The sequence below is a fragment of the Peromyscus eremicus genome, chromosome 10 (genome assembly GCF_949786415.1).
Source record: "Peromyscus eremicus chromosome 10, PerEre_H2_v1, whole genome shotgun sequence".
In the NCBI taxonomy this organism is placed as follows: Eukaryota; Metazoa; Chordata; class Mammalia; order Rodentia; family Cricetidae; genus Peromyscus; species Peromyscus eremicus.
In genome coordinates this window covers 96808298-96937559 of record NC_081426.1, presented here as the reverse complement: position 1 = coordinate 96937559, position 129262 = coordinate 96808298, and the positions used below count along the sequence as shown (strand labels likewise).

The 129262-nt window shown below is 45.6% G+C and overlaps 3 protein-coding genes across 20 annotated transcripts; 2 read left to right on the top strand and 1 right to left on the bottom strand.

The window, feature by feature from the left end:
- The first annotated feature begins 11292 nt into the window (after nucleotides 1–11292).
- Dgkq (diacylglycerol kinase theta) lies at nucleotides 11293–26096 on the top strand. Its single transcript, XM_059274975.1, has 23 exons — nucleotides 11293–11623; nucleotides 14074–14153; nucleotides 15809–15908; nucleotides 16201–16286; nucleotides 16359–16484; nucleotides 16745–16898; nucleotides 16976–17050; nucleotides 17131–17231; nucleotides 17428–17657; nucleotides 17739–17829; nucleotides 17959–18013; nucleotides 18211–18272; nucleotides 18591–18741; nucleotides 19163–19201; nucleotides 19855–19970; nucleotides 21689–21840; nucleotides 22053–22201; nucleotides 22312–22490; nucleotides 22779–22879; nucleotides 22972–23118; nucleotides 23218–23329; nucleotides 23414–23566; nucleotides 23841–26096. Exons 1-23 carry the CDS (start codon nucleotides 11371–11373, stop codon nucleotides 23937–23939), a joined length of 2811 nt encoding a protein of 936 aa, XP_059130958.1. The 5' UTR covers nucleotides 11293–11370; the 3' UTR covers nucleotides 23940–26096.
- On the bottom strand, nucleotides 25398–39841 carry Tmem175 (transmembrane protein 175). 13 transcript variants are annotated; one of them, XM_059274965.1, is made up of 13 exons: nucleotides 39640–39841; nucleotides 39353–39516; nucleotides 36342–36377; nucleotides 34830–35087; nucleotides 34617–34655; nucleotides 32446–32543; nucleotides 30793–30844; nucleotides 30495–30530; nucleotides 29875–29958; nucleotides 29391–29555; nucleotides 28445–28523; nucleotides 28012–28147; nucleotides 25398–26811 (listed from the first exon to the last, which is right to left on the bottom strand). In XM_059274965.1, the coding sequence occupies exons 4-13, from the start codon at nucleotides 34971–34973 to the stop codon at nucleotides 26145–26147; spliced, it is 1500 nt and encodes a 499-aa protein (XP_059130948.1). In that variant the 5' UTR covers nucleotides 34974–35087; nucleotides 36342–36377; nucleotides 39353–39516; nucleotides 39640–39841; the 3' UTR covers nucleotides 25398–26144. The 13 variants fall into 13 exon arrangements, with proteins under 13 accessions (XP_059130948.1, XP_059130950.1, XP_059130949.1 ...); XM_059274967.1 differs by lacking the exon at nucleotides 39353–39516; XM_059274966.1 differs by lacking the exon at nucleotides 39353–39516 and having other exon boundaries at nucleotides 34830–35001.
- Nucleotides 39842–39952: 111 nt separating this feature from the next.
- Gak (cyclin G associated kinase) lies at nucleotides 39953–108057 on the top strand. Of its 6 annotated transcripts, none has more exons than XM_059274955.1 (28): nucleotides 39953–40195; nucleotides 44225–44286; nucleotides 45283–45342; nucleotides 46138–46252; nucleotides 53700–53842; nucleotides 56331–56456; nucleotides 61857–61946; nucleotides 64469–64604; nucleotides 65179–65291; nucleotides 67125–67215; nucleotides 68577–68700; nucleotides 74306–74355; nucleotides 74905–75053; nucleotides 77635–77757; nucleotides 78775–78908; nucleotides 83248–83442; nucleotides 83876–83993; nucleotides 84462–84541; nucleotides 89909–90102; nucleotides 91214–91351; nucleotides 92468–92947; nucleotides 93336–93506; nucleotides 94665–94787; nucleotides 98835–98951; nucleotides 105314–105520; nucleotides 105814–105959; nucleotides 107158–107334; nucleotides 107519–108057. In XM_059274955.1, the coding sequence occupies exons 1-28, from the start codon at nucleotides 40051–40053 to the stop codon at nucleotides 107618–107620; spliced, it is 3909 nt and encodes a 1302-aa protein (XP_059130938.1). In that variant the 5' UTR covers nucleotides 39953–40050; the 3' UTR covers nucleotides 107621–108057. The 6 variants fall into 6 exon arrangements, with proteins under 6 accessions (XP_059130938.1, XP_059130939.1, XP_059130937.1 ...); XM_059274956.1 differs by having other exon boundaries at nucleotides 91205–91351; nucleotides 92468–92866; XM_059274954.1 differs by having other exon boundaries at nucleotides 91205–91351.
- Nucleotides 108058–129262: the final 21205 nt, after the last annotated feature.

Genomic DNA, 129262 nt, shown 5'->3' with positions numbered 1-129262 from the left:
ATTGGATTATAAAAACTACTAAATTAAAACAACCTATATATTTTTTTAAATGTCTTAACTTCAAAATGGAGGTCAAAAAATATGTTACATTGGAAAAGAGGTTATGCTTTGTTTCCACAGAAAATGAAAGGCTGTGGATTCAAGGTTGATAGAGATCAGATTTGATTAGGGGAGACCCCTGAAAATTCTGGTTACAGACATAAAAAAATGTAGAAAAACTACAAGACAGGTCACATATATTTTATCTGCTCAAACATAAAACAAAACATCATCTTTGGCTGGTTTGAGTACAACACATAGTCCATATTTGTGCTAATATAGATGTGTATATTTATATGTTTTCAGAGCAAGGGGACCAGACACCAATAAAAATGGGTGGCCCAAGTGATCCAGCCTCTTAGAGTGCCTCTGTTGCAGTTTCCTCAGAGTTCTGCATCCAGAACAGCTTCAAGGCTGCTGGCTGAGATGGTCCAAACTCACAGACTAGTCTAGCCAGGACTTGATCACTATTTTAATTTTTTCAGAGTCCCCTAAAGATGCTATTCCCCCAGACAACAGAAAGTAATTTTAAGAACAGGATCCACATTCCCAAGAGGCTGGTTTTTGGTTGTTCAATGGATGTTTGTCATTGCTTAGGGGGGGTTGTCACCAGCTGTTATTGGTCATGGAGGATACTAGGTAAAGGGAATTAGATTCAGGAATCTTGTTCTGAAAAGGAAAAGGGGGGGTATAGAAATAATAGGATAAAAGGATAGATTATTGTATCTACTTTCAAACTAAAAAAAAATGACTAGGGCTGGAGAGATGGCTTAGTGGTTAAGAACACTGGCTGCTCTTCCAGAGGACCTGAGTTCAATTCCCAGCACTCACATAGCAGCTCACAGCTGTCTATAACTCCAGTTCCAGGGATCTGGCATCTTCACACAGACATACATGCAGGCAAATACCAATGCACATAAAAATAAATAAATCTTTAAAAAAGCAATGACTAATCTCAAATATTTAACATTGGTATGGATTTTTGTATATTGATACAAATTTAAGGTTATTTTTGTTATATGGTATATATGTTTCTACTCTTGTGTAAGTATACTCTTATGTAAATATTTTTGTATAATGATACAAATGTAAGGTTATTTTTGTTATACTGTGTTATATGCTTCTATTTCTTGTTTAAGGTTTTATACATATACAGCTCATTTAAAAATGTAATGTAAAGTTCTAGTTCTTTTTTTTTAAAAAAAGGTTTATTTATTATGTATACAGTGTTCTGCCTGCATGCCAGAAGAGGGCACCAAATCTCATTTCAGATGGTTGTGAACCACCATATGGTTGCTGGGAATTGAACTCCAGACCTCTGGGAGAGCAGCCAGTGCTCTTACCCTCTGAGCCATCTCTCCAGCCCAAGTTCTAGTTCTTGAAAGCTATTTAGGATAATAAAGAAATACATGTTAATAGTCATCTATAACAATCAAACTTAGAGTCATGTTAGGTATATTTTCAAGGTCAGTCAGAGACATTTTAGATAGATAGATGGTCTTCAAGCACTTCAGAGACCTACAGAATATGGGATTTTAATGTTTAAATAACATAGGACTTTGTATGACAATGAGACACATTTGCTCCTGGTAGCACCAATTTACTTCAGAAAAGATGATGGGCTTTGAAAAAACTAAGTATAGAGTTTGCTTTCAATATGGCAAAACTAGCTAGTTGGATAAGAAACTGCTCTTGTCTTGACTGCTGACCAGTTTGTACAGTACAAACTGGACAAGCAGGACACAAAGGACAAAGACTGTTGAACTTTGCCAAGAGAAGGCAGGACAGTCCTTTGAAATTCCTGCTTCATAGAAAAGTTTGTCAGATATTCTAGGCCTGTGGGCCAAAGATGGAAGCCCCAACTTTGCAGAGGAATCTTGGGGTGACTGTCCAAGCAGCCAGTTGGCTCTGTTGTTTCTATAGTTTGGGAAGTAGCTTACACTGCACTTCCTGTTTACTCAAGTAATATTATATCCTTCTAGGGTCTTTGATGGAGTTGAAGACTAGATAGTTATAGTTATAGTTTTCCTTAGTTGTGATAGAAGATAAATTAGATACAAAACTTTGGACTCATCAAGAGAGGATAGATAATGGAGTATTTTCTCTAAATTTACCAAATACAAATGGACTGGGCATTATAAATGTAATTCTTGATGATTATTCTTTTTGTTTCATGTGTTAAAGTTAATGCCTTTCCTTTCTATTTAGACAATACCTGATAATTGTTCTTAGTTTTACTATGATATAGCTTTACTATGTTAGAATCAAAGCTTTTCTTTTTATTTAGACAAAAAAGGGAAATGTTGCGGAATAATCTTTTTGCACACTGTGAAGATGTGTCACTCAGATTGGTTTAATAAAAAGCTGAATGGCCAACAGCTAGGCAGCATTTTCAGGGCTGGGAAGAAGAAGTGCTGAGTCATCAGCTGGACACAAAGTAAGCAGGATGGGAAATACAAAGATGAGGTAATAAAGCCATGAGGCAGAAAGTAAATCAATGTAAATGTGTTAATTTAGGTTATAAGAGCTAGTTAGACACAAGTCTAAGCTATCAGCCAAGCTTTCATAATTAATAATATCTCTGTGTCATGATTTGGGAGCTGTATGGATGGACAGAAAAATCTGCCTACACCTGGGTTCAATTACTAGCACCCACACAGTGGCTCACAATTGTCTGCAACTCCAGCTCCAGGAGTTACTGGATCTTACTGGATCCAACATTGTCTTCTTGCCACCATAGGCACTGCACACACATGGTACACAGACATACATGTAGCTCTATAAAAAGAGCCTGGCATGGTACATGTTTGTAATCTTAGCACTCAGGAGCTGAAACAGGAGAATCACATTTTAAGGCAGCCTAGGCTACACAACAAGACCCTGTCTCAAAAAGTCAAGAACTGGGACTGTAGTTTAATGGTGCAGTTCTTGCCTAGTATGTGCAAAGCCATATGCAGAACCCCAGCACTGAAAAAAATATTTAAAGGGAACTGTAAAGATCAAGAGGAAAAAGATGAAATGAAGCAAAAAAGTAATACTGGAAGTAGCCAATGGAAATGACCTATTGCCTTCAAAGAGCCAAACAATAAAATGAACACTGACTCCAGCAGAAGTACTGACCCGAAGACTGAAAACAAACCTTCTAAGTCCTGAAAGAAGCATCTTAGTTTTCTTTCTTTGCTGTGATAAACATGCTGACCAAAAAGCAACTTGGGTCGGGGGTAGGGGTAGGGTTTATTTGGCTTATGCCTCCCAATCACAGTTCATCATCGAAAGAAGTCAAGGCTGGAACTCAAGGCAGGAACTGCAGCAGAGGCAGTGGTGGAAAGCTCCTTATTGGCTTGATTCTCATGGCCACCTGCCCAGGGTACACTATCCATAGTGGGTTGGACTCAACCACATCAGTCACTAATCAAGAAAATGCCCCCACAGACTTCCCTACAGGCCAGTTTGATGAAGACGTTTTCCCAATTGAGGATTCCTCTTCCCAGAAGACCCTAGCTTGTATCACATTGCCAAAAATTTAGCTATCATATAAGCAACTAGTAACTTAAAATTCTAAATTCGGCACAAAAAAAATCCAGTTAGGTGCTATGATATATGCTTCAATTCTCAGACACTCAGGAAGTTGAGGAGGATGTTGAAGGATTGCTTAAACCTAAAAGTTTGAGACCAGCCTGGGCAACATAGCAAGAAACATATCTATATGTCATACATAGATACACAGATACTTTGAAAGCCAAAGGTTGAATAGAAACATTTTAGACAAATTGTGAAAACAACTGTTGCCACCCATTTTTTTTTATTTTTTATTTTTTGGTTTTTTTGAGACAGGGTTTCTCTGTGTAGCTTTGTGCCTTACCTGGATCTCGCTCTGTAGACCAGGCTGGCCTCGAACTCACAAAGATCCACCTGCCTCTGCCTCCCGAGTGCTGGGATTAAAGACGTGCGCCACCACCGCCCGGCAACCACCCATTTTTTAATTAGGGAAATGTTACATGTTATTCTTTAAGCAGAAAGATAATGATCCCTAGTCAGATGCAGAGGAACCAGAAAGAATGAAAAGTAGGAGTATAAAAGCTGTGTAAATCTAATTAATTGTGACTGCAGAAAGCCATGGTGGCAGGAGTGTCTTATGGGGGCATGAAGACAAATGTGTCTGGAGAGTTACACTGAATGGTAATAGCGGTGTAGGCACTAGAGGTCGGTGTCAGGGTTAGAATTCCACTGCCATAGTTTTGGAACATGCAGTCTTTATTGCGTGATGTGGGGATGGGTATTTGCAGGCATAATTGCATTAGGATCTTGAGATGTGAGATTATCCTGGATTATCCAGTGGGTCCCAGATGCAACGGTGTGCTTACACAGGGAGGCAGCAGAAGATACAACGCAGAAGAGGGGATTATGGTGACCTCAGAAGATTGCCCTAAAACTAAACCAAGACTCATAAGCCAGGTATGGGGACTCAGCAGACATAAGAGTGACATCCTGAAAGAAAAGAAGGTAAGATATTCTAGCAAGGCCTGGTATTGTGTGGCCTAATGACATGTATGTACTTTTGATTTGTATTTGAGTACCAGAGAGCAAATTTCCAGAGTTTTCCAGCCCAGCAGTGTGTATCATACATGTGAGGATAAATCCATGTGTCATTTGAGAGCATTGTGTGCTAAGAGACTGCCTAGAGAGTGGCTAGGTGTAGGCCCATCTGGTACTGGGAACATTCTGGCTAGGAGATGGATGTCATCAGTTCCTCTCAACGCCATCACAGATTTTGGTCAGAGTGCTTCCAGCAATCCGCCAGCTTCCATTGTCACCCATTCCATGAATACTAAGGGTCCCACCAGGTAGTCTGAGATCTGAGGCAAAGGGGACATCTTGGGTACCCTAGCCTTTGGCAAGGAATTGGACATGGGAAATTGTCTGCTTCTGGAGACAAACACACCAGAGGGCCCAGGTTTGGCTCCATCTTGTTTTAGAGAAGTCTGTTTGTGGGCAGCAGAAGATGGATAGGTTAAGGTCTACAAGGGCCTCTCTGTAGGAAGGCCTTGCAAGTGCCTGGGCCTGTACCATTCTAGTGGTTCTTTCAAAAGGGTGAGGGGACAACTGTTGAACTCAGAAGGAGCCTGACTCAGGGCTTGTGGATGAGAGAAGAGGTGCCCAAAGCAGTCACAGTGGAGAGCCTCAAGGGCCCCAGTGAAGATGCCCATGGAAAAACAATTTATAAACAAGGAATATGTTCCTGGCAGAGCCCAAAGAAAATTACAAGGCACAGGACTTGTTGTCTGAAGGAGTGTGGCTTATATAAAATACTGTATCTACTCCTGGAGAGGAGGGGAGAAAGGCTCTTTCCCAAGAAGTTGTGATCACAAATGGGAATCCAAAGGGAAGTGCTGAGAGCTGAGTGTCTACCCAAGGCTGAGGCAGGCTGTTCTGAGCATTGTTAAAATGACACCAAAGGGAGCATGAACCAGTGTCTGGAAGAGGAATATGCATGAGTAGTGTGTGGGGTTCACTCTGCCATTTTTAATATGTGAGATTGGGATATGGAGCCTTGACAAAGGGAACTACAGCATCAGACCACAATAACCCACCAGAACACACTTTAATTTTTTCCAGGTTAAAAAAAAAAACAGTCAAATTTGGGCAAATTTTCTCCCCAGGCTATTTATGTTTCTTATCTTTTCTTTCTACTCAACTCAACTCACTTTTTGTCACCAAGCTGGGGGCTTTGGTCTTGCCTCTAGTTGAGCAGAGGAAGAAGAGGCAAGGAGCCTGCCTGCCTTGCCAGTTCTTCCCAGTGGGCTCTATCCTATGTCATCACCTTCCTTGCTCATTTTCTGTTACACAAAATCTTGAGATTTTTTTCCAAAAGTTTAGCTTATTCTTTTAGATGGCTAACCTCCACTTTTTATATATCTTGCTTGTATTAACTATATTTTCTTACTTTCTGTGTTCTGTGACATTTAGGGCTTTGATCCTAGATATACCCTAGGTTGGCTAATTCCAGACAGCAAATGGAGTACCTTTGATATAAAGACTAAACATTTCAAAGCCCAGACTCACACCAAGTTCTTGCTCTAGAATCCCAAGAAGGTGGACAACAGACCCTGCCATAAAGCCCCAGTAGGATGTGCAGGTCATCAATTCTATAGCCCCTACCTCACCCACTTATTCCTTGGGAGGCCAAACAAAAGCTTGGGCTGCATCTGTTCCAATCAAAACTGGTGTCGCCAGAGCCTGCTTGGCGTATCAGGTCTCTTCCCTAAGTAAGTGTAGGTTGTGTGTCTTTCCACACAGCTGTCTGTATGGCTGCAGGCCACCTGACTAGAACCTGCCTGGATTTGAAAGTGGATGCTGGGCCAATGGCCAGAAGTTGAGGGGAGAAAGCCAAAAATGTCATGTGCCTTAGCCTCTGGGAGAAGGCTAGTTTCTTAGCACCCTGGGCTGTTGAGGGCATAGACCATCCTAGATATAGTCTGCAAATGCAAAGAAGGACAAAGGACCCCTAGAAAAACTGTGGGTCCACAATGGTATCACTCACTAAGAAGCTAATAAAGCCCCTTCCAAGGTCCTAAAAGGCCCTGGTTGCATATTTACATATCTTTGTAAAACTCAATAAGGTGAACATAACTAATCCTGACCCATGGTCTATATTATTTCCAACTTTTCTCTGGTTGGTCTGCTGCTGGGGAAGTAGGCACTTTATGACATGACAAAGAGGAAATTAAGTTGCAGAGATATCAGTTGGAACTTTGCAGAGATAACATTCTTTCTAGTCATTTCTTTTCTTAACAGAGTGAGGGCCAGGCATTCTGTAATAGAAAATAACTTCCAGGAAGGCTGTGGCTGGCTGCTTGGTTCAGGGTCTTATTGGTTCCACAGAAAATGCTGATAGATAAGGTGGTACAGGGTACTAACACTCAAAGTAACAGATGTGCTGTCACAGAGTGCATCAGAGGGAATTCACATTGGTTACCTCAGACGCAGCCAATTTCCAAACCTCCCATCTTATAAATGAAAAACTAGTGTGAACAAGAATTTCTGGAAAGACTCTCTGTCTGCCAAGGCTGATGGACTGATTAAAACTGCAATGATGTGAAGAGGTTGGAATGTTGCAGGTCCAGAGGCTAATTACCTTATCTTGGGCTAGTTTTACCCCCATGAACAGCCATTTCTTGCCCACCTCTATATCAGAACTAACATCCTGCGACTGATTAATAAAAGCCTTTTAAAATCTACTGATTTAGCGGACCACTAGTTTCTACCAGCCCAAAAGCTAAGAATGTCATCATATAACATCTGAAGTTTATAGAAAACCTCCCCCCACAGTTTTTAAATCACCTCGCTGATTTATCCACCAATATATTTTAAACTTCATTGATTTATGACTTACTTTGTTCCATAAAATTATACAACTTCATGAAATTGTTTTTGTGATGGAATATGGAATTTGGGGTAACTTAAATCTGTGTTTCTGGGCCATGGTCACTCAAAATGGCTCCAGAATAAACTCTTGTTCCTTTAAAGAAGAGAGCTGTGGTTTTCGTGTCAACACTGGGCAGTGTTCTCTCAACTTTAACAGCAGTCTTTTCATTGCTTGTTTGTTTTGCTTGCACGTATGTATATGCATCGTGTATGTTCCTGGTGGCTTCAGAGATCAAAGAAAGTGTTGGATTCCCTGGAGCTGGAGTTACAGACGGTTGTAAGCCACTATGTGGGTGCTGGGTATTGAACCTAGGTCCTCTGGAAGAGCCACCAGCTCTCTTAACTACTGAACTAACTCTCCAGCCCCTTAGCAGCAATCTCTTTTTCTTTTTTTTTTCTTTTTTTTTTTTAACAAAAGATTTATTTTTCCGGGTGTGATGGAGCATGTCTTTAATACCAACCCTCAAGAGACAGAAGCTGGTGGAGCCGTATGAGTCCAGCACCACCCTGGTCTACAGGAATATGTAGAAAGACCCTGTCTTAGAAACAAAACAGACTTATTTTATCTGTATGAATGTTTTGCTCACACTATATGTCTGTGCCTGGTGTCTGAGGTCAGAAGCGGGCACTGGATTTCCTGGAACTGGAGTTATGGATGTTCGTGAGCTACCATGTGAGTGCTGGGAATAGAACCAGGGTCCTCTGCAAGAACAACAAATGCTCTTAACCTCTGAGCCATCTCTCCAGCCCCCTTACTAGCATTCTTAAGAAGATACTTCTCCTCCTATCACTAATAAGGCAACAACAGCTCAAGTTCTTTAGAATAAGCCACTTTGAGGGTTCAATCACCCATTTGAGGGGCTAAGTTATTTTTTTCTTGGAAAATAATATTTCAAAATTGTTAGAAGAGATAATTTTAAAAGTAGCAACATAGGGACTGGAGAGATGGATTAGTAGTTAAGAGAACTTGCTGCTCTTACGAAAGACTGGGTTTTGATTCCCAGCACCTGCACAGCAGCTCATAACTTTCTATAACTCCAGTTCCAGGAAATCTTCTGGCATCTATGGCCACCAGGCACACATATGGTACTCAGACATACATGCAGACAAAACAGTCATACACATAGAATTGAATTAAAAATTTAAAAACTATCAATGTACTAACCAGTAAAGAATAAAAGTCCTATTTATGGCTTTTGTGATGTTTGTGCTTTTAGTCTCTTTTTTTTAAATACTTATTTTTTTTTTGTGATTTTGTCTGTGTCTTAGTTAGGGTTTTATTGCTGTGATGAGATACCATGGCAACTCGTTGTTTTTGTTTTTGTTTTTTTTTTTTTTGGAGTGGGGGCTTCAAGACAGGGTTTTTCTTTGTAGCCCTGGTTGTTCTGGAACTCACTCTGTAGACCAGGCTGGCCTCGAACTCAGAGATTTGCCATGGTAACTCTTAAGAAGAAAAACGTTTAATTGGGGGTGGCTTACAGTTCAGAGGTTTAGTCCATTATTGTCATGGTGGGAAGCATGCAGACATCCAACATGGTGCTGGAGAGGGAGTTAAGAGTTCTACCTCTGGATCTACAGACAGCAGGAAGAGCAAGTGAGTCACTGGACCTGTCTTGAGCTTCTGAAACCTCCAAGCCCACCCCCAGTGAAATATTTCCTCAACAAGGCTACACCTACTCCAATAGGGCCATACCTCTAAATAGTGCCACTCCCTATGAGCCTATGGGGGCCATTTTCATTCAAACCACAGTCTCTAATTCTGAGCAAATACATACCAAATTTTGTAATGATTATTTTTGCATTTTTTCATGGAGAAGCATTCACTTTAGGCTGCTCAAGTGGATGGGTTCTATGGTACTAGCCTAGCCATCTTTTTTGAGGGGGACAAATTGTCATTTAACAACATTAGGCCACTGGATGGCTGATGCTCCCATTCCAGATCTATTCTGTCCACTCCAGGATAAAAGTGTGTGTGATTATCTACATTCTCCTACAAACAGGAGCATGAAGTGTCCTGTAGGATAACCCATGGGCCCTCAGCAGAAAGGGAAGTGTAATTACTGAGACATGGATGGAGCCAGAGACATCATGAGCACCTATACTGGTGACAGCAAAGGGCTTCTTGCTGTAAGCACTATTAAGGACTGCCCTCCTATGAGGAAGGTGTGGCCTGAGGACAAATTCCCTAAATGTGTTCATGTTATCCAGGTCAGTATCACTGCACTTTTATGTCATTCAGGGAAATAATAGTCTGAGCTCCTGACATGCAGATTCCTGCTGCTTGTCCCTGTTCATCTGCCTTACGACAGTTTCTCGCTTCTGCTGGTCACAGAAGTGATCTTAGCACAGTGCTGAGTGCTGTCGCTGTCCCCTAAGTTGTGGCATTCTTATAGAGAAAAGAGACGTATAAGAGTAGCTTCTTTCAGGTGTGAGTGCTAGCTAGCACTGCCAGTCCACGGAAGAAAGTAATAAATTGCTCTATGTTACTTATTAAACAAAGTATCTATAAGCAGAGGCACACAGGAAAAAAGGTCACATGTCAATCAAGTACCTCAGCTAGCAGAACCTTACTATCCCCTGAGGGCAGTGATGCAGCATTTCTTTCAGGGTCTGCAATGATCCATCCATGAGTTCTTTAGGACCTGAACTACTGCAGGTAACAAGCACCTGAGTTCCTGAGGCCCCTGCCAGTAAGAACAAAAGGCCCAGCAGGAGATAGTAAGATGTGTGAAGGCTTCACAGCAACTAAGATAGGTGAAGGTCCTCTGACATCAGAGATACCCCTGAATAAGACCAGAGAGCATGGAATACAAATTTAAGGGTCCACAGTTAGCAGAGTGTACAGCCTAGGGAGTCTTCCACACAACTGAGAGAAGTATTCATTTTAATTTTTGTATGATTGCATGTAAAAAACAGTTTAGTATTATTATCTTTTGAGACAGGGTCTCGTTATGTAGCTCTCGTGTCACTAGACCAGGCTAACCTTGAATTCACAGAGATCCTCCTGCCTCTCCCTCTTGAATGCTGGGCATGCACCACCATGCCTCACAGTCTAGTATTATTTTCTAAAGTGACTGTAATGTGCCCTGCTACCTCTTGTGCCACTCCAGCCATATGAGAATCTGGGCATGGACCATGCAGGTACAAGGACAGAATGTTCATAAAAATAAAAATCAGAGTAGGGTGGTGGTGGCACATGCCTTTAATCCTAGCACTCAGGAGGCAGAGGCAGGCAAATCTCTGAGTTTGAGGCCAGGTCTACAGAGTGAGTTCCAGGATAGCCAGAGCTACACAGAAAAACCCTGTCTCGAAAAACAACAACAATAACAACAAAGTAAAAAATCTGGTTATGAACCTGAGCCCATTGGCAGTAGAATTAGTACTCCAATTGTAGGTCCAAAGCCACAGGCTCTGTCTGGATAACACAGAACTGTGGTTACTGTGGATGCCCTTCCCTTGCATGCGGGTTCTCAAAGACCTGGGAACACACTGAAGGAAGATCTTGCCATGGGGTAAGGGGGTTTGTGAGAGCCCCGCTGAAGTTTCCAGCTAGCTATGAATGTCCCCATAGATTCTCCCCTGCTTATAGGAGCAAAGGCCTCATATCCAGTATTCTGAGACCCTCTGTGGGAAATCTAGCCCATTCCTTCTTTTGCTCATCTGGCGCTGGGCATATCAAATCCTTGCGGGCCACCTCGCCCCTCTGTCGGAGGCAAAGGCTCGGCCTTCAACAGGTCAGCACCGCCCCTCTGGAGGCCCTAGCCAGGCTCTCCGTTTGGGCCCCGCCCACGCGAGCCTGCGCGTTAGGTAGCACAGTCGGAAGCTGGGTGCGGGCACCGCTGAGGACCCTCTACATCGCCGATCTGGCTTTAGCGCGCAGCTGCTGCTGGGGTGGTCTGGTTGCAGATGGCGGCGGCAGCCGAGGCCGGGGCCCGTACCTGGCCGGGCAGCGGTTCCCCACGTCTCGGCAGCCCGGCCGGCAGCCCGGTACTGGGCATCTCAGGCCGCGCACGCCCAGGGTCAGGGCCGGAGCGGACTGGCAGAGCTATTGGCCCTGCAGCGCCCGGCCACAGCTTCCGCAAGGTGACACTCACCAAGCCCACCTTCTGCCATCTCTGCTCGGACTTCATTTGGGGGCTGGCCGGCTTCCTGTGCGATGGTGAGAGTCCACCCTGTGTCCTGAGGCCGCTCCCAAGAGCCCTAGCTTTTCTCCCTGATACACTGTCCTAACCTTTGAGCCCTGTCCCTCTTGGCAGTGGCCTGGTAACGCCTGCTTTTAGGGGTAGGAAGGAGGGGTGTCCCCGGTCTGGCCCCCCTTGGCCTGGGATCTCAGGATTTCCTAGTGGAAGGTGGAGACAGAGTCGCCATAGTGCAATGCTGTAGTTGGAATCCAGCGAGGTTGCAAGAGGCAAGGTGTGTGTTGAGTCAGTTGCTGGGCCTGGGCATAGAGATGTGAAGGTAGGACTGAGACCTTAGGCAATGGGGTTCCCTCTGGTGTTCCGTGTCTGGCTTCCTAAGTGACCGGGACACTAGGAGAGGGCAAGCAGGGCTGGCGTGAACCATGGGTCCTGGTCATTCTTGTCCCAAGTGCAGGCTGATGCACAGAGGGACTAAATGCTGCTTTGCTCAGGCTCAACTGCTTGGAGAGCCAGGCCCAACCTTCTTTACAGATGTGGCATGTCCCAACACAGCTCCCACCCAGCTGCCAAGCCGGCTGGGCAGGGCAGAGGATGGCACCTCTTCCTCTGCTCCCCAGGTAGTTCTGTGGCTGGCCCTCTTGGTGTTTTTCCTCTTGTGAGGAGGCAGACCCTGAGACCCACCTCCCAAGTCTGTGAGGGGCATCTGGGCCTTTGACAGTGTGTTCTGACCAGGGACTGAAGATGGGACCAGTTAAGGAGCATCTGTCCTGCTCAGGGAGACAGGCTTGTGCTCCTCACACAGAAGTGTATTCTGCTAGTGGGAATGGCTAGTTGTCATGGAACCTAGGGCCATCAGTGACATAGGAGTGGTCACCTGGTTTTCTCTGTCAGATAAGAAATATTATGTCGGGCGGCGGTGGTGGTGCACGCCTTTAATCCCAGCACTCGGCAGGCAGAGCCAGGAGATCTCTGTGAGTTCGAGGCCAGCCTGGTCTACAGAGTGAATTCCAGGAAAGGCGCAAAGCTACCTGCTCTTTTGTAATATCAGAGTCCCAGTGGGATGAAGGCTGCGGTGTGTACACTGACTTAGCTGCAGGTAGGCAAGGATTCAGGTAGAAGGATGGTTCTCTGACTCACTTTATTGTTGAAAACCACAGAAAGCAAAGCTTCCAATCTAAGTGTAATCTCTGTGGAGGTAAAGGTAGTGGAGGTAGGACCTACAGGTCAGAGGCTAGACCTAGGCTCTTTGAAGAACTAAGAGATAATGAAAGGAGGACTTGAAGTCTAAGGGTAGATTCCAGGTACTCCTTACAGATATGACCCCTGGGCTAGGTCTGTGGAGTCAAGAAACCCAAGCAAAATCTTGGTGTGTAGCAGTCATAGAGTCTGGTCCTCAGGCAAGGGTGCAGAGCCTCTTCTAGGCAGCATTGTGGGGAATGGGCTGGAACCCCAGCAGATGTCCTCACAAAGGTATGGGCAGAGGCCTTCCACCTTCAGGAGCACATAAGGTTCTACACACAACAGGCACTGCCTCAGCCTACAGAGAAGGCAGCTGGCAAGACCTTCCATGGTTAAGTAAATGGAGTGCTTGGGAAAGACTCTTGTTGGGTCACTGCTTTCTCATGCTTTTCTCACCAGCTCTAGTCTCCTTCCAGTATTTTTCTCTGGAGCATCCCATGGAAAAATTTTATTTGTCCCCTTCTAGGACTGAGGTGTCTAAGGTCTCAGTAGGAGGGAAGCAGCCACTGGGGCCCTCTGGATAGGTCCTGTCTCCTCAGGCTGTCTTAGTGGTCATGTCCCTTTGTTCCTACAACCTCATCCACAGTATCTTACCTGTGGAACCCAACCCAGGACCCTCACTCTCTTGTCCTGCCCTGGCTCTGGTGTGTTACACAGGCTTATATCCCCTCGTGTATCACCAAGTTTGTTTCACTGCTGAAGCTCTATTTGTGCTGAGGTCTAGAAACACACCCCACCCCCAAGCCAGGTGTGTTTTCTAAGTCCTGGGCCATCCCACATCTGTTTATGTGCACTCTGCCTTTGGAAACTCATCTCTTGGCTCCTCTATTGGCCTCAGAGACAAGGGAGTTCTGAGTCAGTGTGACAGGCATGGGCCATTCCCAAGACAGCAGGGCACACTCATCTCCCACCATCGTCCTACTGTGGCATCTGGTCTTTGGGCTCTTAAGGATGGTGTTACTGCCCGCTTCCATAATGACGGAGATCACAGGAATGACATTCCTGCCCCTAAGTGGCATAGGGCTAGGGTACCATACTGACTGGCCAGCTCAAGAACTTCCCCAATTGGCTCTGGCTGAGGGGCCTCTTTATGATGGGCTCTTAACCCTGTTGTGGAATGCTCATGCCCTATTATGCTGACAAAGGCTGAGTCTTAGGGCCACTCACCTCCTAAGTGTACATGGGGCTGCTTAGCAGGGTGGGCTGACTCACACAGCTCTCCTCCCTGCAGTCTGCAACTTCATGTCCCATGAGAAGTGCCTGAAGCAAGTGAAGACCCCGTGTACAAGCATTGCTCCAAGCCTAGTACGGGTAAGTGTGGGGGCAGTGCAATGGCTCTCCTGGGGTTGAGTGCTGACCTCTAGCTGTCCTTTGCATTGGCAGTTTAGTCACATCATAGTTAGGAAGCAAAGGGCAGAGTCCTGCTCACGATCAGAGGGAAGGAGCCATTGATGACCTGAGCACCCTGAGTGGATCTCTAGGGAACTATATTGAGAACAGTCAGTGTCAAAGGGCACATACTTATCTATGGAACACTCTGAATGAGGAAGCCAGAGGAACACAGATCAGAGGTTCAAGGTAAGGAAGTGGATGTGGCTGAAAAAGGGCCAAGTGAGAGGTCCTGGAGGCTGGGTACTTGGCTTGGACTGCATGCACTCTCAGTGCTTTGGCTATGACACTGACCAGTTGTGTAAGTTGTTAACATTGGAAAATGGGTAAAGACCACAGGGGATCTCTGGATTGTTTCTCACAAATGCACATAAACCCTAGAGGTTGTAACATTAAACGCTTATGTAAAAGGCCTCTGAGCCTTGGAGTAGGTTTTGGCTATTGACCTTCCTTCACAGGGCTCAGAAGAGGGCAGTGAGGCTCCTAGCAGGGCACAGAGACTCCTTTCTGTGAGTAATGGTAGTGATGACAGCAGCATAGCTAGACACAGTTCAAACAGGTGAGCATGAGATACTTGATTACTAGGTGTGAGTACAAAAATCCAAGGATGCTAGCTGCTGGCTACTGTAGTCTCAGGATGCTATGCTTGCCAGAGTGGTACCCTTGTGAACATGTTGAGGCTATGGCTATTTAAAATGATCTCAATGTTTTCTTTTCTTTTTTTTTTTTTTAAGATTTATTTATTTATTATGTATACAGCATGTATGACCAGAAGAGGGCACCAGACCTTATTACAGATGGTTATGAGCCACCATGTGGTTGCTGGGAATTGAACTCAGGACCTCTGGAAGAGCAGTCAGTGCTCTTAACCTCTAAGCCATTTCTCCAGCCCCCTCAGTGTTTTCTTATTTTTACTTAAGAATAAAAATAAATACTAGTATTATTTCAAATATTCTCAGAGGATATAGATATTTAAAAAGAAAATAAAAATCATCTTCCATCCTGACATATACATTGATTACCCTTCTAGTGTGCAGTTTTTCTGTCCTGCTAATTGAGTGTTCTTTAAGTCTTAGGCTAAGAACCAGTCAAATTAAGACCTGACCCTTCCAATCTGCTTTCATGGGAAGGCAATTTTCCGTCTCATGTTCACAGTCACTGTGATTGCCTCCAAGAGGGCAGATCTGGGGGGTTTTGGAAGCTCCTGAATCTAACAGGTACCTGGTAGTTGGCAGTCTTGCTGGCCTGTGGAGTAAGGAATGGATGTCAGGTGGCCTTCCATTACCCGTGCTTACAGTACTACGGATGTGAAGTTAAAGAGCCTTTTCTCTACTCGCCTGTCCCATAGTCAGTCAGGCTAGCCCCAGTCCAGGTCTCATGGTAGTATAGCTGGGTTGAGGTAGGCACTCTCAAGCAGGACCTGAGCTACAGATTTGTGAAGGTGAAGGAGGAAGAGAGATGATCCCCTCTGTCCAAGCAGTTACCAGCAGGGGATGCTGGGCCAGTTCACAGGGCTACCAGGAATAAGGGTGCAGGCCCAGGCAGGCCCAAATCTGAGGATTGTTCTGCCCCTATAGGTCCCTGTAGCCCACTGCTTTGGCTCCCTCGGGCTCTACAAGCGCAAGTTCTGTGTGGTCTGCCGCAAGAGCCTGGAGGTACCTGCGCTCCGCTGTGAAGGTACCATTAGGCCTGTGGTCCCCTTGGAACTGAGCTCATCAATCAAGGGGCCTGATCTCTGCTGCTCTGGGTAGCCCAGCCATCCTCTGCCTGTGGTTTGTCAGTGCATGGGTAGTAGGCTCAGGCTAATTTTGGGGGCTCCAACGGTAGGAGCCTACCAGGCAAGAAGCAATTAGTCTAAAAGAAGCTGGTTCAGGATGGCAGGGGTTGGGGTTGGAGCCAGCCCAAGCTAAGAGGTCAGTGAGGAGGGCAGGGGTATGGCAAGAGGCCCCTAACCTTGCCCACCCCCCAGTGTGTGAGCTGCACGTTCACCCCGAGTGTGTGCCCTTCGCCTGCAGCGACTGTCGTCAGTGCCACCAGGATGGACAGCAGGATTATGTGAGTACAAGTACTGGGGTAGGTTTGGTAGGGGTAGGCTGGTTGAGCTTCTGATTGTCCCCCCATCCTCAGGACACATATCACCACCACTGGCGGGAGGGGAACCTGCCTTCTGGTGCACGATGTGAGGTCTGTAGGAAGACTTGTGGTTCCTCAGATGTGCTGGCTGGTGTACGCTGCGAGTGGTGTGGTGTACAGGTGAGCATGGGAATGGGATGAATGGGGCCTTGGGTGTGGGACAGAAGGCAGCTGAAGCCATCAGGTAGGGGTAGGCTCTATGACAGGGTGTATGATGGAGGAGGGGGTAGTTCCTTTCTTTCAAGTTGTCTACATCCTATTGTTTTCTGGGTTATGGAGTAGCACCTCTGGCTTTGTGCACCATCTAGATGGGTGCTTAGCCTGATGGATATAGCCAGCTTTCTGCCCAGGGTGCCAGACTTATACCTTTGTCCTACCAGGCCCACTCAGTGTGCTCCACAGCACTCACACCTGAATGTACATTTGGGCGTCTACGTTCCATGGTATTGCCTCCTTCATGTGTGCGCCTGTTATCCCGAAACTTCAGCAAGATGCACTGCTTCCGCATCCCTGAGACTGTGGCCTTAGAGCTTGGTGAGGCATAGAGGTGGGACTGGGGTATACCCTGGCTGGTCCAGGCACTGAGTATAAGGGCTTTGTCTATCCTGCAGGTGATGGAGATGATGGCCTAGATGGAAGTGCTGCCACAGGCTTAGGCAGAGAGATGCAGACAGCAACAGAATCCAGTAAGTATGTCACTGAGCTGTCACTCTGTCCTGCCTAGTTCCAGGCCCCCAAGATTCTCAGCTGCTTCCCTCTTGCCTAGCCAAACAGACCTTGAAGATCTTTGATGGCAACGATTCCATGAGGAAAAATCAGTTTCGCCTGGTTACAGTTTCCCGCATGGCTCGGAATGAGGAGGTGATGGTAAGAGTGAGCCTATGCACAGAGGTGTGGTGCACACTACCATACCTGGAGCCCTCTGCTTACCTGGTCCTTCATATCTGGCCCCCTTCACAGTTGGCTTCCTCATACCTGCCTCCCTCACCTATTCCCTTAACCTGGCCCTCCATACAGGTCCCCTGTTTACCTGGCCCCACATATTTGGCTCTACCCTCTACAGGAGGCAGCACTTCGAGCCTACTATATCAACGAGGACCCTAGAGACTTCCAGCTGCAGGCACTGCCCTTAACCATACTGTCTGGCAATGCCCAGGCCCTGGGGAAGGCCGGGACCACTGAGGAAGAGGCTAACAAAGGCTCTGGGCCCCGGGATTCCATGCCTGAGGCCTGGGTCATCAGGTCTCTGCCTCGTGCCCAGGAGATCCTGAAGATCTACCCTGGCTGGCTCAAGTAAGACTCAAAGCACAAGATCTGATGAGGGAGGGTTAGGGTGAGGACCCAAAGCCCATACTTTGAGTCTGTCCCCCACAGGGTGGGTGTGGCCTATGTGTCCATCCGTGTGAACTCACAGAGTACAGCACAGTCTGTGGTTCAAGAGGTTCTTCCGCTGCTTGGACGACAGGTATGTACACTGTCCATTCCCATCCAACTCTGAGGTCACCTGCCCAATGGGCTAGGCTACTATTCCTCTGAATGTCCTGTGGATATGGGGGTTCTGTCCTAGGCCTGATGTTTTGCCCATGCTGTATAGGTTGAGGATCAGGAGAGATTCCAGCTGATTGAGGTGCTCATGAGCAGCAGACAAGGTAAGTGGGCTGCATTTTCATATCCTTTTTTGTAGTAGGCTTGGGCCTGCTGCTCTGGGAGGCCTGCTAGGACATTGGGGCTAGACCATGCCCTTCTGATCAGTGCCACCTAGACTCGCATGTCCCAGAGACTCAGAGCAGCTGTTTACAGAAGGGAGGAGCCTAGTGCTGACATGCTGTGTCCCTCAATCCTACAGTCCAAAGGACAGTGCTGATGGATGAGGAACCTCTGCTAGACCGACTTTGGGACATTCGACAGGTCAGTGGGTATAGACAGTACTTCCAGGGAACTGCCAGCCCTTAGCCATGTCCTATAGAGGAATGCCACCAAGGCTGTCCACTCACTTGCCACTTCCAGAAGGGCATTTCTTCTCAGACACTGTACCCTCCCCAATCATCAGCTGATGTCCCTGGCTGGCAGTACTCTCTATAACATATCACCTATTTTTGGCTGGGAGGCCTTGAGTCTTCATGTTAGTTAGAGTATCCAAGTTAGTTTCCTCAAGAACTAAGTGAGGCGATGAAGAAGTGCTGCTGCCGTGCTGCCCAGCATTCCCCATTCCTATTCTTCCTACAGACATCTGTGCGCCAGGTGAGCCAGACGCGGTTCTACGTGGCTGAGAGCAGGGCCATGGCCCCACATGTCTCCCTGTTCGTGGGTGGCCTGCCACCTGGCTTGTCCCCCCAGGATTACAGCAACCTGCTGCATGAGGCCATGGCCACCAAAGGTGTGACCTTGGGCTATCCAGGGCTCTGGCTGGGAAAGGGTCCTGACTGGGCAGTGGGACTATGGTGCCAAACCTAAGTTCTCTTGCCTCCTCATGCACCATCTGAAGCCCATGCTCAGTTCCCACCCCAGGCCAGCCAATACGGCCCTCACTGAGAGGCTTCTGGTCCCCCCGCTTTGTTTCCTAAAGTATTTAGTCTATGCTTCTTCTGGTGGGAGTCCCTGTACATTCAGGAGTCAGGGACCTTGTTTGGGAATAGGGCATGGGCAGTTCCCAGGGGGCTGACCCCAAAGGATGGGTCAGGGCTGCTTGGGTGGGCTGTGCTCTGGATGTAGATGCCCTTAGAAGGGAGGCTGGCCCCAGATTGGGAGGTTAGGCCCAGGCCTCAATATGCCACTCTGACTGCAAACTGTCTGTGCAGCTGCTGTGGTGTCTGTGAGTCACGTCTACTCCTTACAAGGTGAGCTGATGTCTGGTGGATGTTCCTGGAGTCGGGTGGAAGAGCCTGTTCTTTACTGTCTTCTCTATATCCACATGCCTGGAATCATCCCTTGCTTTTGTTTCCTGGTTCACATCTGTTGCTTTTGTTACAATATGGCTGAGATTTTAGCTGCCCCCCTCCCCCCATCTTTGTGGGCCAGCATCTTTTACGGGGCAAGGAAGGTTTCAGATGCACTGCCATCCTTCTTGGCATGTGACCCAGGATACTCAGAGACCATGCAGTGCTCATGGTACTAGATTTGGGTGTAAGTGGTTGGTCAGGGAGATGAGCCTCTTTACTCACTGCTGGATCCTGAATTCAGCCTGCTGTCTGTGGGAATACTTCGCTGTAAGTGGCCCCTTACTGTGGATGCTACTTATAGTCAGATGACATGTGCTGGCTGTGGTCAGAGCTGGGGCTGGTACTTGTAGTGCAGGCTCTACCTAGGCACCTGGTTGGCATGGTACACAGGAGAGATTTTGTGGGTGTGATATCTTGGGGGTGGATTTCATAGACCCTGCCCTGAATACCATTTGGGCACCTGGGGGTAGGATACACAGGACTCCTCACTGAGTACCTTGTGGATGGGGTGCATAGGACACTTACCCTGAGGTTTGGCCCACCTGTGGCAGGCGCAGTAATTCTGGATGTCACCTGCTTCGCGGAGGCTGAGCGGCTATACATGCTGGCCAGGGACACAGCAGTACATGGCCGGCCACTGACTGCACTGGTGCTTCCAGATGTGCTGGTAAGTGATCAGGACTCTGAGACCAGTTTAATGCCTCAGGACCATCTCCTCATTGCCATATGGCTGGTACATGCCACTTTGGCCTACCTACAACAGCCCAAAAGGGACAAGGTTGACCTTGACAAGGTTTACATCAGAGGTCAGAGAGGTCAGTGCTTGTCCAAGGTTTCTGAACGAGTGAGACATGATGCTTAGGACATGACCCAAGGCTGGTGGGCTGGAGAGATGGCTCAGAGGTTAAGAGCACTGGTGCTCTTCTAGAGGTCCTGAGTTCAATTCCCAGCAAACACATAGTGGCTCATAACCATCTATAATGAGATCTGGTGCCCTCTTCTGGTATGCAGGCATACATGCAGGCAGAACACTGTATACATAATAAATAAATCTTAAAAAAAAAAAAAAAAAAAAAAAAAAAAAAAAAAAAAAAAGGACTGAGGCTGGTTTCACATCAGGAATAGTGAACTTCTAACCAGCAGGGATTATCACAGGCCAGAGTGTGTTGTGACCATGTGCCTACATCCTGCCAGGCCCTATCCTTTTGAGTATGATATTGGCCCCAACATTTACCCATGTGGCCATGTGGCTCGGGTTATTTCTGGCTACTAGGTGGAGCTCTCTGACTTCAGGTACCACTCTTATGACCTGGCAATGCTTGGAAGAGGTGTACCCAGAAAGCAGCAGAAAGCAATGGAATTGCGTACGAGGAGTACCAGAAGGATTTATGCCTGGTCTCCACAAAGTGTCCACAGGTGTCCATGGCTTGCTTGTATCCTGAACCCTGATCTTGACTTCAGACTCAAGTCTAGGAGGAACAGAATTCAAGTGGAATGAGTTTGGGAGACTGGCAGGCTTAGGCAGTGCCTACAGGTCCCTCCTGCTCCAGCCCACTGGTCCTGCCCTGGAAGTAGCTGTTACCAGTGCCTAAGGATATAGGGCTCCCTGTATGTTTAACTAGGTACTGTCATCACTAGCTCTGTGGCAGTTAAGCATGAGGCCATATAGTTTCTATTTCCTATCAGCTGCCTGCCCTGGGACAAGTGAGTAAGTGTTGAGTACAGGCAGCTCTGCCTGTCCAGTGGGTAACCCATCTCAAGTATGTCCTTGTCAGGGATAATGTAGCTCCTGTGCTGCTGTCCACCCTTTGTCTGTACCTGGCTTGTGTGTCTCCTGTTACCCAAAACCATTGTAGGGACCTAAACCAGCCTACTGTGTCTAGGGACTGTCTCTTGGCATTCTATATGGGAAAACTGACTTTGTCCCCATGACCAGCAAGAGATGTGTGATTACCCCTGTATACTGAGCCCTTTGGCTGCCATGTGGCAGGTAGGATCTGGAAGCTCCCGGGTCCCAAGGGGTATGTTGGTAGCTTTGAAAGGGCCAGGCATCACTCCAGCTGGCTGGTGGTGACTGGTAGAACCTATGGATTTCCAACAGGAGCCTGTGGTTTCATGGATAAGAGAGTAGGAATGGTCCCTTGACATGTTAGAATATCTTTTCCCTTGAGAGCACCACCATGGCTGCTTGGAGCACTAAGCACAAATGCCAGGGACATATCCACTATGAGAGGTCAGTAATGAGTTGGAGATAAGTATGTGGCCTGCTTAGCCTCAGGAAGGACTGGCTATGGCTTAGTAGGCTTGGAATCTGAGGCTGGACATAGCTTAGCAGTTCCTATGTGGGACCTTGACCCCAACATAATTCAGTCCCCCACTTCTCAGCACACGAAGCTGCCTCCTGACTGCTGCCCCCTCCTCGTGTTTGTGAACCCAAAGAGTGGGGGCCTCAAGGGCCGAGAGCTGCTCTGCAGTTTCCGGAAACTGCTGAATCCACACCAGGTCTTTGAGCTGACCAACGGGGGCCCTCTTCCTGGGTAAGTCTGGAGTTTTCTGGCATGTGGAAAAAGCAACCCCTACCTGTCTCTAGCTAGTAGGAACTCCAAATGGGACTGCTGGAATAATTAAGTCCTCTATGTGGCCAGAGATGGACATCTGAAAAGTAAAGGGCTGCCCAGGGCAAGAATGAGTGGCTAGGTCTTGGCCTGGGCAGCCAGGAGGTAGTGGCAGAACACTGTCTCCCACACAGGTTCCACCTTTTCTCTCAGGTGCCCTGTTTTCGGGTACTGGTATGTGGTGGAGACGGCACCGTGGGCTGGGTGCTCGCTGCCCTGGAAGAGACAAGGCGCCATCTGGCCTGCCCAGAGCCATCTGTGGCCATCCTGCCCCTGGGTACAGGTGGGCTTAGCCATCAACTTGAAGGATGGGGTCTCAGGGCTGTCCCCACTGTGGGTTATGCTAGAGATTCATGGTGGTATGTGGATTATGCTGTCTTTCCTGTTTCCTAGGGAATGACCTTGGCCGGGTCCTCCGTTGGGGGGCAGGCTATAGTGGTGAGGACCCATTCTCTGTGCTGGTGTCTGTGGATGAGGCTGACGCTGTGCTCATGGATCGCTGGACAATCCTGCTGGATGCTCATGAGACTGATAGTACAGAGAACAGTGTGGTAGACACGGAGCCCCCCAAGGTACCAGTGTGGCACCTGCAAGGATCTTACATTTGACTCCCCCTTTGCTGAAGTGCGTCTTTCCTCCTGAGGCAGAGCAAGAGCTTGCTGACTGAAGCCTGTGGGGTTGTGGGGTTCTGCCCTCTCTGGGGGTGCTGTGACATTTAAGCAGAGAGGTTACTAGGAAAGGGTACTGGTGACAACAGAGTTAGAGATGGCTGGCACAATTTGGGACACTTGGGAATGGCTGGCAGAATTTTGGACACTCCAGAGTGCCTGGCCAGCATCCTGGTTATGCCCTATCTCCAGATTGTTCAGATGAGTAACTACTGTGGCATTGGTATCGATGCGGAACTCAGCCTAGACTTCCACCAGGCACGTGAGGAGGAGCCTGGCAAATTCACAAGCAGGTACTAGTAGGGCAGGGCTGGGGGATCAGGTCACTTAGAGCAGCCAGCAGCTTTTACCTGGTAATGCAGAATGCCTACCTCTCCTGTGGCAGGTTCCACAACAAGGGTGTGTATGTGCGGGTTGGGCTGCAGAAGATCAGCCACTCTCGAAGCCTACACAAGGAGATCCGGCTGCAGGTGGAGCAGCAGGAGGTGGAGCTACCCAGCATTGAGGGTCTCATCTTTATCAACATCCCCAGGTGCTGGGGCTGGGCTCTCAGAGATTCTGCAGTTTGGGCCAGGTGCTAGGTCTATGTCTGGTCTGTGCTTAACTTTGTATTTTCATCTTTTGGGGGCAGCTGGGGCTCGGGGGCTGACCTGTGGGGCTCTGACAGCGACTCCAGGTTTGAGAAGCCACGCATAGACGACGGGCTGTTGGAGGTGGTGGGTGTAACGGGTGTCGTGCACATGGTGAGCACTCACTGGCAGGCTGGTGGGCAGGCCCTGTGGTACCCCTTGGCCCCCACTAGCTAGCTCAGCTTTTGTCTTGCCTAGGGCCAGGTCCAGGGTGGGCTGCGCTCTGGAATCCGCATTGCCCAGGGCTCCTACTTCCGTGTTACACTCCTTAAGGCTACTCCAGTACAAGTGGATGGTGAGCCCTGGGTTCAGGCCCCAGGGCACATGATCATCTCTGCTACTGCCCCGAAGGTATGTTGGCAAGGCTGAGGACAGGGGTAAAATGGGTCAAGGTTAGATCCATGTAGGTTGATGCTGTACAATAGCTAAGGCCAGGTGGGTCTAAACTTTGGCCTTCTGGGACTCCAGGTGTCATGAAGCCCTGGTGAAAGCAGCTTGCTCTTTGAAGCCATTGCCCCTCTTTTGTGGAATGGAGCCAAGAAGTATTCACTGGCCCAGAGGTCCCAGAGCTATCACTTGTAATGTCACTCTGGCCCTCTGACCCTCCATCCCTGCCTTGAAACAGGTTCACATGCTGAGGAAGGCCAAGCAGAAGCCCAGGAAGGCTGGCACCATCAGGGATACCCGAGTGGACACCTTGCCTGCTCCTGAGGGCAATCCTTAATAGAGGAGCCAAGATGAAGGGTCTCAACCACCCAGCCTTTCTCATCTTTGGTTCTGTTCCAAGTCACACATTGGCTTGCCAACAAATGGACTTAGCTATACCATTGACCATAGCATCTTCATGGGTTTTGGGATGTTTCCATCCCTCATCCTTATCCAATGTCATGTGCAAACTTAAGAGCAGGTAGGTAATGGCCACTGCTCACTCTGCTACAGTACCAGTCTATAGGACAGGGACACAAGGCTCTGGCTAGTTTGTCTTCCACATGAGACTGGTATAAGATAAATGGAGCTGGTCTGGTTAGTCACACTCCTCCCTTTGAAATCTCTCTTCAAGAGTCCCTTGGGCCCAACACTTCTGGATGCAGGCCATCCAGGTGGGCCCTCTGAACTTATTTTGTTTTCTTTCAAAACAGTTAGCCCTACTAGGCCCTGGCCTAGCAGACACAGAATGCTGCTTGTTCCTCCTGCCCCTTTTGGGTGGGTGTGGCATCCTCAAGTTCCCTGGGCTCATCACCAGACAGCAGTTTGGGCTTAAGATATTAGTTGTAAGGTCTCATCCAGCTAGTGTCCCTAAGCTGAAAAGCTGTACCAAGGAAGGGGAATCTTTGTCTAACCTAAGGCTAGTTAAGTTTAGGTGCCACTCATGTGTCACAGCTGGAGTATGTGCCAGGCCCTGAGTGTCCCTCCTCAGCCCTGGAGTGGGCACCTTGTGTCCAGAAGGGATCAGAACAGGGCCAGGTGGTACCTGGTTGAGAAATGTGTAAATAACATCGGCTATTGTGGAGTGGTTAAAACTCCCTTAGACTCAACTTATAGCACTTTATATACATGCTGTTTGCCAGCCTGCAGCCCTTCCTTGTAGATGTAGAGCTTGTGCTCTGGCTCCTACAGAAATCAAGGCAGCTCTGATGGCCAGGCCTTGCTTGGGGCATCAGGTTCACAGAATGAGAGAAAGCTGTCTCTTCCATCACCCAAGAATTCATCAGACCCCAGAGGAATATGTCCAAAAATAAGCTGTCTAGCTAAGCCTGGTGGTGCATGCCTGTAATCCATTTCTTGGGGGCTAAAGCAAGAGAATAGCATGTTTCAGACCTAATTGGGCTACAGAGCTAAAGCCCCTGTTGAAAAGTAAAAAGATGGCTAAAGATGTTCAGGGGGCCAGCCTCAGTCCTGATGGGGGAGGACCTATGTGGGACGTGTCCTATGATACCCCACAAACAAGTAAATGGGTCTAGATCCTTCTCCTGTTTGTTATCACTGGGCCTGTGCCACTCTCAGAAGTGGCTATAGTGTGGACCAGGGGGTCTACCTGGCTGGCAGCTTCATAGGACCATTGTTCCACTCCCTCACCTGCTTCTACCAAAACTGCATACAAGTGCATTAGGTAGCCATTTGTGTTCTCAGTATAGATGTTCCTCATGTTTACATCATTTTCCACATTCAAAAGAAACTGCAATGTAGTTTTTCACTTTTATTTCAGTCTATAGGAATTATTTGTAAATTGTGGTCAGTGTAGCATGTCCTCTGTATTTAAGTGAGACTGTCCCTTTGTGGAGTGTGTCCTGTGCACTGGTCCTGTCTCTGTGTGTAATTTATCACTACCTGAATGTGATCTAACTTATATCTGGGCCAAATACATTGTGCTGTCCTGTAGCTGCCTCTTGTCTTTGTCAACTACTAGTATAGGAATGGGCAGATAAACTGTCAGTCCCACCAGGGAACCTCTGCACTTGTGAGGGTGTGAACCAGACAGCAACTTCTCAGCCTGACGTAGCCCAGACTCAACTGCCCAAAGGTTCTGAGCAGAAGGGTGGACTGTGTGGCCACATGCAGGTCAGAGCAAGGAAAAGGGATGGTCCTCTCACCTTGGCTAGGTGCTAACTCCCTCAAACAAGACCTCGGTGACAGCCCCTAGCATCTTACTCAGGTTAGTCAGACAGGTAAATTCCCCTAGCAGTGTTGGGGACAGGGAGTGAAGAGGAAAATAAATAGGTAAAAGTAATAAAATTAGTTCCCATGAAATCTCTCATTGCAAAATGTGAACAATGTTCATACTCTTGAAATAGATCTTGATATTTCACAATGTACACAATATCCAGGCCAATAAAACCATAGCCCCAGAGTCACAACAAACTTCTACTGAGCCATCTCCATAGGACCCCTTACAGTATGCCCGGGATGGGCAGGTGTAGCTTCCTTGGCATTAGCAGGGGGCAGGCAAAAGCTGAGACTGTGCCTCAGGTTCACCCTGGCCTGGTTGAGGGTGCTCTAGCCGGAGTTCCCATAGGACGTGAAGGCCTGCCAGGGCAAGGCGCACAAGGAGACGGAGCAGCAGGAAGGCAAAGGGCACTGCAATCTGCATGAGGTGGAAGATGGCTGTGCTGAACCGGCTCAGCAGGCAGGTGGCAGCAAAGGCCAGCAGGCTGGCACAGGGGTAAAGTGCAAGCTTGGCAAACATGAAAGCATGCTCCTGCCCACCAAACTGCACAGCTGGCTGCAGTGTTTCTGTCTGGTGTAGCAGGGCTGCAGTCCAGATGGCAAACTGGAAGATGCTGGCCAAGAAGATGATGGCACAGCTGACGCGCACACGCTCAAGCTCATCGCGGGGCTGTCGGGCAAAAGCTGAGGTCTGCTGGTAGGCCAGAGGGAGGCCACCCACAAAGGCCAGTGACAGTATGTTGAATAGCCCCATGGTCTGTGTAGCCTTCCGGACATGCAGGAAGAGTGAATGGTGGGCAAACCAGAGCAGACCCACTGTAGCAAAGGAGCCGAAGTATGCCAGGAATTGTGGCCCATATGCACCCAGGGCAGTCACAAGGCTGCCACTGAATTTCTCTTGTACATCCTTGGGATCCGGAACGTTGTCCTCACTGGGAAGTATGAACAGATGACATATGTAATAGCCTCCCAAAGATGGCAGGACCAGAGGGGTATACCAAGCATCATAAATGAATTTGAGATTAATAACGTGATCTTAGCACACAAATGTTCCCTATGTGCTACTTACATATATTTTGCATACTAAACAGTTACTCTTCACTCAAAATGCAAATTTAACCAGTCCTGTATATTCTCTGCCAACTGGTGCCCTATCTGACAGTCAGGAATTGACAGATAGTTCTGGTTCGTTGGCCAGGGCCAGCCTTCTGAGGGTAGGATACCTATGAAAGAGAGCCCCACAGCTATCCTGACTCTTGCAGGTTGTGTTGGAGCATAGAGTCTAGGAATGGGGACCCATCACCTGGACATGAATGTCAGGACACCCCAGTACCCACTGCTTTCTCCAAATCAGCCAGAAAGAGGGACATAGGATGGGGGCAGGCAAGAGCCTGAGGGCTGTCATATGAAGTAAGACTCCAGGCAGGAAGTGGCAGCCTTCTCTTGGCTTTGATTTCCTGCCCTAACCATGGCTTCTTAGCTGAGTCCTTTAGCCCTGGCCACAGAATGGAAGCAAAAGGAGATTGTTCTGGAATATTCTTTAAATCTAAGAACTCAGGAAATCAGGTACTAATGAATATTTACTTCTAGCTTATAAGAATTCACAAATTATAGTAGAAAAACCTACTCAAAAGTATCAGGAGAATCAGTGTCAGATACAGAATATAAAACCAGAGTTGTAATGTGTTTAATAAAATAAGTATGCAATGGAATATGACTGAGGAAACAGGCCAGAGGAGAGCAAGGGGCTTTTAAAAAAGGGGCGTGGGTGGGTGGAGGTAGAGGAGACACTTGGAAATAAAAGTGAATACCCAACTAGAGATCCAACAGTATTGTATCAGAGCTAGGCCATATACAAGAGCCAGTCCTAGTAAGTATGGAAGTAGATAAGGTCTGAGGGAGCTGCCTGAATACTTCTGGGATAGAGAACACAATGTAGCCTAGCACCTGTGCTTTCAGGTTGAGAGCAACGGGATGGGAGACCTTTAGGGAAGGGGGCCTACATAAATCTGCAAGTACCCAAGGGGAAGCTAGTACTGAGTAATACTTTTCTGGAGTTCCTAAGGACAAAACAGTCAAGGACATACTACCACCTGGAAGATGGGCCAAAGCAGCAGAATTAGGGTCCTTACCAGATGTCCAGGATGAGGAGTGTGGCCACGATGGCATAGACACCGTCACTGAAAGCTTCCACCCGTTCTTTGCTGAGGGGCGCATGCAGATCAATACTGAAGGGCTCCACATTGAGAGCTGGAGACTCCCTGTGGCCTGTGGACATGCCAGGAGAAGGAACTAGCCTAGGTTAGAGACTGTCAGGCCAGTGTGGCTATCACTGCCGTCTTCTCCAAGGGGCCAGGAATATACAGGCCAAGAGGGGAAATGATGTAGAGATGTTTAAGGGGCAGGAAGCAGCCAGGGCCCAGTAAACCCACCACCAGAACTGGGCTGAGCCCAGAAGGCATCACACACTGATGCCTTGTTCCCACTCAGTGGTCCTTGGGAGTAGCCTGAAATCTGGTGGAACCTTCCAACATGTTTATTGTAGTGCTGTGCATGGTCACCTACCCATGAGCTTGTCTTTGCACCAGGCGGTAGCCTTGCTGATATGAGGGAGGAAGATGACAGTCACCATCAGCACATATGACTGCAGGAAGAAATAACAGGTCAGGGTGTTTCCTTGGGAATGGGGGCTGCTCACACCTCAAGTCTGGTCCCACTCTTCTGCCACAGATAGAGGGGCAGCAGGAGCAACAAATGAAAATTCAGAGAACTGTCCTTTATGGAAATTAACTGTGTGTAAGGGCAAAATCCCAAAAGGAAGGACTATCATAAACGAGAAATGGATACCAGTCATGTACTTTCTGAGAATTTAGTATCCAGAATACATAAAGAATAGTAACAGCTCAACAATAAAAGGTAAGCATTCCAACTAAGAAATTAATGGGAATGGACTTGAAAAGACACTTCATCTGTGACTCCTCAGCCAAGGTTTGCTTGGCTAGATGCTTCCCATATACTGTTCTGTTCTGTTCCAGTTTTAAAGTCTCTGGGTTCCCTGGATCCCACCCACTCAGCTAGAACCTTATCCCCTCACAAGATGACCTGCTAAGGCTTTAAGGATGGCATCTGCAGCACTCACAAGCTTTCATTAGTCCATCTGTTTAAAACTTGGAATGTTCTTGAAATGCTAACCAAACATCCACTAATTTTTACTTATTTAATTTTAATTACATTTAATTATTAATTTTTTGTTTGTATGCATGTGGGACCATGTCATGCCTGTTACCAAACATTTAAAATAACTAGCATTTGTTATTTCTCAAAATTCTTAGGATACTTTGGTTTAAAATTCAATGTACTTTCATAGTACTTAAGATGACCCTGCTCAAGCTGGCTCCCATAGCCTGCTCTGAAAAAACATTGTTTCAGCATTGCCTGTTCCTTCTCCTGTTAGCTGTCCTTGCTTTTTTTCAACTGTGCTAAGACTTCCTCTGAGGTTCCCAGTGCTCACCAAGGGAAAGAAGAAGAGTGAAAAGACAGCTGCAGCAAAACACAGTGCTGGGCCACGGAGGACTAGGCGCAGGATATGCCGCCGGGACTGGGCCCTGTGTGTAGAGTGCTGGATCTGTGGACTCAGCAGGTGTGGGAAGTGGAAAGCATACCCTACAATTAGTGCCTGTGGTAAAAACAAAAAACAAACAATAAAACAAGCTATAGGGCACCAGCAGGTAGACGGAGCACCAGTTAACCCTTGAGCCAACATACACATTTTTAGGGGTTAGGAGCAAGAGGGTCCCTCCTAGATAGCCTCCTACCCTAGGATGTTCTGAGAAGCTGGGGTCGAGAAGAGGGTAGACTCTCATCTTACTCTGAGACTGTGAGGCCTTGGATATGCCACATCCCAGGTGCATTTATGGGTAAGACTGGGCTACTTGAGATGTAGATCACGCTTGCACACCCAATGGCAAACACACATCCATATCCTGTGTCCTTACCTGCACAGATCCAATGGCAATCACACACATGCAGAACAGGAAGATGCCCAGGGGCACATCAGGGAACGTCACCATTAGAGAAAACTGTCAAAAGAACCCCCACAAGACCCCCAAAAGGCTATCAGAACTAGACTCTGAGGTGGTGTATAATGAGCTTCCCCATCTCTGTACTGGGCACCGAGAAGAAAACTGTCCTAGTGTGGGGACAATGGTATGGGGCTGGGCATGGGTATACTCAGCTCTCCAACAGAGCAATGCCCCCCACTGCTTCAGACTTTGAAAGCCACTATCATGTAAAAATCCCTCAGATCTGAATTATCTGCATTATAGCCTTGTATACTTTGGCCAACAACCTATATTAGAATTTTGAATGCTTGTTCGTCTGCTAGTGGGAATTACGGAGAGAGGCAGGTGGAAGCAAGGGGCATCGGGGACACTCTCAGTGGCCTCTGCCTCCAGCAGCCCTAAACTCCTTCCTCTATTCACACCAACCGCTAGTTCTCTGGAACTCTCTCCTCTTTGTAATTTGCCGTCCAGGTCTTGAACCTGCATTTCTGAGGACTGCCATACACAGATGTGCTCAAGGGAGATGGGTATGCAGGGAGATGATCTTTACTCACTGTGTAGGGTAGAAGGGTGATGGTCATCATACAGGCCTGCAGTGAAAGGAAAGGTCACAGTCATCAGAAAGCCTAGAGGGTAAGGGGCACTCCAGGAAGGCAGCAATGTATCTATAGGAGTTGTGGGGTGAGATATACCCAAGAAGCCTGTGCCTCTGTCCTGGACAGAAGGACTCCATGGGCCATCTGAGGAGCTTTCAGGAATGGACAAAATCCAGGTTGTGGGGACCCATATCTTGTCCTACCTTTCAGGAGGGCTAAATCATACATAAACTCATTTTTCAAAACAATTACTCACCAGGTTGAGCAAGGCAAGTGTATCATCTATTTTCCCAACAACCTGGAACAATCTAAAGTTAGGAAAAACAGAAGATGGGCCATCATTCAAATATGGCTCCAATAATATTAAAATTAAAATGCACCTCCCACAGTATTTTCTGGTTAAAATATCATTAAAGATGTCACTTTTGATCAAATTTAAGATACTACCTAGTGGGACTGATGATAAGACTTAGTAGGTAAAGGTTGCTTTTTAAGCCTGAGAACCTGAGTTTGATCCCCAGACCCACATGGCGTGAAGAGAGACCCAAATCCTATAAGTTATCCTCTGATTTTGACACACTGACACACATACACACACACACACACACACACACACACACACACACACACACACACACGCAGAAATCTTTTGCAGACAGTCTTTTCGTAGAAAGCCTCGAGGGAGACTTCTGCACAAAGGCAGGGGACTTTTAACTGTCCAGGGAGGTCCTGCTAAGGGCAAGACTAGCAGGGTGGCAATAAGCTACCTGTCTCATGAGTGAGAAACAGCCTCTGGGGATGTGGAGCTAGAGTTCTATTGTACAATACACTTGTTTTTTAGGTATTATATCTAAAATCCATTTTGAAGGAAAGAAATATTCTTTTCTCCCCAAAGATTTCATACACTGCACCTGTTAGAAGTCATTTAACAGAGAGAAGGTTTTGTATGGAGATACTACAATGTAAATAGAAAACAAAATGGAGTACCAACCATCATGGAAACATGAGCATAGGCTGCCAAGAATCCTAAAGCTTCCTCCAATGCCTGGGCCCTACAATAGGGTTGCCCCCAATAGTCTTTGACTGTGGCTCAGGCTGCCACCCATCCAACTCTGAGCACATGGCCTTCTCTTGGACTGGACTCAGCTGAAATGCCATTCTCACTCTAGAAGCTACCTCAAGCTCATGTCAGTGACACAGGCTCATTTGAGCTGAAGTCTTAATAAGCCAAACAGAAGGGGCTGCAACTCTACAAACAGGAGTTCTGCTGCCTACTTGCTGGTACTAAGACCAAGTGAGCACCCAAAGCAGGATGCAGAACAGATCTATGAAGGGCCTCCCAGGGCCTCAGAACCCTTCTGTTAATGTTTTTCACAGTGGGTGTGGCCCCTGATGAATGAACCATGATGCTGGTATAGGGAAGGTTGGCTAAAGTTACAGGCAGGCACCCAGCACCCACCTGGCTGTGAGCCTTGTGGACATTCCATAAACAAGGGAGACCAAAAAGATAAAGCCTTTCAATTCTTGAAACAGAAAGGCCATCTATCAGCATAATCTTGCTGGGAACAAGTGTGTAACATGAAACATTTTGCTGCACTTTTAAATGTGTCTTTAAAGAACAGTGAGCTGGATGCCTTTAATCCTAGCACTTAAGAGGCAGAGGCAGGCTAGTCGATACAGACTCATTCCCACCCCCACCACCACTCCCCCCCACACACAGAGCAGTGAAATGTTTACTAGGATCTGTGGATTTTTCTGTACCTTAAGCATTCTCTGAAGAGTATTTCCTTTGATCATGCTGATCTGCAGCCAGGAATGCAACACCTACATGCCCAGCTCTGTCCCTCCTTTGCCTACCCTGAACAAATCATGACAATGAAGACCTTGTGTTAAAGGTCTGACTCCCTACCTGGTATGTGCTGCCCATGCCACAGTTACGATCAGAAATGTCATCAGGTAGACTGCAATCCTAGTAGCTAGAAGTTTCTGTATACTTTTGTCAAATTGCTGTATGAAAAGAACATTGCTATTAGAACAAAGTAACACATATGACCCAACAGTGGTCATTTCAACAAGACTTACCCTAATGCATAGTGAGAAGGTCACCAGGCTCAAAGTGTACACAGTCTATGTCTGTTCCCAGTCTAATCTTACTTCTACTACACTTGTCCCACCTCCACCCTCAAAGATGTCTTTTGCAGGTAGTTTTCCTAAAGCAATAGATTCCCTGGGTGTCACAGGCTGACACCATCACCTCAAGTGGCAAAAAATCCTGGCTGTCAGCAGGTCTTCTTTCCAGGGAGAGTCTAAGCATCTCAACAGTCACAGCATAAGGGATACAAAGGGCAAAAAAGGCATCCAGTCCTTCTAGAAGGTCATTAATTTTCTTCTGAAGTATTCACTTTGGGGTTTAAGTTCCAACATGTGAATTCTGGAGGGACATAGACATCTAGGCTATAGCAAGGTTAGATCCAGCATAGTCATGGGCAGGGACACCTCTAACAGTTCCCAATGAGATTACAAGCATAATGGGTCTTCCATAGACACCACTTAAGGGGTTGTGGCTAGAACAGAGACCAGAGTACTAACAAAAAAACCTCAATCAAGGCAGAACTCTTACCTCTGAAATCATGAGAGGGGAGCTTTATGCTTTTTAAACATACTCAAAGAAACTCACTTTGTAGACCAGGTTGGCTTCGAACTAACAGAGATCCATCTGCCTCTGAGAGTGCTGGGATTAAAGGCGTGCAACACCACACCCAGTTTTTTGGTTTGTTTTTGAGACAGGGTCTCTCTACATAGTCCTGGCTGTCCTGTCTGGCCTCGAATTCACAGAAATCCACCTGTCTGCCTCCCAAGTGCTGGGATTAAAGGCGTGCATTCCCACACTTGGCCTCCTCTTTTTATTTTCAGACAGGGTTTAAGTTGCCCATACTGGCATTGAACTTGGAAATCTTTTGCCTCAACCTCCAGAGCAGCTATTGATCACAGGCAATGCCACCAGGCCTGGAAGTTAAGTCTTCTTTTTTAAAAATTGAGCAGAAGCCAGGTATGGTGCCACACACCTTTAGTCCCAGCACTCGGGGGGCAGAGCCAGGAGGATCTCTATGAGTTCGAGGCCAGCCTGGTCCACAGAGCAAGTCCAGGACAGCCAAGGCTACCCAAAGAAACTCTGTCTCAAAAAAAAAAAAACAAAAACAAAAAAAATAAACAAAATTAAAAAATTTCAGTACCAAGGATTAAAACTACAGCTTCATTCATGTAGGCTAGGCAAACATTCTACCACTAAGCCATATCTGCTCACTATGCTTTTTAATTTTATTTAGGTTTTTTGAGACAGGTTCTCACTACATAGCCTTGCCTAGACTGGGGTTGCCATGTACCAGTCACTAGCAGGTACTTTCTCATCAGAACAGCTTTAAGCACAGCACAAGTGTGGTCTGATGCTCAGGTTTCTGAAAGTTTAATTTTTTATCAAAACACTACACCAGTGTTGTAACTATAGTTCAAAAGAAAAACCTCAGTAGTTCTGGGACCTCCCCAAAGATCTACCTCAACTTGCGGGTATGGCTAGAATCACACCTCACTGTTGTGCTGGGTAGAGCTACAACCTGTTTCCTTGAGGTGGTGGCATGCCAATCACATGGATGAAACCAAGAAAGGCACCTCAGTGCTGTCCAAGTCTCAAAGTTGCTTCACTAAAGAACTACATGTTGTTGACTCAGGAAAAAAAAAAAAATCCCATAAAGTTGGATATAAATGGAAATGCTTTTAAAAAGCTCTCTGCTACCCACACAGGATGGTTTGGTTAGGTAGACATGCTTCCTTTCCTCTCAGTGGAGGATATCACTACCTGTCCACCTAGCTAGAAATAGTCTCCCTTGCAGAAGCCTGTGCTTCAGCCCCACCACCACCACCTACTCTAAGTGCATATCCTGCCAGGAGGAAACACAGATGTCCTGCCCTCTCAATAAATACTCTGCTTTGGGCTCTGCTGCCTGCAGATCTGGGGGTTGGCTCCCCAAGTCCAGGTTGGGTTTTCTTATTGGCCCACTGTACAAACCAGTCTGCTCCTGTTACCTGTTCTGGTGAGATCTCTGTGTGGGTCACAGGCAGGATCTAAAGAAACAAAGACAAAAATAACCAAGAGATACTTCTTGGGCTGTGGATCCTCAGAGGCAGAGGTTTATGGGCTCTTGACTATTGCTGGGCAGCCCCACCTTCATGAAAGGCTTGGGCATCTGACGCTGCTGCAGAAATCAGGGGTGGGTTTGAGATGGGCCCAACACTGACCATGACAGTGGCGATGATGGATAGCAGTGCATCACTGAAGCCCAGCATGCGGTGGGAGCTCTGGGTCCCCTCCTCGTCTCTCCTGTATAGGGATGAGTCTCCCTCAGAATCCACTGCCTGCTCCTGGGCCTGGGGCCTGGACATGGTGGGGCCACCGAGTTGTCACAGCAGCCTGGGAATAAGCGTAGCTCTGAGCATATCAGTGGGATCAGGTGGCCAACCCTGTGGACTTCAGCCATTTCAATGTAGAGACATGGGCTAGGTATGGAGACAAAGAAAGAGACACTTCACAAGGTAGTTCCTTCAGATTTCCAGCCACAGGCTAAGAGTATTACCATCAGACTCATTAGTGAGCTCTGTGATTGGGGTGATACATTCTCCTTCTCAGTGGGAAAGCACTGATGGATGATACAGGGTAGATGCTCAGTATACCATGGTACCAAGGAAGGTCTGAAATCTAGCCCCAAGTTTCCCCTACAAGCTGCTTTGTCAGGCTTGAGCACATCTCCTGGCTAAAGGTAATGTCCCTGAGGGATATTACTACCTTAGCTCACAGGGTCTGGGATGTTTTTAAGTTTTTCAGAAACAATTCTGGGTAGACAAGTGAGATGCCAGCTGAGACATTCTCTGGGGAGGAGAAATATTTGTGCCCCAGGAGCAAAGGGTTCCTGAAGTACAGCCTTGAAATCCACCTGTATGCTACACTGGACCCAGAGGTAGAAAAACTAAGAACCACTCAGCAGCTACAGGATATGGAAGGGTGGGCCACTGGGAAGTATTTTCCAAGTCCCCACTTGCAATCATGAGAGAGAGGACAGGAGTGTGGCAAGGATGGTCAGAAGGATGAAGCTGTGACCTGGGGTAAGGTAGAGTATGCCCAAGCAGGGTACAGAAGTGTTCCTGGGAAAGCAAAAGCAGGTCTTGAGACCGTAAAAGGAAAGTTAATGCTTGGGTTCAGGAGGGCAAGCCAATCAGTGCAACAACACAAATGTACCCTGCTTTGGGACACATTTACAAAGACATGGGAAGGACAGCCTCAGGCAGCAGAGGTGAGAAAGGAGGCTGTAAAGGAGATGAGACTATGGAGTCACCAGCACAGTTAGGGGAAATGAGGTTGAAAGGTGGATAGTCAGAGCACAAAGTAGCAGTACTCTCTGGGAGGATGGGAAAGTAGGAGCCAGGATACTTGAAGGGTGAAGCTTTAGCAAGGGTGGTCACAAGCCCAAGCCCTTTAGTAATGAAACAAGGTTATCATGAAGTATGACTGACTGGGTGTACTCTGAAGAGGATGCTGTTGACCTAACATCAGGTACCACATAATCAGAGGCAAGGGGGTAATGTGGCATACTGCTCTAGCAATCAAGCACAAGCCTTCACCAAGATGATACATAAAAAAACGGGGAGGAGGATAAAAGAAGGCAACTAGCAATTTTCAGATAGGAAAAAAATAAGTTGCAAACAAATATATATAAGGCATTCAGGTTGAGTACAGCTCAGTGGGAGATAGCCTACCTTACACATATGATGTCCTGGGTTCTATCCCCAGCACTGCAAAAGAAAGAAAAAAATTCATCTTTACTAGTAATCAAGGAAACACAACTGAAAGCAATTAGGTATCAATTAAAATGGTACAGATCCCCAGTCAAGAGCTAGCTAGGATGTGAGGAGGATACTTTGATATATTAGGGAGCCACAAGAGCCATATTTGAACTGGCAGTTAGTAACAACTCTAGAGGCGCAATGAACACCCTTACAGGGGAGGAGCTGAATCTGAGGGGACACAGATGAATCTGCACTGAAGCAAGGTTTGTTACAACAAAAAAGTAAAAAAAATAGGTGTTATTATTAAGCCATTAATGTTGTGAGGACCCTACATATGAATCCAGAGATAAAATTAAAACAAAATGCTGAGAAGGAAAAAAAAAGCAGTTGCAAAAAGGTAAGTTCTATGTCATCTTCCTTGTTCATGACAATGAAAATATGTATGGCAAACAAAACACAAAGAACAGATTTATTAGGTCCCGGATAAGCAGGTGGTTACCTGGATGGCAAGGGCAGGCATTGGGTAGCAACATGGCTTTTTGTTGTATCTCTTTAAGGCTCACTCTTTTTTTTTTTTGGTTTTTTGAGACAGGGTTTCTCTGTGTAGCTTTGCGTCTTTCCTGGAACTCACTTGGTAGCCCAGGCTGGCCTCAAACTCTCAGAGATCCGCCTGGCTCTGCCTCCCGAGTGCTGGGATTAAAGGCGTGCGCCACCACCGCCCGGCTCCAAGGCTCACTCTTTAAATCAGCGGTTCTCAACCTTCCTAATGCTGCGATTCTTTAATATAGTTCCTCATATTACAATGGCCCTCGACCATAAAATTATTTTCACTATTACTTAATAACTGTAATTTTGCTATTATTATGAATCATAATGTAAATACTTGTATTTTTCCGATGGTATTAGGTGACCCCTGTGAAAGGGTAGTTCAACAATCCCCAAGGGATCACAAACCACAGGTTGAGAATCAGTGTTTTAGATTATGCAGTCAAACCATACCTTTGCTGTGCAGTTCTCTTGAGTTGCTGGGGAATACACACAGTTGTGTTACCACAACCATCAAGACTGAAGGATTAGAGAGATGGCTCAGTGGTTGGAAAGCACTAGCTATTCTTTCAGAGGACAAGGGCTCAAATCCCAGCACCCACATGGCAGTTCACAACTATCTGTAACTGGTACCAGGAGTTCTGATGCTCTCTTCTGGCCTCTGTGGGCTCTGCATGCATATGGTGCACAGACACACATTCAGGCAAAACATCCATACTCATAAAATAAAGACTGAAGGGTACTCCATCCTCAGGTAGCCCTTCTAAGCTTTCCATGCCTAGACCTTAGCACTTGGCAGATGCTGGTGTGACAGATGCTAGTGCTTCTGCTATTTACTGCTACTTTGCCATTTTCAGAATGTCCTGTGCTTGAGGCACATACTATGTGACCTTTTTAGTATGGCTTCTGCTACCTGAGATTCACCATGTTCCTGAGAACATCACAACACATTTCTTTTTACTGCTGTCATACTTCCACTGTGTGAAAGGTACCTCTATCGGCTCATCCACTGACAAGCAGAAAAAAACTCATGTTTTCCTAGTGCTGGCACAGAGATACGAAGTTCAGAAATAAAATCAAACATCTATGGTTAACTGATTTTTGATTCTTGACAAGGGAGTAGAAATTATTTAATAGGGAAAAGAATGGTCTTTTCAACGAGTAGTGTAGGGACAACTGAATTTCCACATGCCAAAGAACCACAACAAAATCAATTCAAATGGAGCAAAAATTTAAATTTAACAGCTAAAACTATTAAACTTTTAGAAGAAAGTTTGGGGGAAATCACTACAGCCAAAGATTTCTAAAGATGGCACTAAAAAGCATAAGCAACAATCTGGGCACGATGGACTACACCTTTAGTCCCTTGGGAGACAAGACACAGGCAGATCTCTTCAAGTTTGAGGCCAGCTTGTTCTATATAGTGAGTTCCAGGACAGCCTGGGCTATGTAGAGAGACCCTATCTATAGAAAAAAAAAGCATAAGCAAATAAATACTAAAGTTGAGCTTCATCAACAATACCTTTTGTGATTCAAAAGAAAATAAAAAATAATCTATAAAATATGAGAAATTATCCATTCTTTAGTTGAAGGGCATCTAGGTTGTTTCCAGGTTCTGGCTATTACAAATAATGCTGCTATGAACATAGCTGAGCATGTGCCCTTGTGGTGTGATTGAGCGTTCCTTGGGAATATGCCCGAGTGGTATAGACTTGACTGTCCTGCTATTCTAAAGGACAGTACTCTTCTCTACTATTAAAGAGTTAAAGGGTTAACTTTCACTAGCTTTGGGCTGCTCATGGCTCCCATCTAAGAACATGTCAGTACCACACTGCCCTTTTAGCTCCCACATTCTTCTCTATAAAACCCCTCAGTTACCCCCAGGTACCATCTCTACTTCATCACTTTATTCCTCCACGTGTGATCCACAGCTTCCACTTCACCATTTTCATGAAACTGCTGGTCACCTACTACCTACCTCACTATGGCTAATGACCATCTTTCATTTCTTTTCTACCTGACTTTTAGAGCAGGTAGTTTCCAAAGGTATCTTTAATAGCATACAATTCTGGGAACATTAAGATGTTGATTTGAGGGGCTGGAGAAATGGCTCAGAGGTTAAGAGCACTGCTTGCTCTTCCAAAGGTCCTGAGTTCAATTCCCAGCAACCACATGGTGGCTCACTACCATCTGTAATGAGATCTGGTGCCCTCTTCTGGCCTGCAGGGATATGTGCACTGTATACATAATAAATAAATAAATTAAAAAAAAAAAAAAAAAAAAAAAGAAAAAAAAAAAAAAAAAAGATGTTGATTTGAGCTTGATCAACTTTTTAGTCCCACAACACATACTCTACACAAGGGGCTGCAACCTCACCTGGCTTCAGGAACCACAGAGGTAAGGAGATGGGTGGGAACCCCATGACTTTGTCTCACCTAAAGTGGGCAGCTCTAGGTGGTTGACATCACACAGGATTCTGGGTCCAGTACTGCCAGGTGATTTTTCTACACACGTTGTGAAGCTTTTTTTTTTTTTTTTTTTTTTAAACTTAACGTTTTTTCAGTCTTAATGTTAGCAACTAGTTCATCCTCCCCCATACCTGTGTGGGCCAAAACATAAGAACGCGTGTCTGTGGATCAGGCTGGCTGCTTGTCTAATAGACAACCTCCTCTCCCCAACCGGGCATTACGACCCTAGGGTGGGCTCCAGGCCTTGCTTTTACCTTGAGGCGTCAGGCGCGAGCGGCGGGCTCTGGGACGGTCCGCTGCACGCGCCCAACGTCCCGCGACGCCCCAGCCACCGAGGCTGGACCCGGCGAAAGCAGTCGTAACTCGGGCCAGCAGAAGCGACGGGACGAGGTTAGGGCCAGATAGCGACCGCCCCTCTCTGCACCTCTCCGAAGCTTGACACCCATGGGGCTGCAGCCTCTGCGCCTGCGCATCCTGCTGGCTCTGCGGAAACACGCGCCCTTCCGCTTGCTGCGTTGGGGCGGGGCCGCGGCGTCGCGACGCAACTTGCTCTCGGGTTGACGTCACGGCGCGGGCGGAAGATGGCCGGGTTGTTCTCCAGCAGCTGCTGACCCGGCAGTGCGGAGCCGGAGCCTGGCTCCCGCTGCCGCTGAGCGGCCGTCGTCATGTCACTGCTGCAGTCTGCGCTGGATTTCCTGGCGGGCCCTGGTTCTCTTGGCGGAGCTGCTAGCCGTGACCAGAGTGACTTCGTGGGGCAGACGGTGGAACTGGGCGAGCTGCGTCTGCGGGTGCGGCGGGTCCTAGCAGAAGGTGAGATGTAAGGCGTCGCCAGGCCGCGGGAGGCAGGAGCAGCCAGGGAGGGTCGCTGCTGGGGTGTGGTTCAAGTCAGAGCGCATGAGGGTCACCGCTTTGGGCAGGAGCAGCTAGATGGATCGTGTCCAGGGTATGAATTGAGTCTGGGCCGCAGAGAATCATTACTACGGTGTGGGTCATTTCAGGGCCGCGGAGAGTCATCTCTGTGGGCAGGGTCAGTGGGAATAGTCACTGCTAGAATGTGGATCGGGTCATCGCTGTGGAGCGACACTGCTGGGGTGTGAGTCAGGTGGGAGTGGGACCTGGCTAGGCAGAGTGACCACAGGGGCCTGTAGGTTAGGGCCTTCGGAGGTGTTTACTGAAGGTAGGCCGCGTCTGGGTTAAACACTTCCTGGAGGGTAGAGTTAGTGTAAGGGTCATGCTAGCAGGTGGTTGTCCAGTAAAGGAGGCCTGGGACTGGAGGGACCACCTCTATCTGGGGCGAATGCTGTGCCTGGGGCTTATAAAAAAGTTCAAAAGGTTGAAAGGTTGAGTCAAGTGGTGAGTACACTCACTCTGGGGTCATAAGCTATTATTCTTTATATCATATCCAGGGTTGCTGTTGCACCAAGGGAACTGTCTTGGGATGGCAGTGCTTGTGCTCCTGAGTTCTGAGGAACTCTACAGTCCATAAGCAATTCCCCCAGCTTGGTGAGGGAGAGGACAGACTGTGGGGCCTTGTAGTCTCGTTTTCTCTTACAGCCTTAGTGTTTGCCTCACTTCTGGAATATTTCTGTATGTGACCTCTTATAAGTTACAGGAAGCAAAGCCAGTAGATGTAACCTTTAAGAACCTGCTTGATAGACAATGCCACAGTCATGTGTCTTGAAGTCAGTCTAGTTTGTAGCTTCCTGAACATCCTTTCTATTCCTCACACAGGATCTGTAATCAGTATTGTGGAACCCTGTTCCGTCTTCTATGATTTCTCCTCTCTCTCTCTCTCTCTCTTTTTATGTGCATGGGTGCCTGCCTGTATTTCTGGGCATCATCTGTATGTGTTGCCTGCTAAGGCCAGAAGAGGGCTTTGGATCTCCTAGAACTGGATTGTTAACAGTTGTTCACCTCCATGTGGGTGCTGGGAATCTAATGCTGCTCCTCTCCTTTACAAGAGCAACAAATACTCTTCACTTCTGAGCCATTCCTTCAGCCACTGTGCCCATTATTACCATGGAGTGTGCCAGGTCTCAGTAGCTGTGACGTTTGCCTGCTAAACATAGTTATGTTCTGCCAAATTGGTTCAGGGAGAAGAGTGGCCTGACCCAAGTCTGAGGTAGCTCTCAGAATTGGAGAATCATCCCGCTGAGGTTGTCCGTGCCATTTGTGCTTAATGAGGGCAGGGAACTTGTTCAACGTTCTTTACTATGGTAGGGCAGACAGAAGCTTTGCCACATATATTCTCCACTGTGGATATAAACAGATTTGGATGTGATTTGGTGAGAAGACCTCTGGCGCTTTTCCCTTCAGAGATGGATTTAGTACCTCCACTAACAGTGTGTATGATATGTGATGTTGCAATGACAAAGATGATACCAGATCGGTTTGTTCATTCTGAAAGATACCAGGCAATTACCTTCATTTTTTAAGAAATTCAGCCCTGGAGTGATGTCACAGGCCTATAATCCTAGAGTCTTGGGAGTCTGAGGCAGAAAAATTCCAACTTCAAGGTCTGCCTGAGCTACAGGTAGAATTCAAGACCAACCTGGGCAAGTTTGTAAGATGATGTCTCAAAAAGTGAAAAGGGCAGGGTATATAGCTTAGTGATATAGCTCTTGCTTAACATGTATGAGGCCCTGGATTCAGTCTATAAACTGAGAAGGGAGAGAGGAAGAGAAGAGGCAGACCTGGTTTCCTTTCATATGGAATGCAAAATAAGACTTATGTTCAGATACTAGAAGGAAGAGGCAACTTGGGGATGGGGCAGTAGAATAAACCATATGAATTCTAGGGTAGCTGGGAGGGCTGCCTCTATAGAAAGGGCCAGCAGAAGATAGCTGTAGGGTCAGGGGTGAGGGCAAGAGGCAGTCTCTGGTGGGAGGTGGTCCTGATTGGCAAGAGAGGGAGATTTGTGTGAAGTAAGAAGCTTGCCCAGGCCACATAGAACCCAGGATGAAAAACCAGGAAGTGTGGGCAGCTACTGTCTGTACAGAGCAGCTCATTCTGTCTGCTCTCTGGCCCAGACAGGAATAAAAATAACCAATGCAATTATAAGCCATAGATTTCTTCCTTTTAGATTTAATGTGGTATTTTAAGTTTTTTTCTGAATTGAGACAGTAAGAAATCTGTAGTATTTTACATAGATTATTTAAACGAGTTTCCTGAACAGCGACTGTAGACCATGGGCCATTGGGATTCAAGCTGTCTTATAAGAATATAAGGAAGACTCTTAGCTTCACAATTCTTCAAGTTCAGAAAGATGAAGTTCACAATTCTTCAAGTTCAGAAAGATATCATGAGATGCTAAGAGGGGTTGAGAAAAATTTCTATAGTCAAATATATTGCTATGTATCTAAGTAAATGAATAAATATTCTCGTTGTAGGCAAATTTCTCCTATCAGTTTATATCAGATTTTTTTCACAGAGGAGTTTATGGGACACCATGCTTTGTTGTCATAGTTTTTATTAATGCTGGAGTATGAAATAGGTTGTTAGGCAGAACCATAAAGCCAGATATCTTTCTACTCATTTTGGAATTTGTTCTAAGTCTTCACTGATTTTTTTAAAATTTATATTATGTGTATGACTGTGCCTGTATGTATGCACTGTGTGCATCCATGGTACCTGAGGAGGTCAGAAGAGGGCATCCAATCCCCAGGAACTGGAATTAAGGAAGGTTATGACCACCCATGTGGCTGCTTGGGTCCTCTGCAAGAGCAAGAGTGCTTTTAACTGCTGAGCCATCTCTCCAGCCTCTGATTTTTATATCCTGTTTTTGTATCCTATAGCCTTCCTAAATTAGTTATAGTTCATTTGTTTCTCCCTTCTCTTTCTTGCGGGGAGGGCAGAGGGATGTCAGAGAAATGACTTGCAGCAATCACTTCTCTCTTTCCACACTGCAGATTCTGGGAACTGAGCTTGGGTTGTCAGACTTGATGGGAAGTTCCTTTATCTACTGAGCCATCTTGCCAGTCTGCCTTTTTTCTTCTGTTTTCTTCTCTTCCCTTCCGTCCTCCTCTCTTTGTTCTTTCCTTTTTGAGATTTTACCAGATTTGCTACTTGGAAGATTACTTTAATCTGCAAATAAAAACATCTTTACTTCTTTTGTGATCTGGATGCCTTTGATTTTCTTTTTCTTGTCTGATTGCGTTAGCAAAAGGTGTCGTATAGTATTGAGTATCAGTGATGTGAATATGCACCTTGACCTTCTTCCTGTTCTCATTTTACCACTAACACTGCTGCTATTGGTCCTTTAGGGATTCTTTTTATAAGTTGAGGAAGTTTCTTTCTAGTCCTGGTTTGCTGACAGTTTTAAATTTTATAATGGGACTGTCTGTTTAAATGAAGCATTGGGGAGGCTGAGGGAGAGAATGTAAATTCAGAGCCAACATAGCAAGACCCTGTTTTAAAAAACCAAAACATCACAAACTTACTGAGTTCTTTGATCCATCTATATGAGTGATATTGGTCAGTTTTTTTCTCTTTGAATGTCAGGGCAACATAATCTACTTTCTTCCTCGGGGTGTTGACATTTTTTTTCTGTTTGCATTAGCCTTCTTTGATGTTTGCTAACCCAGATAGAATTCATCAGTTTTACTTATTTGTTTTCAGGGTACTTGATTTCAGTTTTGCAGATTTCCTGTTTCTTTCTATTTGCTGATCTGAATTACACTTTCCCTCCCTGTCTCTGAGCAGAAGGTGTAAAGGGCTATGACATAGAAATTGGGCTGCAGTCTTTTGTAGGAAGCAATTACTATCCATGGCCAAAATTTGGTTTGTAAAGGTATTTCTAAGTTTAAGTCATAGCACTGACTGACAATTTTTTTTTTTCAGGAGGGTTCGCATTTGTTTATGAAGCTCAAGATCTGGGAAGTGGCAGAGAGTATGCATTAAAGGTAATAACTATTGACGGTTATTTTATGAGATTTTAGTTTATTGTAAAGATATCTTCGGCTATTTTCAAGGATACATCTCTGCTATTCTATGTGTATCAGTCAGTTTCAGTCTGTTAATCCTTGTCTTCTCCATGTTCTTGGGGCTTACCCTTATGCCCACAACTCCAGCTTACATTGAGAATGCTCTTGGTAGCTTCTTTTTTTTTTTGGTTTCGAGACAGGGTTTCTCTGTGTAACTTGCGTGCACTTTCCTGGAACTCACTTTGTAGGCCAGGCTGGCCTCGAACTCACAGAGATCCGCCTGCCTCTGCCTCCCGAGTGCTGGGATTAAAGGCATGCGCCACCACCGCCCAGCTCTTGGTAGCTTTTTATCCGACCTGGAGAGCTGGAGAGCTGGTCTGGTTTGGAGGGAGGAGTGGGAGTGACCCTCTGGATTTCATCCATTCTGCTCCACATGTAAAAATAAGGGCCAGGAATTTGAGGAGTTCAGAAGCCACTTATCAGATACATTCACAGCATGTCTGTAAATAGGATTAAAGTAATGTGGTGGGAAGGTCTCTAGATCTTGATGCCCAGTTAGGCAGCTCTGATTTTTTTTTTTTTGTCGTTAGACATAGCAGTAGGCCCAGCTCTGCTTTGATAGGCAAGCAGAGGAGGGGTCCTTTCCTGGCAAGGGTGGGGCATAACCAGTGGACCCTTGGACCAGGGCTGGTTTTGGCAGTCCACATTGTATACCTATTTTTTCTAGGTGTATACTCTATATCTTTGTTTTTCTTGTTTTATTCTGTCCTATTTTTACTTTTTCTTGGGTCTTTGGAATATAAAGGTCATTCAAGTCTTCTAAGCTTCTGTGAGATCACATGTTCAAATGCAGGTAAATGGTATGCTTCCTGAGTCTCAGTGTCCCCCAGAAACTGCCTGTAATCTCCAGAGTGTTTTATCTGTTAAGCAGAAGGTAAACAGACCTCAATCTTCTTGTGTACTATTCCCTGACAGAGATTATTATCCAATGAAGAGGAAAAGAACAGAGCCATCATTCAGGAAGTTTGCTTCTTGGTATCCTTTTCCTGGGACTGAGAGTTATTGCCATCACTAACTTGCCATCAGGCTTGACACAGTTACTAGGAGGCTCCTGTGATAAGTTAAAAAATCAGCCTTTTGCTTTTACCAGATTTCCTATAGATGTTTCTCATGCAAAGGATTTTTCTCTGTTACTCATTCTCATTGTTGAAGTGGAAGTTTCCTAGGTGTTGGGAAGTGGATTGCTGTTCCAGCCTTTGAGGTCTCCATGCCAAACAGATGGGTCAGTTATCACAAGGAGAGTCCCACTTTGCTTCTCTGATGACCTAGGCAAGAACTGTATGGATGCCACCATCTCGGTGGGCCTCAGTGTGCGCCCTGCTTGCACTCCTCCCCCTGTCCATATGGTACATGGCAGGACCTTTCTTGCTATTCTTTTCTACCACATGATAAGGCATAGTCTTTACTGCAGATAGAATTTTCTTGCTTTTCTTTTTAGGCTATGCTATCTGATAGCCCAATGGCTGCCTGAACTTTGAGTGGACACAGTCACTTCTGACCACCTTCCTGTTGTGGAACCTGGAGGTCTTCTGCCTGTCTCTCTGACCTGCTCATATCTAGCATTTCCATTAGCTTCCTGCCACAATTTTCACCTTCTAACTGTCCTTACTTGCTCCTCCCTCATCATTCTATTCAGGTACCCATATGTGCTGAGGCATAAGGCAATTTGAGTATCATGATTTTGGTTTCTTAACACTTGTGAATGTTTATTTTTAAGTACACAGAGTTGTGGACATACTTATTCATATTATTCTTTAACAAGACATGCAGAAAAAACTTTCCGGCCACCCCAATATTGTCCAGTTCTGCTCTGCAGCATCCATAGGAAAAGAGGAATCGGATACTGGGCAGGCTGAGTTCCTCCTGCTTACAGAGCTCTGTAAAGGTAAAGTGCCTTGAAGTTTAAGTGCTTTCTGACATGTTTGAATAGTTTTAGCAATACTCCCACGATGTTCTGAAAGTACATCAGTCTTGGCTGAAAGAACCAGTCAACTATCCACTGGTGTTTTTGTTGTTTGGAATATGCTTTTGTGTGTCCTTCGTGGATTGTTGGTTCTTTGTATATTTTGAGACAGTTTTACTATGTAGGTCTGGTTGGCCTGGAAGTTGCTACGTAGAGCAGCCTAGACTTGAAATCACAGATACCTACCTACCTACTTCTGCCTCCCAAGAGCTGGGATTAAAGGTGTGTGCTACCATGCCTGACCTTAGGCTATAGATTCTGAAGAGCAGGGTCTCATCATGTCTTTCTCCTGAAACAGGATGAGCAGACATGCAATGGAACCTCAGTGTCATCATATGTAAGCTGGAAAGGTCAACAGAGGTGCATAAGTGGCATGTTCTTAGGTAGTGCAAATAATGCTTTGTTTTAAGAGGAATGGAGGAGGCCCTTAGTTGGCATGTGGCCTTATCAAGGTCAAACCAAAGAAAGCATCAGGAAGACTCTTTGATCCACTGGCAGACCAGAGGATCGGACATACCTCAGGTAGATCTCTAGGGACTGAATGGTTGCATTGAGTGACTATGGGTAATGCTTGAGTCTCTCCCTTCCTGGATGTGGTATTGCACTCCTGTAATCCTAACAATAGGGAGTTGAACTCCACACTCTGGCTATTAAGTGGAATTGACCACTCAAAAATAGCTAACTCCATCACAGAGCTCTACTGATGAATGTCTTCCAAAATGCTATGTCATTCCCAGTGTGGTCTGGAGTATGTGGTGCCTATGCTGAGGGAAAACTGTGGTACAAGTGGCTGCTTATGTGTCCACCAGAGCAGTGAGTGTTGGGAAAGAAGACGCAAAGGAGCAGCAGGGGAGACTGAGGCAGGAAGCCCATGGAGGGAATCCCCACCATGTGAAAGCTGCTTGCCTGTGAGCCAGTCCCTACTCAGTGATCATGAGAAACTATGGTATGATGGCTGGAGTGGGGGCAGACCAATAGCAGACAGATGAGGACAGAGGAGAAAGCTGTGGACAGTGAGTGAATAGATTGGCAAAAGGAGCAAAAATGGAATGTCTAGCTAATAGGAAGAGGTGTAGTGTGTTTAGAAGCCACAAATGAGCCAATAAGATCCCTCTGTCAAGTGGAAGAGGGTGGGGATCCATGAAGGTCGCATATAGTCTCTTAGTTGTCAAAAGCAAGAGACTAAATGTGCAGTACAGACTGTTTCCACAGGGCTGGAAGCCCTGGGATGTTAGCCTCTACTGGGGCAGAGCATTCTCCTCCAGCTTCCCCCACTTCTGTCCTCATGTGTCTGCAGGTCCCCACTAGTCCCTGTCAATCTACCAGTACCCTGGTCTACCTGTTAGCAAAGTCATCCACTGTGAATAGAGGACAGGAGGCTATGAAGTCAGGAGCTGCCTGGGCTAAGAACTTGTATCAGGGGAGAAAGGTGGATTAACTACATCTCAATTGACATATATACAGATATTCTGTTTGCTCAACTTTTTTTTACTAAATGTATTCATTTATTTTACATCCCGACCACAGTTTCCCCTCCCTCCTTTCCTCCTATCCCCTCGTCCCACGTTCACTCCATACCCCCATCCATTCTTCCTCTGTTTCTATTCAACTTTTTCATTCTAAAGTTTTAAATTTAATGAAAACATAAAAGTTCAGTGGATAGATGCATTAGATTTGCCAGTTTATAACATTTTCTAATAGTTGATTTATCTTTCTCAATAGTCTTGCTTCTCTCTATCTTTCTCTGTCTCTATCTTCTCTGTCTCTTTTAAAGACAAGCTGCAAACATCAAGACCAGGAAGTGTTTGTATGTGTGTGTGTGGTTTTGTTTTGTTTGTTTGTTTAAGGCAGGCTCACTCTGGCCAAGGCTGGCTTGGAACTTGAATCAGTCTTTCTGCCTTGACTTTGTGAGAGCTGAGATTACAGGCCTGTGTCACTGTTACCCACTCAAGACAAGAAATTATTTTTTATATGTATTGTCTGAGAGCAGGGACCTTTTCTGTTAAAGTTGCAGGCTTAAATTGTACATCTGACTCTTATCTTGGATGTAGTATACAGTGTATGATTAGCTAGGATGCCTTTCTAATATCACATCCAGCCTCCAACAAAATCCTTCGTGGTTCCCTAAGTTATAGTCATCTGAGTCTGTTTCTTGTGACTTTTTTTTTTTTGGCAGCTCCAGTCTAGAAACTGGGACTAGGTACTCTGGGCCATTTCTTTACAAGCTAGGAAGGTGCCAGCTCTAGTGTTATGGCCTCCAGCTTAGAACTCTTGGGATACAGAGAAGCACTGTCCCTGTGCTGGGCAGTGTAAGAGGCAGATTTGTCCAGTCTGCTACATTTTGTCTTCATGGACGCCTGTTGTTCCTGCTATATTCAGCTACAAAAGAGCATATGCTCATTGAAAAAGTAAAAGCAGGGCTGACCACTGGTATTGGATAATCAATTAAGGGCTCATCTTAAGTGTCTTAGTTAGGTTTTTTATTGCTGTGAAGAAACACTATGACCACACCAAGTCTTATAAAAAAACATTTAATTGGGGTGGCTCGATTACAGTTTCAGAGATTCAGTCCATTATCATCATAACAGGGAACACCATCATAACATGGTGGCATGTGGGTAGATGTGGTGTTTGAGTAGTAGTTCTGAGTCCTGCATCTTGCAGCCAACAGGAAGTCAGCTGAGACAATGCGCAGTATCCTGAGCATAGGAAACCTCAAGGCCCACTTCCACAGTGACACACTTGCTCCTCCAACAAGGCCATTCCCACTCCAACAAAGCCACACCTCCTAATAGTGCCACTCCCTATGAGATTATGGGGGCCAATTACATTCAAACTACCACATTCCACTCCTGGGCCCCCAGAAGCTTGTAACAGAATCATAATGCAAAATGCCTTTAGTCCAACTTCAGAAGTCCCCATAGTCTATCACGGTCTCAACAATGTTTAAAAGTTCAAAGTTTCTTCTGAGATTCATAAATCTCTTAACTGTAATCCCCTATAAAATCAAAAAACAGATCACATAATTTCCAACATATAATAACACAGGTTATACATTCCCATTCCAAAACATAGGGACCAAAGCAAGACCAAAAACCAGCCGGGCAAACTCCAAACTCTACATCTCCATATCTGATGTCAAAATGCTCTTCAGATCTCCAACTCCGTTCAGCTTTGTGGACTGCAACACACTTCTTTCTCTTAGGCTGGTTCCACTCCCGGTTAGCAGCTTTCCTCTGCAGGTATCTGGCATCTCTTAACATCTTGGGTTCTCCAAAGCAATCCACGCTTCAAGTTCACAGCTTCCCACAATGACCTCTCTACTGGACCTCCATTCAGAGACACCCCTGACACATGCTTGGCCTTAGAGGCTTTCTTTAGGCTCAGAGGCAGATTCCATAACCATTTTTCCTATCCTTAACTCTAAAGCCAGAACCATGTGACTGAAGCTGCCAAGTTCTGCTGCTTGCTGGGGCTGGCACATGGCCCCCTTATTCAATTACATCCTCACTAGCTTTCTGTTCTTCACTGCCTAAGCTTGGCTGTCCTGAAACATGCTCTGTAACCAGGCTACTTTCAAACTCAGAGATCTGCCAGCCTCTGCCTTTCTCGTGCTGGGATTAAAGGTGTGCCCCACCACACCCAGCTCTAAGCTTTTCTTTAGTTCTTTTCACCAGTGGGAAATTTAGCTGGGTGAGATCTTGCCTTAAGGTCACCACTCCCTTTATTCCATCTCCTTGAACACAGGATTTAGCTCTGTTCCACTTCCTGGTGCTTTTTTTCTCCTCAAAATTTATATTTTGTAATTTAACCTGCTGAGCTTGCTCCTTTTCATTATAAATCTTCATTAGAGTTACCACGAATAACCACAGAGTCTATACTAGGCTGTTTTGAGATTTCCTCTGCCAATAGAGTTAATCTAAAATTCTTCACTTTAGCCTTAGGCAGACTCTTCAGACAAGGGTGAAAGGCAGCCACTTTCTTCACTAAAATATCACGAACCATTTCTAGGCAACATATAAAATTCTTTTCCTCTGAAACCTCTTGAGTGAGCACCCCACAGCTCATCAAATCACACACTCAGCACCACTCACTGTCTTCCGTGTTCCTACTAGGATGGCCCATTAAGCAGCAATTAAAATGTTCAACTGCTTTTCTAATACACAGTCCCAAAGTCCATATTACTCCAAACAAAAACATGGTCAGGCCTGTCACAATACTCCAGTCCCTTATACCAACTTCTGTCTTAGTTAGGGTTTCTATTGCTATGAAGAGACGCCATGACCATGGCAACTCTTATAAGGAAAATAAAAAATTTAATTTATTTATTTATTTTTTTAAATTTATTTTTTGCTTACAGTTTCAGAGGTTCAGTCCATTATCATCATGGTGGGGAGCATGGTGACATGCAGTCAGACATGCTGGAAGAGTAGCTAAGAGTCCTAAATCTTGCTGGCAACAGGAAGTCAGCTGAAACACTGGGCATAGGAAACGTCAAAGCCTGCCCCCACAGTAACACACTTCCCCCAATAAGGCCATACCCACTCTAACAAAGCCACACCTCCTAATAGTGCCACTGAATCTAGGATTCAGTTTATTCTAGAGATTTCATTTCTACCCACTATATACTAGGATTTTTTGCAGGCTGTCACACCCACTCAACTTTTACTAGGATTCTAGGGATTGAAACTCTGGTCCTCATGCTTATGTGGCAAGCACTTAACCCACTGAACCAGCAGTATCTGCATTTCCTTTTTGGTAATCCAAAGTTGTTACAACAGGGTGAGCTGATATCCTAGTAGGTTTCTGTTGATTTGATAAGACACCATGACCAAAAGCAACCTGAGTAAGAAAGGACACATTCCATCCCTGAGGAAGTCAGGATAGTAACTGAAGGCATGAACCTGGGGGCCCGCACTGGACACACAAGCCATTGAGGAATGCTGCTTATTGGTTTGCTTTCTTATATAACCCAGGACTATCTGCCCAGGGTTGGCACCACCTACAGTGGACTGGATCAAACATTAATTTAAAAAATTGTCCCCTCAGAACAGGGGCTGTCTGTGACTCTTACTGGCTTTTGGGACCCTATTTCTCATACTGGGTCTTCTTCTCATACTGTCCAGCCTTAATATGTGGGGAGGTGTTTAGTCTTACTACATGCAACTTGATATGCCACATTTTATTGATGCTCATAGAAGACCTGCCTTTTTTTGGATGGAGACAGAAGAAGAGGGAAATTGGAGACAATTTCTAAAAACTAAGCAGCACAGCTGACAAACTAATATGCTTTGGGAGGACACAGATAAGCGACCAGGTGCTTAAAGGTGAACACTTCTGTGCTGGACAGGGCTTTCCTGGATTTGGGGCAGAGTTGTTGAACTTCTGAGAAGTTGGGGAATCCCGCTCCGTGTGATAGCAAGTGCAGAATTCACTAAAGGCAGTCTTGAAGTGTTAGGTTGAGCCATGGACCTTTTAAGTTGATCTCTTTTGTTGCATCCACTGTAAGCCCTCAATCCGTACTTCGTCACGAATAGGCTAAACTATCTCCGAGTAAAGTAAGAGGTTTTCTTTTTCTTTTTTTTTTTAATTTATTTTTTTATTTTATTTTATAATTTAATTTTAATTTTTTAGCAGTTCCTGCTCTGTCACATGTGGATTATTTGTAAAAATACTTTAAAACTGAAGATGTAACTCAGTTGGTAGAGTGCTTACCTAGGATGCATGAATCCCTGGGTTTGATTGCTAGCACTGCAAAAAAAATTAAAAAAAAACAGGCATGCACACCTGTGATCCCAGCACTCAAGAGGTAGAGAGAAGGATCAGAAGTTCAAAGTCATCCTTAGCTACTAAGCAAATTGGAGGCTTCAAAAAAAAAAAAAAAAATCAAAAGTATAGGTTAGATGGCTCCACAGTTAAGAGTGTTGCTGCTTTGCAGAGCATCCCAGTTTGTACCTCAGCACTCTTGTCAAGTGGCTCACAACCACTGTAGTTCTTACTCCAAGGCATCCAGTGCTTTCTTGTGGCCTTAGTGAGACACCTGCACTCATATGTACCAATCCCCACACACACATAATTTAAAAATAAAATTGTTAAGCATCAGTGAAATGACTCAGTGGGTAAAGGCATCTGCCGCCACACTTGACCATCTGACTTCAATCCTTAAGACACACATGGTGAAAAAAGAGGCCAACTTCCAAAACGTCCTCCAAACTCCCTGTGTGCATGGTCATGTATACCCACACTAAATGTTTTAAAGATGAAATAAAAATAAATATTTTTTAAAATTTTATGTGTGTGTATGACAATTTCACCTGCCTGTGTGTATGTGTGCCACATGTGTGCTAGTGCCCATGATGGTCAGAAGAGAATATCAGATCCCCTAGAACTGGAGTTATAGATGGTTGTGAACCACCATGTGAATGCTAGGAACCAAACCCAAGTCCTCTTCAAGAGCAATACATGCTCTTAACTCTTGAACCATCTCTCCAGCCCCCAAATAAATAAATTTTAAAAGTCTTATGGCTTATTATAGTGACATATACATATAATCCTAGCATTCAGAAAGTTAAAGTTAAAGAGGGTGGCAAGTTTTTGAAACCCTGTCTCAAAACAATAAAAATCTCTTAATTCTTACCAAGAATGAACTATTGAGTGGGCCAGTTAAAATTAACATTATGATCAGTCTGACATAGAGCTTAGGTGGACATATCTACCCCTGCCCCTGGGAGCCTGCCTGTTTCACCAGGGTCCCTATTTTTTGGAGGACCACTGTTCCCTTGGGTTTGTATAGATTCTGAGAATCAAGTATGGAGGTAGCAGGAATTTGTTTAATCCTGCAAGAGTTAGGAGCCAGAAGTAAGCTACCAGCAGAACATGATGTAATTCTGAACTACTAGGATATAGTTCTATGGTGAGGAACTGTGGTGAGGGTGAGGTTTCTGTTCTGTCTCTGCTGTGCTGTGGATATGAGCCTAGAGCTTCTGCTTTGTGATTATTCTTTCAGTGACCTTGGTCACTGCCTCTGTCTAACCGCTAGAACTTTTCCCCCTGCCTTCAAAGCTTTCTCATATGATTGTTTTTGCTTCTTGTTTTGTCCCAGGGATGTCCCAAGCCATCCCCTGCCCCTACCTTCCCTGGAACAGGGGTGGTCCTTATACCCAAAGTTATAGGGACCCCCTTTTATTTGCCTTCCTACAGAAGTTTAAGGAATGGCTAGAGTGGTACAGATTGGGTATGCACCCTGACTAAGGCCTTAGAAATGCCACTCCTGCCTGGACTGTCATATACAGAGACAGATCAAACCTGTTAACAAGTGGAGTATAGCATTCTCAACCCCAGGGTGACTAAATTCACTTGTCTCCTTTAGGACAGCTGGTGGAGTTTCTCAGGAGAGTTGAATGTAAAGGCCCTCTGTCCTGCGACAGCATTCTGAAGATCTTCTACCAGACATGCAGAGCAGTGCAGCACATGCACAGGCAGAAACCACCCATCATCCACAGGGATCTCAAGGTACCAGCTGGGTTGCATTGCTGGCTGCATGTCTTCACACTCTGTTCTCCTACCTTGGGACAACTCCCTAGTAGTCTTTGTGCCCCTCATGCTTGGTCAGAGCCCAATGCTTTCTGCTTAGCTATTGTCCAGTCATTCTAAGCTTCTCAGTTGCCTTTTCTCACAGAATTGTGGCCATCCAGGTGCAGTTCTGACCTTGGTGGGGAATCACTTACATGGAAAGGCTTCTGTTGTGTTTCTCCAACTGTAGGCAGTGTGAATGTACCATAGCCTAGCTGAGGGTGGCACCTGCCTGTCTGAATTGCTATATATAACTTGTGTAGCCTGGCTTAGGAGTATACTCATATGAGTTTATTTCACTTTTTCCTGTTATTAATGAAGTTGAATATTTATAGCTACCAGCACCTTATTCTTCAGTTTCTTTTTATTTTGCCTCTCCCTCCCCCTCTATTTTGCCTTTGCTTATATATTTGGCTCACTGGAATTCCTGGTATATTATTGAACAAAACCTTTAAAGTTATATTGCCATATAGCCTAGTGTTTATTCCCCTGTTGTGTCTTTTTAAAAAAAAAATCTAAAACTGGATTGGTGAGGTGGCTCAGCAGGTAAAGGCATTTTCTACCCAGCCTGATGTCTTAGCTACTTTCCTATTGCCGTGAAGAAACACCATAACCAAAGCAACTTATAGAAGAAAACATTTGGTTGAGAGGGTTGTTTATAGTTTCGGAGGGTGAGTCCATGACCATCATGGTGGAGAGCATGATGGCAGGCAGGCAAGCATGATGCTAGAACAGAAACTAAGAACTTTCTTACATCCTGGTCCTCAAGTTGGAGGCAGAGGTGGTGGTGGGGGAAGACTGGGAGTAACATAGAATTTTGAAACCTCAAAGCCCATCCCCAGTGATACACCTCCTCCAAAAAGGCCACACCTCCTAACCCTTCCCAAAACAGTTCCACCATTCAAATATATGAGCCCATAGGGCCATTCTCATTTAAACCACCACCCCCGACAACTCTGAGTTGATTCCCAGGCTCCATGTGAGGAAAGGAGAGAACTGGCTCTCAAAAGTTGTTCTCTAACCTCCACACATATGCTGTAGCATACATGCACCTCTTTACACAAAATAAATACTTTGCTTATTTATTTATTTAATATTTATTTATTTAAGCTTGAAGACAGTGTGGTAGATGTTATTGTTGGTGGTGGTAGGTGGATGTGTGTTAGAAAAAATGAATATAAAGAATAAAATTAGTGGAGAATTGGTCACCTGCCTACTGAGGTGTCTACACAGGTGAAGCCTGTAGCTTCTGCTTCAGGAGCCCTAAGAGCTGGCTACTCTAGTCACTTCTTGCTGTGAAACAGGCACTTCAGTTGCTTATACACCTCTCGTGTGTGTATTTGACTTTGCCTCAGCCACTGCCTGCTTTCAGTGACCATGTTCTTGGTTTCCTTGATGCTACACAGTTTGTTTTCTGTGCTGGTGGGTGTCATTTGAATTCTTTTGTGCCTGTTTTTTTTTTGCTCAGCATTATGTTTAGATCCGTCTGTATTTCTGTGTAGCCTTAGCTCATAGAATATGCATTGTGGGACTTTCTCATTATATATCCTTCTGCTGTGGACAATGTGGCACATCTGTTTTACTTCCCTTGTTTGTAGCTGATTCTGCTGGCCTGTGTCCTGAGAATAGTCCCATCTGGCTCATCATGGAGCAAGTGTCCTCTGTGGTTGGAGGGTACGGGCATCTAACTCGGGGTGTTCTGGAGGCACACAAACTCCATAGTTCTTCCTTTTGCCAGCCTGTGGTATTACATGCACTTCAACCTTGACGGGCTAGTTGATAGACTCAGCAGAGAACTAGACTAGGAATGTAGGTGGCTGCCTACCTGTGTTGAGACACTCTACTCTGATGAATATATAGGACACTTAAAGTACCTAGAAGGAGGAACAGGATGCCAGTAAAGCAATTGACTGGAATTAGGATTGCATGTAATTTTATGAGTCATGGATTTAAATTTGGCTGGGTGTAGTAGTGCTTATCTTTAATCTCAGCATCTGGGGCGTGGGGGGCGGCCAGGGGTGTGGGCAGAGTCAGGTAGACCTCTGTGAGTTCAGGGCCAGTCTGGGTCAACATAGTGAGTTCTGGCCAACCCAAAAAAAAAAATATTTTAAGGCCTTCTACATGAGAAGTCTTTTGTCTATCTTTGTTAGATTTATTCCTAAATTAATGTAGATATAAGTAGTATATTTTATTCTTTATCTTCTGACTTTTCAGAAGGCTCATTGCCCTTCATTAGGTTTTCTGTTTGCTGGGTGGGTGGTTTTTAAACTTTAAGAAATTTTGTAATGGCCCCTAGCAACCAGCAGCCTGGACCTTGGTGCAGAGGGTTTTTCTAAGGAACTGATCTAATATTCCTGTTTGTCTTTGCTGAGGTTTAGGTTCCATGTATACACTAAGTTCATAAGAACCGTCCTTTGGCATTTTGCAGGTTGAAAACTTACTGCTTAGTAACCAGGGGACCATTAAGCTGTGTGACTTTGGCAGTGCCACAACCATCTCCCATTATCCTGACTACAGCTGGAGCGCCCAGAAGCGAGCAATGGTGGAGGAAGAGGTGAGGCATGCATTTGAGTCTACACTCTTAGGAAGCTGCATCTCAGTTCCTTTCCCTTGCATACTCCAGATATCCCCTCTGAGTCTTCAGGTACAAGTCTGAGTATGGCTTTATAAATAAAGATTCCTAACAGATTGCCTGGTACAGTATCCTGTGAGGGAGCATCATCTTCTTCCTGGCTGTATTCTGCTAGTTTGTGGCCACAGATTTAAACAGAATGGAGAATTCATTTGATCTCATGTTCTTCTTATCAACCTGCCTTTAAATGTCTTCATCCTGTTGATTTCTTAGAATTATTTTTAATTGTCTTAAATATGTACAACAAATTTTATTTTAACATTTTAAGTCATATTTCAGTGGCATTAAGATACATTAGGACTGAAGAGATGGCTCAGAGGTTGGGAGCACTGGCTGCTCTTCCAGAAGTCCTGAGTTCAATTCCCAGCAACCACATGGTGGCTCATAACCATCTATAATGAGGTCTGGTGCCCTCTTCTGGTATGCAGGCATACATGCAGGCAAAACACTGTATACATAATAAATAAATCTTTTTTTTTTTAATTAATTTATTAATTTATTTTTGGTTTTTTCGAGACAGGGTTTCGCTGTGTAGCTTTGTGCCTTTCCTGGAACTCACTCTGTAGCCCAGGCTGGCCTTGAACTCACAGAGATCCACCTGCCTCTGCCTCCCAAGTGCTGGGCCGCCCGGCTGGGAGGAGGTCTTAAATACAGGCTTACAGTACAATGGGAGAACCCTGGAGGGCAGAAGTTTGCTATTGATGTTTTACAATCTTGATTCTAAGCTGTTAACACCCATTATGTAGGATATACAGACAAGGACCTTCCCTTAAGCATTCAGGAGGTTAAAAAAAAAAAAAAAAAAGAAAAGAAAAGAAAAGAAAAAGATACTCACATTATTGTGCAGCTATCTCCAGAATTTTTCTGTCATTCTAAACTTAGAATTTTTTTTTATTTTTTTATTTTTTTAAGGTTTTTCGAGACAGGGTTTCTCTGTGTAATTTTAGTGCCTATCCTGGATCTCGCTCTGTAGACCAGGCTGCCCTCGAACTCAAAGAGATCCACCTGGCTCTGCCTCCCGAGTACTGGGATTAAAGGCGTGCGCCACCATTGCTCAGCCTAGAAATATTTTTTAAAAGTTATTTAGAGGGCTGAAGATGTGGCTGAAAGAACACTTGCTTAGCATAAGCAAGGTTCTAGCTTCAATCCCTAGTTTAAAAGAATTATTTAGAAATATTCTTTGTTGAGAGACCCACAGCTTAGGTCAGGTGGCTTCTGTCCCTGCAGAGAGGCTGCATCCTCAAAATGCATATATAATTCCACAATGACTAGCATTTCATAGAAGTTACATGAATTGCGTGTACAAAACAATACAGAGCAAAGGAATAGCCACAGTGCTCAGCATAAAGGTCCCAAAGTGTAAAGATAGATAAAGGATAGTGAGGGACCATGATTCTGAAAGATGGCCTTACATTTCTAGCCTGTCAGGTGCTGCTAGGTGAAGCTACTACAAGGCTAGATTGCCTTTCATGGGAGGACACTTGCTTCCTAGGGATACATCTGTGGAGGAAGAGGCATAACTACCTGGCACAATGCTGTCAGGGACAGTTGTGTTTATTGCTTAACATGATGCAGGCCTTATTAAAGGCAGGGTTTCTGAGCTACTTGGAGGTCTGTCACCACATCAGAGCCATGCTTATTAGACCAAGTGGGTCCTCATCTTTGCAAAGATCATGCTAAGTTCCGTATGAGGCTTCATTCTCAACCACTGTTAAGAGTTTGAAGCCCAAGAAGAATTCTGGCCAGAGCTTAGGAAGAAAGCCCTGCCCTTGCTGTTCAGTGTTTGTCCCACTTCATAGTCAACTGTGTATGATTCAATTTTAGTGTATCAGAGTTGTCAGCCACCATCAATATGAGTGAAAACCATTCAGGTCAGTATTTATTTGGATCATCAATCCAGTCCAGTTCCTTTTGCTTAGTTATCCTTTTCCAATGTCCTGCCTATGTGTGATGTATGGATGTAGTCCTACAGCCCTTCATTATGCCCATCTATTATGTGTAGAGCTCGACTCATTCCTCATAGCTTCTGGTGTCCTGCAAGTCTCCTTCAAGTGGTGATGACTCTTCTTAACCCATCTTTGCTGTCTGCTACTGACTGTTAGTACTCTACCCATCACTGAAGTGGGAGCCCCAGAACCTGCTCCTGTATTTGTTATTCATAAGGACTTGGGTACCATTTTTCCCCGTGGTCACGATTCAGTATGTCTTTATTTTGGTGGGAAAATGTCCCAGATTTACTTCACAAGGCTCTTGGATTCTTTTCACATTTACCATCTGGTATGGTTTTAATGTGGTTTGTTTTATCCAGACTTATACTGAACTTAATCCTCATTGTGGGTATTCTTAAGTCAACTATGGTTTTTAGAAGTGGACCCTTTTAGAAAGGATTAGAATTAAAAAGGTCATCAGGATGGAGCCTAGTGTTTAAGTTTTGGTGGCTTTCTAAAAAAGAAAGACTAGAAGATATATGGACATTACTTCTGTCTGCTATGTGGTACCCTGTGCTGCCTTGGGACAGTGCCAGAAAAAAGACTGCTACCACATATAAGCTCTGGACCAGAATCATAAATTAAAGCAAACCTCCTTTCTCTTAGTTTATACAGCCTGTGGTGTTGTGTTATTAGCAATGGAAAATGGACTGATAACCATCATTTTGGAGCACTTGTATCTTTATAATACAGGAGGTTTTGGGTGACCACATGCCTACCTTGCTCTGGCTCTGGGCTCAGCTTCTTGTCTGAGAAGCCTTGCTACCTTGGAATCAGAAAGGAATAGAGAGTCTGGTCAGATCACAAGTGTATTGGTCACTGCTGGACCTCTATGTCTGGGCCTAACAAGTAGATGTACTTACTTATCCCGTGTAAGCAGCTGTGCAAATGATCACACATCCATTCTTAGAGTGGCAACTACAGATCTGCACAGCATCTCCACCCAAATGTGTCTTGAGTGAGAGCCATGTTGTCTACAGTCTGACTGTTCCCTGGTCAGCCTCAGGATCATGTGCCCTCAGCACTAAAGAATCTACTGGAAGTTTGGGTTTGTTTTAACTTTTGTTCCCAAGTTCTGTGTGCTGAATAGACACAGTGTCCAGACATTCCTGGGATTATTTTCTCCTTAGTATGGTCCTTACTCATTTGTAGTATATTTGAGTTTACTTAACAGTATTTCCAGAGCAATTGTCATATGCCCCTTTTCACAACAGCTTCTTATACCTTATTTAGTATTTTCCCTTCTAAGCCTCTTTATCCAGAGCTGGGCAGAGCTAGCTACTCCCTTTTCTCTGGTCCTATGGGTCTCTTTTTGGGTTTTTGTTTATTTTATGATTCCTGGACTCTGCTGAAGTGACTCTGCCTTAGTTCACTCAGTTTACTGAGTTTCTGTAGCTGCTTGCATCCCCAATGTGTATCTTTATCTATGTTTCTATTGCTCATGCTGTTTTCAGTATGCTGTAGGTATCAACAGGTCTACATGAACAACCACTTTGTATCCTTGTATCAGGTGGGCTTTCAGAGTGGATACTTGGGGAGGAATGAAATGAGCTTGCTGGATCAAAGGGTCAGTGCTCTAAAGTATATCAAATCAAGTTTTTAATGAAAGTACATCTCACACCTAAAGTATATGGTCATACAGTAATGTGGCTTGGTGTTGGCCCTTTGTTGGCCACAATACACTCAGCATTGCCTCTGGTCTGACCTTTTGTCCACTTTTCATTTGATCTCTCTCCATCTCTTGGATCCATGATGTTTTACACCTTTCTGCAGGCTGTGGTTGGAACTGTATCTTACATAGATTTCCTTGTCATCCTTAGAGAGGCTTCTCATGTTGGCTTTCCACTGGCTTGCACCTTCCACTGTCTAAGAAGTCATTGACTGTCTGAGGCCTTGGTACCTTTCTGCAGTGTGAAAAGCATATTGGCTTACTTTTATTTGAATCATATTTTGGGGATTGGTATGTGAGTTTGCTATGAATTTCCCATGTGGTGTGTCTTAGGGTTTCTGTTGCTGTGAAGAGACACCATGACCACAGCAACCCTTTTTTTTTTTTTTTTTTTTTTCTTTTTCCCAAGACAGGGTTTCTCTGCAGTTTTGGTGCCTGTCCTGGATCTCACTCTGTAGACCAGGCTAGCCTGGAACTTACAGAGATTCGCCTGGCTCATAGCAACTCTTATAAAGGAAAACATTTAATTGAGGTAGTGGCTTATAGTCCATTTATTATTATGGAGGGACATGGCAGTGTGCAGGCAGACATGTGCTGGCTACATCTTGATCTGAAAGCAACAGGAAGTGATCTGAGACACTGGGCAGTCAGTATCTTGAGCATATATAAGACCTCAGAGCCCACCTCCACAGTGACACACTTCCTCCGACAAGACCACACTTAACTCCAGCAAGGCCACACCTCCTAATAATACCACTCCCTTTGGGGGCCATTTTCTTTCAAACCACCACAGGTTATATCACTGAGGGTCTACAGAGTCTTAGTTTTGTGTGTGTATATATGTGAATATGCTTTTGCGTGTGTTCATGTATTTGTGAATGCACATGTATTGCATATGTGTATGGAGACCAGAGGACAAGTTCAGGAGTTATTCTTTAGGAGGCATCCACTTTGTTGTTTGAGAAAAGGTCTCTCACTGGCATAGAACTCGCTGATTAGTTTAAACTGGCTAGCCAGCAAGCCCCAGAAATCTTACCTGTCTCTACTTCCCCAGCACTGGGACTACACGCTCTTTCCACCATACCAGCTTTTCTTAAATGTATGTTCTGGAGATCAAACTCAGGCCCTGATTCTTGTACAAAAAGCACTTTACTGACTGAGATCCTGACTCTGTTTTTAAATTTATGACCAGCTGACAGACTTCATTATTTCTTGGGTTATACAGGCTTATGTCCCCCACTAGAACGCATCTGGAAGCTTCTTTTAATATAGTACCTCCATTTGCTCATTAGAGTAATGCCCATCATGTAAGATGGCCTCTTTGATCTCTCTAAAAGAGGTTTCTCATGCTAGGTACAACATGTTCCCTTGAGGAAATAAAATAGTCCAGTGGGTTAATACTTGGACTTGATTCCTTTAGTCAATTCTGGGTGGCCATGAGAGATTACAATCTCTGTAAGGAAAGTGGTGGTACAGCATTGTATGGCCAGATGAGTGGCCAGAGGTCCCTCCAGAACACAGTGGGAGGAAAAGTCACTGCTGTTAGCCTTCAGTAGAGGCCTTAGAAAGTTGTAGGGCCTCTGTGTAAAACAAAAAAAATAATGCTTATGTGTAACTTACCCTGAAATATTTGGTTTTTGTTTTGTTTTGTTTTGTTTTTTTCAGATCACGAGGAATACCACACCCATGTACAGAACGCCAGAAATTGTAGACCTGTATTCCAACTTCCCCATTGGAGAGAAGCAGGATATCTGGGTGAGGTCTGAGTGCTTCTCTTGCTGGTGCCTGATCAGTTAGGTCATGGCAGGAGCTGCAGAGGCCTCTAGCAGCTGTCTGTCTTAGGCTCTCATGTCCCATCAGCTCCCTTCTCTTATTCTTTTCTCTGCTCTTCACCTTCATTTTCTCAGGTTTCATTTGTGACTCCTACCAGAGGTGAATTAACAGAGCAATTAGAGGAGGAGCTAGAAAGATGGCTTAGTGGTTAAGAACACTTGTTCCTCTTGTAGAGGACCCAGGTTCGATTCCAAGTGCCCGTATGCTGGCTCACAATCATCTATAACTCCAGTTCCAGGTGATCTAAAGCCCTCTTCTGACCTCCAAGGACAGAAGGCACACACATGGTGCACAGAAATACATGCAAGCATAACATTCATACACATAAAATAAAATAAATCTTCAAAAATAATAATTGAGCAATTGGAGTAACAGCATGACTTTGAGTCTGCACAGGCATCACATGGCAAAACAGATAATTTCTGTGCCTGTTCTACTTCTGGAGTCATGAATTCCAGCCCTAGGGATGTCTCTTGCAAGGAACCCTCTCTGGGACTACATCCTCATCTGCCACAGGCATCCACTTTTCTTTCACACTAGTACAGTTGACATGGGAGACCTATATGACCTCAGGTCTGTCCCCATGTACAGTAAACAGTCAGTTCCTAAAAGGATGTCCCTGGGGCATTCTTAGACCAATACATTGCTAACGACTTGATGCTGTCTATTTGTCAGATGTGGTTTCAGACCACCATAGGGTTAGACTCAGCCCAACATGCCCACCTCCACCCCCTTTGGACACCAGTAGCGGTCACAGTTGTTTTGCCTGTGCCTCTAACTGACTGACTAGAAGCCTGGCTTCCCACAAATCCCTCCTGGGGTTTGATTAGCTTCCTAGAACAGTTCATAAAACTCAAGAACACACTAACGTACATTTACTAGTTTATTATAAAGGATATTATAATTGATACTGATGGAGGAATTCATAGAGCCTGTAGAATAGGTGGGAGCCTCACGACTCTACCAAGGTGCACCACTCTCGAAAATCTTCTGTCTGCTCAGTTGTCTAAGAGCTCCCATGAATCTTGACATTTGCGTTTTGTGGAGACCTCGTGGTTGATTACCACCTTGGTCAGGGTCAGTCAACTTAACCCTCATTTCCTCTGTCCTCTTAGAGGTTGAGGCCTCTGATCTTGATTTTGTCTTGGTCTTTCTGGTGACCACGTGCCCCATCCTGAAGTTACATACAGATGGCCAACAATCAGCAATTCAAGGAGTTACATGGTCAGAAATAGAAGACTAAATATATTACTTCATACATGGCCCCTGTTTACACACTGAGCTGGGCCTTCCTTGTTGTGACTGGGCCCTCCTTGTTGTGACCAGAGCCATCATTTCCCTAGAGACAGGGACAGTGATGGCATTATCAGCACCCTCCCCCCAAAACACTGTCAAGGACTTACCTTACACATTTGAAGTTTATAGGAGTCAGTTAACCACACTAATGAAGACACATCTTCATTAATTTCCTGGTCCACCCTAGGGGGTTTCTCATCACACATCTGGACACATCTAGGTGTTCTGTATATGCTATTGCCTGTGGATAAAATCCCAGTGTTTCAGTGTCCCCCTGTTCACACTGTTGGATGTGGTGAGTAGAACAAACCATAAAAGGAGGTCAGGTCTGTGGGAATCCCTAGCTTGCCTTTATGCCCTTCACACTGCCCAATTTGTAGGAATTATCTACATGGAGCTCAATTCTTGGCATCTGCTGTGCCTTATATAGTGAGGTTCTCAGGGTGCTTACCCATCTATAAAACCTGTGTTTGAATAGAACCATGCAGTTTTGATGGGAGCCTTTTGATTTGAATAGCAAGAGCTTAGGACTTGTTGCTGAAACATAGAAAGTTCTTTGTGGAGGAGGTGGGAAGCTTCCCATGGAAGGAATTGCTGTCACTGGCCCATCTTGCCAGGTTGACTTTTTAAATTTTAAATTGTGTGTATTTGTATGTCTCAGGGTAGTTGTGTGCATGTAATTGCTGGTGCCTAAGGAGGCCAGAGCAATTAAATCTTGGAACTAGAATTACAGGTGCTTGTAAGGTGCCAGACATGGGTGCAGGGGACCAAACTTGGGTTCTGGAAGCGCAATATGTGCTCTTAACCATTCAACCACCTCTCCAGCCCCTAAAGTGACTTTTTTTTTTTTTATGTTATAACCCGTGTGTGACTCATTCAAATCAACAAAGAATGGCAGCCTGTTTGGTGCCCTCCAAGGTTCACCAAGAAGGAGCAGTTCTTTTGTACCCCTCTATTGATAACCTTGTCTCCTGAGTCCCTGCTCAGCCTTTTCCTGCTGGTCCCTGTTCAGCCTGTGCCATTTTTTTCCTTGCATAGTCCCTCCCCCACCCTCTATTCTCCTTTTATTCAACCTCTTTTCTCCTTGAATATTCTCATTCAGTCTTTAATCTGTCCCTCACACTCTACTCTTCATTTCTTCCACACAGGCGCTGGGCTGTATCTTATACCTACTATGTTTCCGGCAGCATCCTTTTGAGGATGGAGCAAAACTTCGGATAGTTAACGGGAAGTACTCCATTCCTGTGAATGACACTCGCTACACAGTCTTCCATGACCTTATTCGTAAGTTCCTGTTATGAATTTGCCTGATTTAGAAACTTGAGATGAGCTTCCCTGTAGCTAGAGTTTTTCTGCCTGGCCCACAGTCAGGACAAATCTCTCTCACCTGCCAGTCCCACAGCCGCTCAGACCCGACCAAGTAAACACAGAGACTTATATTGGTTACAAACTGTATGGCAGTGGCAGGCTTCTTGCTAACTGTTCTTACAGCTTAAATTAATCCATTTCTATAAATCTTCCCTGTTGGGTTTTAGGTGCTACTCACTCATTGACCATGTGGTCCCACATTCGCCTCCATAGCTGCTGTTCTGACAACTTTCTAGTGGGGGCTTTTCCATGGAACTGCCACCTGCTCACCCCTTTGGTGAGCTTATGGTAGTCTAAGTGGCCATTTCTGATAAACTTGTTTAATTTTTGTGGTCACTCTGTCATTTTCTCCTTTGCTTCTGAAGTCAGCACTATGGGTAAAGTATATGTTCTTTGTTCTGTAACCTTTGCACTAGCAGGTGATGCTGTCCAGCTGATGCCCAGGGCTGTAGGTGATATGGGGCTAAATCATGGTGTTGTTTTGCCTTAGGTGCCATGCTAAAGGTCAACCCGGAGGAGAGGCTGTCCATTGCTGAAGTGGTCCGACAACTTCAAGAAATTGCAGCAGCCAGGAATGTGAACCCCAAGGCCCCCATCACAGAGGTAAGGACATCGTGAGGCTCAACTGTCCATGCCTAGACCTTTAAGGTATTGTGTATTCTTGGCATTAGCCTGAGACACCTTCATCCTATCTTACTGACGTCACAGACCCTTACAGGCTTATGGTTACCGCAACAGGCACTCCTGTGGGTCCTAGCTCAGATGGTCTCGAACTCTGGACATGCTCACTTAGATGAGCCAAAAGAGTTCCATCTGGTAGGTTTTTTGGTTTGGTTTGGTTTTTTTCTGGTTTTTTTTTTGTTGTTGTTGTTGTTATTGTTGTTGTTTTGGTTTGGTTTTGTTTTTTTTCTGTTTTGTTTTGTTTTGGTTTGGTTTTTTTCTGGATGTTACTATCTACATCTCACAGTTTCTGGGGGCATGCACCCAACCATGGCCTTGTGGTTGCATTCATCCCCTGTGGCTTAACACAGGTCCAGTGCACATAGTTGCTGGTAGTACTGTGCCTTACAGGCTGTTGGACTGAGGCACCCTATGCTCTGCACTTTCAAAAAGCAGGCAGTCCAAGAAAATATTATGGTATAGAGGTCCAGGAGGCTTTCTTAAAGCAACCATAAGTCTAGCCCATACCTTCAGGGCATAGGCAGGTCCCCAGGCATCTCTAAGAATCCAACATCTGTGCCCACTTTGCTGTGTACAGCTCATGGCTCAGGCCAGATTCTGCTGTCCTACCATCTAGCTAATTCCTGAGGTGAGGCCTCTTCTGAATCACTCTGCAGAGACTGAATGTCTGGTTCTAGTTTTGTCTGCTTCCTGTTGTTGGTCCTTTCACCCCTAGAAGCAGAACTTCCCAGGGTCTGTTGATACTGCACTAGTTATCAGGGTGTTTAAGGTCTATGCTGCTGAAGGGCAAGAGTACAACATGGAAGAGACGACTTTTGGAGATACTGGTCTGAATCCCCATCTGTGGATAGGGATCCTCAGGGAAGTAGTAGGTAGAAGAGGTCTGTGACTCCTTTAGGGGATCCTGCTGATAAGACCCTTTCTATTGACACTAGAGAGTAGGAAAACTAGGAACAGTATATGTTTTAAGAATTCAGGTGCTCTGAGGATGGCAGGTTGATGATATGGATGCTTTTGACAAGTTTCTTTGGTTGATCAAGTTGATGGTAATAAATAGGTCAGAGGGACAAAAAAAGGCATTGGGAGATTGCTCTGTGGCAGGGCTACCTGGGGCCTCTCCTGTTACCTTTGGGCTTTTGCAGAAGCGTTTGGTGGCTGATTGGAGACCACTGGAAGGTAGGAAGCAGGACTGTGGGCCTTGTTCTTCATAGTGTGTCAGGACAGAAGTACTGCTGGCCAGTGAAGACACCAAGAGTTTTATATAAAGAACCCATGAACACTTTCTGTGGGCTGACCAGCTCTTTAGACAATATGCACTGTGGGCTGAGTTCAAAGAATAATGCAAGCATGGTCCAAGGAGTTGTTGGAGGAGTCACACACAGTACTAGGACCACAGGTATTAGGGTTCTGGACTGCACACCTGATATGTCTACTCAAGATGGTCAAGTAGATTGGGAGGAAATGAAGTAGAAAGAACAGATTCTATGTCCATAAAGGTTTGGATATGTCATCATAGTATAAGGGTGTTAGCGTTTGTCTGATGTTACTCTCTAGGTTACCCTGAATGTTGTTTTAAAGCTATAAATAGAAGTTTTATTTCTACCCCTGCCAGGACTTCTGGGAACTTACTATCCTTGCATGTTAGAGTAAACCAGATAGAGGCTGGCTTATCAGCTGAGGGCACAATGCTAAGTGCAGGTGTAAACTAACTCTGGCTTTTGTATGAAGCTGACACCATGCCTTTGAATCTTATAGCTGCTGGAGCAGAATGGTGGCTATGGGAACTCAGGGCCTTCTCGAGCACCACCCCCTCCTGGGGGCCCTGTGAATAACAGTTACAGTGGAGGTAAGTGCTCCAGCCTAACCACTAGTCTTTCCCCACAGGTTGTTTACCAGGTACCCAATACGCATCAGAGCAGATATCAAAACCATGTTCCTTGGGGGTTTTCAATTGGTAATTGTCTCTACTGTTCCAAGGAACTCATAGTTCTTTTGAGCCATTGTGCTCAGGGTAGAATACAGAATTTGACAGGGTATTTGGTCTTAAATCAACCAAGGGAAAGATTGTCAGGGAAAGATCCAAGAGAAACCAACCTAGAGCCACCGGGTAACTCTGTCCCGTAGGAGTTATATTAGCTTCACAAAATATATATATATCTTCACAAAGCAAGGGTTAACTCACCTGCCATTCAAGATATAATGAAATAAGTCTTCCAGGCATGGTTGATGATAGTCTCTAGCTCCTCTGGAGGTTATACTGTGTCCTGGACATCTGCATAGTTCAAAGCCTATGGAAATGACCCTTCTTAAGAGAAGACCTCTTGAGTGCCTTCCAGAAATTGAGTATCAAGGCCAAACCTGCTTTAGACAAGGTTAGCAGCTAATACCTTAAGGTCACAGAGCACTAGAGGTGCCTACTGGGAGGAGAGAAGGAGAAGAGATAGGAGTCATAGGAACTAGGGTGCAATAGGAAGAGTTGAGGGTTATTCCTACTAGTTTGAGAGAACCAAGCCACAGAATAGTGGCTTTCCATCTCATGTGGAATGGCCACCTTAAGAGCACCATGAGGGAAAGGAGGACTCTGAAACAGATACGATCATGGGATGACTGTGGGATGAGCCATTTTCTAATCTCCTTTTTACAATGTCAAGGACTAACTTGAGTTCTTCTCTAGATCTTTGTTTCCTAGAGAGGAGGCTCTTGTCTCCAAAGATTGGCCACCCCAGTGTCCTAGTACTTGAGGTTCTTACTCTGTCCCAGCATGTGTGGTGCAGTTAGGGTTAGGGTTAGGGCAGGGTGTCTTCTTTTACATCATGCTATGTGGGCTCTTTGTGGGGCTGTTCAGAGCCTAAGTCGCATCTGTGTTAGCTCTACCACCACAGACTTTGGGGGTGTCACTCTGTGGTCTCAGAGTCCACTTTTGTGGGTTTCACCTGCACTCACTCTAGAAAGGGTATCATATCCTGCAGTTACTTTTTTGAGACTGTCTCATTGTTGGTGCAGTTCCAGGTAGAAACTAGGTCTGACTTGTTCACATAGCCTTCTGTGCCTATATTGGCCATTCCTTGGTTCTCTGAAATGGCTGGAAACAACAGGCTAGCACCTGCTAGTGGGAAAGGTAGCTCACTGGTGGGTTTGAGGGAACCAGGGGAAGCAATGAGGCTTCTTGGGGACATACTCTTGACCTACTGTGGCTCTTTCCTGTAGTTCTGGCTCTGGCAGAATATGACCAGCCCTATGGTGGGTTTCTCGACATCCTACGGGGCGGGACAGAACGGCTCTTCACCAACCTCAAGGATACTTCCTCCAAGGTCATCCAGTCTGTGGCTAAGTAAGTGTGAGGGCTGTCCTATCCTGTTCTTTGCCTGTATGGAGATTCCCCAAGGCAGTATTAACTTTGTCACCCTCAGTTAGGATGAGCCATATACAGACTTGAGCCTGGGACCTTGTCTTAGTTTGCCTTCTGTTGTTGTGATAAAACACTGACCAAAACCAATCTGGAAAGGAAGGGTTTATTTCAGCTTATAGGTTACAGTCCATCATCAAGGGAAGCCAAGATAGGAACTTAAAGCAGGAAATTCTGGAGGTAGAAACTGAAGCAGAGGCCGTGGAGGAATGCTGCTTACCGGCTTTCTTTCTATGGCTTGCTCAGCCTGCTTTCTTATGTAGCCCAGGACCACCTACCCATAGGCCAGTCTTATGGAGGGATTTTCCCAGTTGAGATCTCCTCTTCACAGATAATCCCAGTTTGTGTCAAGCTGACAAAAAAAAAAAAAAACCTAACCATGAGGCCCCTGTCCATAGGACCCCCAACAGAACTGGCTTTGTGCAACAGCAGCATCTCAGGATCTCCTTAGCTCTGCTAGTACCTGGCATGATGGCACTATTTTTCTTTGGTGCCAAATAGATGAAGCAACTGCAGGGCAAAGTGGCACCTTCCAGCATACACTGGTTACTAGAAGTTAGTCACTATAAGAGACCTGGGCCACAGTGGGTGTGAATATATGTTTAAGAAAGTCAAATCATGGCCCAAGAGCCTTGGTGAGTATTCCAGAACAGCTTTTCTGGAGGGAATTGTGACTGAGATGCTTAGGCAGTCTCATTGGCTCTTACTAGTATGGATGTTCCTGCTGCCCAAGGGTGTCTGCTGCTGTAGTAAGCACCACTGGATCATATTACTTATGGTCCCCAACTTCTACAGTTGATGAAATATCCTTTCATTTTTTGTTGTTGTGACTGTTTTCATAGCCTTAACAGTTGCATGTGTGTGCCCTGTGCCAGTGAGGGAGTACACATGGTGGGTGTGTTGCATTGTAGAAATATGGATATGTGAGCATACAAATGCATATACCTTCTGCCTGGAATGTATGCTTAAACCACTAGGCATGTCCAAACTTTTGATATTGTAACATGATCTCTATATTAGGGTTCTTTAAGGGAACAGAACCAATAGAATGAATACTATATATTTCTATACAGGGTTTATTATATTGATTTTTAGGCTGTAATCCAGATAGTCCAGTGATGACTGTCTTATGACAGAATCCAATAGTTGTTAACTCCGAAGTCTAGTGAGGCAGTCACTCCAGTATCACCATTTGGTTCTGTTGGGTCTGTCTGCCTTTCTGAGTCTAGACTCAGACATGACTTTTCCTTTTTTTTTTTTTTTTTTTTTTTTTTTTTCTTTTGGATGTTTTCTAGAGCTTTATTTAGTACTTTGGGCTTTTTCACTTTCTCTAAAGCTCCACTCCCCACCATACAGCTGCTTGTTTGCCATGTTGCTGACCTCCATGCCTATCTCAAATGGCATGGTGCACTCTCTCTCTCTCTCTCTCTCTCTCTCTCTCTCTCTCTCTCTCTCTCACACACACACACACACACACACACACACACAAAACTATGAGTTTATAATAAACTTTAAAGCAACAACAGCACATGATGTTTTAAGTAAGCATATGGTTTTTTGTTGAGCTATAGTCATAACTGTCTTTGGCTGCATGTAACCTGTGGGCTACAAAGTAGACATTACTGATAATAGTTACATAACTCCTGTGTTTATTAAATTTACTTAAATTAGCAGCAAATAGCCTTCATTTTTTGGCTCTATCATGTGTGAAAAGGTCCAAATGTGGTGACAGATGGCAAAAGTGACCACTTCAGGCTCTCTTAGTTGCTTGAGGCTGCTTGATGCCTTAGAAACCAAGATCTGGGCCACCTTGATCTATGTCAGGTACAAACCTGATGTGTATACTGTTGAACCTGTGCCCAGTCCCCTGTACTTTTCCCTAAACAGGCTAGAGGTTAGGGTATAGTGTATGTGGAGCCTTAACTGATACTCAGTACCCATTGTACACCACTGGGTGTCTTGTGTATACTTTCCTATACCTGACCTGATACTGGGGCTTTTTTACCTTCTTGAGGGGTCAGCCAAGTTATTTTTATGCTGTCATCTGAATTATATTTGCACCCTCCACTCGGTTTACCTTTGTAGCCCTGATTGATTTGAAACTCACTATGTGGACCAGGCTGCCTGTGAATTTACAGAGATCAGAAATTTGCCTACCTCTGCCCCCAGAGTACTGGGATCAAAACATCTACCACTGATACCTGGTATCTTGGTTACTATTGGGTTATTAATTGTTTTTGTGAAGAACCAGATTGGAACTAGTTAGTTCTGATCTGTGACCTGTTTGTTTAACTGCCTTTTCCCATCAAAATTTAAGTACCAGATTGTAGCTAGAGTTTTTCTGCCTGGCCCACAGTCAGGACAGATTTCTCTCACCCGCCAGTCCCACAGCTGCTCAGACCCAACCAAGTAAACACAGAGACTTATATTGCTTACAAACTGTATGGCTGTAGCAGGCTTCTTGCTAACTGTTCTTATAGCTTAAATTAATCCATTTCTATAAATCTATACCTTGCCACGTGGCTCGTGGCTTACCAGCATCTTCGCATGCAGCTTGTAATGGTGGCGGCTGGCAGTGTCTCCCTGACTCAGCCTTCCACTTCCCAGAATTCTCCTCTCTCCTTGTCCCGCCTATACTTCCTGTCTGGCCACTGCCCAATCAGTGTTTTTTGTTTTGTTTTTGTTTTTGTTTTGTTTTTGGTTACAAACTGTATGGCCATGGCAGGCTTCTTGCTAACTGTTCTTACAGCTTAAATTAATCCATTTCTATTAATCTACACCTTGCCACGTGGCTTATGGCTTACCAGCATCTTCACATGCTGTTTGTCATCGTGGCGGCTGGCAGTGTCTCTCTCTCAGCCTTCCACTTCCCAGCTTTATTCTCCTCCTTGTCCCGCCTATACTTCCTGCCTGGCCACTGGCCAATCAGTGATTTATTTATTGACCAATCAGCAACACATTTGACATACAGACCATCCCACAGCACTTCCCCTTTTCTTTTTTCTTTTTTCTTTTTTTTTTTTTTTTCAAAAAGGAAGGTTTTAACCTTAACAAAGTAAAATTACATATAATTTGGGAATTTGGGCGTAGCTTCTCTTACTACTTCCTGCTGGAGGGGGGCGCTGTATCTTATGGAGACACAAAGAAAATTTTAGGATTATGGAATAGGCCATGAGGCTGTATTGTCTGAGCCAGTTGCCTTCAAACCATTCTGGATGTTGGATCATCTGGGCCATGGTGTCATCGGAGACCTTTCAGGGGGTCTTGGCTGGTCAGACCTGATGTATCTTTTTTTTTTTTTTTTTTTTTTTTTTTTTTTTTTTTTGGTTTTTTGAGACAGGGTTTCTCTGTGTAGCTTTGCGCCTCTCCTAGAACTCACTTGGTAGCCCAGGCTGGCCTCGAACTCACAGAGATCCTCCTGGCTCTGCCTCCCGAGTGCTGGGATTAAAGGCGTGCGCCACCACCGCCCGGCTAGACCTGATGTATCTTAATCTGGAACAAATCCATAGCCTTTGGCTTTCTGTGGGAACAAAAGCAGAGTCTCCTTTCCAAAGCAACACATCCCTACATCCAAATTTTTAAGTCAAGGTATCTTTAAAATATACATATTGGTTTAACTCAACATCTTTTACAATCAAATGTTTTTCTGCAGTTAAAAATCCCAAAGACAGTACAATCCAGATTCTCTGTGTAATATTCATCTTTATGTGGCTTATTTTTTACATTAATTTTATTGTCTCTTTAAAGACTTTATTTTTAAAACTATGTATTTGTTTATATAACTGTATATATCACCTTTTTTGTCTCTTCCAAGCCTATGTATATTTTACACACATTGTAAACTATTACATCTGAATCTGTCTTATTGTGAATCTATTGCTTTAAACTGCAGTAGCTGTGTCTGCTGGCTCCGCCCACCTCAGCTTCCCAACGTGGCGGTGGTACGTTTACTGCCAGCCAGCTCTGGGAGCTATCGTGGGTCTATGCTTTTATCCAAGCAGCGTATAGCCCAGAAACCTCTTTTTTTGTTTTATACTAGCAAAGGCTAAATCCACCACACAGCTTAATGTGCCACTTGCATAGGCCTCATTCCCACCATACTGCAGGTCGAGCGCGCACGCCAGGAATCCACAAGTAGCTCAAACTGGCAGCTGCCGCTCATTTGAGAAAGACAATTAGGAAGCTGTTTTTAGCTCCCTTTTAGAATCTTTTCTCAAGTTTTAGGTGGAAACTCTTGCCAACACGTTGGGCGCCATTTGTAGCTAGAGTTTTCCTGCCTGGCCCACAGTCAGGACAAATCTCTCTCACCTGCCGGTCCCACAGCGGCTTAGACCCGACGAAGTAAACACAGAGACTTATATTGCCTACAAACTGTATGGCCATGGCAGGCTTCTTACTAAGTGTTCTTACAGCTTAAATTAATCCATTTCTATAAATCTATACCTTGCCACGTGGCTCGTGGTTTACCGGCATCTTCACATGCTGTTTGTCATTGTGGCGGCTGGCAGTGTCTCCTCAGTGTTTTATTTATACAGAACGGTATCCACAGCACCAGTTAAAGCTGTACTTCAGTACATGCTGTTTGTTGTCTCAGAGAGCATTTTATACCGTAAGTTAGCCTGTCTTAAATTCAAATGATATTTTAAACTGTTGAGATTGTCATAATCAGGTTTTATGTCGGTGAATTTATAGTGTATGTCTGTTCTTTCTTTCACCTGACCCTCTATATTGACCCCTTGCTGACTCTGCTGATGCCAAGTGTGCCTTCCTCAACTGCCTCTGACTTTCCTATCCTGACCTCACTGCCCAGCTATAGTGTGCTACTCAAAATAGTTATGCAACACCATTTACCCCCCCTCTCCTTTCCAAGATATCTTGGTTGTTCCAGCATAAGTGGGTTTTTTTTTTTTTAGAGGAATTGTATGTAGAATAAGTTTATCAAGTTCTTGCATAGTCACTTAGGATTTGATCTGTATTTTTGTCAGTTTTGTGAACCAATTTAGGGTATTGGTTTCTAAGAGATTTTTGGTAGCCATGAGCAGTGATGTATCTTAGTCATTTGGGATGTCTTTGTTTCTCTCCAGCAGTATCTGCTGTCTCCTTTCAGGCTTGTATAGGGCACAGGGTATGTTCTCACCTCAAGTTGCCAACCACTGTTCCTATCCAGCCCCCTCGAGCAGTGGGATCAATGACTGATGTCTACAGCACCCTTGTCTTTGTTACTGTCAGGATCAGCCCTCAATGTTTTTGCCTTGGAGAACACTTTAGAAAGAAAAGATGGTTAAAGCCCTTCTGGGGCTGCTCTCTTCCACTTTCAGGTGTTTTATGCCACTTCTCATTGGTTGTCAGCTCATACAGCAAAGTCACACACAAGATCTTGTGCACATGTACACACACACACACACTTCTCATGGAATACAGCCTGCCAGCAAGGTTACCTCAGCATTCTAGGACTTGGGCTCCACTTAAAGTTCTTATGATATAACTGCTAAGTGTTTTCTGTAGTGATTGGGTGTTCTTTTCATTCCAGCTATGCAAAGGGTGATCTGGACATATCTTACATCACATCCAGGATTGCAGGTATGTCTAATTAGATAATAGACATCTATAGGGGACTTAGACAAGGGGCCAGTAGAGGTAGCTGAGGTGCCTCTTTTGCCTCTTTGGTAGCCATCGATTCATTTGAGGTGTAACTTGGAGACTACCCAGATTGGTGGTGAGTAGGTGTTTTGTATTGAGCATATTTCCTGGCCTATGATAAGGGCAAGACCAGTGTCAGCCCAGCTTCTGGCATGACTGGAACTCTGAGGGTACAAACTGAGTAATACAATGATCAGGCCATGCACATTTAAAACTAGATAATCTAGGCAAAAAAAAAAAAAAAAAAAAAAGCTGATTGTAGCCCTTATAGACCATGATATGTATCAGGTTACCTGAAAAGTTTTCCCAGATGTTTGTGATTAGATTTGTGAGATTTCCTGTGTTATAAGTCTGTACACCTCCTACTGCACAGGCTGAGACTTAACGAGGGTGGGAAGAGCCTGTGTTTTGCTAGCTACCGTGCTGGGAGGCAAGCACAGCCCAAGTGGGCAATCCTTTAGCAGCTAACTTGAGCCTGCTCTGTTTCAGTGATGTCATTCCCAGCAGAAGGTGTGGAGTCAGCAATCAAAAACAACATAGAAGATGTACGGTTGTTTCTGGATGCCAAGCATCCAGGACACTATGCTGTTTACAACCTGTCTCCAAGGATATACCGGGCTTCCAAATTTCACAATCGAGTAAGTGGCCTTGAACTTTTTTTTTTTGTTTGTTTTTTTGGTTTTTCAAAACAGGGTTTCTCTGTGTAGCTTTGCACCTTTCCTGGAACTTACTCTGTAGTCCAGGCTGGCCTCGAACTCACAGAGATCCGCTTGCCTCTACCTCCCGAGTGCTAAGATTAAAGGCATGCGCCACCACTGCCCGGCCACTATTTTTCTTTTTATAATTTGAGCCATTCTTTTCCCACTGAAGTGCAGTTTTAAGTGAAGGATCTGCACTAGCCTGATATGGACAGTGCCAGACAGCTGCAAAGAGCAGACCTTGGCAGCTGCAGGGAGGCTAGGGCTAGAGGTGTGGCCAGGGCTGGGTATCAGCCAGAGTTTGAAGGGAACTCTGCGCGTGCACACACACACACACACACACACACACACACACACACACACACACACACACTATGGGGTGAAAACCTTGGGAAGATTGTTGCTTCCCACGAAAGTAGGATGCCTTCCTCCCCTTCACTGCTCCTGGCTTCCAGGACTGTTCAGTCATATAATCCAGTTTGTGACATTGAACACAGGGCTTTTCACATATGTAAACTGACCCAAAGCACAAGAAAGGTAGTTCTTTTTGCAGCATCAGTGAATCAGTCTTGTGGCATAGCCACTCATAGCCAAGAGGGATGTCACATGAGAATCCCAGATGAGAAAGATGCTCAGAGACCTAGGCCACCACATTTGTGGAATCATTCATAAAGGACAGTTCTGGGGGGCCAGTGAGATGGTTCAATAGATAAAGGTGCCTGCTGTCAAGTCTGACAACGAAGTTCAGTCTCTTAAACCTGATGTTGTTCAAATCTAAGATGGTCTTATAATAAAAAACCCAGAGCCAGATATTGGGATGAAAGCTGAAAGATCAGAGAAGCAGAGCAATCCACAGCAAACCTCACCTTGCCAATGCCTCAGCCGATCCTGTTTCCACGAACCCTCAGACTGAAAGCCTCTGAGTCCTCACCCGAAAGGGTCTCAGCTGAACTGCTTTAGCTCCTGTTTCCTCACACCTTATATACCTTTCTCAGCCCTGCCGTCACTTCCTGAGATTAAATACTGTGTGTGCTTCCCAGTACTAGGATTAATGGCATGTGCCACCACTGCCTGGCTCTGTTTCCAGTGTGGCCTTGAACTCACTGGATCTCTACCTCCCAAGTGATGGGATTAAGGGTGTGTGCCACCACGGTGCCTCTTATGTCTAATCTAGTGGCTGGCTCTGTCCTCTGATCCTCAGGCAAGCTTTATGAGGGTACACGATATATCACTGCAGAAGGAGGAAACCAACTCTTATTAGTTGCCCTCTAACCTCCATGTACATATGCTCTGTGGCGTGTGTGTGTGTGTGTGTGTGTGTGTGTGTGTGTGTGTGTGTTTGTACAAGGATACACACTGGTTAAAAAAAATTTGTTTAAAAAAGGACGTTGCCAGGGGGTGGTTGTGCATGCCTTTAATTCCAGCATTCAGGAGGCAGAGGCAGGTGAATCTCTGTGAATTCAAGGCCAGCCTGGTCTACAGAGCAAGTTCCAGGACCGACTGGGCTGTTATACATAGAAACCTGTCTTGAGTAAAACCAAAACTTATTGTAAGCCACAGTCATCCTAGGGTCCCCCCTGCTATGTAGCCTCCCTGGAACTGTGGGTTGCAGTCTGATTGTTCTTTACTTTATAGCTAGTATCCACTTATAAGTGAGTACATACCATGTTTGTCCTTCTGGGTCTGGGTTACCTCACTCAGGATGATATTTTCTAGTTCCATCCATTTGCCTGCAAATTTCATGCTGTCATTGTTTTTCTCTGCTAAGTAGTTCTCCATTGTGTGTATGTACCACATTTTCTTAATCCATTCTTCAGTTGACGGGCATCTAGGTTGTTTCCAGGTTCTGGCTATTATGAATAATGCTGCTATGAACATAGTTGAGCATGTATCTTTGTGGTATGATTGAGCATTCCTTGGGTATATGCCCAAGAATGGTATGGCTGGGTCTTGAGGTAGATTGATTCCCAATTTTCTGAGAAACCGACATACTGGTTTCCACAGTGGTTTTACAAGTTTGCATTCCCACCAACAGTGGAGGAGTGTTCCCTTTGATCCACATCGTCTCCAACATAGACTGTCATTAGTGGTTTTTTTTTTTTTCGAGACAGGGTTTCTCTGTGTAGCTTTGCGCCTTTCCTGGAACTCACTTGGTAGCCCAGGCTGGCCTCGAACTCACAGAGATCCTCCTGGCTCTGCCTCCCGAGTGCTGGGATTAAAGGTGTGCGCCACCACCGCCCAGCTCATTAGTGTTTTTGATCATAGCCATTCTGACAGGTGTAAGGTGGTATCTCAGAGTCATTTTGATTTGCATTTCTCTGATGATTAAGGATGTTGAGCCCTAAGACACGGGGTTTCTCTGTGTAAAAAAAGAAAAGAAAAGAAAAGAAACCTGTCTTGAAAAAACCACACACACAAGGGACAATCTTATAGGCAGAGACATGGCAAACATGTGGCGATGCCAGCCCAGGTTCATTGGGGCTGGTGCAGAAACTCAGCTGAGTGGACTCTCTCCCCACAGGTCTCTGAGTGTGGCTGGGCAGCCAGGCGGGCACCACACCTCCATGGTTTGTACACTCTCTGCAGGAGCATGCATGCCTGGCTCCGGGAAGACCACAGGAACGTCTGTGTTGTGCACTGCATGGTGAGTTGTGCTGGCTGCATACAGTGAGCCAAAGCAACACTGGTTCTGAGTACTATGGGGAACACTGACTAGAGGAAGACCTCTATGCTTACAGCTTTGGGCTTGATGGACACAGGCTCCCTGGTGGTTCCTGCTTCTATTGGATAAGAAACACCCATAAGGGCCCTTTTGGTGATCTGAACAGCAAGAAGCCACTCCTCTGAGAGAGGGGTAAGCACCTTGAGATAAATGAGTTTTTACCTCAGGTTTTCCTAACCACAGAGTGAAGAGAAAAGATTAGGACAACCAACATGCAGTGTGGCACCCAACAGGAAGCACACTAGGGCTCAGCCCTGCCATACTGCAGCTGTGTTTTGGTTTTTTGAGACAGGATCTTTGCATACCCCTAGTTGTTCTGGAACTCACTATGTAGACCAAGCTGGCCTTTTAACTCACAGAGATCCACCTGCCTCTGCCTCCCAAGTGCTAGGATTAAAGGCATGTAACATCACATCTGGTACAACTGCTAATAAATATTGCAATGAGAACAATGGTAAGATGAACCTGGTGGTACTGGCCTGTAATCTCAGCTACTTGGGAAGCTGAGACAGAAGCATCACAAGGTAAAGGCCAGCCTAAACAACCTAACAAAACCCTGTCTCAAAATAAGTGAAAAGAGTATTGGTAATACAGTATTTACATAGCATATAAGAGACCCTGGGTTCAGTTCCTGGTAACACAAATGAAGAGAAAGGTGTCGATAAGAGGTCTCCAGAAGAGATTAAACATGGTGAGGCCAGCAGGCCAGCCTGAGTGGGAGGCCAGCCTGTGTACTTTGTTACTGACTCTTCATTATCTTCTGGGCTCTGAATTCTCATTGCACCAAGCATATTTGTATGTTTTTAAACAAGCCCAATATGAGGTCCTTCTCTTAGCCATGTAGACAGTTGGGAAGTTTATAAGAACTGCTGTGAGCTCTCATCCTTTTTGTGCATGGGCCCTGTGTGTAAAGGAATTCTGTTTCTTTCTTCATTCTAGGACGGGAGAGCTGCATCTGCTGTGGCAGTCTGCGCATTCCTGTGCTTCTGCCGTCTCTTCAGCACTGCAGAGGCTGCTGTGTACATGTTCAGCATGAAGCGCTGCCCACCAGGCATTTGGCCATCCCACAAAAGGTACCAGGTGATTCTTGCTGGGGACAGTGATGCCTACAGCTTTTTTGGTGCTGCCTTCACTGTGTTGGACCTGAAGTCAGGTACTCTAGTTTGTCACAGGCCAAGTTAGTGTCACTGTGGTTTCTAGCTCAGCCCCAGACCTGTGCCCACAGGTACCCAGCAGGTGTAGACCACAGTTGACATTCAACTGGAACTCTCAAGCGGTGATAGCTTCTGATTTGTGATGGCAGCCTCCTGTTGAGTGCCTGGGTACCAGGTTTTCCAGTAAATGTATGAACTTGGTGTAGCCATCCAGCCTTGTATGGACTTAGAAGGTTATTTGGGAATGCACTGTGAACCTTCACACTTTCAAAGTGTTACCCTGCTTGCTCTGAGGTCACAAAAATACATATAAGACTCACTCAGACATTCCTGTTGGCATAGAGTAGGTCATTCACCTACAGTGCAAAGGAAGCAATTCACTTTTTCTTTTTGGTTTTTTGACACAGGGACCCACTCTGAAGCTCAGCCTAGCTTAGAACTCATTATATAGGGCAGACTGGTCTCAGACTTGTGCCAGTCTCCTTATCTTAGCTGCCCTAGTGCTGAAATTATAGACATGAGTTGTCATGTCTGGTGAAGAAGCCACCTTGTCCATTTTCTATGTGGCTACTTCATTTGCTAGCTGTGACCACTCATGTTTATTATTTGTCATTCCCCTAGAGCAAGAGTTCCATTTGGAAGTCTAGGTTTTAGAGAGACCCTGCCCATCATAAATGTCCTCTGTCTTAATGAGTACTTGGAAAGACATGGATCAGCCTCCTTACTGAGAAAGAGAGTGGGCTTTGATATAGACAACAGAGCTGCTGAGGGTGGGTGGAGCATAAAACAAAAAGTCAACATGGATGCTAGTGTGAGGCAAAGGTCCATGCCAGAAGGGTTCTACATCTTGGCAGTGGGAGTAGTAGGTGCTCTTCCCACGGTACATAATTCCCTTGGGAATGGGATCCACCTTAGTTGCTCACTGCCTGGTAGGTAGAACATCATGACTGCAGTGTGTTCCTCAGGCCATATAAGGAAAGTGGCTATATATCTGTGTCCCCGTTCTAGCATCTATTAGGGGAGGCTGGAAGGATTTCAGCATGTTTAGCTCTTAGCCATTGGTGCTTCTATTTCCTACATGTTGGGGCCTGCTGGGCCGGAGATATGGGCAATAGAGCTGCAGAGGGTGAATGGAGCATAAAACAAGACAGTGTCTTTGGGACTGTATCAGGAACCCTGGGGCCTCCTGGAGGCCCCATGACATAGTGCCACCCTGTCCTAACAGTCACTGGGACAACTTCACAACTATGCCCTTTTCACACCCATTGTAAACTGGGGCCTTCATGCCATCAACTTGCCCAAGATCTAAAGAGCACTAAAGAGATACTGCATTTGTTGTCAGGATATATTAGTCTGGATACCACATGGGAAGACCCAGAATACTGTAGTGGGCATGGGTAAAGCCTGGGTGTATTTTAACAGAGTATCCATTCCTTGATGACTATTCTCCACAGTCTCCAGAAAGCAAGGTGAAGAAAGCATATGCAGTGTCTAGCCCTTTCTGTCTTGAGGGAAATAAACAGAACCAAAGAGCATGTTGGAATTTAGAAGGAAATTTAAAATAGCTGATAAGTCTTCCAAAGACCCTAGCAAGGAAAGCAAACAAGATTGTGTGTGTGAGGGTTTTTTTGTGGGAGGAGGGGATATTCTACATTAGTAGAACTGCACAGTAGTAGTGTGAGACTCTCACCCTCTTGGGTAGATTCTGGCCAGCAGAGGAATAAACCTGTGATCTGAAAGACAAATCACTAGGTGTTGCTCACCTGAAAACCAACAAAAGACCAGAAACCCAAGAGCTCTCAGATTGTTGCAAATGGCCAAACATACATCTAAGTGAATCCCAAAGGAAGGGAAAGTATAGAATGAAACACTGAATACATAAGCATCTCCAGGATTCACAGCAGCCACAGCCACAGGCCCAGGAATCTCTGAGTACACAAGCACAACTGAAAACAAAAGATACTTGAAAACCATCCTGGCATATCATCCTGTTTCATCCTGAAAACAGAGAATCTGAGCCTGAGGGAAGGAAGCCACTCGCAAGAAAGGAAAGCATGAATTAGACTGCCAGAAAACTTTGGCCACCAATGAGGAATTGAGACAGGTTCTCTACATAGCCCTGGCTGTCCTAGAACTCACATGTAGACCAGGCTGGCCTTGAAATCACAAGAGATCAATCTACCTCCTTCTGCCTCCTGAATGCTGGGATAAAAGGCATGTACCACCAAGCCCATGTGTGCATGCACTCTTTTTTTTTTTTTTTTTTTTTTTTTTTTTTTTTTTGAGAATGATCTCTTTATGTAACCTTAGCTGGCTTGGAATTTGCTATGTAGATCAGGCTGGCCTCAAACTCTTAAGAGAACCTTCTGCCTTCTGCCTCTGCCTCCCAAATGCTGGCATTAAAGGCATGCTCTACCATTCAAGGCCTAAAGGTTATTTTAAGTGCAGTGACATCCAGGAAAACTTGTTTCTCCTTCAGTTTGGCTCTGTTTCCCATCTCAGTTGTGGGCAGCCTCCATTTCCGTTTGCCTTTGTTCTAACCATCAGATGAACGCAGACTTAGATTTTTGTTGCTACCATAGTTTCCTGACTCCTGGGCAATTGAGACAAGTCTACAGGAAAATCCCTTCACCCATGTGATTGAAGAAGATAGCTGCTTCTCATTCCCCTCCCCTGCCAGAGGAAATTCTACTAGTGGGAGCCTGACACAAAAATGCCCCATATAGAAACACTCCCCAAAAGAATGTCAGAGAAGCTCTATCATCAGTAGACAAAATAGATTCAAGCCAAGCATGGTGGTGTACACCTGTCATCTCAGAATTAGAAAGGCAGGACCAGGAAGACTAAGAGTTAAGGCCAGCCTGGACTGCATACCAAACTTCTATCTCAAAAAAAGAGGAAAACAACAACAACAATAAAGCTGGGCCTAGAGGCAGGTATCTGTAATCCCAGTACTTGGAAGTTAGAGCCAAGAAGATAAGGTATTCAAAGCCAGCTTTAATTACATAAGAAGTTTGAGGTCAGTCTGATGTGGCCTTTGTCTTAAATAAATCAAAATTGATTGTATGGTAATGCTGGAGAAATAGCTAAGTAGTTAAGAGCACTTGGCTATTCTTGCAGAGAAGACCTGGGTTCAATTCTCAATACCCACATGGTGGCTCACAACTATATATATATATGTAGTCCCAGGGGATCCAACACCTTCTTCTGTCCTCTCAGGGTACCAGATATGCAAGTGGTGGATAGATCAGTAGACATGCAAACACTGACACACATAAAATGAAAATAAATAAATTTTAAAACAAAAAATGTTATAGTAAGGTTGACTCACAACATTCTTCTCTCAGTAGTCAGTAGAATAAGTACACACAAAATCAGGGACTCCCTAGCACTGACTGGCTGCTGTAGAATATTTCACCATAAATACAAAGATACATTTCCTTCAAATGCATGTGGAACATTAAAGCAACTTCATTTGAGCCTTTAGTTAAATAAGTGTGTTAGAGAGAGAGAGAGAGAGAGAGAGAGAGAGAGAGAGAGAGAGAGAGAGAGAGAGTGTGTGTGTGTGTGTGTGTGTGTGTGTGTGTGTATTCAAAGTCCTCTGGAACTAGAAATAAAGGTCATTGTGAGCTGCCTGATGTGGGTGTTGAGAATTAACAGAATTAATTCAGGGTCCTCTGAAGAGCGCAAGTGCTCTTAACTGCTTAACCATCTCTCTAGCCCCTAAGTTTTTAAAAAAAGAAAATTAAACTGAAATTATACATACAATAATATGTCCTCAGGCCCTAAGGGTTAATAAAACTAGAAATCAGCAACATAATCTAGAAGAATTCCTAAATATTTCAAAATGAAACTTTTTCTAAACAACTCATGGGTGAAAAAGGAAGTCTCAAGGGATTTAAAAATACTTTTTTTTTTTTTTTTTTTAAAGATCAGGTGTTCTGCCTGTATGTATCCCTGCAGGCCAGAAGAGGGCACCAGATCTTATTACAGATGGTTGTGAGCCACCATTTGTTTGCTGGGAATTGAACTCAGGACCTCTGGAAGAGCAGTCAGTGCTCTTAACCACTGAGCCATCTCTCCAGCCCCTTAAAAATACTTTTAAAATGTAGTAACAGATTTTTGAAGAGCAACTAAAACCTTCCAAGGGAGATTTATGGCATTAAATACTTTATTTGAGAAGGGAAAAAAATGTCTGATGTGTCTGTCCACTGAGGACACGTCATATACTTGGGTGACAAATGCATGTCTGCCTTAGGTACATTGAATATATATGTGACATGGTGGCAGAGGAGCCCATCACACCCCATAGCAAGCCAATGCTGGTGAAATCTGTTGTCATGACTCCTGTGCCATTGTTCAGCAAGCAGAGGAACGGCTGCCGACCATTCTGTGAGGTCTATGTTGGGGAGGAGCGCATCACCACCACATCCCAGGAATATGACAGAATGAAGTGAGTACAGATTTGGGATGTCTCACCCCTTGACGGTTTTGTTTCCTCTTGCAGACTTCTGGAGCAGAAACTGCCTTTGTGTTGACATGTGCTAGGTACAGATGACTGCATGTTGGGCTGAGGGTGGAGAAGAGGGGCGTATGTGCAAGAGTGACTTCTTGTGCTTAGGAGGCAGAGGCAGGTGAATCTCTGAGTTCAAAGCCAGCCTGGTCTACAGAACAAGTTCCAGAATAACTAGGGATACATAGAGAAACCCTGTCTTGAAAAATGAGCAAACAAACAAAAAGAATGGTGACTTATTGGAATAAATATTCTGCCAATAACCTACATATAGGTTATTAGCTAACCTATAGAGAAAAGTGTTGGGTAAACTCTTAGAACTCTTATTTTATTTATTTTAATTTACATAAACCAACTTCTTAATGTGTTCCAGGGAGTTTAAAATTGAGGATGGCAAGGCTGTTATTCCCCTGGGCATAACAGTTCAAGGGGATGTGCTCATCATCATTTACCATGCCAGATCCACTTTAGGAGGGAGGCTGCAGGCCAAGGTGAGTGTTGCTGGAGCTGCTTACTATGTGTTTAGCCTCTGGATTCACCTTACTATCCAGTGAGCTGAAAGCTATTGTTCCATAAGTATTTGGGCCAGTCCTCAATACTCTCTGTGTGATACTGGGCAGAGGGGATTTTAGCCTGAAACGTCAAGAATTTCCCCCATGAACATAGGCTGTAGTCTCCATGAAGAGCTGTTGTGCTTAGCATTGGTACCTCTCCTGCCTCAACCCAAGCTGCTCTGACCCTTATGCGGGCATTTTCTCCACTCTCACCAAGCATTTGACAGGGAGCACCAGCCTCCAGATAGTGTTACCCTATCTGGACGTCCCCTCTCTGTCCTGTTCCTTGAGTTGTGTGTGAGAACAGATTGTTGGACCCCATCTAGCAGCTTATGTTCTTGGGGAAGAATGCTGATCCAGGATTAGTATGCACTCTCAATGGGTCTCCTGCTGGTCTTCTTGTAGATGGCGTCCATGAAAATGTTCCAGATCCAGTTCCACACTGGGTTCGTGCCTCGAAACGCAACCACTGTGAAATTTGCAAAGTATGTTGGTGTTGCACTGTGCTGCTGTTGGAGAGGGACAGGTACCCAGAACCACTAGCTGAACACATGCATATGGGTCAGTCCAAAAAAAAAAAAAAAAAACAAAATTCTAGCATTTGAGAAGCCTGCCAGATGATGCTGATTGTAAAAGTGGATGTAGGCCCTTGCCTGCTTGTCTGCTCTGCCCCTCACATTCTACAAAAGGCCCAAGTGCCTTCCACTTTGTACCCTGATGCCTTTGGACTGACCCAATGCATCTCTTTTTAGAGTTTAGCTAGTTAAATCTAGATGTGACATAACCAGTGAGTTGGCAAATTTTACTCTATGTTTTGATTCTTTGCTCTGTGTACAGGGCTCCTCTGGGTACTGAGTTTGGAGGTAGTGTGCTGGTCCTACCTTCTAGAAGCTTGGTCTGCTTTTACAGACAAATATATGAACACACACTACTGAGTAATATCCCTTTAGACTGACAGAGGACTTGTGGGATACTGCTGTGTATATTGGGTTCTAGCAACATGCTCCCAACTTGTGATGAGCAGCTGGCATCACTCACCACTTCAAGGTTGTTAGTATAGCCTATAAGCATCAGGATATATTTTCAGAGTCAGGTGTATGGGTCTTGCTCATGGACTCTCTTCTCCATCGAGCACACTCACCAGCCCTGGGCAGAAAGGAAGTGAGTGCTCCAGGAGGGAGCAGAAAGTTGCAGGGGCTGTGCCACCTGCCTGTTGTGTTCTTGTTCTTTCCACTCGCCCACGGGAAGCACTAGAGCTGAGCTGCCACAGGTCACAGCCCCAGAGACTACATGTATATATGTGTGTTTGCTAATCTCTTGCATTTGTGTCTCTTTGATGTTGATTCTTCACTCTATTTGTTTGAGGCAAGGTCTCTTACTCTGTAGCTTAGGCTCATACCAATTATGTAGCCCAGGCAAGCCTGGAACTCATGTCGATGCCCCTGCCTCTTTCTCACAAGTGCTGGGATTGCAGGTGCCTCATTCATTTTCTGCAAACAGTAGTTTCTGTAATTTTCAGCCACTAATGGAGGCATGGTTAATTTTTTTTTTAAGACCAAATGACTGAAGACCAAGAAAATGTAGGTGAAAGATTTATATGATTCAGGTACTAGAGTTAATGAACAAGAACTTTTAATAGTTCTGATTAGTATTGCTATGATTTGAATGTCTCCACCAAAATTCATGCTGGAATTTAATCCCCATTTAGAGTTATTAAGAGGATGAGGACTTCATCTGACTATGATGTGGGAGGAGGGGTCTGGCTTTTGGAAAGCTATTAAGATTAAATGAGGCCATGAAGGTAGTAGATGCCCAGTGCCATCTAGGGACTCTATAAAGCTGCTGCCAGCCAAGAAGCCCTCACCAGATACAGCCACCAGTCTCAGACCTCTCAGCCTTCAGAACCATAAAAAGCATAAGCTTTTATTCTCTCTAAATCAGTCATGATAGTATTACAGTAGCAGAAAATGAATCAAGACAACACATTCAGGAAATCAAAGGGAGGGCCAGCAAGATGGTTCTGAAATTAAAGGTACTTGCCACCAAGCCTGATGACTTGAGTTTGATTCCAGGGACCCAAATGGTGGAAGGTGAGAACCAGCTCCTGCAGGCTAACTCGTGTGCGTGTACATACACACCCATACAAAATAAATACAGTAAAATAGAATTTTTTAAAAAGAAATTGGGGGGAAAGTGGAGGATTTCAGCAGACCGGGAATCTGGAGACAAGACAGATGTGAATTCTAGAACTGAAAACATAGCTGACATGAAGAATTTGGAAAATGTGTTGGCAGCAGAACAGGCACAGTGAATTGTAAAGAATGTATTCTTCAAACTGAGCACAGAGGAGATAAAGGAAGGCCGAAAAGACAGATAAATGCCAGGTCTGAGGTCAAAGGAGAAGAAACAGATTCAGCTCCTGGAAAATCAGTAGACATCTAAGCCAATGAGGTGTCAGGTCTATGCATACTACACAGGGTTTTCTAATAACAAGAAGAGAAACCTCTACCTCAGAACACAGTTAAATTGATAAAAGCCAGACAATAACAAGCACATGGTAGGCAGATGTCATGATTGTCATAGTAACAAGGCTAACTAACATCTGTCAGTGAACTGAAGGGCTAGAGGCCAGAATTCAATCCAGTAACATCTTAGGAGTGATGGAAGAAAAGTATGAGGATTATGTATCTAGGGAAAGTGCCTTTGGATGGTGATTAACTTAGCAAATGTGTTCAGGGAAATTTTTTTTTGCGGGGGGGGGGGGGGGGGGTAGTTTATTACCAAAGGGCAGACAGAACAAACTAGAAGCAAGCTTGAAACTAGCTATTAAGATATGAGGGAAATTGGGATGGTCCTTTAGTAGGTAAAATTAAGTGTATGTTGACTACCTAAAACATAATAAATCATGTATTATCATGGGCTTTAAGATTTGTTTGGAACTGGGCATGTTGGCACACACCTTTAGTCCCAGCATTCAGGAGGCAGAAGCAGGGGGACTCGAGGCCAGCCTGATCTACTAAGTGAGTTCCAGGACAGCCAGGACTGCATAGAGAGACCCTGTCTTTTAAAAAAAAAAAAAAAATTGTTTGTAGTAAAATGTACATGACAGCAGCCCCAAAGAGTCAGGAGAGATAACCAATGAAATGTTTTCTCATTAGCCTCTGAGGCCTGGAAGTCAGCAATGTGCTGCTAATTGTAGGCCAAAGAAGTATGTTATGATTCCACAGAACGCAATAAAAAGTTTAATAAAGATAGAGGAGAAGAAAGATGGAACACAGAATATGATTAATTTAGGTAAGATCAGAATAGAGAAATGAAGAAACAGAACTAGAGGAGATGGACAGAAAATAAGCAAACTTATCCCCAGTGTATCAGCCTGATTCCAGATGTACAAAATATGCCACATGAAAGATGATACTACCAGGTTGATTAAACAAACAACCCAACTAAAAAGACCTCAAAAGCCATGTTTTAGAAATACATATGTGAAAACTAAAAAGGCTAAAATTAGTGGGACGGTACCTACCACACAAACACAGGATAAAGATCTAGTCACTGTCGGCAACAGCTAATGCAGACCAAGGCGAGGTGCTTTGAAAAGTAGCAGTGTGGTGTGCTGAAAGGCCAGTGTTCGTGTGTTTGTGGGCACCCATTAACAGAATGGATGAACTACATTTGATGTCATTTATTTTCTTGGCAAGCAGAACAGTAAATAAATCGTTATATAGATCTTTTATACAATGACTTGAGTTTTTTAAACTTTAGTAACTGAAAAAAACCTGATTTCTCAGCTGGGCGGTGGTGGCGCACACCTTTAATTGCAGCATTCGGGAGGCAGAGGCAGGCGGATCTCTGTGAGTTCAAGGCCAGCCTGGTCTACAGAGTGAGTTCCAGGAAAGGCGCAAAGCTACACAGAGAAACCCTGTCTCAAAAAACTTAAAAAAAAAAAAAAACTGATTTCTCTTTTTTGAGGTATCCAGTGCATGGTACTGTTGCCTGAGTTTGGGGAGACTTCAGACCACAGAACACTGACTACATAAGCCTGCAGTAAGGCAAGGGTGTTGATAAGAGAAGCATACATAAATGTACAGCAGACTGCTCTCCAGAGCAGCTGAACTGTACCTGTAGAAAAGAATTGGGAGCAACACCATCAGATGAGCCTGAGTGGGTCAGTCTGGTCGTGGAATACACAATAGATCTGAGGTGTCCTGTGATTGAGTGAGGGTCCCAGGGGGATTTCAGTGCATTATACTACAGTCATGACACAAGTCAGATTTTTATTTACAATATACTACATGTGTGAGAATCCCCTTCATTTCCCATTGGACCCTAGACATACTGGTATCCAACCTCCAGGGCCTGTGAGCTCTGTCTTGAAGACCAGCTCCTAGCCCCCTACTCACACACCCTCATTGTGCCCTCACTGCCCTGCTGGCTAGGCTGGGCATTCTCAAGGTCAGTTGGGCAGGGAAGCAAGAAATGAGCTGTGTCCAGAACTGTCATCAACCTGTCTTAGAGGCCGAATCTGTCAAGTACACAGAACACTCTCCGTGGGTTCTCCTGCCTTGTCCCTCCATCCTCATTGATGGCAAGTTTTGGCCTTTCCTCCCTGTAGCCATCAGCTACATGTAAGCTGTTTCTGCCTAGCTCCATGTAGTTACTGAGTTATGTCCCAACTGAAAGACACATATGGAGGGAAAACCCCTGTCACAGAGCCACCTTGCTCTGTCCTGTGCTCTCCAGTATGCAAAGGGTTGTATCCCAGGCAGGAAGTAGTAAACTAGGGGACTTAAGCATTGCAGGCTCACCTGTATGCTTATTTAATAATGGTAAGAAACAAAATGAACCATTGCTTTGCCACCGAGATTACCACTCTTTCCTCCCCAGCTTTCCTTACACAGTGGTATTGATAACCACAGTAACAGATTCAGAGAAACCTTGGGACCAGGAGTACATGGCCTCCCTTGGCACCCAGGGACATCCCTGAAAATGGGTTGCCATTGCTGTGTGTGTTTTGTAGATTTTGTTGGCTATGGCAATGGTATTGATAGGCACAAAATTTAGTATAATGTACAGAGATATTACATAGCAAATAGGTTGTAAAACCAGGGTGTGTTTGTGACTCTGGGATGTTCGGAATGTAGAATTTCTTAAAGCAGTATGGAGCTACCACATAGGGACAGTTTGTAAAATGATTAAGGTTGCTGCCTTCGAGGTGGCCTGGCTCAACATCCCTTGCTCCCCATGTCCCTGTGAAGTCTGAAGACCTTATGACCTCCTGCTTCCTGCTTCCTGCCTGTCCTTCTTCTCACAGCCTAGGTTGCTTCCCTGGACCTTCAGCAAGTCTTGTTCCTAGCTTCTAATAACTGAATCCCAGAAGTCTTGGATTTATGATTATCTAGTTCGGATTTTTGCCAAGATGAACATATTTTTTAAAAAAATCTATTTAAGATTTCAGAGTACCTGATTTGAACCAGTGAAGTTTCTGCACTATGTTTCTACTTGCGGGTGAGGAGTGGGGCCTAGGGCCTCTGGTCAGGGCTGTGGGCCTGCTTGCCTGCCTGTCTTCCTAGAGTCATGCTATGGCAGCTATCCTATGTTTATTCTGAGCACCTACCCTCCCATAGACATGGGGCACACAGAAGTCTAGCTCAATAGTCTGCCACACTAACAACTAGGGAAACCCTGCCCTGACATTAGTGGAGCTGGGCAATGATCCTGGGTGCATCAGCCCTGCTGTAAGTGCCCATGTCCCACGGGTAGGGATGGTTATGTGTCCACTGCCTCACCAGCAGTCTTTTATCCTTTCTGTGGATACTGAAGGACTTCTCATTCCCTCTCGGTACCTGTAGGTATGACCTGGATGCTTGTGACATTCAGGAGAAGTACCCAGATCTGTTCCAGGTGAACCTGGAGGTGGAGGTGGAACCTAGAGACAGGCCCAGCCGAGAAGCTCCACCTTGGGAGAATACCAGCCTGAGGGGCTTAAACCCCAAGATCCTCTTTTCCAGCAGGGAAGAGCAACAGGACATCCTGTCTAAGTTTGGTAAGATGTGCCCTGGCTCTCAGTGTACTTGCTCAGGACCCAGTTCTAGTGACTTACATTTCTAGGAAAGATTTACAGGAACAGAGGTGCCTTTCTCCCTGGTTTGGGCACCCCTACCTGCTCTGTGCTTACCTAGGTGCTACAGAAGGTAGCAGGAACTCACTGTTAGATAAAGATGTACCAGGGAAGGGGGACACGTGACACTATGATCCTGAGGCCTCTCATGGTTTCATGAGCCACATGAAATACCTGGGCCTAACATGGGCCCAGCAGGGAAGTCTATGCTCTTGCTCTGCAAAAACAAACGCTAGAGCAGTTGTTCTCAACATGTGGGTCATGACCCCTCTAGCAAACCTCTATCTCCAGAAATATTTACATTACGATTCATAACAGTAGCAAAATTATAAAGTAGGGACAAAAATAATTTTGTGATTGGGGATCACCACAACATAAGGAACTCTTAAAGGGTCACAGCATTAGGAAGGTTGAGAACCACTGCTCTAGAGTGAGGTGTTGCTCTCTTGAGTACGTGAGCCTTGGATCTACTTTTGGGGTCAACATGAAGCTGTGACTGGGAAGGATTTCCTCCAGAGTTAGGTTTGTAACATAAGCTGACTCAGGTCATATCCTCTGGGCATGACAGTTTAAATGCCACACTGAGAGTGGGACAGCTTTAAGACCTATAGGTTTGGGCATGACTCTCCACTCAGCATAGGTGTCTCCTCTGTTTATGTCAGCCTAGTTCCTACAGAAAATGGAGTGCCTTAGCAGGTTGGGCTTGACCTGCTGCCTGTAGCTTCTCTATGGTCTGGATTTGTACATTTTGTGTTTTTAATCTGCAGATAATTAAGTATTCTTAAAAGGAATATATGTTTGCATCTATGTGTATGTGTGTGGTATGTTCAATGAGTGTGCTGTGTGTGTTCATGGGTGTGGCACAGCATCCGAATAGAAGGATGGTGGAAATCTACTTTCAGCCAGACCTTGTTTTCAAGGAACTGGTACAGACGTCCTTATGGCTTACCTGCTCTGTTGCTCTGGCTGTGCCTTGCCCAGTGTTGTGCCTGGCACAGGTAGCCTGATGCCAGCCCTTTCCTGGCAGGGAAGCCAGAACTACCCCGGCAGCCGGGCTCTACAGCTCAGTATGACGCTGAGGCAGGGTCTCCAGAGGCTGAGATCACAGAGTCAGATTCACCGCAGAGCAGCAGCACGGACACCAACCACTTTCTTCACACGCTGGATTGGCAGGGTAAGCATAGGGCACAGCTAATCCTTCATTCTTCCATGGGGTCTAGTCTGTCATATGCCCTTGAACTTACTTGTCACCACTAATTTCTGGTATCAGGTTCTATTAACTACACAGTTGCAGCATTCTGCAAGGGCCATATGCTGAAATCAGGTACTTAGGGTGAACTTCATGGGGACAAGCAGAATTGAGGTCTCCTTAGAGGGACTGCAGACCCTACACATTGGCCTGTTGTGGGAGGAATTGTGTCAGTGAGGATCAAACTCCAGACTCATGCATGTCAGACAAATCCTCTACAATTGAGCTACACATTTAACGCTATTGCCTGGCACTTAAATTAAGAACAGTTTGTATATTCTTTTAAGATAGAAACACACACACACACACACACACACACACACTCCCACAAAGCCTGAGATATCAGCTTCATTTCATTATTGACTTGAAGTCATTTGCTGACCTAGTCTCTATACTCATAGTCTTCTTAACAGGCCCAGAGGTTCTTAAGGAGCAGAGGAGGGGCCTCAGTAGAGGGATAAACTGAACCATGATGGTTGATCATCTCCATCTGGGAGTTACTTTATTTCTTACTACCTCCAGTTTCTACTGGGCATCTTAGTCCCTTCTTCATGTCTCATAGCCTAGTAATTACAACTAAACACCTAGAATCTTCACCTTGACCACTCACCTCCTTGACATATCCCAGGGTATATCACTACCACTCACTCAGCAAAGGACATTTCCCCAAGAAGTGCTATGGTATGTCCCCTGCTAGGTTGTGGTTTACCAAGGCTCTCCATAGAGATGGAGAGGCTAGCAGGTGGACCTATTTGACGTTGGGCTCAGGGAGGGACTGGGAGAAAAGTCCTAGAATCTTGGCTTCTTTGTTGTTGGATAGAAGCCAGTATTGTGGCTCCAGAGTGGTCTGTGAATTTCAAGTCTCAAGACATGTGTTCTGAGGCCCAAGGTTGGCCACTGGGGTGGGGCATGAGGATCCTGGTGTTGGCTGTATGGTTGCAACGTGGGCCCTGCTGAGGCTTCTGGTTATGTCAGCTTGTTCTGCTCTCTTACAGCTACCCTAGCATGTAGGTCAATCAAATGATGGTTTTCTTTCCACAGAGGAAAAAGAACCAGAGTCTGGTGCAGACAATCCCTCTCCTAAGGAGAGTCAGACTGTCCTGATTGCAGACAGAGATGGAAGTGAAGTGTCAGATGAAGAAGAACCTCCATTCCCCAGAGAGGAGAAGGAGCCAGGGTCTGGAGAAGACACACCAAGGCTGGCAGCTGGGACCAGACAGCAAGACTTAATATTTGATGTGGGCATGCTGACTGCCCCTCAGGAGCCTGCACAGCCGGAAGAGGGTGTTGATCTCCTGGGCCTGCACTCTGAGGGAGACTCAGGGCCTACTGCCCCCTTGCAGGCTTGCAGGGTCCCCTCCAGCAACACTGACCTGTTGAGCTGCCTTCTTGTACCATCTGATGCTGTTCAAGTGGGGCCTCCTGGTGACCTGCTTGGTGGTGAGGCTCCTCTGCTTCTGGCAAGCCCAGTTTCTCTTCTTGGGGTACAGAGCACCCTACAAAAAAGAGTCCCTGACACTGGTATGCATTTCAGTTATGCAGAAAATTGGCTTTATAGTAATAAACAAGGGTTAACCATTCCTGCTGTGTAGAAAAAGGATCATCACTGTTATATTGACATCTGGAGGGAGGGAGCTGCCTTCTGGAGAAATTGTGTATAGCTGCATCAGTTCCTACTGGTCTCAGCTCACAAGCCAAGACCGCCAGCTTTGGCTTCAGGGGTGATGTTGTGTCCATGGGACAGTCGTAAGCTGTGGGTCATTAGGAGAGCAATGTATCCTTAGGGGTGCTGCTGGATGGTCTGAGTCCATATTGTTGAGGAAAGTAAAGGTCTGAGAGCAGGGCAACAGGGCTCCCAGGATGCAGGCTAAGGTATAATGTTTGTCCCTGCCCTGCCTCTGTCTCCTAGTGGACCCATTTGACCAGCTCCTACTGTCATCCAACTCGGACACCCAACCCTGCTCCAAGCCTGATCTTTTTGGAGAGCTTCTCAATCCTGACTCTGTAGCTTCCTCAACACCCTTTCCATCTACCCACAGTGCCCCACCCCCATCCTGCAGCACTACCTTCCTGCCCCTGGGTGAGTATGGCCATGATAAATATTACATAGAAGCCACAAGCTTATGCCCAGAAAGGCCTAGGAGCTCCTACTTCCTGCAGGCCCCTGGGGTTAGGGCTCATGGATAGACCAATGGGCATAAAGGCCTTTTGTCTACTGCAGCTCTGGTGCACTAGGCCTAACATACCTCTTGGTGACTTTCCAAAAGCCTAGAGCTTCTCAAAGCCTGGCAGGACACATTGGTGTCTTTTTCTCACCTCCTTAAGCTGTCTCCTCAAATCTGGAACAGGTTCCACTGCTGTTTACAGGCCCTGCTAGTGAGTGTTTCTCTGGTTTGGGGCTGTGGCTGTGACTAGAACAGCTGCTTCTGCCAGAAGCTTTTAGGAATGAGAGGACCAGGAGGTAGGAATGACAAATTAGGGAACAGAAAAGTCCAACTTTAGGAAGAGGCAACAGTATGTATAAAGGCTGGTCATGTTGGAGCAGCAGGCATGGCCCATTTAGGCAGAAGTTGTGGGATGGGAAAGGAGAGGCCAGGCTGTCACTCTAGCCATATCTTGGAGAGAAAGCTTGGTTCTTTTTCCTAGCAGAGAGTACATGGTCTGGGGTATGCTCTGGAGGACAGCTGACTGCCCTGAATGACTTATGGGTAGAAAATTTGACATACGGCTGTGCTGTGCTAGGGTGGGTTCATGACCAGCAAAGGACACAGGACGAGCTCTAGATTCCAGGGAGTAAATATGGCTGTGGGTAAAGGACCTTACCCATCATGGGCTATGTATGGCAGGTTTAGAGAAAGGCAGAAAGGCTCTGAATGCCCTTTCAGAAAGGCAACATACAAGTGTTGTCATTACTCTCTTGTGAAGATGTTACCTGCTGACCTCTGTTGCTTAGCTTAGTGGCTATCTGCTACATGCTCAAGACTATCAGAAAAGAAGCCATATGATGATGGCTGAGCCCAGCCAATTCTGATCACCAATCCTGTGAGTTCAGAGTATCAGCTACTAGGTGTCTGAGCAAAGCATGGCCTCAACTGCCTAGCCATACTGGTCCCTCAAGTTGTATTCTGGGTCAGCAGGTTGCCCTCTGCTCATGCCTGGGAATGAGAGAGGTTCCCAAGCATCATGTGAAGTGAGAAGGCACACACACCAAACCCTGCTTTTCTCTGGCTCCTTCCAGGGGATCTCTCAGCTGAGCCCAACAAGGTGATAACTTCGTCAAGCCACCCAGATCTGCTAGGAGGATGGGATACCTGGGCTGACACTGCTATGCCTGGTCCAGCCTCCATGCCAGTACCAGAAGGTATGAGCACCAACCCCACTGTTTCTGGGCATTCAAGATGGTTACAACTGTGGTCATGGAGTCTCCCCCATGCCCTTTTGAGAAGAGGATGAAGCAGGGCTTGCTTACAGATTCCTGCACATTCTAGTCAGCCAATGTGTGGTGACTACAGAGTTTTCTGTTATTTGTTCAATGGCAACACAGACACTCTATAATTGTTCAGCCTTTGTTGAGTGGCAGCAGTGTCTGGTCCTCCTAGTGTAAGTAAATTTGTTGCAACTTTGTGGGTTTGGTCCCAGGTTTTGGTACCAAAGTGTGAGTTTTGCAACTCTGGGGAGAGGTGTCCTGACTACCTGGGAGTCAGAAAACACCTTGAGCTGCTTAGGACAGCTCTGATGGCTGGAGCTGCAAAGAGGCAGCCCAACCCTGGAGGGCCAGGTATTCTGGACACCTCAAGCTGCTCAGAGCAGCTCTGCCCTAGAGGTGTCCTGGACACCTGGAGCTGTTTAGCACAGCTCTGACAGCTGGAGCTGCAAAGAGACACCCCAACCTTAGAGGGGAAATTTTTCTGACTCCTCAGGAAAGTCAGGCCTGGAGCTGCTTCAGCAGGCAAGTGTATCCTGACTGTTTGGGAAAGTCAGGCTATACCTGGTGTAATGGAGGATGGTCTCCCCACAAGATAGAGCAATCTTGCTTCTCTCTTGGAGAGCTGCTACAACTGAGCTTTGCTCAGCCCCCACTTAAGGGGGCTTCTTAGCAGAGCTCTGCTTCTCCAGCCTAAGAAATTGAAGAAATGTAGCAAATCTCCTCAGGCTCAGGAGAAAAGTTACTTTTCAGCTCCCACTTGCTCAGTCCACTATGGGACATCTCTACAAGGTTCTTCTGTTCAGCTTCCCCTTACTCAGTCCACTGTGGGATGTCTCAGCAAGGTTCTTCTGTGCACCAGTGAATGAAGGTCTTCACACCCAAAACTCCTTTGAGAAAGATTTATTTGGGAAGAAGGAGTCCAGGAGAGTAACTGCCTCTACCATGGTGGAGACAACAGCTCACAACTGACCAGGCAGGGCGGTTTATATAGAATGTCCAGGGGGCGGAGTCAACTGTGATTGATTAGTTTTTTTGTGCCCAGAGATTGGCCAGTTTTATGGGCTAGGACAGAGATGGCCCTGATTTCAGGGGCAAACTGTGTTCCTTTCACTGGCTTTTCTTGGCTTTTTGATACTACCTCTAAGGCCAGGGCACATTTCATTCACTGACTCTGATTCTAGGGGCCAAGAGTGTTTCTTTGGTACTGGTTTCAGAGTCAGAGCATATTTCCTTGGTTCATTTCTCTGGCTCAGGTTCCAAACACAGGCTGTGTTTCTTTCCCTGGTCCTGGACCCTAGGGCCAGGATTCTACTGTCCCGCTCTGTGATTGGTTGGTTTCACAAGTGACTTTGCCAGGGGCAGAGATGGTTCTGATTTGAGGCAAACTGTTTCTTTCACTGGCCTTATCTGAGCCATCTTTCCCTAGTTCTGGGCTCCAGGGTCAGGGTGGGTTTCTTTAGCCAGCCCCTATTCCCTACACCTAGCCTTCCATCTGTTCCTTTTTCATGAAGGCAAATATGTTTTGGAACATAATTCCTTGCCTATGTGTAATCAATTACCCTGTTTGCCCACATTGTATGTTCATGTTTTTCCTGTGTTTTCTGTGTCTTCTGAAGGACCCTAAGAAAGGCTGTCACATGTGTGCCATGGCTACTGGCATATGCCCTATTGGTAACATGGATTACAAGGAGTAGTTCATATTTGTGAATATTCATTTGGCCTTTTTGTGCACCTACAGTTCTATTTTGCTGGCATATTCTGATCCAACACAGTCCTGTTTGCAAAGTCTTTGACACACATCCCCCCTCTGAATACTATTTCCTCAATTTATTTGCTCAGGAACAATAATTCCTATCTTGTTTCTCATCAGAGTTGGATTATAAATTTAAAAACACTTTACTAATTTAGTATGTATTTTTTAGAAGTTGTACATTTATTTGAATGTGTGTATGATTCGGCACATATGTCACAATGCATTTGTGGAAATCAGAGGACAATGACCTGTCATATGAATTCTAGGGATCAGGTGCACGTCATTAGGATTGGCAACAAGTGTCTTTATTTGCTGAGCCACTTGCTAGCCCTTGTAGGTGCTTTCAGTTTCCATTTTTCTTGCATTACAAATGAGGCTGACTGTAATTGTGTATGCTTTTGGTTGTGGGTTTTTTTGTTTTTGTTTTATGCAGGAGTATTTCATGTTCTTTACTCCCTTTTTTACGTTTTGAGATGGTTACTCTGTGTGTAGACCAGGCTAGCCTTGAACTCAGAGATCCACCTACCTCTGCCTCCCAAATACTGGGATTAAAGGCGTGCGCCACCACTGCCCGGCTCTTCATTTCCATTTCACATTGGGAATTCTTTTTTCTTCTTTTCTTTTCTTTTTTTTTTTTTTTTTTTTTTTTTTTTTTTGAGAAAGGGTTTTTCTGTGTAACTTTGGAGTCTTTCCTGGAACTCACTCTGTAGACCAGGCTGGCCTCAAACTCACAGAGATCCACCTGCCTTTGCCTCTTGGGTGCTGGGATTAAAGGTGTGTGCCACCACACCCAGCTTCTTTTTTCTTTTAAATTTTTTTTAATTTAATTTTTTGAAAAGGTTTTTACATTGTGTTTATAGAAAGGGGTTATGGGTGGCAGTATGCCTATCATGGCAGGCACGCAGAGGTCAGAAGACAGCTTGGGTAACTCCATTCTCTGCTTTCACTGTCCAGGCCCCAGGGATTGTGATGCATGAGTGATTGAACTCAGGACATCAGGCTTGGCAGCAAGTGCCTTTACCCACTATGCCATCCTGTACATCCACTATGCCATACAGTAATATATTATTATTGTATGTGTGTATTTGTGTGTGAGTGTGGATTTACACCTGCTGTGGCACATGTGCATGCCATGGCACACATTTGGAGGTCAGAGGACAACTTTTTGGAATCATTTCTTTCCACCTTAATGAGGCAGGGTCTCTAATTTCTGCTGCACCAGCTGGCTTGCAAGCCTCTAAGCAATTCTCCTGATTCTACTTGCCATGTCACCAAGTACCAGGATTACAGATGCACATATCTACATCCAGCTTTTTCTCAGGTCATCAGGCTTACATAGCACTTCTACCTGCTGAGCCACAGTAGTTTTGTTTTGTTTTCAGACAGGATCTTAACTATGTAGCTCTGGCTGTCCAGGAACTCATTAGATCAGGCTGGCCTCAAACTCAAGAGGTACCCACCTGTTCTTTATATATAGATAACTCTCATCTTTAAAGATTATTTTTATGTTACTACATAGGTGCTGGGATCTGAACTTAGGTCCTCATGATTGAACAGCAAGCACTCTTTTTTTTTTAACTTTCTTTTTATTTACTTTTTGTGTCTTTCACATCACACATCTCAATCCCATTCATTGCCCACTATCTTCATATCTGCCCTCTGCCCTTGCAACCTGTCTCCCCAAATTAAAATAAATTTTAGGAGAAAAAAAGAAAAGAAAAATCTTGTCAATGGAAGCTGTAATGTGACACAGTGAGTCATGCAGTATACCCTTTTATCCATATGTCTTTACTCAGCAAGCACTCTTAACCACCAAGCCATCTATCCATCTCCATAGTCATCATTTTTAATGACTGGATAATACTTTGTGTAGTTGTATAATAATTATTTCAAGATTTTATGCTTAGACTAGTCTCAAATTTACATTACTATATCATAAAGGACAGTTAAATTTTAGATAGATTATAGCAAGTGGTACTATGAAGTCAAAACGGTGAGGACATTTTCTGGTTCTTGGTACCAAATGTTCAGTGATTTCCCTGAGAAGCAATGTGGATGCTGGAGCCAGCTGCTCTACCAAGTTTGTTCTATGTATTCCTCCCAGTGTTCTTAAAGAATTATCAAACCTTGAGTGGGGCCTTTGGTATTGAAAGGGAGGATCAGGGACTTTGGAAGACTGTGTTTCATTCTATGCTGTGCAAGTCTAATGGCTTTTATCCTTTTTCCAGGTACCCTCTTCTCTTCTGGAAGTCACCCAACCCCTCTGGGTCCCCACCCCAGCCAAACCAAGTCTCAGAGCCTAGACCCATTTGCTGATCTCAGTGATCTCAGCTCTAGCCTCCAAGGTAATGAGGGGCCAACCCTATGTACCAAAAGGCTCATTTTCACCTTCTACTATTCTTGTGTCCAGAGACCCAGGGAGTTTGTATCTGCTTCCATTCTGAATGCCCACTGACTGAAAGACTAAACTGGGAGTTGCTGGAAATATGTTGCCGCATGACCCTCATGGCCATGCAGTGAGTGCACCAGCTAACTCCATGGTTATGGTGTGTCCAGGAAGTAGGAACCATCCAAGAGTTGGTGAGGCTTTGCTGAGTACTGGGTATGGCATCAGCTATACTTGGTAGCACAAAGTGCAGGTTCCTTTAACAAGATAAAATTGAAATCAGAAAATCAGTGATGGTAAGAATACAAAGGAAAACAGTGCTTTAAATGGCACATGTGTTAGAGGGGAGGCCCAGGAAATAGCAGTGTTTTGAATAAATGAAATATCTTACATCATAGAGGGACCTGGGACATAATAGCTAGAGGTGCTAGAGGGTGTAGGTTACATCCTCTAAAAAAGATGAACTAGCCAGGCTTTTATCTCAGCACTTGGGAGGCAGGAACAAGTGGATCTCTGAGTTTGAGACTGCACTGGTCTACAGAGAGAGATCCGGGACAGCCAGGGCTATACAGAGAAACCCTTTCTTGAGGGAAAAAAGGAAAAAGAAAAGAAAGAAAAAATTGTTTTGGGTTACATAAATGAGTTGAAGGCTAGCCTGAAGAACTACATGAGATTCTTTCTCAACAACAAATCAATGAAATAAAATGCCACTTCTTTGAAAATAGTGGTAAACAAATTTACTGAGACTGACCAAAAAAGGAACTATAGCACAAGCCATCAGTGTTGGGAACGGTCAGGGTCTATAAAGTGTAGTCAGAAGTTCCTCCAGTCCAGCCTTGCCCAGTAGCCTGGACCAGACAAATCTCCACCTGTGGTCTCACGGATGCTTATAAAATAATCACTCAGGGGCTTATATTAATTACAAACTTGTATGGCCTGTGGCTTCAGCTTCTTGCTAGCTAGCTCTTTCATCTTAAATTAACCCATTCCTCTTAATCTATATGTTGCCACTTGGCCGTGGCATTACTGGTCTACTGGCATCTTGTTGCTCCTTTGGTGGTGGGCTGGTGTCTCTCGATTCTACCCTTCTCTCTGTATCTCCACTTGGATTTCCCATCTGCCTCTAAGCTGCCTTGCCATAGGCCAAAGCTGCTTTATTTATTAGCCAATGGAAGCAACACATATATTCACAGCATACAGAAAGACATCCCCTTGCTGGGCACACGCCTTTAATCCCAGCACTCAGGAGGCAGAGCCAGGAGGATCTCTGTGAGTTCGAGCCCAGCCTGGTCTACAGAGTGAGATCCAGGAAAGGCACAAAGCTACACAGAGAAACCCTGTCTCGGAAAAACAAAAGAAAGAAAAAAAAAAGACATCCCACAGCACTTCCCCTTTTCTGTCTATTCAAAAAGTTTTTAACATAGTAAAATTATATATAACAAAACAGTTATCAATCAAGAATTATAGTTACAATATCTAGTCTATTTGTATTTGGCAAAATTAAAATACTCTTATCTGTCCTATTTTTGTGAGTCTAAAGTTTCATATCTAATTTACCTTTTATCATAACCAAGGAAAACTATAATTATATCTAATCTTCAACTCCATCAAAGACCTCAGAAGAATATTATATTACCTAAGTAAACAGGAAGTGCATTGCAAGCAACTTCCATAATTCTAGAAATGATAGGGACATCTGGCTGTCTGGATAGTCATCCAAAGTTTCTCTGTAACATTGGGTAACATTGGGGCATCTATCTTCAGCCTACAGGACTAGAGTCTCTCATAGCTTTCAGTGAAGCAGGAAATTTTTATTTTATTTTATTTTACTTATTTATTTATTTATTTATTTATTTATTTATTTATTTATTTATTTATTTATTTTGGTGTTTCGAGACAGGGTTTCTCTGTGTAGCTTTGCACCTTTCCTGGAACTCACTTGGTAGCCCAGGCTGGCCTCGAACTCACAGAGATCCGCCTGGCTCTGCCTCCCGAGTGCTGGGATTAAAGGCGTGCGCCACCACCACCCGGCTGAAGCAGGAAATTTTAAGGACTGTTCTGCCCATTCTGGCAAAGTTTGTCAGTCACGTCTCCCAGTGTCCTGTAGAATGTCTGGCAGTTTCTTCTGTGAAGCAGGAACCTAAAGGACCATCTCACCTTGCAAAGTTCAATGGTCACCTTCCTATGGGTCCTGCATGTCCAGAATCCTGTCAAGCAGTTGAGGCAAGGATACTTCTTCGCCCAGTGGCTAACTTTTGCCACAAAGAAAGCAAACTCCATAATGAGTTTCTTCAATGCCCATCATCCTTTAAGTAATCGGTGCTTCCAGGAGCAGACATGTATCACTGTCCAGAAAAGTCTAAGTTCTTAAAACATTTTAAATGCCATATTCTGTAGGTCTTTGAAGTGTTTGAAGATTACCTACCTAATTGAAATATACCTTTGTATACCTAAAAAACTTAATTAACATGACTATAAGTTTGATTTTCACAGATGACTGTTAATCTGTATTTCTTAATTATATTTTACCATTTTAAATGAATTGCATAAACATAGTGCCTTGTGAGTAGAAATATATATACAGTAAGTGGTGAAGGAATAAAAACAAGTGCTGGGAAGCTGGCAGCATCAAGATATGCAAATATCTTACAGGTAGCCACTACCAACCAAACTCTCAGCATAAAACAGGGCACTTGAATGGTCTGTCACTATGAAGAATGAATTCACAATAAATTCCTCAGAAAAAGGAAATCCCCAGGCTCCAATGAGTTCACTGGAGAATTTTACCAAATGTTTATATGACCAATTCCGCATAATCTCTTAGAAAGCTTAGAAGAGGGGAAACTGACTTTCCAAAGTGCAAGTGCCAAATCAGACAATTTAGGAAAGAAAGCCTCAAGCCAATCCCCTCAAGAACAGACATAGACCCTTAGAACATTAGGGCACAGAATTTTTCAAAGGATTAAAGGGCAGTAACTACCACCAAGTGGGGCATATTCAAGGAGCACTAGTCTGATTTGCCTTTCCAGACTCAATGAATAGCATCTACCATGTTTATAAGCCAAAGAACAATGACATGCTCCTACCAGTGCTTCTGAAAGGATAATTGTTAAAACCCAGCAGCAGCCAGGTGGTAGTGGCGCACACCTTTAATCCCAGCACTCAAGAGGCAGAGGCAGGTGAATCTCGTTGAGTTCGAGGCCAGCCTGGTCTACAGAATGAGTTCCAGAACGTCCAAGGCTATTATACAGAGAAATCCAATCTCAACAAACAAACAAACAAAAACAACAACAAAAAGCAGCAAATGGGCGGGCGGTGGTGGCGCACGCCTTTAATCCCAGCACTCGGGAGGTAGAGGCAGGCGGATCTCTGTGAGTTCGAGGCCAGCCTGGGCTACCAAGTGAGTTCCAGGAAAGGTGCAAAGCTACACAGAGAAACCCTGTCTCGGGGGGGGGGGGGGGGGGGGGAGGCAGCAAATGATGAGGATGTCTTCAGAGCAGACACAGAAACTGTATCAGATATGACAAATTGGGAAGGAGCAAGACAGATGTCCCCATAACATTCTACTTACTGGGAGACCCAGTACCAACTTGAGGCAAGAAAAAGAAGTAGAAATTGCATATGATAGAAGGAAAAAAGTAAAATTGTTCCTGTTTGCAGGTAGCATAATTGCCTGTCAGATCAGAGGAAATCTACAAGGCTTAGAACTTTATAGTTGTAAGTTCACAGTACCTAAGATCACCAAACAGGAGTCTGTTGTAGTTAGGTTTACTAGGAACAGCTCAAGGATACCAAAATTATACAACTATGCAACACTATTTATAGTCAATTTTTGCAAAGAAGCTTTCAGACCAAGCATAGGTAGAGGCTTATTTATAGCTGTAATCCCAGCACTCAGGAAGCTGGGGTTGGATCAGAAGTTCAAACTTTGGCTACATGAGACCGTCTCAAAAATATCAGCAAAAGAGCTTTTAACTATAAACATAAGGAAACACACAGTGCCAGTGTGGTGAAACTACAGTACAAACGTGGCACTTGAGATTGGCACCAAATGTTTGTAGATCACAAGATTGGCTTAGCAAAGGTGCCCCTTTGCCTTTTATTAGTTTATCTGTAGATCTAATGTTATTGCTACCAAAATTCCAGCAAGGATTTTTGTAAATCAGCCAAGTTCATTGTCACATTTATTTGAGAAAACAGATGATTGGGGCTTGTGTAATTGGAAGTAGTATAGAAGCTCCACCGTGACTTTGAGGTACACTCTCTGGCCACAGAAACCAATACTGGTGTTGGCAAAGGCCAGGCAACAATGCATGAATTGGAAGAGAGGACCCAAGTATACACCCAGGGAAGACAGGTGTGTGAAAGTTTAACAGATGGAGCTAGAGCCACCATTGGACTTGTACAGACAAGAAAAGGATGCTTGGCTATATCCTGAGCCCCACAGCCTATTGCAGGTAGATGTAAGGCAGAACAGCTCCACTAGCAGAAGAGAGCACAGATCTGAGACCTTCAACTGTGGAAAGACCAAGCAAAATGTGGAAAGAAAACATTTTCAAAAACTATTTGACACTCTTATATAAAATACATAACCGTAATGGAAAAACAAAAGGTAATCTGGTGGGGAAATGAGAAGAGGGATGAAGGTTCCATCAGCAGTAATTCTGGCATGCCAATGAGAACATGAGACAATGTTGAGTCATCATCTGCTAGAAGATTTAGGCAGCAGCCATGCATCACCAAGGATCATAGAAACTGGGTTTATTATATATACACAGACTTGTAAGGGTATGAAATGATGCAGCCACTGCTAGTCTGTTTCCTACAAAACTGAACATGCAGACACCACAGGACCCCAGTGTTTATTCCAGAGAAATGAGCTTATGTTTTCTATAAAAATCAAACCAGTGTTCAGAGAAGAGCTGTTTGTAATAGCCAAGGGAATAACTCTGAATAGATGTTCTTCTGTGGAAGAAGGTTAAGCAAACAGCAGTCCCTTTCATATTGTGAAATTTTCTTGGCAATAAAAAGGCAGCAGGAGTTTGAATCAGCTGATCACATGACATTTATAGTCAGAAAACAGAAAGATGAATGTATGCATGCTGATACTTAGCTTATCTTCTCTGTTCCATACAGCCCAGGAATGTATGAATCCATACATTCCCCTGCTCATGGACTGATCTCACCCACAATTAAGATGGATTTTCCCACATAAATTAGTATCAATCAATTAATACATTTTCCCTCATCAATTAATATTAAGATAATCCTCCACGCTGGATGTGATGGTGCATGCCTTTACTCCCAGCTCTTGGAGGGCAGAGGCAAGCAGATCTTTGAGTTTGAGGCCAGCCTGGTCTACATAGAGTTCCAAGTCAGCCAGGAATATACAGAGAAACCCTATCTTGCGGCAGGAGCGGGGGATCATCCCCCACAGATATGCCCAGAGGTTATCTCCTGGGTGATTTTAGATATTGACAAAATAACAACCATCACAGGGGAACTTCATGGCTGTGGACATTATGTAAAGGTGCTTTAGACTTCTTGACATGAGTCTTGCAACTTCTCTAAATTCAGTTATGCTGGAGTTTTCTCCAGTCCTGCCCAGTCCCATGGACCCCCACAACCACTTATAAAGTAATCACTCAGAAGCTCATATTAATTAAACTGCTCGGCCATTAGCTCAGGCCTACCATTGACTAGCTCTTACACTTAAACTCAGCCTATTTCTGTTAATCTATATGTCACCACGTGTTCCGTGGCTTTACCTGTTGCCTTTACATGTTGCTCCCTGGACAGCAGGCTGGTGTCTCTCCCAGACTTCCACCTCCCAGCCTCTCTTCTCTGTTTGTCCCGCCTATCCTATACTTCCAGCCTGACTACAGGCCAATCAGTGTTTTATTTATCAATCAATCATAGCAACATATATTCACAACATACAGGACATCCCACAGCACAGTTATTTCACAAAAGTTAAAGAATCAGCCACACATTTGAGAAGCTTTGTGAGAAAGTGTCCACACAATGGGACAGCCCTCTAGAACATTCAGCAGATGGGGATACCAAGCTCCTGTAGGTGTGCATGTAGCTCATCCTGGCATCTAGCCTTGATTCAGAAAGTGCTTGAGCAACACAATACTTGTGTATCCCTGGCTACTTAGGACCCTCTACTTATTGGGTAGAACAGATCAACTAAGTGATAGCAGTTTGTTTTGTGAGCACATGTCCCAGCAACTCAGTGTCCTCAGCCACAGAAGAAGCTAAGAAGCTAACTCATAAATTGGCTAAGTGACTTACAAGTGTCCTTTGGTGTCTCCTCAGGCCTGCCTGCTGGACTTCCTGCAGGAGGCTTTGTTGCCACCTCAGCCTCCAAAAGCAGCTGCTCCTGGCAGACAAGTCATTCCACGGCCCCCGGAACCTCACGGACCACCCAGGCCAAGCCATCCCCCAGAGCCTCTGAACAGCTAAGGTCTCACTTCAGTGTGATTGGGGCTCGAGAGGAGAGGGGTGTCCGTGTGCCCAGCTTTGGTAAGTCCTGCATCTGCCTGTTGATTTATACAGCTACTACAGGTTTGTGGGTAGAGTGCTTTATTCCTCCCCTCAGAGCCATCTAAGAGCTGTATTTATGTTGCTCACTGAGGCAGATTTGGATTTGTATGCTGGTGTCTTCAGGCATCTCTGCAGGCCTGGCCCTTCTCCCAATTCTCAGTGGCCTTTAACAGATGGCCCTGAGGCCATGTTTTTCTTTTTTACTATCCAGGTATCAGGAGAAAGGTAAAAGCAGGCAGAGTGTCTATAAAAAGTGTCTATTTTTACCCCAGCCCAAAAGCCGAAGGTCTCAGAAAATGATTTTGAAGATCTGCTGCCTAATCAAGGCTTCTCCAAGTCTGACAAGAAGGGACCAAAGACCATGGCTGAGATGCGAAAACAGGACCTTGCCAGAGACACAGACCCATTCAAGTTGAAGGTGGGTACCCCGAGGGCCCAGGTCACACTGCAAAGTCTAGTATCTCCAGTCAGACTTGCTGTGTGTATGGACCTAGCACTTGGGGGCTTCTGGGGTAGGGCAGAACCAGGACCTCCATGTAGCCATACTCCTGATTTACACTTAATGTTTGCATTTCACAGTGCTGCTTATGGGCACTGGGGATCAGTGAGGGATGCAGGCACCACACAGGGTCATGCTTGACCTTGGCCTTGAGCTGGCAAGAGGGCATAGCTCAGACCTGTACCCATCCAAACCAAGGTTTATTTGACTTTTTTTTTTTTTTTTTTTTTTTTTTTTTTTTTCAGTTTTTCAAGACAGGGTTTCTCTGTGTAGCTTTGCGCCTATCCTGGAACTCACTCTGTAGACCAGGTTGGCTACAAACTCACAGAGATCCTCCTGGCTCTGCCTCCCAAATGCTGGGATTAAAGGCGTGCGCCACCACCACCACCACCACCACCTGGTGCTCATTTGACTTTTGAGGACAGCAATTTGTTTGGGTTTTCGTCCTGACCTGGGGCACTCAATGTGGAGTAAAGAGTCATTATGGCACAATGGTCCAGTTGTTCCACTGTAGATCTTAGATACATCCATTTCTTTAAGTTTGTGTGGTGGTCAGTTCTTTAGGGCACAGTGTGGCCATTCCCTTAACTACCTGAAAAGTTGCCAGGGACCCAGTTGTCCTCTTTGAACCTTGTGCGTGGATCAGGAGGCTATATTGAGGGATTAGGGTCTTGACTTTGTATCTGGCTGAAAAGGGTCTCGGTTCTGTCCACAGTACCTTCTCTCCACAAGGTGCTGTAGCTTGAACCACCTGGTCTGTATGGTCTGGGGTGGGCCCAGTGCTGCAACAGAGGGCTAGGTTAGGGCCCTTCTGGGTGGTAGGAAGTAGGGTGGAGCCATGGCTTCCCTGCTCTCTTATAGGGATAAACAGAGAGGTATCAAACCATGTTCTCAAGAGGCCTCCACAGAAGCTTGCTCCCCAGGCCTACCGTTGGTCTTTCCCTTGAGGACCAGGACCATTGAAAAGATGCACCCACCCTCTCCAGCCTCTGAACATCCCTCAGTACTTGCTTTGCTGCTTACCTTGATTTTCCCACCCTACACTCCACACAGCAGGGAGGGAGGTCTCCTAAATTACAGCTTTTTCCTGAGGTTTTATGTACACTGGTGTCTGCAGCTTTTGGAGTGGATTGAAGGCAAGGAGAGGAACATTCGTGCACTGCTGTCCACAATGCACACAGTATTGTGGGATGGGGAGAGCCGCTGGACACCTGTGAGTATGGCTGACCTGGTGACTCCAGAGCAGGTGAAGAAGCAGTACCGCCGTGCAGTGCTGGTAGTGCATCCAGATAAGGTAAGTGTATGGTGTGGCAGTTTCCAGGATACTAGGCCTTGGGCTTCTGGACCCTGTGCTTGTGGTTAGGTTGTCTCTGCCTTTCATCCTCTATGGGCTTTTTTCCTGCTGACTGTATCACCTGAAAGGAGCTGATGGGAAGTGGGCTGAGTGATCAGTCTGGCTCTTTCTCTATTGCCTACAGGCCACAGGGCAGCCATATGAGCAGTATGCAAAGATGATCTTCATGGAGCTGAATGATGCATGGTCTGAGTTTGAGAACCAGGGCTCGAGGCCCCTCTTCTGAGGCCGGTGATGGCTATGGCTGCAGGAGCTGCTCATGAAGCCCAAATGCTGCTTGCCTGACTAATGCACAGATGGGACCATAGCAGGTGTACCAGGTGATACGGCCCCAGGGCCTTGGACCATCTACTCCCAGCCATCCTCTATTCATCATGGACAAATACCATCCCATGGCTGGGAGAGAAAACATTCCTCAGATCTGATGTTTGTTTTGTTTTTCTTTTTCTTGTCCCAGAGGAAAAGTGTTGATTTATACTCCTTCCACAGCTGTCACAGTTTGTGATTTACGTGGTGTCTGGTGACTGTCACCTCTTGAAAGGCACATGTCGCTGGCACTGCTCTCCTGTCACTTCTTCAAATCTGGGGTTACATCTACACCCTACTCTGATGAGTTTGCCAATCATCTGTACATAATTAAACTATTTTCTGATGGCTGGTGCAGTCTCTGGCTTGGAAAGCACTTCTTACCTGGTACCTGATAACCTGTTTGTTCCTCAGTTTTTTACCCATGATGGATTATAGGATCTTGAATTTGACCGAGAATTGGCTGCAAAGACCACTGTGGTCAGCATTGATACTATCTTCTCTGAACACTTTGCTAAAGAAAAAGTTCTGGAAACAGATCAGAAGGGAGCCTGGTCCACAGTATTGAGTCTTTCCCAGGGCCTGGAGTCTTACACCACCCTCCAAAATGCTGCTGTTCTTCATCTCAGCTCATAACTAGAGTTCTTGGAGGGATGTTGAATACTTCCACCTTCCAGGGGCTGTAGAGTTGGGCCATGTTACTCTCAAACACTTGATTTACTGGCTGGATCTCACTCCTTCTCTAAGGACTCTAGTGAAACTTGAAGCCAGTGGCCCAGGCCTAAAAGTCACTGACAAAAGAAATGCTAGGATGGGTATGAGCACAATGTTAAGCCTTCATCACTGTGTAGGCAAGACACAGCCATGGATCGGGTGGCTTGATGTCACCCCTTGGGCTAATCATCCATGGTCAGAGTGCATTTTGGAGTGAGGAACACTACTTCAGAACAGTCCAGCACGCAGGCAGGCAGGCAGCCATGACTGCAGTGCTGTTTATTGGGGACTCAATGAAAGGAGGCAGCAAGATCCTCAGATCCCAGGATTTGGGTCTAAAGTATATAAGTGTGTATTGATTAGGATGACACTGACCAAACCAGGATGTCCCAGGTTTATCTTAAGTTAATGTTAAAATTAGGCACAGTCCTGCTATGAGGGTCTGCTTGTAAATCCCTCTGATGATCTGTTCTGTTTGTAATTTGTTGGGGAACTGTGCAGAGAAAGCCAACCAGGTTCACTTGGAAAGTCATGACAGAGACACCTCACCACAACTGCAGTTGTGTCAATTGGATCCATACAGATGTAGATCTCAGAGCCCCTTCTGCCTTCAAGACTAGGGTTCCTCTTCCCCTTGGATTGTCCTGGATCTGAGCAGGATGTGAGCAAGAACTTTGCATTATTATTCAGGGAATTTAAGCATAATTTCTTCAACTGCCCCCATCACAGGCAGATAGGCTTCACTACAGGGCTTCTGGGCTATGAGACTTCAGCCAGACATGACTAATTCACCTTCTTCTGGAGATCTGTAAGTAGCATCTGTCAACAGAGGCCCAAGGAATCATCTTGTTGACAGACCACTTGCCTTGACCCTGTGTGGCCTCTTTATCTAGAATGTAAGTCATTAAATCCATATGATGCCAGCTGGAACCCAGACAAACATGGTAGCCCTTTGATTATAACAGATGTGTATGTAAGGGAACTTGTCTGTGAGAGTCCCAGTGGCATTTCCAGGGTACAAGTTATCTTGTGTACGTTTGGCTGAAGCTTCAGATCCACTAGCTGCTGAACCTGTCCATTGCTCTTGACTTGCAGAAATGAGGGTTTGCATATGGCTGGGCTAACAAAGCAAGAACAGATAAGAGGTGGTCAGGTGGCTGCTAGTTGATGCAGGCAATGGGTCTAATCCCACCGGGATAGGGGCCATTCCCTGCCAATCTAGTGACCAGTTAAAGTGCGTGTACATTTTAGAGGTTGTCCTTTGTTACCATGAGCTGCTCCATTTCAGGTCTGTCATATCACTTCAGTCAATTCATGTGTCTGCTGCAGGGGAAGATATTATTCTTTTAGCTGTAGTCACTGCTCACAGGACCCTGGAAGCAAGCATGATGTCCTAGTAGAATAGTGTTGGGAATCCTAGACACCACCACCAGAGTGGATGCCAAGTGGACCTGACTCCAGTTCCATGAAGCTAGAAGTTTGCCAGTGCTGCCCAGAACACCATGATGCCCCTGTTTCCATGACCATATCAGTTGGTGCTCAGAGCCCCAGTTCTGCAGACCTAGTCCTCTCTCCTTGCCAGTCAGCCTAGCTCAATGCAGGCCCAGAGTCCAAGTTGGGGGTGGGGGCACTGCCCACCCTGCCCCATAGATAATGCTTGACACCAACCACCACCCCCTTTAATCTGGCCCTGTAAGCTTCATTCTGTCATTCCCTTGTTTAATGACTCCCATTTCCTATGTGCTGCTGCTATTTTTAGTATTCAGCTCTTTTAAAAAATAATGAGCAGCCTGAATAGGTGCAGAGATCTTTCACGCCAAAGCTGCTCAGGATTCCCAGTTCAGGGCTTGGTGGGGCTCAGGCAGGCACTATGGAGCTCCTTGATCGTGTTGGGGAATATCCAGATGGGCCCAAGTAGTCATTGCTACCCTAGACCTGAAGCCAGGGTTTGTGGCCTCAGTCAGTGGGATCCAGTGAGTAGCAAACAGCCTCCAGTGGTGGGGGAAAGGTAGATTCTGGAGGTCCTTGGAACTATGAAGAAGTTTCTAACAGGCCAGTATTGGGAACTTTGCTGGTTCCCTAGTTGTGCCAGGCCTTGTGTCCATCTGCATTTCTGTTCCACTCCTCCTGGTGTATCCAGCTCCCATTCTGCCAACCCCACAATGTGGAGTGCTCCCAAACTTTTCTTACCCCTGGCCTGAATGTTGGACTTCAAATTCTTCCAACAGTTTATTGGTTTTAACACCTCCCCTTCCTGGGGATGGGGGGAAACCCAAGTCCCCCACAGTGCCTGGCCTCACCCTTGGAAGCCCTCATTTGGGGCATGAACCACAGTTGGTTTTTTGGGGTTTTTTTTTTTTTGTTTTTTTTTTAAAGATTTATTTATTATGTATACAGTTTTCTGCCTACATGTATGCCTGCAGGCCAGAAGACGGCACCAGATCTCATTACAGATGGTTGTGAGCCATCATGTGGTTGCTGGGAATTGAACTCAGGACCTCTGGAAGAACAGCCAGTGCTCTTAACCGCTGAGACAACTCTCCAGCCTGAACCACAGTTGTAACAAGGGGGCAACAGGTCATCTGCCCAGACTTCCGGAGTTGTAGATTGTGGTCATTGAAGAATGAGGAAGGGAACAGAAAAGAGATCCTGACTGCAAGACAAGACAAGGAAGTTCCACCCAAGAGGACTGGAACCCAAAAGGGATTGGGGCTCATGCATGGGTTTTTGGAAGCACCCACATGTGGAGAAACGTACACAAATAACAAATCACAGTCCAGACACTTAAGTTCTTGATACTCATGAATAGTGTAATCTCCTACCTAATTGTCAGCTAAGAACTGTCTTTGATTTCTAGGTTGAAGGCCTGTCTAGCAAAGCCTTAGCACATGGCTGGTAGAACCAGTGCTTTCACATTACTTTGTAAACACCTTCATTAGTGATAATCTCCCATATTTTAAGGGAACTACTTTTAAGGGACCTAGGGTGCAGGTATGGGCTGCTTTTGTGACCCTGGCCTCCAGGCAAGAAGGGTGAACAGAAAGCCCACCTAAAAAGTAGATGGATACCTGGTGGGAAGGTCTCTGAAAGTGGCCTAGATTGCAGAGTCAGCAAAAGCCCCAAGGTTGGGTAAGGTATATCCAGACTAGCTGGTAACATGGGAACTAAAAGGTGATGCAGGTTGGCCCCCACAGAGACCCAGCAGCCCCTTATATGATGCTCACAGCCTCCCTGGGCTTGAGACATCCCACATCTCTGTGCCGATACACAACCTGGTAGAGCTCATGATTCTAGTACCAGCATTGGAGGTGTCTAAGTTCAGGCAGATTGGCCAATAGCTATTGGCAGGGTCTTGGGCCACAAATGCTCTGGTTGGTGGTCTGCCACCTCCTTCAACAAACAGCACTTAAGGGTCAGGGCCCAGAGAGAACTCCAGTTCATGACAAAAGGATGAGTGAGTCTGATGCTCAGTACAATCTCGATGTGTCCAGCCTTCATAGCATCCTTTCTGGGCTTCAAGGAATCCACCTCCCTGAGCATGAGCCCTGCCAAGTGCACAGGGATACCAGAACATCACTGAGGTCTTGCCAAGTGTAGGAGGAACAAGTGAAGTTGTCTTTATATTAGCCAGAAGGGGACTCTGGCTCACATAGGGCAGTTGGCTGAGGCTACCACTGTGATCCTCAGGCCTTTGAGACTAAAAGGTTCAACCCAAAACCCCAGACCTAACCCTACCATCAGTTGAGTTTGCATGGATGTGATAATGGTTTCCAGGTAGGAGTGCCACCCATGCCAGTCAGGGCAGAGGGGACAGGCTGCTGTCTGGGCCCACCTGATGAGTATGTCAGTTCTACTGAGCACCAGGCTGTGAGGATCCTCTGCTGGGCTTAACATTTGCACATTCTTTTATTCACATACAAAGCCCAACAGAGACGATGTGTGGAATAAAACCATGTTCTAGGAGCAACAATGTAGGAGTAGCCTAGGGTCCTAGTTCTCATGCTAAGGATACTGAGCCTTACTCTGCACATGACATAGACTAAAAAACAAAGTGATTAGAAAGTAAGCTGAGTCCTCAGGAAGACCATGGAAAGGACATTGCCCCTGGACTAGAGAATTCGAGCTTCCTCATCTCCTAAGGTTGACTGGCAATCTGTCTTAAGGTTTTTATTGCTGTAAAGAGACACCATGACCATGGCAACTCTTATAAAGAATACATTTAATTGGGTGGCTCGCTTACAATTTCAGAGGTTCAGTCCATTATCATGATGAAGGGCATGGTGGTGTGCAGGCAAACATGGTGCTGGAGTAACTGAGTCCTACATCTTGCAGGCAACGGAAAGTCAACTGACTCACTGGGCAGTATCCTGAACATAGGAAACCTCAAAGTCCACCCCCACAATGACACATTTCCTTCAACAAGGCCATACCCACTTCAACAAAGCCACACATCCTAATAGCCTCAGGTAGCATGACTTCCATGGCAGCAGGTCTGAATGACCGTGTCTTTAGCTCCAAGCAGAAAACAGCTTTACATCTTTCCCCTGCCTAGAGTCTGGTATAGGGCTGGCCTCTTTCCCCAGCGCAGAAATACCCATCTCAGGCATTCCATTTCACATCGTCTGAGTTCTTTGCTGTGTATGTTTCCCAGAAGCCAATGGACAGGTGGTATTTTGAACTTGTCTTAAGTCCAGCTTGCCTGGGCTAATAGCATAGGAGTGGGGTAGGGTAGAGCCCTAGTCCAGGTTGTCCCCTTCCTTCTTGAAGCCAGAACCTATTGGAGGACCTCAAATTCTCCTAGTTCTGGACTGATGTCTTACAAGGATATGACCCATAGGAAGGTTCCTGAACCCATTCCCATCTGTACCTGCTTTAGCTTGAAAACATCCCCAAAGATTGTGGCTAGAAACTCATTGGAAGGTCTGGAGGGAGGTGTTTGGATCCTGGAGCTCTAGACCCATAATGACAATGCTGTGATATGGGAAGAGTCAGCTCATTGTAGGAGGTACTCAGCCTCTCCTTCCCCTCTCACCTCCTACCCTGTAAAAATCCAACATGAAGCCCTCACCAGGTAAATTTCCCTTCTGCTTTCCAAGGATTACTAAAATAAACTGAAAAGGATAGGCTAATTGTGAAAAAGACACAAATGTATTATGGATTATTCCTTTACACTGTGTGAATATATGTCACTATGATTGGTTTAATAAAGAAGCTGACTGGCCTGTATCTAGGCAGGATAAGATGAGGTGGGGAGAACCAGACTAAGAGAATGCTGGGAAGAAGGGGAAGAGTCACAAGGAGACACCGAGAGAAGCAAGATGAACGGGTACCACCACATGGCAGAGGGTAGATAAGAAATATGGGTTAATTTAAAATGTAAGTTAACTAGTAACAAGCCTGAGCTATTAGCCAAGCATTTATAATTACTAAATAGTCTCTGAGTGGTTATTTAGGAACCAGCTGCCAGGACACAGAGAAACTCCACCTACAATGTATTGTATGACTCAGTGAATTGATGAACGAATGAGTGACTGAATGGGCAGGTTTGAGTCACACTTGCTGGTGGATAGGGTGGATGAGGACAAGAAAGTAGCTGGACTCTGCCATGGCAATGAGGAGTCAGCAGACTGGTGTTAGATAATTTCTCCATCACCTTACTGAATCATCCAAGGTTCCTAGAGGGACTTTGGAGACAGATGGGTACTATTCTACATCTAGGAGAGTGCCCCAGTAGGAGCAGGGCCCAAGCAATCCACTCTAAGGTTATGATCCTCAAACATCTCTGTGAGGTAAGATGAAAGATGAGGAAAACAAAGGGAACACGGTGTGGTAGTTTGAATGCTACTGACCCCCCATAAGCTCATAGGGAGTGGCACAATTAGGAGGTCTTGTAGCTAGAGTTTTCCTGCCTTGCCCACAGTCAGGGCAAATCTTTGTCACCCACCAGTCCCACAGCCACTCAGACCCGACCAAGTAAACACAGAGACTTATATTGGTTACAAACTGTATGGCCATGGCAGGCTTCTTGCTAACTGTTCTTACAGCTTACCGGCATCTTCACATGCGGCTTGTCATCATGGCGGCTGGCAGTGTCTCCCTCACCCAGCTTCCTGTTCTCTCAATTCTCCTCTGTTAGTCCCACCTATACTTCCTGCCTGGCCACTGGCCAATCAGTGATTTATTTATTGACCAATCAGCAACACATTTGACATACAAACCATCCCACAGCAAGGTCTAGCTTTGTTAGAGTAGATATGGCTTAGTTGGAAGAACTGTGTCACTGTGAGGGTGGGCTTTAAGATCTCCTATGCTCAAGCTACACCTAGTGACACAGTCCACTTCCTGTTGCCCACAGATCAAGATGTAGAACTCTCAGCTCCTTCTCCAGCACCATGTCTGCCTGCATGCTGCCATGTCCCACCATAATGATAGTGGACTACACCTCTGAAACTGTAAGCCTGCCCCCAATTAAATGTTTTCCTTCACAAGAGCTGCATGGTCATGGTTTCTCTTTACAGCAATAGAAACCCTAACTAAGACAGAAGTTGGTACCAGGGGCTGGAGTGTTGCTATGATAGGCCTGACAATGTTTTTGTTTGCAGGAATTTGGACCTTGGTACTTTGGGTTAGGAAAGCATGGAATGCTTTCATCACTAGTAGGAGAATGGAAATTTTTAATTGTGGAGTCTGGCTCAAGAGTTCCAGAGGGAAAGAATTTTAGTATGTTGCCTAGAGATTGTTCTTGTGACATTTTGGTGAAGAAAGTGGCTGCTATTTGCCCTTGTCCAAAGAGTCTGCCTGAGGCTAAAGTGAAGAAATTTGAATTAATTCTGTTGGCAGAGGAAATCTCAAAACAGCCTAGTATAGACTCTGCCATGTAGTTATTAGTGTTAACTCTAATTAAGATATATAATGAAAAGGAGCAAGCTGAGTAGCTAAAATACAAAATGTACAATTTGAGGAGAAAAGACATACCAGGAAGTGGAATGGAGCTAAATCCTGTGTTCAAGGAGATAAATAAATTAAGAAATGGAATAAAGGGAGTGGTGACTGAAGATCCCACCCAACTAAGTTTCCTACTTGTGAATAGTAATTAAAGAAAAACTTGGAGCTGGATGTGGTGGTACAGGCCTTCAATTTCAGCACTCCAGAGGCAGAGGCAGGCAGATCTCTGAGTTTGAGGCCAGCCTAGTCTACAGATCCAATTTTAGGACAGCCAAGCTTAGGCAGTGAAGAAAACCATGGAAAACAGAAAGCTGATGAAGCTATAATTGAATGAGAGGGCCATGTTTCAGCCCCAGCAAGGACTTGGCAGCTTCATCCACATGGTTCTGGCTTTAGAGTCAAGGGTAGGAAAAAGGGGTTATGTCACCTTCCACAACTAAGGAAAACCACTGAGGCCAGGTATGTATCAGGGGTGTCCATGCATGGAAACCCAGAGAAGACGTGTGCAACTGTGAAGTTGAAGCCTGGATTCCCCTGGAGACCCTAAGAAGTTGAAGATGCCAGAGCTATGGGATACCTGCCAAGGAAAGCTGCTAACAGGGAGTGGAACCAGCCAAAGAGAAAGAAGTGTGTTGCAGTCAACAAAGCTGAAATGAGTTGGCGATCTAAAGAATGTTTTGACATCAGACATGGAGATGCAGAGTTTAGAGTTTGCCCAGCTGGTTTTTGGTCTTGCTTTGGTCCAGTATTTCCTCACTGTGCTCCCTTCCCTGCATATATACAGTAGTGTATATCCTGTGCCATTAAATGTTGGAAGTATGTGATCTGTTTTTTTATTTTTATTTTGTAGGAGATTACAATTAAGAGATTACATGAATCTCAGAAAATATTTTGAACTTTGGACTTTAAAATATTTTTGAGACTGTGATAGACTTTGGGAACTTTTGAAATTGGGCTAAATGCATTTTGCATTATGATATTGTTATAAGCTTATGGGGGCCAGGGAGTGGAATGTGGTAGTTTGAAAGAAAATGGTCCCCATAATCTCATAGGGCATGGCACTATTAGGAGGTGTGGCTTTGTTGGAGTAGGTATGGCCTTGTTGAAAGAAGTATGTCACTGTGGGATGGGCTTTAAGGTCTCCTATGTTCAAGCTACATCTAGTGACACAGTTCACTTCCTGTTGTCTGCCGACCAAGATGTAGAACTCTCAGCTCTTCTTCAGCACCATGTCTGCCTGCATGCTGCCATGTCCCACCATGATGATAATGGACTAAACCTCTGAAACTGTAAGCCACCCCAATTAAAAGTTTTTCCTTTATAAGAGTTGCTGTCTCTTCACAACAATAGAAACCCTAACTAAAGCCTGGAGGTGGTGGTGCACGCCTTTAATCCCAGCACTTGGGAGACAGAGGCAGGAGAATCTCTATGAGTTTGAGGCCAGCCTTGTCTACAGAGCTAGTTCCAGGACAGCTAGGGCTGTTACATAGAGAAGCCTTGGAGAGAGAGAGAGAGAGAGAGAGAGAGAGAGAGAGAGAGAGAGAGAGAGAGAGAGAGAGAGAGAGAGAGAGAGAACCCTAACTAAGACACAGAAAAGGAATACTTTACCCTGGAGTCTAGTTGAAATCCTTGTGAACTGAAAGTCAAGAATTCCAGGACAACTAACAAAATTTGCCTACATAAAAACAATGATATTTTTACTTTGTTTTTAATTTAAAAAAATGTGTATGAGTGTTTTTCCTGCATGTAAATAAGTAGGGCATCAGATCCATTGCAACTGGAGATACAGATGTTTGTGAGCTCCCATGTGGGTACCAAAAACTGAATCTGGATCATCTGCAAGAGCAGCAATCTCTCTTACCTGCTGAGCAATAGCTCCAACTCCAATATTTTTTTATATAGAGATCTAAAACAAGAATATTAAAATAGTAATGAAGCAGCCAGAAGTGGTAGTATATACCCTTAATTCCCAGCACTTGGAAGATGGAAGCAGGAGGATCTCTGTGTTTGAGGACAACCTGGTCCACATGGAAAGTTCCAGGCCAGCCAACACTACTTAAGGACACCCTGTCTCATTAAAAAGATAATGAAAGGTCTGTGGCTGTGGTGGAATTGTGTTCCCCAAAATATTGTGTGCCTTAATAAACTTATCTGGGGTCAGAGAACAGAAAAGCCACAAGATACTTAGGCTAGAAAATGTTAGCACACGCCTTTAATCCTAGCATTCCAGAGACAGAAATCCCTCTGGATCTCTGTGAGTTCAAGGCCACATTGGAAACAGCCAGGCATGGTGACTCATGCCTTTAATCCCAGAAAGCAGCCTATAATCCCAAGGAGTGGTGGTAGAAAGCAGAAAGGTTTATAAGGCGTGAGGACCAGAAACTAGCAGCATTTGGCTGGTTAAGCATTTGGCTGGTTAAGCATTTGGCTGGTTAAGCATTTGGCTGGTTAAGCTTTCAGGCTTTGGAGCAACACAGTTCAGCTGAGATTCATTCTGGATGAGGACTCAGAGGCTTCCATTCTGAGGAAACAGGACCAGCTGAGGAATTGGCAAGGTGAGATAGCTGTGGCTTGTTCTGTCTCTCTGACCATCCAGCATTTCACCCCAACAACTGGCCCCAGGTTGGATTTTATTAATACGACTCTCTAAGATTCATGCTACATGTGGCTATTAAGATGGCTCAGTTGTTAATAGCACTTGCTGCTCTTGCAGAGGATCTGGGTTCAGTTCCCAGAACTTACATCAGGCAGCTCACAACCAACTGTAACTGTAGTTTCAGGGGATCTAATGCCCTCTTCTGGCCTCCAGGGTGTACATACAGACAAGCAGGCATATATACATACACATAAATTATAATAATAAAATTAAAGTAATAACCATGCTTATAGGCCTAAGAATATAGTATGTAACATTTCCAAGATATAAACTTGCAGCTTTTATAAACTAGCAAATCTCTCAAACAAGACTATAAACTTTGTTTATAATACAAACAATTCCCTTGAGCAACTCTTGTCACTTATGCCTTTACTTTATCAGCTATAATCATATCCAGTGTACCTCAGGAACCACCATATGATCTCATTCATGAAAAGATACAGGTTCCTTGGCCAACCCTAATGATAACTTCAGAAGTCATCAAAATCATCTATCTGTATGTATAGCTATTATAGACATTTAAACATGCCTTTCTCTTAAGAAGTCCATACCCACACTTAGATGTATATTCTTTCCCTCAGCACCTTTCTTTTTATTAATCCCAGTTACTAGAAAACTAATCTATGTTAAAATTTCTTAACCAGCTCCATAGTTTGGGGATACAGTTTGTAGAGTGATTATCTCACAGAACTTAATATCCAATACTGAAAAATATTCCTCCAACTCGGCTTCATATTCTTTTCTGTGGTGTCAGTGGTATACTGAGATAACCACCAACTGGCTTTATGGGACAAGGAAAAAGAAAGAAAGCTCAAGATGGTGCTGTTCCCTGGCTTCTGCACTGTAGACTCACACCTGGCTAATTTAAAGTTGCTGAGCTGCTGGGGCTCAACATTGGATGCCCTCCCTTCATTGGGGAAGTGTGGGAGCCCGTTCTCGGGTTCCTCATGGCTTTACCCAGCAGGTCCGTATACAGGATGATTAGGACCACGGGCCTGAGTGCAGGTGTGTGAGATGGTCTGCACTTGGCTGTGCTGGGGAAGGAGGTCTTTTGCTCCACCCCTTGGCATCTCTATAAAAACCCTGGGGCAGAGACAGTCAGGGCCCCGTTGGAATAGGTTCCAGGCCCTCTCGAGGCTATCCTTTATTTTCTATCTGTTTATCTCCGCAAGATTCTCCGCAATAAATCCTTCTATCTAATATTTCCTGCTGCTCGCACTCAAGAAAACTCTGGGGAACTGTGGGGATGGTTCGGTAAACGCCCCACAGGGAAGACACCCTTTGCATTTGCCCAAGCAAGCTACTATTCTGTACCTCCCATTCATCCCAACTTTGACTTGGCCACACCCCAAATACAACACAAGACCTAGATCCAGAAACTGATGCCATGAACATGAGGCTCAATAGTCAGGAGATCTATGTCCATGTGCACCAATGAAGAGCCAGATCTGAGCCAGAGCATCAGTATCTGAATGCAGCAGGCTATGGAGAGTCCTGCTGTTGCAGAGCCAAAATAGCTCCCCTCTCTGCTTCTCTGGTATGTGACAGTCCAGAAATACATGCATATGACATGGCCTCAAACTGTGTGTTACCTGAGAAGAAGCAGCAGAAGGAAGTATATGCCTTCCAAAAAGGCTTAGCTCACCTCTCCTACCCTGCTATCCATCTGCATCTTTATGGGATTAGCCTGGAGCACCAAAACAACCTACAGTCACCATCAGGCAGACTCTTCTCCAGGCTCAGTAGTCAGACCACCCCACATTCTATCTGGAGAGAGTCTCCCTGAAGCCTACTCTTCAAGAGCCAGCTCAATCACCTCATTCAAGGAGGCTACTTGACTGTACCCCAAGATAAGCGCTAAGCAGCTCAGGGTTCTGCCCTGCAGCTAGAAAGCTCTAGTCTCAGGTGGGCAACTAGAGACCCAGCCTTACTGCCTAGGCAAACTGTTGAGCTTAGGTCAGCCCTGAGCCTGGAGGAAATGAAGTATTGGAAATTCCAAATATTAAGAGAGTGACAGTCATGGGTAATGTAGGGAAAAGGGCTGGCTAAGTGTTCTAGCTATAATGGATGAGACCTCAGTCAGGAACAGGGAACCTTAGCATGCATCAGACCCTCCAGGCTTTCCTGCCCCACCAGCAAGTGTCAGTGTCTACTCTTAATCCTGCTTCAGCTCAGAATCTTCCTGGGACTGGGGTTCAGGTCTCAGGGAACAGAAGGGAGTAGGGTGTGGTACAGATCATGCTAAAGCATGCTGGCTGTTCCAGGCCTCCATGGCATCAGAAAGGTAGGAGCTGCCTGGATCCATCCAGCTTTAGTTCCCCACACTGACATCCTCAGCAACCACTCAGCTATATCTGTGAGCCTCAGTTGTCTAGGGACAGAAGTGGCTCTTCTGTAAGCTGTGTGCTCTGTCCCTGAGTTCACAGGCTGAGCTGACAAGGTATTTCAGGGTGGAAGAAAGGAAGGTCACACTTCTTAGAGGCCTTTGTAAGGAGGCCTTTGGAGCCATGTCCTTGAAGTCTCTAGTATGCAGCTTAAAGTTTATCAGGTAATTGGAAGAAGTAACCACTGGTGTTAAGTGCCAGGGTACTGAGACCACACATCTGCAGAAAGACTTGAGATGCTTCGGGACACCACCCAGCTAGATGTCCCTTCTGTTTGTTGACTAGGTTCTGCCTCTAAGCCTGGAGTGGAGCCCCAGGCCTCCCTGACTAGGCTCTGGGTCTGAGCAAGGTTGAGTCAAGGCCTTGGTAGCAGCTACCATGCTTCTTTACTCATGTATTTTTATGTAATTTGCATGTATGCCTGCATGACCAAAGATGTCATCAGAGAGAAAGGGGATTCAGATCCCATTATAGATGATTGTGAGCCACCACTGACTGGGACATTGTGCTGGGAATTGAACTCAGGACCACTGGAAGAGCAGCCAGTGCTCTTAACTGCTGAGCCATCTCTCCAGCCACTATTACCATGCTTCTGAAAGTTAGTTTCAGAAGTATATGATTTGGGAATAGCAGAAACCAGGGTAGGATCTTTGGCAAGAGGCCACCAGTAAGGGCAGCACCCCTACTTCTGATCCTGGGATCTCAGAGGACAAATTCCCAGACATTGACATCTAGCCGTCTAGGACCCAGAAGCTGGACTCTGTTAACCAGCCACTGGATTGGTAGCAGTATCAGGAGGCCTATGGAGATCCCTAAGGCAGCAGAGCCCTCTCTACCCAAGGTCCCCTCCACCCATAGCCCTGGCTACCTCCCAGCTCAGATGAGAAACTGCAATTCTCTACCTTGCTTCTCACGGGTTGCTCTTTTGAACAATCACAGAACCCAGCAGGAAGTATCTTCACAGATGGTACTAGCCCTAGGCCTGCATTATTCAGGGCACTGAATTATTAAGTTTGTGTTTAAAGTTCCTGGACCAATGCATTGAACAGAACCAGTCATGTGACAGAGATACTTTCCCCACATAGTCCTCTACTGCTAGACCTCACACCAGAACTGAAGATGACTCCAAGAACCCTAAAAGTTCTTCTGGGATCCTTTCTGGGCCTAGAGCAGGGAGGTTACCTGCCTCTTAGGATCTGTCTAGGCAGGTGAATAGCCTCCCTAGAGGGGGATCTGCAGAGGTTTCCAGGGAAACTAGGGTGGAACTGGAACAGGGCAGCCCTTCCTTTCCATCCTCTGGAGCAAGCTACATTGCAGGGGAGCCTAAGTGGAGCAGATAAGGGGACCCTCAGAGTTGGTACAGAACACACCCAGACACCAAGTTCTCAGAACAAAGGAGATTTGTTACCCTGGAGGGATGGGGTGTGTGCAGAGGAAGAGAGGGCTATCTCTGGATCAGACAAAGACAGACAGCAGGTGTTTCTGTAAGAGTGGGTTTTTAAGGGGAAAGAGGGCAGAGGAGTCTGTGTTAGGGTGAGCTGGTAAGTCCTGATTGGATCTGTCAGCCAGTGTAGCCAAAATATGAATTTGGATTGCTGGACCTTGGTGTTTTGATAGCTGGACCTTGGAGTTTTAGTCAGGCATAAGGAAGTGACCAAATAAGGGAATAATCTTGAGGGCTAACTTTAGGAATGTAATCTAATGGTTTAGCAAGGGAAAGAGGGAAATGGTAAGGGCAAGATCTGATAGTACCATGTTTATAATGCTCAGGCCTGTTTGAGAACCCTTCAGAGGAGTTTCCTGCCAACCTTAGGTGGCCATTTCAGACCTCACACTCTGTGCTCTCTGATGGATGGAGCCTCTGAAGCACCTGTAAAGTGGACAAGTGAGCAAGGTGCCCCTCTTATGTCCCAGGTTTCTTAGCCAGCATTTATCTGTGAACAAATGCATATGATATTCATGACTGACCGCTTGGTGGGAATCTGCTCCTCCAGCAGTACCCTCTCCATGATGACTACCTCACCTGGCCTTCTATACATTTCCCCCTCTTCCTGTCACTGTCTGCCTCCTGCATGTCCCAATAGACAAGTCCTCTGGACCCCAGGAACTTTCACTTCCTGGACCTTCAACAGACCAGTCTTTCTCACTAGGTTCCTGGGATCCTCTGTACAGCTAGAGATCAGTAGACTGAACTGAATTATCGGCAAGAGCTGAAATCTCTCTTACCTGCTGAGCCATCTCTCCAGCTCCAATATTCCTTTTATATAGAGATATCCCAAATAAGAATATTAAAATAGTAATGAAGCAGTCAGGAATGGTGGTATATACCCTTAATTCCAAGCAGCTGGGAGGTGGAAGCAGGAGGATCTCTGTGAGTTTGAGGCCAGCCTGGTCTACTTGCTCTCAGGCCATGTCTGTTCCAGGTGTGGCAAAATGGATGGCCGGTTAGGCACAGGCCTTTTGTCATGTTACCCCTTCCTATCATAGGTTCAGAAATCTAGGTAGCTTGTAGCAGCCAGCCTTAGCTATGGTCCACACCCCAGATGGGCAGGCAGTTATGGAGCCTTCTTCCCCGAGGTAGCACTGACCTGAAAGCTTTCTCAGGCCCAAGCAGCTGCTACCTTCCAGGGTTCTGCCACTCAAATCTGAGACTGTCATTATCCTTGCCTATTTCTATCAGCAGAGTCTGGGCATGACATTGCTCTGTACTCTCAGGACTTAGAAGATGGTGGCAGGAGTATAAAGATCATCCATTGGCTAGATATCAAGTTCAATGCCAGCCTGCAACACATGAGAACCCATTTCAAAAAACAACAACCAAAAAATAAATAAAAAAAAACCAAAACAACACATATGCAAAATTAAACTAGGGGGCTGGAGAGATGATTCAATAGTTAAGAGCACTGGCTGCACTTTCAGAGGACTCAGGTTCGATTCCTAGTGCTCACATGGTAATTCACAACTATCTGTAACTCCAGTCCCAGCATCCTCTTCTGGCCCCTGTGGGCACCAGATGCACATGTGGTACACAGACATGCAGACAAAATACCCATACAGTTAAAAGGGGGAAAAAAACTAGGACAGAGAAACAAGGAGATAGAGATACACAGAGACATAAAGACAAGAACACAAACATAGAGATGATAGAGACACAAACAGAGGCAGACACAGGAAGACAAGAGAGAGCCAGAGAGAAACAGAGATGAAGTAGAAGTGGAAGTCCGGTAGTCCTAGGGTCCTTTGCTATAATGACCTCAGCTCGTCTGGGGCTATGGGCTATGGATGAGGTTGGCCTGCTCTGGCTCAGGAGGTCAACCTGGGGTCTTCTATGGGATTACTGCCAGAGAGTCAGGTCCATCTAGTGGAGTGCTGGAGAGAAGAAAAGCCAGTGAAAAGTGATAGGTCTGTCTTGCTCTGGCCCTTGATTTTGCTAGCTACCCTAGACTCTGAAAACACAGAAGGAGCCAGATTGGGCACATCTGTCTACAGATGACCCTATTCCACAGGGCACCAGTCCTAGGCCTGCACAAGACCTGGGGCATCAACCAACCTTACCAGGAGGGTGAACTGAGTTGGACAGTGCTGGTAGGAAGTGCATTGGGAGACTTAACTCTTCTGTGTCCACTGTGAGTCACACTGGCCCAACTTCCTGAGTGGTCTCCTCTTCCTTGGCACAAGCCTAGATGCAGTGCAGGCACTTTTACCAATGGCAACAGACGGTATTGAGGAGCTCCCAGAGTTCCCTAACTTCAAGGCCCTCAGGCTGAAGTGAGGGCTAGAAGGTGTGGGGCTTGACACTTTCTCTTCCTCTCTCAGCTCCAGCTCCCTTTCTGGTCTCTTCTACTTTGGATCTGCCAGGTCAAAGAAACAGGAACTGATAAAAGCAAGTCAGTGATGGACTCCACCCCTGTGAGTTCAAACTGTCAGGCACCTTGAAGAAGCCTTGGGATGTTGGTGAGGGAAGCATACTCATTAGGCGAGAAGTCTCCCTGAATTGGATGAAGGTCAAGATCTACCTAATCCTGAGGAATGACTCAGCCAGGAGGAACAGTAACAGTTAATACAATGGCCATCAGCACTAGCCCCTGCGAGCTAAGAGTCACTCTTGGCTAGCCAGAACCAGAACAGCTTAGGCGTCCCCGCACGATCCTTCTGCGGAGCTGATTGCCTCACAGAAGCCCCCAGGATACGTGCACAGATGCCAGGCCAACCTTGTGGCAACCAGGTTCTTCTGCAGTGCTTCCTCAACAGGGTTGTAATCCTGGCTCCGGGGAAGGGGCGGCCTAGAGGCGGGGCTGCGGCTGTCCCGGAGGAGCCCCCGCCCAGCCGTGTCCGCAGTGACCTTCAGGCGTCCCTGACTGGCTGGGGTTTCTATCCCATCAAAGCCACATTTGGATCTGCACACCGGACAAGCTTGGTGTATGGGCCTATCCAGCGCTATCGGGGGTCTCGGGCTCTGCTCGCTTCCTCCTGCCCTGCCAGCAAAGGAGCAGAGCCGAAAGCAACCGGGTCAGAAGCAAAACGCGGTGGGTAGATTAGGGGTGTTGACCCCCAGCCCTGCGTTCTCCTTGCGCCCGCAAGCGAAGACTTCTCGAGGGTCTCCAAGCCGGTGTGGAAAGAGTAGCCCTCACCAAGGAGGGGCTCCTATGCAGCCGTCGCGCGCGCCAGGCCAGGATCTGGGGACCGGGGGCGCGGCTGCCCCCCCTCCGCCGCGCCCCGCCCTCCTCGTCATGCGGGATGCGGGCGGGGGCGCCTCGGAGTGACGCGCCCTCCTCGCGGTGCCCTTCAGCAGCCGCCGCAGCACAGAGCGCCACATGGACCCCGCCGGCCCCAGAGAGCGCTGCTGCTGATCGTCCGCCCAGGAAGGTAACCGGTGCCCTTGCAGCCGGTCCGGCCTTAACCGGCTCCCTCTTCTCCGTTTCCCAGCCCAGTCTTCCTCCCGACTCCTGGGCTTCCCTTCCAGGCTCCCCGCTTTCTAGCCCTGGGTCTCCTCCCCATCTCCTTGGGTTCCCTGGCTCTTTCTTGGTTCCACGTTTCTCAGCCCCCGGTTTTCCTCAAGGTTGCTCAGCCTTGAGGGCGCTGTCCAATGCGAGGTGCTGAAGCGGCCCTTGGTTCCCTCTCCCATTGGCGTCTTTTTCTCCTTTGAGAGGCGCGCTCCGGCCCGAGGCCGCGCTCGGGCCGGGCACCTCGCCCGCCCGCAATGCAAAGGGTGCGGCGGCCGCGAGAGAACTGGACGCCTCGGTCTTTGCGGAATCTCCGCAGCGTCCTAACCTCTCTGCGGCTGGCCCTGCGGAGCCCCCATCCCCCGACTCCCGGGGGACAGAGAAGTTTAGAAGGCAATTGGCTTTGCGGCAAAAGCATCCCTGAACCTCTAGCTTCTGGGACACTATCCTTGCCTGGCATCCCTCTATAGTTCCTTGGGGTCTCATTCCACAAAGGGAAACCTGTGAAACATTGGATCCCCAGCACTAGGTTCCCTGGCAGGAAAGACCCTACCAAGAGGGATGTCTCTGCAGCTGTTGGCATTACAGAAACACCTTCCCAAATGCTGCTGGCACATTCTGGACATTTTGGCTTGGGTCATCCTACTCCATGCAGAGGCAGGTGGGGGCAATATGCCTCCACTCCCACTGGAAGACTGGGACGCTGCCATCTCTCCGATCCGGGGCCAGTGCTGCTCTGGGCCCATTTGGGGCCTCCAGAGTCTCCCTAGAGACAGATATAGTTGATACTAGTCAGAAGTCATAAGGACATTTCCTGAGGGGCAACATTCATGGATTTCTCTCCCCAATCCTTCTCCAGAGGGACCCCTGCCCCACAGCTCCAGAACTACCAAGGAAGCTGAGCAGCCAGAACCTGGGCGCCACAGTAGAGCATTGACCTTCAAATGCCCCCTGGGCTCCGCCCCCGCTTGAGGAGGCTGGTGCCAGACTCCTATAATTGGTGGCCCCAAGTTGTGAGCTGCAGTGGCATCTAAAAGCTTCCTTCAGAAACCCCAGAAGCAGCAAGATAACTGTTGCTTTGGCTGGGCTCTGGACCCTGCCATCCTGGTCTGGGTATGGGGGCAAAGCCTCGCACACTGGATTTTCAGGGTACTGGGGAAGGGAGCAAAGGGTAGATGAGGGTCCGAGGAAAGCCTGGTCAGGGTACCTGTGACCACCTGCTCTCTCTAGGCAGAGGATTCTGACCACACTTGAATGTGAGATCTGACCCCGGAGTGACTCCTGAGGAACCAAGCCATCATCATGGAGTTCGTGATGAAACAAGCCCTGGGAGGTAGGAGGTGGGCAGGGAGGGGGACATGGGGTTGGGCCACTATGGATACACAGACAGGATACTCAGAGACATGTCTCCACCACTGCAGTGGCACATAAACACATGGCTGCATGACCACTCTGACCTCACACACAGCCTCTATACATGTTTGCTAATCATCCGAATAAGCCCAGGGCAGTGCCCCAGCCCAGTACTTTTGAATCCCCTGGGAATTCAAGCCTTGAGATTGAAGACAAGATGTGGGAGGATATGCTGTGTAAGATGGCCCTGTGCTCCCATGCCATGGTCCAATAAATCCCACTGGTCATCATCAGGCAAATCAAGAGCTGAGCAGCGTGGCTCAAGGCAGATGCCCCAAGGAAGCTTGGGGGCAGCTCTCACTGTGGCAGTTCTGGGAACAAAAGGTGCACCCGGATTGGGTTAACAAACAAGATTGGGGTGATCACAATGGCAGCACTGGGACCTATGGGCTTCACCCAGGTAAGAGGCAGTACTGTTCAAAGGACAGTAAAAGATAGCTGTGTAACCAAATCCCCTTCTGCAGAGAAAATACGGCCCCTTTTGTATTGAGTGAAGGCAGCCACTGTTTGAAGGTAGTCCTGTCCCCACTTGGCCCAGAGCCATCTTTGTAACCATCAACAGTAGGACTAGAGGCTGGTAGAGAACAGTGGGCTGAGGGTTTGCCATCCATTTGACCTGAAGGAGTTTCAGCAGGGCAGGTTGGTCATGTCTGTTTAGAGCTGCCTGCTCGGGGTGCCCCGGCACCCTCAATGCCAAGAGTTCACCAATTCTACTATTGGAGAGTCCTTGTTGCCTGCAGGGGAACCTCTTGACTGGTGTAGGTCTCGGCTGGAACATGTTAAGCATCCTTTACTGGTATGGAGAAGGGAGGGGGACTGCTTACAGAGAGGAAGCTGGTTGGGGCCTCAGGGCCAGGAAAGAGAGAGATCTGCAGGGATAGGCATCTCCCAGAGGGTGTCTATGACTTCACTCATATGTGATGAAAAGTAGACCCAGTGTGCTTGCTGAGAGTTCATGGCTGAGGTAGACTCAGGTTGAATCTAATTATAATGATTACATCACCAGGACAGGATTCAGGGACAAGCCAGCATCCTGCATCAGAAGGGACCTGTGTTATACTCAGACAGTCCCAGGCTGCTACAGATAATTAATTAGGTGGCTAATTCAGGCCCTGAGGTGGGCTTTTATATAAACTGAAATATCTGATTTGGCTGTCTACATAGCTGAAATTAGCTGGGTAATTGCCAGCCTGGATTCCCTCTTTGTTCTATGCCAGCCCAAAGTTTCTCCTGTACCAAGGACAGGGTGTGCTTCTTGGGGTGCTGTGAAAGCTGGCAGTGTGGGGGATAACCAGCAGACAGAGGGCTACAGGGTAGCAGCCACATACTAGGCTGAACATTATCAAAACCACCCCATATTTGCTCTGCATTCATTCTGTGGAGATAGGAATGTAGCTCTCACGATGTTTGGTGGAGCTGGTAGTGACTTCCCCATGCTCACTTTCAGTCTTGTCATGGGCCTCAAGCTCCTCTCTCTCTAGTGTATGTCACCTTTGGTGTCTTAAGTTGTGTGTGAGCAAAATGAAGCCAAACATAGATGGTTGGAAGGGAGGAATGAGTTCCAGGTAAGGGTCAAAAGGCAACAAAGAGCCTAAGATACAGATCAAGCCCCAGATATAGAGAAACTGGCAGGCCAAAGGGCCAGGGAGTCCCCAGAAAGAGGTGACAGTGAAGAAAATAATAGCCCAGAAACAGACGTATGGCTCTTTTACTAGGCCATGTCTACTTAGGGTTTCAGGTCCAGGAACTTGCGATCTGTTGCTTCACAAGGCCCTAGACCAAAGAAGGGCAGGTCTGGGATCTAGCTAGATGTGGATGTGGTGCATGCCTTTGTCATTGCCTGGCCATTCTAGGCCCATGCCTGTCAGGAGCAGTAGCCCATACTTTGAAGCCTCATGTCAGGCCTGTAGCACTTTACTGGCATCCTCTGTTCCCTTTGGCATGTCCTTAATGCCTCCTAAGAGGCAGGTCTGGGCCACAGTGGCATCCTAGAAATGAGACTCAGAGAAACCAAGGCTTGTGTGTGAATACCATGGAACAGTAAGTAATCTCCCGAAATTCACAGACTTTCAGGTCAAAGATAAATTCACCTTGGATAGTTGTGAAGTTCTAGATAGTTTCAGGTATTTCCTATAAATGCTATGTGGATGCCTGGATTCTGTTGTGTGTGCAATTCCAGTGGCCCAGTTGGGCTCAGTCAAGCTGAGAGGTGCTTCCCAGAGGCTCTCTATTCTAGTGCCATCTGTTGCATCCTCTCTGGAGACCATGAGGTAACTTGGGAGCAGGACACAGCCCTTGGAGCCCCTGCTACATGAGAAAAGGAAGATTTCAGATGAAGGTCTGGTGCACTGGCTTTGGCCGGGTGGAGAAGTGTCCAGGGTATGGTTTGTGAAGAGATAAGCAAGCCTGGAGAGTGTGAGCAAGGAGGGTATGTTTTCCATCTTCCATCAGCTGTTTTGTCTGCTGCAAATGTCCAGCGTCATGTCTCACCAGTACAGGTTTCTCTA

Coding starts and splice junctions, on each gene's coding strand:
- Gak (XM_059274954.1), top strand. CDS start 40,051: ATGTCACTGCTGCAGTCTGCGCTGGATTTCCTGGCGGGCCCTGGTTCT. Junction 53,843..56,330: donor TCATCCACAGGGATCTCAAG/GTACCAGCTGGG, acceptor GGCATTTTGCAG/GTTGAAAACTTACTGCTTAG. Junction 98,952..105,313: donor TCTCAGCTCTAGCCTCCAAG/GTAATGAGGGGC, acceptor GTGTCTCCTCAG/GCCTGCCTGCTGGACTTCCT.
- Dgkq (XM_059274975.1), top strand. CDS start 11,371: ATGGCGGCGGCAGCCGAGGCCGGGGCCCGTACCTGGCCGGGCAGCGGT. Junction 16,287..16,358: donor AGGATGGACAGCAGGATTAT/GTGAGTACAAGT, acceptor CCCCATCCTCAG/GACACATATCACCACCACTG. Junction 23,119..23,217: donor ATCTTTATCAACATCCCCAG/GTGCTGGGGCTG, acceptor TTTTGGGGGCAG/CTGGGGCTCGGGGGCTGACC.
- Tmem175 (XM_059274965.1), bottom strand. CDS start 34,973: ATGTCCAGGCCCCAGGCCCAGGAGCAGGCAGTGGATTCTGAGGGAGAC. Junction 30,531..30,792: donor CACTTGCCTTGCTCAACCTG/GTGAGTAATTGT, acceptor CTTTCACTGCAG/GCCTGTATGATGACCATCAC. Junction 29,959..30,494: donor TCACCCTTCTACCCTACACA/GTGAGTAAAGAT, acceptor TTCTTTTGACAG/TTTTCTCTAATGGTGACGTT.